The sequence below is a fragment of the Eublepharis macularius genome, chromosome 8, assembly GCF_028583425.1.
Source record: "Eublepharis macularius isolate TG4126 chromosome 8, MPM_Emac_v1.0, whole genome shotgun sequence".
Lineage (NCBI taxonomy): Eukaryota > Metazoa > Chordata > Lepidosauria > Squamata > Eublepharidae > Eublepharis > Eublepharis macularius.
Window position 1 is genome coordinate 121439788 of NC_072797.1, and position 144179 is coordinate 121583966.

The 144179-nt window shown below is 43.0% G+C and overlaps 1 protein-coding gene across 1 annotated transcript; it reads right to left on the minus strand.

Annotated features, from left to right (window-relative positions):
• Positions 1 to 2605: 2605 nt before the first annotated feature.
• Positions 2606 to 72241, minus strand: LOC129335169 (atrial natriuretic peptide receptor 2-like). The gene is made up of 23 exons (XM_054987612.1): positions 71501 to 72241; positions 55135 to 55231; positions 49802 to 49939; positions 45595 to 45722; positions 45284 to 45388; positions 43727 to 43829; positions 41867 to 42012; positions 41260 to 41332; positions 37665 to 37737; positions 36642 to 36728; positions 35435 to 35578; positions 33387 to 33508; positions 31413 to 31554; positions 29804 to 29852; positions 27406 to 27507; positions 22252 to 22371; positions 18742 to 18835; positions 16387 to 16474; positions 12755 to 12894; positions 12037 to 12189; positions 9467 to 9565; positions 5237 to 5328; positions 2606 to 2740 (listed from the first exon to the last, which is right to left on the minus strand). Exons 1-23 carry the CDS (start codon positions 72239 to 72241, stop codon positions 2606 to 2608), a joined length of 3171 nt encoding a protein of 1056 aa, XP_054843587.1.
• Positions 72242 to 144179: the final 71938 nt, after the last annotated feature.

Sequence of the window (144179 nt, forward strand, 5' to 3'; positions counted from 1 at the left end):
GTGCCTACTATTTATTTATTTCATTTATTAAAATATTTTACCCCAACTTTCTTATGGTTCATAGTGGCTTACAATAGTAGGTTTAAATCAATTACAGTTAAAATCAAAATAACATCCACCAAATCCCCACCAAAAGATGCCCGTCGTTCAAACCTCTTCAAAAGATCTAGCAAACAGACAGGCCTTGCAGCACTTCCTGAAGATTACTAGGAAATTTCCGCGTCATTTAACATGTCATGTTTAACGGCATATGCTTTGTTTCAGATCTGTATCAGGTTTCTGTTTGTTTACAAATTTCTGCAATCCAAACCCAATTGTGTTGTTTATTGGACATCATGTCCCATGACTTAACACTGTGTAATCCGCCTTGAGTCTGTGAGAAAGATGAACTATAAATAATGTAAAATAAAATGCAGTGAATATCTGATTCCATTTTAAAAACCTATGGGGGATCAGGCTAGTAAATAGCCGCTTTCTTGGTCACAAGTAAGAATGGTCGTCGGGCAATCTGGCAGGGAAGTTGTGCACTGCATGGGGGACTTTTTATGTTCTTTTTATGGCTGGCAACGTGCCACAAATGAAGCTAAATTTAGTGAAGCTAAATTGTAGCTTAGGGGCTGAGTTACGATTTGAATCTTGCTTCTGCCGTGAACTCAGTGATGATCTTGAACAAATCACTCTGCCTCAGCCCCTCCCTCCCTAGTGTGCAAGGGGGGAATAACGAGACTTCCCTATAGGATGAGGTTTGTGAGGAGTTTTGTACATTCAGCAATACTAAATATTTTTATTTTAAATGGAGTGAAAGAGAGGCAGATGGTTCTCTTTCTGCCCTCCACTAAAGAATGCCACTTATTTATCGACTTTATTTATACCCCATCTTTCTTGAAACAGGGTCCCAAAACCGCTTATCTCACTCTCCATTTTATCCTCTTAACTCATAAGAAGAAATTCTCAGCAAGAAACATTCTCAACTCAGAAAAGAAATGACCTCTTAATGTATTAAGAATGTACATTTTTCGACAGCTGAGTGTCAACTATTCCACACACTGCCCCCTCCCCCAAGTCCATATGCTTTCTATCAGCTTTAAATTATTCTCAAAGCATATTTGCAAGATAACTAGGAACGAAAAAGAAGGAAATAGTAAAGGGCGCTATGGATACCTATTTTAAAAGTGTGCCAAAATACAAAAATATATTTTATGACGATGACAGCTACTACTTAATAATATAAATTATCACAGCAGCAAAAAAAGGAAACAAGTCACCATTTGCTGTTTTTGAACCCCACTATTTCAGTAGAAGTGACTTAAGCACATCTTAACTCACTGATTGAAATTGAGTGCCTAACAATGTGACCAATAGTGATTCTCAAAATAATTGCCAGTATTATACTAAGAGAAACTACAAAGGCTGTAAAGGCTAGGGAACCAAATAAATCAGTCAACTAATCTGTTTGTCCAACAGTTATACCTATGTAATTATTAATATAACAACTTTCAATATAATCAATGTACTCTTTAAATACATATATTTAAAGGACTTTATTGAAAAGCTGCCAGTATCAGGATCTTACTCTGTCTTTGCCAGGAATGACGGTTACATGCAAACATCAAACATATATAGGCTTTCAAAGCGCGGGCAATTACTAAACTCCCCCCCCCCCCCAGTCCACTAAGTGGGAAAATAGCAGTGATGATGTAGGAGCCTTCCAAGGCCCAGGGGCCATTTCATTGAAAAAGAGCTGGAGGAACTCATTAGCATAACTCATTAGCATATGCCATGCCCTTGCCATCACCAGAAGTGTATCATTCATATAACTGATTTGCATATGCCACACCCCCTGACATCACCTATTCTGGCTGTTTTGGACCCAATCCTGGCCCTTCAGGGCCGAAATTGGGCCCAAAATGGCAAAAAGGGGCTAAAAATGGCTGAAAAGGGGCCCAAAATGGTCAGGATTGGGCCGCTGCTGATTGGGAGAGTGATATACCACCCGTCAGAGGCCCGATCCAGGCCATTTTGGCCCCAATCCATGCTGAAACGGGCCCAAAATGGCTGAGGGTCATGTGGGCGGGGCCACCTGACATGTGACCTCTACGGGGAACTAGCGGAATTGCGTTCCTGTGCGTTCCCCCTCAAAATGAGCCTTGCCAAGGCCATTCAGGCTCCTCTTCCCAGTGGAGGAGAGAGGGCACAGAGAACACACAGATAACAGTGCGGATGAACACCTCCCTTCAGTTAGCTTCACATTGTGGGTTTGCAAGACAAAGTATCATCTGCAGCTCAAGTACAGAATTACCTCAGCAGTTAACCATAACACACAATCATGGAAGCAGGGTGTGACTGGGTATGCCAGGTGACGGCAAGCAACTGACAATATGATTTTAGGTGGTTCATTTGGGGGGTTTTGTAAGCAGGAGAAAATTGGGTTAAAAATATTTAAATTAAAAAAACTGGACCTGTATCTATTTTCTCACATTGTCCCTAAGGAGAGGCACAGCAGTGGTGGCTCAACAGAGAGCTCAGATTTGCCTCTTGGATCTACAAAAACCAAAGCCACTGGGCAAACCCATCAAGCACCCAGCTACTTTTCAGCAGGTTCGTTTTATACAACACCGGGGATCAGCCGGAAAGCATTTTGGTTAGGAGACTGAGCAGCGGTGGAAGGACTTAAGGCTTTCCTTTGAATGGCACTAGCCTTCTTCCCTTCCAGCCAATACGTGATCATGTCGCCTTTTCCCTAGAAAGAGAAACAGAACGCATCAATAGTTAACCGCCGTGCTTCCCTCTTGAGAACATTCTCCCTGGATATCAGCTCCACAAAGCGACTGCCAGTCGAGTGTCACTATTTTAACGTCACTGTAATTAGGGCTGCAAGTTTGGCTTGGCAGGTTAATCAACCAAAATGCCAGTTTTAACCAGAGAAACTGCAAGTGAAGCACGAAAGGATATCTCAAGGATACTTTATTTATACCCTGCCTTTCTCCCCAGTGGGAACCTAGATGTGTCTTACATCATTCTTCTCTCGTCCATTTTATCCTTACAACCCTGACAGATAGTTTCAGGTCAGTAGCTGTGCCGCTCTGCAGTCGAAGAGCAAGATCCAGGTCCAATAGCAGCCACCTCCACCTCCCCCCCGCTCAGTCCTGCTCACCTGGTTAGCAGTGGGGGGGAGGCAGGGTGGGGATGTTGCTAGCGCTCTCCGTTTTTACCTGCACCCCCCTCCCAGCCTGAAAGTACTTTGAAGAAAAAGACTTTTTGCAGGAGAAACTGAAGCAGGACTAATGCAATCAAGCCCCATCCGCTTGGAAGACAAAGACTCTTCTTCCTGTATGGTCTGGCACATAGTATGAATTCACTGACTATTAATGTAAACTGGGCATTTAATAACAACAACATTCGATTGATATACCACCCTTCAGGACAACTTAATACCCACTCAGAGCAGTTTATAAAGTATGCCATTATTATCCCCACAACAAAATACCCTGTGAGCTGTGACTAGCCCAGGGTCACCCAGCTGGCTTCAAGTGGAGGAGTGGGGCATCAAACCCGGCTCTCCAGATGAGAGTCCCGGGCTGCACTCTTAACCGCTACACCAAACTGGCTCTCCCAGTGCTCTGTGCCAGCTTGGGACCCCTGATTCAAATCTTCCCACTGTTCTCAAAATTACTGCCACAGGAATGACTGAGTGTAATCCCTTCAGTGAACCGCTGGCATTTTGAAAGGACTTGTTTCCTCAACCAGACATTTTGCTAAAAGATTTTCTGTGTGATTTTCTAGTGTGTGTTGGATCAGAATTACTTGTGCATTTATGATTGGTTGTGCAGGCACACCTGATAATTCTTTGATAAGCTCAGGGCTCATTTTGAGAGGGAACGCGCAGGAACGCAGTTCCGGTAGTTCTCCAAAGAGGTCACATGTCAGGTGGCCCCGCCCACTTGATTTTTGGCCATTTGGGGCCTGTTTTGGCCTGGACTGGGCCCAAAATGGCCAGGATCAGGCCTCTGACAGGTGGTGGATAACTCTCCCGCTCAGCAGCGGCCCAATTCTGACCATTTTGGGACCCTTTTCAGCCATTTTCAGCCCCTTTTTGCCATTTTGGGCCCAATTTTGGCCCTGAATGGCCAGGATTGGGTCCAAAACAGCCAGGATAGGTGATGTCAAGTGGTGTGGCATATGCAAAGCAGCTATGCCAATGACATACTTCCGGTGATGGCAAGGGGTGTGGTGTATGCTGTTGAGTTATGCTAATAAGTTATGCTAATGAGTTCCTGCAGCTCTTTTTCTACGAAATGACCCCTGGATAAGCTAATAAGTTTAACAGTAAGTTTGGTAGTTTTAGTGGTACAAATGGTTCTAGAACGATTTCTATGATGACCTAATCTCCTTTGTGGAGGAATCCTCTGCTCTTACTCCTTTCTGTTGCTCTCTCTTTCTGCTGCTTCTAACAAGAGTGAAGGCCACCTCCCCTCACCCCAGTAAGCACCCCCTCCCTCTGATTATTTCCCTGCAAAACAGATTGTCCCAAATTGTATCTAGAAGTTAGCCATTTTCAGGGCTTTTTTCTAGGAAAAGAGGTGGTGGAACTCAGTGGTAGAACTCAGGACTGCACAATGACCATTTTTAAGAGGTGCCGAAACTCCATTCCACCGAGTTCCCACTGAAAAAAAGCCCTGACCCTTTTGGGCTAACTATGACTCTCAAGGCCAAGTTACAAGTGACAAATGGCACTTGAATGGCAAGTGTATTTCTCCCTGTTCACTTGCCTTCCACTCGTGCTCCACTTGATCCCCTTGCCGTTCAAGTGTCATTTGTCACTTGTAGCTTGGCCCTCAGAGACCATGAAACTAAGAGAACCTGATTAGCCTGAATGCAGGAGCCTGAAAGCAACCCTGGGAGGACTTGTGTTTTCTGATCATCTCCATGACAGTCTGGAGATCAGCGGGCGGGGCCACCAGCCATGTGACCATTTTCACGTAGGGAAATTTAAACTTTAAAAAACTCCCCCCTTGTTCCAGCTGACCCAAAGTAACGTCATTGTGCGGTCCTGAGTTCCACCACCTCTTTTCCCAGAAAAAAAGCCCTGAATACTCCTTAAGGAAGAATCCCAAACCACGTGTTATTTATGTCTCAGATAAATGCCCGTGTTTGAACGGTTAAAACGGAAGCCTCCCAGAGGATTGCCATTTGTTTTCCCCCTTCAGGAAAGCCTGAACACAAATGCTCCATTTACCTTGACTTGCAAATTCCCTCGGCACATCAATATGTACTCTCCAATCTGTTCCAGCAGCTGGTATGTATTTGAACTGCACTGTATTTTGAGAGCTGAAGGGAAAGAGAGAACGAGAGAGATGCTATACTGCCAATCTCAAAAGTCTGTATCCATTTTACAAAGTCACTAACTAATTAGTAAAGATGCATCTGACGAAGAGAGCTGTGGCTCTCGAAAGCTTATGCTACAATAAAGTTGGTTCGTCTTAAAGGTGCTACTGGACTCTTTACTATTTTGCTATTACAGACTCACACAGCTAACTCCTCTGGATCTATAACTATAGTAACCACTTATCTCGCAATGTTACAGTACAGGATATCCCATACTTGTTGTTTGTTTACTGCTACTGACCCACCCGTTGGCATTCTCACAGAGGAACCTTGAGATTTCTCCAGTCTTTCTTTGAGACTTCTCAGGACACACACACACATATCTGTCAACAAAGGTTTCAGACCATATCCCAGCTCTTCATAGCTGGTGACAAATTAACCCTTCCATCTACTAGCATTGACTCCTGAATACAGTTCCACTTAAAGTTGCCAACTTTTGTACCTGCCCTCCTCCTCTCTCTTTAGCAACAGCTTAACCTGCAGAAAATGATGGAGAAAGGATCACACACGTCATTTCTGGCTTTCAGCGGCCACCCAAGCACAAGAGGAGGGAAAGTAAGAAAGGTGCAACTCTAGTTTCAGCGGTCGCAATCCACCAAGAAATTCTCCTGTATATTCCATTGGCATTAATGGGAGCTGTGGTGCTTCTAATGGAACTTAAGCGCAGGAGATTGAAGCCAATAATATCTGGGCACTCTCCTGAAGTCCTTTCTGCTCCTTTAGGGACAGAGATTGGTTTGCGTATGGTAACAATTGCCAGTTGCTGGCCACAAGCCATTCTTGCCTCTACCCCTGAGATACTTGTGACATAAAAGATTTTGCTTCTCCCTGGCAGGAGTCCCTCTGAGCAGGAAATTAGAGGAGACTTCTGTTTTTGGCTTGGAGCAAGCCACAACAGGAGAGAAGAAGCACTTTGCTTTTGACATGCCAGAGCTGCTCCCTGATTGATTTCATTTCAAAAGCAGCAAAAGGAGTAAGAGACAGTTATGCAAGCAGCCCTATATCAAGCAGTGGAGGATGCCCTAAAGACCCCTGAATGATGGAAGAGTTTTCTGAGACTCTCATTTCCTTTTTTTTTTATAATTTTTTTTATTTTTAATTTCTAACATAGAAAACTACAAAAAACTACAAAAATATAAAGGAAAAAAGGGGACTGAGGAAAAGGGAAGAGCAACATATAAACAGAAAACACACACTACATCTACATGTCTTGTATTCCCTTCATACTGCAATTTTTCTTTAAAGTTAACTTTCTAATATGCTATCAGATTGGTAGATCTTATAAAATACAGACTACATTCAGGATCAGGTCTTCTCCCCCCCCCCCCCGCATCTCGGTCTCAGTTCTCTCTGCGCAGCTACAATAGCTGCGCTCGTTCCCTCCCCCCCCCACTCTCCCCTTCAGACTTTGGACTTTCTTCTTGCTGAAACTCCTGACGGTTAAACAAAAAGTCTCTCAGCTGTACTTCCGATGTTATCTTGTAGGTTTGATCCTTGTATCTGAACCAGATACCTTCCGGAAACAACCATTTGTATTTTACTTCACATTTCCTCAGGGAAGCCGCAAATCTTTTATATTTAAATCTTCTTTTACGAGCCAAAAAGGGAATGTCCTTCAATATCTTAACTTTATTGCCCAGATAGTCCAAGTCCACATTATACGAATTATATAAGATGGTGTCCCGAGTCTTCTTAGATGAAAAGTCAATAATAATCTCGCGAGGCAGCTGACGCTTCATTGCATATTTTGAAGATGTCCGACGGACTTCCAGAATATCGCTTTTTAACTCTTCTTTAGTTGCCTTTGCGAATGACGCCAAAAGTTCCAATACCAAATCTTTTAAATTTTCACTTTGCTCCTCTTTTACATTCTGAAGACGCAGTACCGTTTGGGCACGGTCCACTTGTAATCCTATTATTTGATTCTCCAAGAGCTTCACTTCTTTACTTGTTGCTTTCATGAGTACTATGTTTTCATGTGCAGACTGCTCTGCTCCAGACGCTGTTTCTTTAATGGTTTTCACTTCGCTTTCCACTGGATCAACCTTTTGTCCCATTTCATTTAACTTCGCTACAAAGGGCTGCATAGCTTCAAAGACCGCTCGTCTGACCATCTCTTCCAGGGTTTCCCCCTTCCCCTGTAACATTGCCTTCACCGATTTACTCATTGCTTTTTCGTCGCCATCTTGGGGGGGGGGGGCGCCAGCTAAGTTCCGAAACTCCGTGAAGGGGAAGAAATCCGCGCCTTCTTAGCTTCAACCAATCCTTCGCATACGCTTAGAAATCAGAAGGGATTTGCTTACTTACAAGTTTCCACCTTAAATCTGCTTATTGCCGTTCTCCATGGCCCGGCGGCATGCAATGTGCTGCGCAAGTCTGCCGGCCTCCGTTGGAGCAAACGGGCAATTTACCCCCTGCATTGCTTTCAGGGGGTTCTTCCCGCCACGCTCCAGACCCTGACCCCCTCACTGGGAGTCCTGGGGGTTAACCCTCGCAGGCCAACCGCCCGTTCAGGCTGCTCGGACGTTTCCTCCCGGACCTGCGGAGAGGAGCATCCGACATGGCCGGGAAACCGAAACCGAAACTGAGACTCTCATTTCCTGATGGGATAAGCGCCATTCAGCCAAGCGAAAACCAGTATATGTGAGGATAGAAGTTACACTTTAGAGACACAGGGGTGGAGCCAACGGCTCATTTTAGAGAGTACAAGTACTTTCCCTTCTGGAACATGACTTCTATGGCTTCCCCACTCCTGTGGCAGCCAGGGCCGGATCTAGGGTTGCCAGCGCCCAGGGTAACCCTAGTCCAACCCCTTGCACGCGCGCACTTCCGGCGCTGCGTGATGATGTCACTTCTGTGACATCATCACGCAGGGCGGAGCATGCCATCCACGCGGTGTGCTGGTGGAGGCAGCATGCAGGGTTGGGAAGCTGCCCGTGCCATTCACCTTTCTGCAGGACAGGGGGCTGGCATTCGCCTCCCTGCAGGACAGGGGGCTGGCAAGCCGGCTGCCCCCTGTCCTGCGGGGCAGGCAAAAGGCAGCACAGGGGGCTGGGAGGCTGCCCACACTGCTGCCCGCATGCTCCTGGCAGCAGGCAGCTGCTCCCGGCGCCCCCTCCCTGGCGGTGCCAGGGACAGACTACCCCCCTGCCCCCTCGATCCGGCCCTTGTGGCAGCTCAAAATGGTGACTGGGGGGGCGTGAAAGTTGCATTCCACATGACGAAGTGCTTGCACCCCCAGAAACATAGCAATGGATCCCTCCACTACATTATATGTAATATTAATAAAGAAATGGTAATTTGTGCACTTCCCTAAATTTGATCTAGAGTAAGACTTAGAAATGTTAGTTGCTGTTCATATTAAAACTGTTTTAAGCCCCTCCTCTTTCATTTAGGGTTTCATTGATCTGTGGACAGTCTTGGGGAATTTCCCAGTGGGCCAATGGCCTGCCCACTCCCCCCCCCCCCGCCACGTAGGCTGTTCCAGCCAAGGATAGAAAGGCCATGCATGACCTGGGGAAGTCAAGCTGCAGTTAAGAAGGGAACCTTGCCCCTGGACTAGCTGAGAGGTGCAATGCTAATGCCCCCCCCCAAAAAAACAGCAAATAATCTGTGGATTCTTACTCAACCCTCCTGGTGTTCCTTCCATCAGAAAAAAATGCTGGGCTGTAATCACATAAGGTTGCTGGAGATTTCTCAGAATTACAACTGCTCTCCAGATGACAGAAATGTTCACCTAGACAAAAAGGCTACTTCATAGGATGGACTCTATGGAATCACATCCCACTGAGATCTCTCCCCTCCCCAAACTCCACCCTCTCTAGATTCTACCCCACCCCACCCCCAAATCTCCAGGAATTTCCCAACCCAGAGTTGGCAATCCTACACATCATTCCCAGCCTCCAGGAAGCCTAGCTGGGAGCAATCTTCTTCCCCCTATAGCCTGAAGAAGACAGGATTTGAAAATATTTCTGTAACATTTCTGAGATGTGATCTTTTCTTTAACTGAATAAGAATTGGCTTGACATTTTAGTGAATATCTAAAATGTGGTGATCTATTGAGCACTGCTGTGGCTGTTACCTTCACTGGTAGACTCCATTCTAGACGCGGTGTTGACAGTGTCCCCAAATAAGCAATACCGTGGCATTTTTGTTCCCACCACACCAGCTACAACTGGCCCTGGGGAAGACAAGCAATTCAAAACTTCTTTGAATCAAAAACGATCACTGTTCAGAGCCAAATTGGCTGTATAAGCAGTATCATTAAAGTAAAGAATCAAAGACTATTTAATATTAATAATAACATTTGATTTATATATCGCCCTTCAGGACAACAGCCACTCAGAGCAGTTTACAAAGTGTGTTATTATTATCCTTGCGACAATCACCCTGTGAGGTGGGTAGGGCTGAGAGAGCTCTGAGAGAGCTGTGACTGACCCAAGGTCACCCAGTTGACTTCAAGTGGAGGAGTGGGGAATCAAACCTGGCTCTCCAGATTCAAGTCCTGCCGCTCTTAACCACTACACCAAACTGGCTCTTGCAGTTCATCACGATGTTGGACAAAAATGACAGCCGTAGCATGTAGGATACTACCTTGTGATGGTTCACTACATTAAGAAAAAATAGTATTTGCAAACAAAGGGGGAAGAAATAATGAAAAGAGCAAGAGAAAGAATGAGGCCAGAGGGTGGGAACATTCTGGATATGAGGGGTATTGTGTAGTGGAGAGGAAGACCCTCTTCCTTTAAGAGGAATAATTTTCTAGAGCCTCCTATGTGGAGGCGTCACCTCAACATTGACAAACAGTAGTATGTTTCTGTGGCTGACATCTTTTTCCCCCCCAAGGGAGTAAGGTAGGTCACTGGAAATACAGTCATTGCACAAGGAGTTATTTCTATACTTTAAACTCGCCCTGGGCCCATTTACTGGGACACTGCTGTTAGCACAGGCATCTGCTTTTATTGTCCTGTTTGATCCATACAGCCCATTAACATCCTTCTGTCCTCTACGTCCCCAAGCATACACCAATAGCTTGGTCAATAGCCTGGCTGATGGAGAGGTTGATGGGGCTGTCATCGCAACCAACAGCTCTAGTTTCCGAGAGGCACGATTTTGCTACTTTCTTTTCCCAAACCCCACTAACTTAAGGTTCAAAAGCTGTTAAAGCTTGCACGTGCCCCACTGGCAGAAGGAAGAGTTGTACTTTGCAAGTGAATTTTTAAAAGATGTCATTCTGTTTTTGAGATGAGTAACATTATTGTAGCATGTTAATTTCTGCAGTCAAATACAGCTGGTTTCTAAAATGGTTATATGAGTCTCTTTAAAAAAAAAAAATTGTGGAAAAAGTGACATTGACCACAGAGTGTAATGAAAGCTGTGAAGCCTCAAATGAACAATCATTCCACCATCCCACAGAGCCTCTGAGTCTCTCTACATGAGACGCCTCGGTGTGTGTTCATCAAGTGTAGGGAGACGCAATGTTAGCCAGGCAGGGTAATTTTAAAAGACAGAGCTGGCGGAGATCGCTCCTCAGAGAGTTTGTCAATTTCATCTTCAGCTCCTCAAAGTCTCTGTCAATTTCACCTCTTCCATCTAAAACGGTGTGGGGTCGCAAGCAGAGGGCAGCGAGGAATGGAAGTGGGCTGGAGCTGCCTTCCAGAGTAGGGCTTGGACCTGGAGAGATTATAACAGGCTGAAGTTTCCCTTCTGGCCTTTCACAGCCCCTTCACTCAAAGCCAGTGTATAGCAAAGTCTTTGTCCTGCTGCCTGCTCTGTCTTTTTAAACTACCCTTCCTGGTGAACATTGCATCTCCCAACACGTGTTCTTCATGGGTCAAGTATCTCATGTAGAGAGGCTCTCAGTAGCTCTTCACTGTGAATTATTAGAGCTGCCAAAGAATAACTTTGCAGCCAAAACTGTGGTGGTAGAAGCAGGGAGGGTAGGTCTGTAACTGGTGCCTTTCACTCCATCATGAGAGGTGTTTCAATCAGAATGTTTTTGTCAGCAATAGGAGTGTTTAAGCAGAGTACCCAATACACACAAAACACTTATGGGTGAGTGGGAGATTCCCATTTCAGTCACTGCAAGAGTGCATGCAATCGCAGCATCAGAATGCGAGGCGGAATTACCAAAAGAAAAACAGGAAGTTCTTAAGTTCCACTTCCTGTCTGCCCTCACCGCTGGTAATCAGGGTGATGTCTTCACACATCCTATGAGTTCAGGTGTCTATTCCACTCTGATTCCTCATGAGCTAACCTCAAATGGTACATAATCTAGGCAAGTGCCTAGTCTGAGATTCCTGATTACCCTTCCACTTCTAAGGAGTCAACATTTCATTACAAGCTATGGCCAGCAACCAGGGCTTTTTTTTAGCTGGAACACGACGGAACGGAGTTCCAGAACCTCTTGAAAATGTTCACGTGGCTGGTGGCCCCGCCCCCTGATCTCCAGACAGAGGGGAGTTTAGATTGACCTCTGTGCCGGGCAATCTAACCCCCCCCCCCCCCGTCTGGAGATCAGGGGGTGGGGCCACCAGCCATGTGACCATTTTCTCCGAGGGCAACCCACTGAGTTCCGCCACCTCTTTCCCCAGAAAAAAAGCCCTGCTAGCAACCATCATGGAACCTCAATGATTCAGCTGACCGTCCTACCTGAGTGGATTCCTGCTCGGATCTTTAGCTGGGTATCGGGCTTATGTGGAATTCTAAACGTCTTGCACACTGAGACAAGGTCGAGAGCCATACTTGCAATTTCACTTGCATGACGAATTCCATTCTCCTTAGGTATTCCCGACACAACCATATCTAAAAAATTAAGAGGATAAATCAGCCTTTATTATTGCATCTCACACTCATACACAAGCTTTAGAAAGATAACCAGAAAGCCAACTGCAATTATTAACTTGTAGGGAGTTGCAGCGGAGGAGCTATCTGTGGAGTGGCGTGTTTTAATGTTAAAATACAGCTATGTGGAGAGTCAGCCCTGGAAGGGGTGGGAAAGGCAGGCCTGTGTGACTTTAGAGGAGCTAACAGGAGCTTGATCCCCTCCATCAGCAGAAATTTCCACAGGATCCAGCCCATTATCTGAGTAAGATTTACAAGAGGCTTGTAAGAGAGGCCACTTATCAAACCCCATTATTCGATGTATGCTAAGCTGAATCGTGGCTTACCTTACACCACCTAGTGAGTTTGTGATTGGTAAGAACTGAAGGAGAATTTCCTAGCTCATACACGTAATAGCCTACCCTAGAAAAGTCACTGGACAAAGGTTATGTAGCCAGCAATGTCCCCACCCCCACCCCCACCCTGCCCTGCTTCTATGGTATTTTACTGTCTTCGTTCCTTGAGAACAAAGTCCTTAAGCACTCACAAGCATCTCCTATCGTTTCCACCTTGTAGACGTCGTAGTTGTCTATGATTTCATCAAAGGCAGTGTAGAGTTTGTTTAGGAAGTCAACCACTTGGTAAGGTGTACTAGTGCTAGAAAGCTGGGTGAAGCCCACAATGTCACTGGCGAGAAAGAAAATACTTAACAACCACAACTGAGTTTATATACCGCTCTTCTAGACAGATTAGAGATGGACTCACATTCTAGTTGTATCTGAAGACGTGGGCTGTGACGCATGAAAGTTCATAGTCTACCACAATTTTTGTTAGCCTTCTAGGTGCTGCTGGACTCTTGTTCTTTTCTACTGCTACAGCTAAACACGGCTACCCATCTTGATCTAAAGTCAGTGTTGTTATTATCCCCACAATATAGCTGGGGTGAAATGGTTAAAGAATTATTTATTTACACTTCAGAAACTATATGTTGAGCAATCCCGCCCCTGCCAATAAAATTGAACAATTTCCTATATTGATTATTTTACTCTTTTGAACCATCGAAATGGCAAATAACTTTATAGGGACACATAGCACTCAATGTGGCTTCAGCTAGAATATTAATGCCAGGGTATATGCATGGCTGAGAATGTGCCATAGAAGCTGAAATTTGTTTTGCAGAATAAGATACAATACATGACATTGAACCCTGGGATATTAGCTTTAATTTAAAATAGTCCACAGTTGCACAGAGAAGGGAACCAAATCAGCAGTTGATGCTTGTAAAATGCAGCTGTGAACTTTAATCAGCTAAATTGGTAGATTAATTATTTTGCAATGATCTTCAGAGTTACTCCAGTCTAAACCTGTTGACAGCAGTAGGTTTAGACTGGAGTAACTCAGCATAGGACTGCACTGTTAGCCCACAAAAGCCTTACCTGATTAATTGGCAAGAACCAATTTTAACTGACGGGACTGAAATGAACAGTACCGTGTTTTGCTTTTTAAAAGGCTATTTTGGTTCCAGTATGTCCCGGCAACAGAAAATGAAATTGTGTTTTCCTTCCTAATGATAAGTTTTTATTAAATTGTAAGTTCTCTTGCTCTCCCTTCAATGTCTATCTAGGCTTTGCCCCTCACTACCAGATTTTGCCCTGGCTCCAGGATATGCCCTGTGGTGAGCAGGCCAGACTTCTGTAACTGCAAGGACTCCAATGGGCCTACAAAGCAATCCCACTAAGAGTCTCTCTAAACGAGACGAATTTCACAAGGATGCTCAAGTGAAGAGAGGCGCCATGTAAACCGGGCTTTGTCAATTTCTCCTCTCTACAGAGCTTGCAAATATCCCTGCTCAGGGGGTTTGTTGATTTCTGCTTGGGCTCCCCAAAGGCTCTGTCAGTTTCACCAACCCTTCTGGGAGCAGAAGTGGAAATAAACAGACCCCCTAAGGAGTGATATTCACAGGCTCTGTAGAGAGGGGAAATTAATAAGCCTCCCGATCTGTCTTTTAGAACTCCTCTTCCCAGTTTACATTGTGCCTCTCTTCGTTTGAGCAGCCTCAGAGCTTTGTAGGCCCATTGGAGTCCTCTGGGAGCCAAAGTAGAAATAAACAAACCCCCAAGGAGTGATATTCGCAGGCTCTGTAGAGAGGGAACTTGACAACACCTTCCAATCTGTCTTTTAGAACTTATCTTCTAAACATTGCACCTCTCTTCACTTGAGTGTCCTCGTGAAATTCATCTTGTTTAGAGAGGCTCCAAGAAGGATTTTCCCATCCATTTCAATGGCAGACCTTAAGTGAAGTGAGGGGGAAATGACCTACAGACTCTCAGAGCGGGACCACAAGTGACGCCTGACACAGGTTGGACACTAGTCAGCTTCCCTCAAGTTTTGATGGGAAATGTAGGCATCCTGGTCTTGCAGCTTGACTCTGACTGCTGTCCAATGGACTTTTCAACTGTCACTTGTCCAATATTCCGCCAAGCTGCCTACATTTCCCGCCAAAACTTGAGGGAAGCTGACAAGTGTCCATCCTGTGTCAGGCGTCACTTGTGGTCCCGCTCTCAGTTGGAGAATCTGCCCAGAGATCTTGATGAGTTTTTTCTCTTTTTTATTTCTTTGATACACATTTGTTGACAGGAGAAAAAAGAGCTGGATGGTGCCAAGAAGAGCACCGAATCAATTAAACTTCATTTACAAGGGGAGTCCACAACCTCTTATCTATATTTGTTGGGCATATAAATCTCTCAGTGCTGTCCGTCTTGTCCTCATAACCATCTGTAGGCAAGCAGATGTAAGCATAAATCAGTAGACATTAATCTGCAGAATTTTAATGAGCTTGCACGGTAGATGTGGAAACGTGCATTTCAGACCAATTTTAAATGACGGTCCCTCTCAAACAGAAAAAGGATCAATTTTTTAAATGTAAAGCTGTTAACAGACAATTATTTCTGTAGACTAATGAGAGCAATTCCCCCCTTATTGCGCATGTGCTGTTAACTTCCATTCAGTATTAGTAGCTTTATAAATATACAGAGGCAGGGAGGAAAAAAGAAAACACTTTAGTCCAATTTTTTCAGTTTCTAATTGCAGCAGGTCAAGGGAATGGTGAATTGGACTAGATCACATTGGATCTACTCAATTTGGCTCCTAAGGGAACGTGTATAATCCCCCTCCCCAGTACTCAGAGGGTAAATGTGGATGTGGACATGTTCTTTTGTGTAGTGAATAGATAAACAACAAACATTTTTTCATAAGTGTATCTGATATGAGCACAGAAAAAAATTCTCATCACGGGCATCTGTGAGAGTAACTCCAAAAAGTACTCCTGTGTATTGCACTCCTATTTCATGTCAGACTTCTAGAGGCTGATTTCAGCTTTTCCAGGAGAAACAGAGGCTGTTTTCACATGTCTTTAAAATAGTGCGATACTCATGAAGGCTGCTGACTTCCTTGAGTGATTTTTGACACCATCCATTTACAAAATGGAGGCAGGCAATGATGATGTCACTTTCATGGCATTTTGGAAACAGATGGCGCCAAAAATCATGCGAGGAAGCTGGCAGCCTTCTGTGAATAGCACGCTATTTTAAAGACGTGTGAAAACGGCCAGGGTGATACCGTGTGTCTGCAAAATCATATTTGGAAGGCCACAAAAAGGAATGTATATACCATGGGCCAGGGGGTCCTAATGTGGCATCTGGGGGTATCAGGGCACCCGCTAACACTTTTCCTGACACCTGCCAAGTGGATGGAACCAGGTGGGGCTCTTGCCAAGCAGGGCTTCTGATTGGCCACTGGAGATATGATTAGCTGTGCAGATTAAAATGTTGTTTCAGCAGCCGCTGCACCCACAGTGTTAGTTTTATTCTCCCTTTTACTCCTCTTTCCTAGTGTATATTTCTAAATTACCCTTCTTCTTCCCCTGCATTTGGGCTTCTTGTGTGTGTGTCTGTTTGTGGCTCCACCTCCTGTGACGGCCATTTTGTGGCTGGCTCTGCCTCCTGCAGCAGCCATTTTGTGGCTGCACCCACCACCCTGTGTCAGAATTCCAAAGGTGCCCACAGGCTGAAAAAGATTGCTCTTGCAGCTCTACAGAACCATGTCCACACCTCTGAAAAAACTCTTCATCTGTTCACAGCCTAAGCAGCTTGTATTGCTGGTTTATTCCCTCCCACTTACCTAAAAAAGATGGTCGCATTGAGATAACTCTGAGCTTGCGATGGCTTCCCTTGCCTTAAATCATCTGCTACCTGTTTTGGCAACATGCCTATTATGTATAATAAACAAAGTTGTCATCACCATCACTATCACCATCACCATCACCATCACCATCACCATCACCATCACCATCACCACAAAATGCCCACTAGAACCCAAGTTTCATACATTAAGTGCTTTTGCAACACATGAAGCTGTTCTTACTGAGTTAGAACATTGCTGCCTTTTCCTGACTCAGACCATTGGTCTATCAAAGTCCCAGTTACCAACACTGATTGTCCAGAGTCTTGGGCAATGGTCTTTCATATCACCTGCTCCATCATCTGTTTAGCTGGAGAGGTCAAAGACTGAACATGTTCAATTTTTGTTCCACTGGGCCTTCGGCGGAAAAGGCCTCAGTGTTCATTTGCAAGAGGGTTTTCCACCAGATGTTCCACTGGGCCTTCAGCTGAGTGCCAGCAGGTGTCCTCCTTCTTCCATCTAAGACCACAACTTCTTCTGGTGCTGCCCTCGGCCGTCTGCTATGCCCATATACGGACTCCCAATATTTGTCTAAATAGCCTGCTCCTGGACTATTTTAATGATTTTTTAAAAATGATTGTTGATTTTATGTTTTTGTGATTTTAATGTATTTTTTAATGTTGTTAGCCGCCCTGAGCCCATTTGTGGGGAGGGCAGGGTATAAATTGAATAAAATAAATACTAATAAATAACATGGGACTTTCTGCATGCCAAGCAGATGTTCTACCAGTGAGCCACAGCCCCCCATCCCAATGAAATAAATATGTGTGGCCAAAACCTACAATTAATTACAACAAGTTTTTTTAAAAATACTTCATTGATAACAATGAAGTATTATTAATGTGGAGTCTCCCATGTAATACAAATACCAGCTCAGGCTCCCGGCTGACTCATGTGCTGCTTTCACACACAATGGGTAACGCACTTTCAGTGCACTTTCAATACATTTATAGGCCTTTTTGGCACAGGGGATTTTTGCTGGTTTTGGCTCCATACCTTTCTTCCAAATTCCCAACAATTAGCTCCCCCTTCAGATTTCAATGTAGTGTTTTAAGGATTCTCTTCTGATTTTTCAGCCTGCACTTTTTCTGCGTGGGGAGAAAATTCAGAAGAGAATCTTTGAAATACCATATTGAAATCTGGAGGGGAGTTAATCATATGGAATTCAGAAAAAAAACCAAAGAAGTATGGGGCTAAAAGCAGCAAAAATCCCACATGCAGAAAAGGCCTCAGAGCCAAGCTACAAGTGACGCCTGACACAGGTTGGACACTTGTCAGCTTCCCTCAAGTTTTGATGGGAAATGTAGGCATCCTAGTCTTGCAGCTGTAATGGAGAGCCAAGCTGTAAAACCAGGACGCCTACATTTCCCATCAAAACATGAGGTAAGCTGACAAGTGTCCAACCTGTGTCGGGCATCACTTCTAGCTTGGCTCTCAGTGTTCATTTGCAAGAGGGTTTTCCTGTTTCACACAAGTGCATCGAAAGTACATTGTCCAATGTATGTGGAAGCCTCATTAGTTCTACCCTGGGCCTTTTTCACATTGCTTACCAGCCATGGAACATCGCGCCAAGCTCCCGGAATGGCAGCGTCTTCCTGGTGCGATTTTGTGCAAGAACGGGAGTTCTCGTGTGAAATTGTGCCAGGAAGACGTTGTCATTCCAGGAGCTCGGCGCGATGTTCCGTAGCTGGTAAGCAGTGTGAAAACAGTCCAGAATACAGACATGTCAAAGTGAGTGAATACCAGCTTCACATATTCATATCTGTTTATATAATATCTTACAATATTTCTTTCTAAAATATCTTATAATCTCTCATATTTTCCCTCCAGCCTTTACCATCATGATCTATTGCTCATGTTTCTACCATGTATAGAAGAGGCAGCATGCTTTGAGTTTACATTTGCACTATTTGCAGCTAGCCTTTTTAGTAGAGCAAGTAGCCAACATGGAAACTTGACAAAAACTCTGAACGGTTTGCAAGGCACTCTCTTAAATGTCCATAGGTATTTATTTATTTAAAATATATGCTGCATTTCTTTCCACCCCCCTTTTTTTTCTAAACAAAATTTCATTTCTGACTATTAGACATTCAATAATGATTCTTTCACGCATCCTGCCACAATAGAAACCATGGGGGATAGTAACTTCAAAGGACAACAGAATGGATACAGAAACACTCATCATGACAAAGCTGGAGACCCACTAATGCATACTAAAATCTCCTTTAAGCCAGATCTCATATCAGTAGCCTCCCAATATACTACCCAACATTCCCACTGATATCGGTCACTTACTGTATAACAAGCGATCCGTCTTCTGCTTTTCATGCACTAAGTCCTGTGTCCTTTCCGATACTAATACTTCCAGATGTTTGCTGTATTTCTCCATCTACGCAGTCAAACAAATATATCTTTGAGGACCCCACTGAGGCTGGTCTGGGAGAGATAATCAGGTACGAAGCCTCCGCCTCAACATTGCTGACAGAATTCTGAAGAAAAGCTTGTACAAAACTTTTGCACTGCTATGATTTTAGCAGCACAACAGAAGTACGTCTAGTCGTTATGAAACCAAACCACTTTCAATATGTTTGAAAGCATTCGCTTAACAATAACGGATGAACCGTTACACTCCCAAGTTTCATGGTACAGCGGGGAATTGACTCCAGATCTCTCAGATCCTAATCGGATACTCTTAACACACCACACTGGATCTCAACACAGCACACTAAAGCACAAAATTATAAAGTAGGTTTGGGCCATGCTTTCTCCAAGAAATTGCTTAAATATCTCATCCGTGTCTCCTACTGCAAGCAGAAACCAATCAATGATTCCATAAGGAATCAGCCCAGTTACTAGGATTTTTGCAAAAGTAAGCAAGCCACCTACAACTCACAACTAATTTCCTCGAAGAAACAGAAAGACAAGGAACTGTCTAGCCTTGTGCATGCTGCAGGCCAAAGGAACAACAACTCCAATCATGCTCTCAACTAGAGATGGGCACAAAACGAACCACGGAACAAAATTCTGGACAGAACGGCTGGTTCATAGTCAAAGAAACACACGTTCCATGGGGCTGTGTTTTTACAAAACAAATGACTTTTCCCTACCGTTCCATTGCCAGTTTGGGAAGCAAGACATTTTGGTGACATTCAATCCATTGCCCAGGCAATGGTGGCAGTCTTTTGGTTGCCCCCAATCTGAGGCCTCCACGCTTGATTGGCAGCTGTCCCTGCCAACTAGAGAGCTCCCATTCTGGCCCATCCAGCCAGGAAAAGGGCCATCCCCTCAAAGTAGCTGCCAGCAGACAGTCCAGTATTTACTACTGTGAAGAGAAAATTTCAGGAAGGGGGGACCCATGGATCATGCCTTTCCTGCGGTTCAATCTCTCTGAAACTTGGGGGATCTTTAGAGGACAGTGAGGACTAGCTCCCCTGCAAATTTGGTGGGTATTGGACATTGGAAAGGTCAGTTTATAGCCCCTCAAAGTAGCTGCCAGCCGACACTCCAGTTTTTACTACTGTGAAGAGAAAATGACAGGAAGGGGGGGACCCATGGATCATGCCTTTCCCAGGGTTCAATCTCTCTGAAACTTGGGGGGGGGGGGTCTTTAGAGGACAGTGAGGACTAGCTCCCCTGCAAATTTGGTGGATTTTGCTTGCAAAATGCCACCCCTATCCAAATTAAAAGCAAAAGAGTTTGAGTATAAGCTGGATCCAAGGGCAGAAAGAGGGGAGAGGGAAGCAGAAGCCGCTCAAAATTGATGCTCTGCAATGGTGACTCGCTGATTATGACTATGGATACTCGCAACTGTGACTACACCAGTTACTCAACACGTGTACGGACTGGGGCTACAGGACACATGTTCATCAGGAGTAAAATGGACACAGGCGGGAAGGAACAGACATGATTCTAGACACTTGCATGGCCTTTTGTAATTCATCTTGTTTAGTTTAGCTGTGACCATGAAGGGGCCCATTCTGGGCTCCCTCAAACCACTAACTGTTCATGAACTGGCTCAAGTTCGGAAAAGTTCGTGGTTCATGTTCCGTGAAACTGAACAAACCACGAACCACACGGTTCGTTTTCCCCCCCAGTTTGTACCCATTTCTACTCTCAGCCTTTCACAGCACACTGTCAGTCCGGCAGAGAAATCTGTTCTTTCACAAGGACTATCCTTCTGCCCCACTAAGTCTATGCAGATGATACAGTTCTGTGGTGGCTTGGGTCTTTTCTGCATGGGGCTTTTTTGTCGGTTCTGGACCCATACGGCATTGATTTATCTCCAGAGTTCTGCATGCATGGTCAAACCCTTGTAACTGATGTGGGGGGGGGGGAATGCTACAATATGGCTACCAAAAAAACCCCCGCAGAGAGCCTTGAATCCCTAATATTTTAATGTTTCCCTCCAAAACACCTTAGCCAACCAACACACAGAACTGTCGTCACTGTTTATTCTTTGTTGTGTATGTAAGCTAACCTTGGCAGTAAGAAGTAAATTGTCGTCTGACCAACACAAGGTATGTAGAATGGCATTTTGTACAGGAGTCTCTGTATTTTGTGTACTTTTTTAGTCCATTTTTTTGCCTTTTAAATATTTTTTAAAAAACAACAAAGTTGCAGTGTTGGTGCTTTTAAAAAACAACCCTGTAAGTTTCCTCAGCCAATCAACTGACATGTCCTCTTTCCCCGGACAGCCTGCAGCACAAAAAAATAGACACCACTTCTGTTCGACTTGCAGAATTATAGAGACCCAAAGCAGATCCAATCCTTGTGGATCGAATACCCATAAAAACCCATGAGGAAAACGCCTTGGAAGTCTTTTTTCACTGTCTGTTTCTGAAGGAATACTTTCATCGATACTCAGAAAAGAACTTGGATAGACAGGCAGCATCTTCACAACACAACGATTCACAATCCATTGCTGACCAACTGCCATCTCTGCAGTCCTCCACATTGACCACAAATTACCACCCACCCAACACTATATGACGAAAGAGTACACCTGGATCCCAATGGGTGCAATGCCACGTTAGATCTCTGCACAGAACGCTTTCTCTCACAATACAACCTCACCCATGCTGAAAGAATGACCATAAACAGCCTCAGAAACATTCCAGACATAATGATTAAAGAAGCTGACAAAGGAAGAGCAGTTGTCTTCGTGGACAAATCTAATTACGTCCAGGAGCATAATACCATATTATAATGGCATATATAGAAGCTCTCCAGGGTCTTAAGCTCTATCTGAGATCTTTTCAATTAGAGATGCCGGGGACTGAGCGTGGCACCTTCTACATACAAAGCAGATGCCCTAACCATGCGTATCTGTGGAATCCAAGCTTGTCTATAGATACCCTGATTTTGCTGTTTTGATGGCCTTAAGGCCAGCCATTTTACTATTACCATGAAAGCATGTCCTATATCCAGTTTCTTCACAGTCCTTGTCAGGGCTTTTTTTCAGGGGGAACGTGGGGGAATGGAGTTCCGGAACCTCTTGAAAATGGTCACATGGGTGGTGGCCTCACCCCCTGATCTCCAGACAGAGGGGAATTGAGATTGCCCTCTGCGCCACTCAGCAGCGTGGAGGGCAATCTAAACTCCCCTCTGTCTGGAGATTAGGGGGTGGGGCCACCAGCCATGTGACCATTTTCTCTGAGGGTAACCCACTGAGTTCCACCACCTCTTTTCCCAGAAAAAAGCCCTGGTCCTTGTCTTCATATTCCAACAGAATGTTTTTCACATGTTTCAGGCCTACCCCAAAGCCATCCTGTGGACTTCGTAGATGTTTCATTGCATGATTCTTACCAACGTCATCATCATGTCCACTGGGCTCACTTTGTTCGGATTCATCTTATACAACAACTTCTTAACTTGCTCAAAAGTCAGCCTTTGTGCTGGGTTGCTTTTTTTACACCTCTTGATCAGCTGAAAGAAGAAAAACAACAGAACACGGCAAGTCTTCCAAGGATGTGCCTTGGCCTGGTTTAAATCGTTTCTCATGGAAGGGACTTGAAGGGTTGCAGTCGGAGATCAGCTATCTCCAGAATGGGAACTATCTTGCGGGGTTCCACAGGGTACAATCTTATCTTCCATGTTATTCAACCTCTATGTAAAGTCTTTAGGAGAACTCATTCACAGCTATGTAGTTGGACGTCACCAATATGCAGATGACCCCCAACTCTATATTTCACTATCCAAGTCCCCAGAGGATGCAGTAGAAATCTTGGGTCACTGTCTGACAGCTGTGGTCAAATGGCTAAAAATGAACAAATTGAATTTAAACCTGGATAAGACAGAAATGATGCTTGTTGGGAAGGAAGAGATCTTGAAGGATGTTGTACTTCTCACTTTCAATGGAGTTCATCTTACTCTTGCAGACTTGGTTAAGAGCCTAGGGGTTATACTGGATCCAGTGCTACTACTAGAAAAACAAGTTAAGGCAGCCACAAGAAATGCTTTCTACAACCTCACTCTAGCCTGGAAGATGGCTTCTTGCCTCGACATGGCCGACTTGGCCCTCTGGATCCATGCTATGGTAACATCAGGCCTTGACTACTGTAATGCACTATATATAGGTCTCCCATCTAAGTTAACTAGGAGACTCCAGTTGGTGCAAAACACTGTGGCTCGAATGTTATCAGGAGTGAGCATGAGTATGAACATCACTCCCATCCTGCAGTCACTCCAGTGGCTACCTATCAGTTACCGTGCTCAGTTCAAGGTATTGGTTGTCACATACAAAGCTCTTCACAGCCTCAGTCTGGCATACCTACAGAACTGTCTCCCCTTTTGGAACTTTCACCCTGCCGCCCTCGCTGCTTAAAACTTTGAATTAACAGAGCCTTGGCAAGGCAAAAACTCCAGAAAGGGAGACAGTTTGGCATAAAAGAATTGGCAGAGGGCTGTGAGAGAATCCATCCCCTCTGGAGTGATCTCTGCCAGCTCTGTCTTTTAAAACTACACTATCTGGCTAATATTGCATCTCCTGACTAGAGATGGGCACGAACCGAAATACGAACCCAAATTAAGCACAAACCAGGCCGGTTCATGAACCATGAACCACGGTTCGTCAGATCCCATTTCTGATGAGACGCCACGAACTTTTAGGCTAGTTCGTTTGGTTCATTTTTTGGTTTGTCACTGCAGACAGCCTGGTGCCAATCAATCAGTTTCCTAGGCAACAGGGGACGGACTTCCTGCAGACCTTCTGCTGATCCGGAAGTGAACTTCTGCTGGTCTGGAAGTGACCTTCTGCTGACCCAGAAGTGAATTGACCTGGATGTGATGTTTTCATGAACCAAATGAACCGGTTCACGGACCAGGGGCAGGTTCGTGAAAGTTCGTGGTTCGTGAAATTTGACGAACCACAAACTGCATGGTTCGGATTTTTTCTCAGTTTGTGCCCATCTCTGCTCCTGACACGTGAAGAACATGTGTCAGAAGTCTTGTGTAGAGAGACGCGGTCCTCAGACTTATAATTCTTATTTCAGATTAAAAATAAATCATGGTTTAGTTTAGTTTAAACCAGTAATTTACAGTTTCATTGACATAAGGCATTTTTTAGGCTGATAGAGAAATGCCACATAAAACACGTACTGTTTCATTCATTTTGCTTCCCAAAAGGCATTATCTTAATTTGGGGAAAAGAAGGTTTAAACACTTTCAGGTGGTTAGTAAGTTACACTGAACTTTCAAGGCAGTAATATCTAGAGTAATCTAATGCCTGGGTCACATGTGGAATAGAAATAAAGGGTTATGACGGACTTTACCACTTCTTACTGAAGCTGGTGAATCTCAATGTTCCATCAAATTAAAAAATTCCATACCAATAGTTAAATGGCAAACTTAGAAATAATTAGAAAATTAGAGAGGAAAGGTTCTACCTCTTCTCTTTGCTTGCTATATTGGTTTTCTGTTTGCAGGAGTTTTAACACAGGGAAGTTTTCCAAAATGAGATCTTCCTTCTGCAGGGTGAAATGGAACTGTCCATTCGACCAGGTCAGGTATCTACCACCTCATTCCCTTGCAGAAGCCAGGATGAGGGAGAGGCTGGGTTGGTCTGCTCTATGTCTGTTCTTTGCCAGGCTGCCAAACTAGTAAGGATTAGCCCTGAATTATTTGGGGCAAACAATTACAGAATCCCTCCCAAACATATATTTTGACTCCTGACAGTTACTTTTCAAGTGCAAAAACTGAAGAGTCACTGCTATTAAATATTATCATGGAGCTGACTGTTTATAACTACAGGAAGTCATAAACCTTCAGCGACTGCATATTAAAAACATCATTTACCGAGGTCTCATTTGTGTGAGACAAGCTGAAATTTCAGTTTGTCAGAATAGTATGATTTTTAAGGTTATTAAAGCTATACACTATTTTGTGCTGCCCTCGATATGAATTGTTCCCTGCCAACTCACAGAAGAACCACAATCAACAGTGTTGCCAAGTGTCGTTCTGGCTTTTGCTCTTGTTCCTTTGAGGAGAGCTTGTTTTACAGAAAATAGCAAACGATAATACCCATCTCTGTGGTAAAATGACTTTTCAGTCCACAGGCAGTCTTGATAAGTCTCTTCATTCTCTTAGATAAATTCCTAATTCATGCTCTGCTTATGCTCTGAAGTGTGGGATCACTGCAATAAAATCCGCACAACCAGAATCAAAACAGAGGATATGCAGATTATCTGTCCTAGGATAGGAAAGGGTCCACCAGAATCGCCTGGAAAATTGCTAACTTTACAGTAAAAAAAAAGATGAGTGGTCTGGTGAAAAGATAAAGACCTTTTACACACAGGCTATTTGCCCCCCTATATCGTGTCAGATGTTTTTCTGATATATGCACAGCATTCAATACCTTCAGTGGCAATCTCAACACTATGGTTTGCCCAGGTTTAATGGACGGTGATTTCTCACAACTTTTTCCTTAGTGTGAGAACGTGCCAGGTCCGATTCCCATGCAGATGTTTACATCTGTCTTCCCTCCACCCGCCCTAGACCTTCTCCCTGCAAGATGATTCTTCTCTTCCCCTCCTTTCTTCCTCCCCCACCCCCGGCTCCTTGGCAGAGCTCAGTCCGTCCATGGGTGCACTGCAGTACTCTCATTTTGTTTTGGGCATCCTGCGGAGTTTCTCCAATCAGCGCCTACATTCTATCTATACACAAGGGTTGCCAAACTCCAAGGGGCCCCTGGAGATCTCCCAGAATTACAACTCCAAAGGACAGAGACCTCCAAACTACAGAGATCAGTCCCTCTAGGGGAAATGGCTTCTTTGGAAAGTGGACTCTATAGCATTATACTTTACCAAGGTCCCTCATTTCCCCATACCCTGCCCTCTCCAGCCCACCCACCTACAAATAGTCAGGAATAACCCAACCTGCCATTGGCCACTCCAACTATACACATATGATCAGAAACCCAAGTCATCTCTGCTACACCGTGTAATTATAGATCATTCTACTTTAGCAATTAGGATCACCCAGAGCGAAAAATGCAAAATAGATTATCAAGGCTCAGCCCCTGTGCTGTGAGGAGATCCCACAAGACTTCACAATGGATTCTAGCTTTAATGGACAGGAAGATACTGCTTTAATCTCACAGAACAAGATGGTTTTAGCCAGAACGTGTACCTAGTACAGTTGTGGGAGGAGAGAGAGGAGGAGAGATGCACAGGCAGGAAGTTGGCAATTGGTTGCTTTAGTGGTTTAACAATTGTGCAAAACTAATGATGTGCAATTAGGTAAGCATTTTCAGAGGCTCTTATTTCCAATCAGAACTCTTCTTTCAATGGTGATGGGTGGGGGGGGGGGGGAGAGACACCAAATGGACAAATAATATCAGAGAGGTGCATAAGGCATCAAACAAAAATGGGCCAAATAAATGAGCCCATAGAATCCATAGCCTTCCAATTTTTCAGTCTAAGGCTGAGGTACACAATGGTATGTGGAAAAGAGCAACAGTCCAGTAACACCTATAAGACTAACAAAATTTGTGATCGAGCATGAGTTTTCATGAGTCACAGCTCACTTCTTGAGAACTGTCCAAAGTGAGCTGTGACTCACAAAAGCTCATACTCTACCACAAATTTTGTTAATGGTGTTACTGGACTCTTGCTCTTTTCCACTGCTACAGACATGGCTACCCATCTTTATCTATCACAATGGTTATTGTAGTCAAACATATATATCTAGCCAACTTGGTTTTGTGATATTATTTTTCCTCTTCCAGTAAATTCCCACCAGGTTCCATGATTCTAGATTAAAAGAGGACCGTATACCCCCCCCCAACCCCCATCCATATAATTTATTTATTTAAAAGTTTAAACCTTGACTCTCACCCTTAAGGTTTTAAGGGGCAACTATTGGGAATCCGCACTATATTGCCAGGAATTAGAAATCTGCAGAGCAGAGGAAGCATTAAAAAAAAGGTCACGTTAAAGACTTAAAAGACTTAACCAATTATACTCTGACCTCTACTGGTTGAACTGCAGAGAACCAATCTGAACTTTGAGTTCTTTGCGAGGGGGAGGACAGGAGGAGGACCATTTTCCTGACTCAGGACTAGAAACTTGGGACCTTAGTGTGCCTGGAACTTCCCTTGTAGGTAGAACGAGCACTCAATAGATACATGGTTGGTCTGCAAATCAACACACTGCTGGTTTGAATCCCACTACTGCCCTGAGCTCAGTCGGTGGCCTTGGGTAAACCACTCCTCTTAGACCCAGCTCCCCAGCTATATTGTGGGACACTAATCTGTCTAGAAGAGTCGTTGTTGTTACAGTCTGAACATATACTTTACCTGCTGTTTACTCCAAACAAATCAGTTGTTACCACAGGGGCAGACCAAATGGTATTTATTTTTCTGTTCACCTTGTAAATCTAACCTGTATGTGCCTAAACATTTTATTTCAGGAAAATTATTCACTCATTAAAAAGGGGGTGAAAAATGATCAACACTGGAATTACCTCAACGTATTCCATAGGGCATGGACAGGCATTCTGAGATCTTTCCGATATTAATTCTGCCAAAGGGAGACACCGGGGATATTCTTCTGAATGTGTATCATCCTTTTGGAACACACAGTTTTTTAAAGAGTTTAGACACATGGAATAATACATAAGAACAGATGTCTCTTTTAAATATATCACTTTTCAAATCAGACCCCTCATGGCTGGGAAGAATACATTTAATAATTCACCCTTTCTCTCATCAACAGCTTTGTTTGAAATTTACGGTAGGGGCACATTCCAGTTTTTCATTGGAAACAACAAGGAAGCCTAAATCAGAACTAGGGACCTTAGACTTCACCACTATGTTGCCTTACATATTATCTGTTGCTTTAAATATGTACTCCTATGTACTACCTGTGCTTCATGTTGTCTAATGTCCATCCTAGAATTGATCATGTTCTGTTTCAGCATTTCTTCAACGCTGGCTGAATCCACACTTACCGGCATAGTGCTAAACAGTTGGAAAGATAGTGTCTTCCTGGTGCGTTTTATGACATCATCGCGCCATGAGAGCAGCATCGTGGCCACGATGACATCATAAAATGCGCCAGGAAGACGCTATCATCCTGACTGTTTAGCACTATGCTGGTAAGTGTCGATTCAGCCTCTGTATTGGATCTTTGCTAATGCAATGTCGTTGTAAACTTGTATTTATTTACCCTATGGAATTGTTTGTGGAAATATCCTTGGTGCTGTATGGAAATGTCCTTGATACTGATTGTACTAATCTCATACTGTGTAATCCATGATTAATCATGTAATACATGAGAGCGGGACCACAAGTGACGCCTGACACAGGTTGGACACTTGCCAGCTTCCCTCAAGTTTTGATGGGAAATGTAGGCAGCTTGGCGGAATGTTGGACAAGTGACAGTTGAAAAGTCCATTGGACAGCAGTCGGAGAGCCAAGCTGCAAGACCAGGACGCCTACATTTCCCATCAAAACTTGAGGGAAGCTGACTAGTGTCCAACCTGTGTCAGGCGTCACTTGTGGTCCCGCTCTCATGTAAAAATCTTCTGTAGTCAGACTTTGCCTTCACACAGGCCCAAAATACAAGTCCAAAGCATGACCAGCAATGCCATTTTAAAGGAGAATTTAGCCATTTAAAAAAAGTCCTGATTGGGCCCGTAGCACAGTGGCACCATGAGATCTTGTGTCCCCCTCATCTTTCAAGTGCCAAAACAATCGTGGGGGGACTGTTTCAGCACATGAAAAGGCATGAGGGCAGGGGACAAGATTGTCAGACGAAGCAATGTCTGGTGTACAAAGGGAAAGAGAAGAAGACCCTAAGGGGGTAGTAAGGGAGTCAGTTAGGAACATGAGGTCAGTGCCTCTCTTTCTATTGAGTGTCATTTCTTTGTTTTGTCTCCGGATTGTTACTCTCAGGGCATCTTCTTAGAACTCTCTCTTTATGTCAGCTAGATCAGGGCTGCTTCCACACACGTTGGATAATCCACTTTCAATACTCTTTAGTGAACATTTGAAACTGATTTTCCATGTGTGGAACAAAAAATCCACTTCTAAAGGATTGCGAAAGTGCATTAAAAGTGCATTATTCAATGTGTGTGGAAATGGCCACTATCTCTACCTCTCCTCTTCACTATCAGGTATGTTAATTTCTAAATAAACTTTCTTTACTCTTTAATCAGTTTGTGTGACTATTGTTGTGTAGATACTCTGCCAACAAAGACTGCATGGGTCTGATCAGGTTATGCGAAGCACTGTTCTATGGTGTTATGGGAAAACCTGTTCTGGTATGGCCAGGAGTCAACGAAACCATCTAACCAGACTCGACTGGAAGATGCACTATGCTTCTGGAAGGTCAGCTACAATGTTTGTAGTGTAGCTGCTAGCACTGGGGCATTTTCAGAACAGGCAAGAATCTGCCTGTATCTGTCTTTATAGACCTGATGAAACTTATCCTTAAGCAGGCTCTTACTGGTTTCATCCATGCCCCCAACACTTCAAAGGGCACAACTATCTTCATAATTCCACTGAAGATAAATTCATATTATTGGCCCAGATTCAGCCTGGAAGGCTTAGGGCCTTCAGTTATAAACCCTTGTTATTTGAACACTGCTTATATTGTGGTATAAATCACATCTCTACTCAGACCACGTTTTTCTCCAGCATGCAGAAGAAACTCTTCAAACCCTTCCACCACCAAGTGGTACCATCTCTTCATAATTAAAAAAGCCCACCTACACAGCACAGTAAACCACGACAGGCTAAGGAGAAAGCAGCCTCCAGGATCTCAATGATTGTGTGAAACAGCCTAGTGACCTAACAGAAGGTGTCCTTCAACAGGAGAAAGATCAAAATAAATTGAGGGTCAATCCCCGTAACTCTTACCACTGTAGGGTCAGTTCTTGTTGCAATTTCTAATAAAATGATGGCGTAGCTACAAAAAGTGGAGACAAGTCATTGTTGAAGAAATAATACATTGCAAATATATCTATGAAAGAAAAAGATAGCAAATTTGCTTGCATTGGGATTAGCCTAGTTGTGGATTTGACAAGTGAAGATCAGTGATTTATCACAGTGAATTATGACTTTGTCTATTTCAGTTATTCTGGTATCCAACTGAATAGATCCATCCCTATGTTACATCTCTCATAACTGTATCAACCTTTTGGTAAATGACCCATTCATTATTAAGCACACTGCTTAATAATGTGGCTAACATATGTTATATCCTACCTTTTCTAAACCTTCAAAAATGGGCCAGTGTGTTGCTTCTTATTTATTTATTTATAAATGTTTATATTGCCTCTCTGGAAACCTTCTCAAGATAGCTCACAAGGTTAAAAATAATATAATAAAAGTATTAAAACAATGTAAGAATTATCAATAATAAAAACAAGTTATAAAAAACAAGCCAGGGGCATTAAAACAGCATAAAACAACTTTCAGCTACCAAAAAGGATATAAAAATAGTCCTCGGGATAAAAGCAGGCCATACAAACAGCTTAAAAGATGAATCCCCCCAGTTAAAAGCTCTGGTTAAAATAAATGTTTTGGCTTGTCCCCTCAAGGACAGTAAGGTAGGTGCCAGCTGAGCTTCAAGGAGGAGGGCCTTTCATAGGTGAGGTGCCACTACTGAAAAGCTCTCTCTCTCTCTCTCTCTCTCTCCCAGTTTGCCATCCCACACAACTGAGGGGAGGGGGGCACAGAGGGCAGGAATTGAGAAGAGAGTTCTTCAGCTAACTATTCTGCTCATGAGAACAAATTAGCTTTTGGCAAGAAGAATCCAACATCACAGGGCTTGACCTATCAATACTACCCATTTTCACACAGTCAAATACTTTCTGACAAATACTTTAAAAAGGTTCCTATTTATTTAAAATTTATTTACAAAAAGTATATATACCAGTGACCAGGGCTCATTTTGAGGGGGAACACGCAGGAACCCAGTTCTGGCAGTTCCCCAAAGAGGTCACATGACAGATGGCCCCGCCCACCTGACACCCATTTTGGGCCCATTTCAGCCTGGATTGGGGCTGAAACGGCCCGGATCAGGCCTCTGATGGGTGGTGGATCATGCTCCTGCTCAGCAGTGGCCCAATCCTGACCATTTGGGGCCCCCTTTCGGTCAGGCCCTTTTTGCCATTTGGGGCCCAATTTCAGCCCGGAATGGCCAGGATTGTGTCCAAAACAGCCAGGATAGGTGATGTCAGGGGGTGTGGCCTATGCAAATCAGTTATGCTAATGACACACTTCCGGTGATGGCAAGGGGCATGGCATATGCTAATGAGTTATGCTAATGAGTTCCTCCAGCTCTTTTTCTACGAAATGACCCCTGCCAGTGACACAGACCACTGAATAGAGGTTCTAATTTGTCATGTACTTATACTTGCTAAATTTGCCTGCTACGATCTATGATTTGTCATTCCTAGATGGTGTCATAAAGTAACTGCTGAAATTGCAAAGATCAGCTTTCAGGAGATAGTGGTTACATCACCTGTAGACATCAGCAACTGGAGTTGGCTCAAAATTTGGCACCAAGTGAGCCTCTGGAGCTAGATAGATCTGTGCAAAGTGCTGGTGAGGAGAACTGAAATCCGCCAATGAATCCCGTTTTTGGTATGACCGTAAACCATAATCTGCCATGAAGAGGAGGAAATGAACCAAATAATCAGATATTATCTCTGCATTATTTTGAAGGCAGTGCCAACAGAGATGTAAAGTGGCACATTCTCAATACATTTTTGATACTGACACTTAATTTTTGATCATCTATTTCTTATTTTAATTATTTTAATTGCATATTGTCTTTATTATCAGTGTAACCCACCTTGAGTATGAAGACAAGCTAAAATGCTCTAAATAAATGATAGTGCTGAAATGAATTTGACCTCAACATTTGTTAATCAAAATGCAACCGACTAGCTCTCAGCCTCAATCTCCCCCCACCTGGAACATGGCCAATACACGAAGAATACTGAGGGTAAAGTTGACAAGAATAACAACTGGAAATGGCTAATGCAAGGGATATTTAAAAATGAGACAGAAGGGCTTATATTAGCTGCACAGGAACAGGCATTAAGAATAAATTTCATGAAAGTGAAAACTGAAAGGACCATAAATGACAGCAAGTGTAAATTATGTAATGAAGTGGACGAAACAATTGACCATTTCACCCACGGGTGCAATAAGATCATACAAGCTGACTATTAAAATCACTGTAATAAAGTAGCTGCAATGCTGCATTGGAATTTATGCAAAAAAGTATAAGCTGCCATGCATGAAATATTGGTGGGAACAGAAGCCTGATAAAGTTGTTGAAAATGAGAAAGTTAAGATGTTGTGGAACTTCAAAATCCAAACAGATAAGAAGTTAGAACATAGTACTCTGGATATTACTGTGGTTGAAAGTATGATGGTCAAACTAATTGATGTGGCAATCGCAGGTGACAACCAAGGCCGTTTCCACACGATTTACCTTGTTCTGGAAAACAGCGAAATCTCGCAAGAAGACGCTGTTATCTCGTCTTCGCATGTGATAACAGCGTCTTCTCATGCGATTTTGCGCAATAGCAGCGTCTTCTCATGCGATTTCATGAGAGATTTCGCTGTTTTCCGAAACAAGATAAGCTGTGTGGAAACGGCCCAAATTGAGGAAATATAACAAAATATCAAGATCTAAGGTTTGATGTTCAGCGTCTCTGGAATGGATTAACTAAAGGACTAACTAAACATCTAGGCTATATTGGCATAGACAGGATAACAACTGGACAGCTGCAAACAGCCGCACTGCTTGGAACATGCCATATACCAAGGCAACACCTCACCAACTCCTAGATTCTTGGATAAAATCTGAGTTGGGAAGGGGCCAAAAACTCCTGCCCATACAATTGGTGGACTGTGATAACATTGTCATAACTACTACTATAACAACAAAATGGCTGCCATAGGAGGTGGAGTCACACACACAGAGGAAAATCAAGTGCAAGAGAAAAGAGAGGTAATTAAGGTAATTAAAAATAAGAGGTAATTAAAAATACATTGGGGAAGAGGAGTGAAAGAAAACAAACACTATGGTAGCATCTGACACAGAAACAATGTTATTTTAATCTGCATGACCAATCATTAGCACATCTAAAGCGCTGCTACAAAAGAGCCCCACCAGGCAACAGCCACCCTCTAAAAGAAAGGTGTTGGCAGGTGCCATGGTGCCCATAGGCTTCACAAAGGAGACCCCTGGCCAAGCCTACTTCACCTGGTAGTTGTGAGGAAACAGGACAGGACAGGGAAATCTGTATACCACCCTGAGCTGTTTGTAGTAAGAGTAGAATAAAAAGTATGAATAGATAAGCCAGTGATGAGTACAACATCCATATCATAATCTGCATGGTGGGCCATGGGGAGGAGAACAGGAATATAAAACAACATTCCTTCTTATTTTCCCAGCTGCATTGTCTTCTTTGCTCCTTACCTGAAATCTTACAAACCCAGCGGTCATCAATGACACAGTTACTGGACTTCAACCGCCCGTGAAAAATCCTGTGCTGGTGAAGATAGGCCATTCCCTGGGCAACATCAGTAGCAAAAGAAAACCTGTGGGGAAATGGTGTTGAGGTTAACTCCCTACTGAACTTTAAAACTTTAAACATTTGACAAAACAAAAACAATAATGGCTTCTGCGATGTTTGACTGTTGCTCAACATTGAGCCATAAGGGTGTGATAGTTAGAATGCTGAGCTAGGACCGAGGAGATCCAGGTTCAAATCCCACTCAAACCTGAAGCTCATTGGGTGATTTCGGGCCAGTCACACCTTCCCCACCTAGATATAATCAACAAGATATGAGAAAGAAACAAGGTTCAGCAATAGCCACAACTCTGTAATGACTCGTTGGGGTCTTAGGTTACCACCAATGCAACGTTATGCACACTTACTTCTAAGTAAGCCTGCATAGGATTGCAACAGTAATTTTAAAACAAGTCGCACGGAATTCCTGCCCATATCCTTTCCATTTGAGAATCTGAATATATCAATATTGTTCACAAAATCTGCATCACAACACAGTACTCTTATCTACTTTATGACATTTCACTGTAATTAAAATCCCATATTAATTTGAAAATGCCATCTGGTGAAATGGCATATACAACTTTCCATCTGAAAGTCAACGAGGTTTTTCTACAAAGAAAAACTAATGGTGTTTTGTCCTTCATTTTCCCTTTACTGCTTTGGACCTTACGAGAATTTTGTAAGCTATAACCTGCCCCAGACTCACCCATTTGCTTGTTATTAATAGCAATGAATTGGATTTTATTTTTCAAAACTTACCAGCTGATATAATATCACCATAAAATCAACAGCTTCTCTTTCTATCATACAATATAAACACTTGATTTTGATCTGATTGTTAAAGAGAATAACAGCCCTTGGAGGTGTAGCATAAACTATTACAATGAGAAATTTTCCTGAAATCCTACAATACAATAAGAAATCTTTGGGAGGTTCTGCAGCTTCCTGCTGATTATCAGTTGCAGATTGAACAAGCTTACAGGATTCCTTGGGCACCAGGCACCAGCTTGAATAATTGTCCAGTTGCTACGAGTGAGGGTAAGAGATCACCTTTTAAATTTGACAAAAGAGAAAAAGGACAGATAAGAGCATTTTTACTTTAGATCAATTGATAGGTAATGATGATGAGTTCTTGCCATTTTTCCAACTGAGGTCTAAATATGATTTGTCAACTTCTGCTGAATAGCAATATGTACAATTGCAGCATGTGTTGGTGTCCAAATATGATCCAGCAGCTTTGAGTGCTTCAGAATCTCCCCCACTTCTGGAGATTCTTATTCAATCAATACAGAAAGTGAAACCTACAATATTTGTATATAAGTATTTGGGGTTAGTTAATAAATATGGTACACAGACCCTTATAGATGAATGGAATAACAATCTGGAGTGGCCAGTTTTGCTAAAGCAATGGGATATGGCTTTCAACCATATACCCGTTGCTACTATATGCAACTTATTCCGCAAAAAATTATGGTTATTGGACACCACAGTGTCTTTTTACTAAAGGTTTAAGCATAGTGTCTAACTGTTGGTGGACCAGCATACCTGTGGGACCGCCTCTCCCATTACGTCCCTTGTGCTCTACAGACAAGAAAAATGCACCAGGTAGCAATGTTGTACCATGTATTTCTTTAGCTAAACTTTATAACAAAAAAGAAGCGTGAAATAGACGGCAGTATTTTAGATAGCAAGTAAACCTCCGCTGCAACATAGGTTGAGTTTCTGTACATGGCCTTCTGTACTGTGGAAGGAACCATAGGGTGAAAGGCAGCCTGTACAAACTCACACCTTTATCGATGGTTGTTGTGGATTTTCCGAGCTGCTGGTGAAACGTCAGGAACTACAATGCCAAGACCACGGCTATAGAGCCCGGAAAATCCACAACAACCATCATTCTCCACAGCCGTGAAAGCCTTCGACAATATATCCCACCTTTATCATCTTTTCTCACCTAAAGCCCCAATTTAAAGGGATGTCTTCATTGAAAAGTACATCACTCAAACTTCCTTTGGGGCAGTATTCAGTTATTATGGCAATATTAGGTACCTCGATACAGCCTCCAATGAATTTACATAGGTTGGGGTGGTCTAGTTCTCTGTAAGAAAAAAAAACACAGGAATTATAGCCTGGTACCTGTTCTAAGAGCTTATCTAGAGATACAGATTGCGCAACCATATGGCAACACAATATTGTATTCTGAATATTAGGAACTTACAGCAACAGAAGTTGCTATAAGGGTAGAAAACTGGATTAACTCCCAGAGGAGTTAGCTGTGTTAGTCTGTAGTCGCAAAATAATAAGAGTCCAGTAGCACCTTTAAGACTAACCAGCTTTATTGTAGCATAAGCTTTCAAGAACCACAGTTCTCTGACCCCCCCACAATAAATCGGCAACCACTGAACATTCTGTTCATAAAGTGGCTCCTTTTTTGCAAAATCCACAAAGATGCTGTAAGTGGATGAAAATATATTGGCCATTTCCACACACGTTGAATAATGCACTTTCAATGGCCTTTCACAATCCTTTTGAAGTGGATTTTTTGTTCCACACATGGAAAATCAGTTTCAAATGTTCACTAAAGAGTATTGTAAGTGGATTATCCAATGTGTGTGGAAGCAGCCATTGTATGCCATCATTAGCAGCAGTCCTAATAGTCCAGCCCCTGATTTCATCAGAGCTCAGAATACAAGCAGGGTTGGTATCTGAGGGAAGTCTAGGAGTGGAACCACAAGTGACAAAAGGCACAGGTTGGACACTTGTCAGCTTCCCTCAAGTTTTGATGGGAAATGTAGGCAGCTTGGCGGAATGTTGGACAAGTGACAGTTGAAAAGTCCATTGGACAGCAGTCGGAGAGCCAAGCTGCAAGACTAGGATGCCTACATTTCCCATCAAAACTTGAGGGAAGCTGACAAGTGTCCAATCTGTGCCTTTCGTCACTTGTAGTTCCGCTCTCAGAAAGGTTGCTCTAATGTTTCAGAAGCAAAGAGACTGATGCTGGATTTGAATACATCAAAGCTATGATCACTTAATAAATTAAGTATGGTCCCGTTTACTTCTTGAAGTAAGAGGAGAGAAAATGCAAACAGCACACATGCCGATCTCACTTGTACTGGGGGGGATATCCAGAGAGGCATTCCAGATCCATTTTAATAACTTACCTTACTTGCTTGACTTCTTTGCGTATGGTCTTGGTGAGAGTAAATGCCTTATTCATTATTTTCTTGATTGCAACCATTCTACCATCACTGGAGGGAGGCAAAAATGCAGTCCAAAAACTTGAGTCAGTGGTATGAAAGAGAAAACTTGCATCATTCTTTAAGAACTGGAGCATGAACACAAATCCTTCCTGCAGTAATACATAGTCTGGTCCCCTGGGAGAGCAATGAGAAGGAACTACATAATATATCCTGTCCACAAGTGACGAATGACACTTGAACAGCAAGTGTATTTCTCCCTGTTCACTTGCCCTCCACTCAATCCACTTGCTGTTCAAGTGTCATTTGTCACTTGTAGCTTGGCCCTCAGCCCATCTATCTTATGAACCTTTGGGTACTTTTTGAATTATGAGAAAAGGTAGTGGGTGCTACCACCAAACGGCTGACATGGAAGGTGGGACGGGACCAGTCATGGCAGGCAGTTACAAAATGTTGGGAGGTTCCAAGCAAAGCATCCTCCTATGATAGAGGCATCTGCTTCCAAATGGGCATACCCTGCAGGAGATGCCTCCTGGGGTCTTCTAAAGTACCTCCTGGGGTCTTCTGTAGCAGTAAAGGATAGTCAGCACAGGTTCTTTGCTTTTGAAAATAAATAAACGAGTGCCAGGAAACACAATGCTGGGTGCCACGTTTGGGATCACTGATCTCATGTGTCTAACAAAGCAAGCTATTGCCTATCAAAGGTCATTAATGTCAGGAAGAAGAAAGATATATGGGAATGGATGGCAAGGCTAGACTGGGAGATATATGATGACTGTAATAAATAACTAGAGAATGCAGACAGCTTTTTGTTGAGTGTTGTGTGCATTCAACCAACTGGCACATTGTCAGTATCATCCTGTCAACCGGGGAGGAAAATCTTACTACATCTGTACCTCCCACAAAGACAACCAAATTATCTCCATGTAAAGTCTTACTCTGGAATAGCTTTATTGTCATCCCACTAAATGGTAATGAAAATTTTACCATACACCGGGGAGAGACGGTAACTCAAAGGCTGAGCACATTTCTTGCATGCCAATGGTCTTGAGTTCAATCCCTGGAATTTTCATTTAAAGGTTCTTATATGGTAAAGATCTTTCTGTGCCTACCGTGCCAGTCAGAGTAGACAATACTGAACTAAATGGATCTGAGGTGGACTTAGTTGCAGGACAGTTTTATGTATTTGTATATCTTCATGTGTAAATTATGGTAAAATATGTATTTGAAATAAATATTGAACTTGTCACTGTCCCAGCCCAAGTTGCCAATTTGTCCTTCTTTCTGGTGAAAACTGATATTGTGTGTGTGTGTGTGTGCATATGCTTGTATATGTATTTATTATTTATTTAGTTTACAAAATGTATATCCCACCTTTCTGTACTCAAAAGGGCCACTAAGGCAGCTAACTAATTAAAACACACACAATAAAATACACCTTTAAAAAACCATTAAAACCAACCAAAATATCACTAAAACAATTAAAACCAGAACTAAAAGACAAACAATTAAAACAACAATTAAAAAATGGGGCAGGAAGGAGGAATTGCTGAGAGAACATCCTGGCTGCAACAATTCGTACTAACTGAAGTTTCCTAACACTTCTCAACGGCAGCCCCACAGTGAGTGTGTTACAATAATCCAATGTAGATGTAACCAAGGTGTGTACCACAGTGGCCAGGTCTTCTCTGTCCAAGAGAGGCTGCAGCAGCCTAAACAGTCAAAGCTGTAAGGGCACTCCTAGCTGCAGCTGCTGCCTGCTTATCTTGCAGTAGCCCAGAATCAAAAAACACCCCTAGACCACAGATCTGTTCCTCCAAGAGGAATGTCATGCCATCTGGCACCTCAAGTCCTGGGTCAGACCTTCCGCTCACCAGTACTACTTCCGTCTGGTTGGGATTAAAGTCAGCTTATTAGCCCGCATCCACCCCCTGGGCACTGGTTCAGAGTATGTGTGTGAGCGAGCCAGGGAGTTGGCATGCATGTATTAATAGCAGAGGGCCAGAAAAAAAAATAAACAGTGAAAACAGTTCCTGCTTTGATGATATGGAACTGATCTGCCTTCTGTATGGCGCTGTGTATGCAACACGGTATTTTGTGCCAGGAGAACTGCAGTAGAACAGAGTGAAATGATTGCAAACTGCACCTACTATATCCCAGTTTGGGTGAAATAGCTCATCTTGGATACAGTGGCTGCTGCTGCTGCAGTTGCTGTACAGGTGCTCACTGCTGTGATACAGCTGGCGTTGGAGATGCTGGGGACATGTGGCACACTCAAGGCACTCCCCGTTGCAGTCCTTGTCCGGGGCTCCAAATCTTTTTTTTTTTTTTAAAGAATAGAATGAAAATTAAGATGGTCATTTCCTGTAGAGGAACATCTGGCAAGGGTACTGACAAATTATTACAATCCAGAATCAAGAGTCTTAACTTTGTCTGGTATATTACTACTTGACATGCATTGATCTACAGAGGGATGACTCACCACAGAGCTCACCATAGAGCTGCATTTATACATATCATATACATATACATATACATATACATATACATATACATATACATATACATATACATATACATATACATATACATATACATATACATATACATATACATATACATATACATATACATATACATATACACAGGGCTTTTTTTCTGGAAAAAGAGGTGGTGGAACTCAGTGGGTTGCCCTCGGAAAAAATGGTCACATGGCTGGTGGCCCCGCCCCCTGGTCTCCAGAGCGGAGTTGAGATTGCCCTCCACACTGCTCCAGTGACACAGAGGGAAATCTAAACTCCCCTCTGTCTGGAGATCAGGGGCAGGGCCACCAGCCATGTGACCATTTTCAAGAGGTGCTGGAACTCCGTTCCACCGTGTTCCAGCTGAAAAAAAGCCCTGCATATACACTTGCATATACACTTGCATATACACTTACACTTACACATACACATACACACTTATACATATGCATATACACTTGCATATACACTTACACATATACATATACATATACAGATACAGATACAGATACAGATACAGATACAGATACAGATACAGATACAGATACAGATACATACACACACATGGCATTAATAAAATAGATATAAATGACCTAAAATATATAAATGACAGAAATGAAAATTCTGTAGCTATACATATATAGTTACAGAACTTTCCTGTAATTTTTGAAGAGTTTGCCACTTTTCAAAATTCGCTTATTCTGAATTATTTGAATGCTTTCGATACAGCATATCAGTGTTAATTTTACTGTATCTAGGTTCTTTCCCACTTATACAAGGCATACTCTCATATCAAGATACATCTTTAAAATAACGGCATCTCATCTATGAACATTCATAGGATTTGGGAGGCATTTTAGAAATCTTCTCTGCCTAATTTCTATTTTATTCCTGTTCCTATTGTGCAGGTCAGCTCCTAGTTCTTTCTTTCCTGTCATAGTTGCAGATATCTGTTTCTCTTCCCATATATTTTAATTAATAAAGCAATTTTCTCTTTTGGTTGCTTCTCCTCTGAATGCTTAATTTACACCTCTCCATTTGGGATGTTTTCTTTTACAAGATCCAGACGGACTAATATTTTGTTGGATCTTGTTAGCTTTCAGAAGAACTCATTCATAAATTGGTCGTCTTTTGTGAGAGCCAGTAATGTATCATATCTTAAAAAAAAAACCAAACCCTAAACAATAATAAAAATAAATGAAATCAACTCCAGAACTACAAATGGTGGTAGTATATCATTTTAACCCAATAAACTCTTCCTTGACTTAACTTGTACTGAAAATGATGTATTATGTTTAAAGCTAATGTATTTTCTGCACCATATTAGAAAGGCTAAAAGTAGATCTAGAGGACTTGTCCAGGTGACAGCTTCATCCATAGCTGGCTTACTGGTATAGGCTGAAATTTCACCCATGCTACGGCACGGAATCCCATAATGATTAACAGTGGAATCCTAAATAGAGTTACATTCTTTTACGTCCATTGAAATCAAGGGGCTTAGAAGGGTGTAACTTTGGTGATGATTGCAGTCAAACAATGCATAGGTCTTAGCCCAGGAAAAAGATCCATGCATGGTATATTTAATTTCATAACCTATCAGTTGTCCCATTGAGGTCAGCAATGATAGGTTCTAATGGGCTAGATTTAAAGATACTCTTCTACCAGCATAATGGTACTTTAGCAAATGGAAATAGAATGGCTCTTCGTTAAGGAAAGACAATTTTTGCCAATTTCCCCTTCCAACTGCAGGCCCTCAAGCAACCTCTGACATGCCCCCAGAGCACAATTCTGGGACGGTCAGTAGGGACAGCTACCTAAAACGGCAGGAAAGGGGAGATGGAAAGGTCCTATTCTGCAAACTTTGTTCCATTATAATACCTTGGACTCAACTCTGCGCATAAAGATGGACATAGATGGAAACAGATGTAGCGCCCTTGTCAGCACGCTTTTTAAAAAGAAAAAAGCCCAATATCAAGTTGAGTTGGTTTCTTATTCCTGGTCCATAGTCTTTTATCTGCCAATTCTTGATCTAGTGATAAAGGGGCAATGCATTTACAGACCTTGTTTGATGCAGTTGAAATCTATAATCCAGCTTTCATCCCAAAACATTTTTTGCTTCTGATACTGGAACCACTAAAGAAAACAGAAACACACCCAAAGAATAAATCCATTTATTAATACTAGTGGTCAGGGCTTTTTTTCTGGGGAAAGAGGTGGTGGAACTCAGTGGGTTCAAGATCGGAGAAAATGGTCACATGTCCAGTGGCCCCGCCCCCTGATCTCCAGACAGAGGGGGGTTTAGATTGCCCTCCATGCTATGGCGTGGAGGGCAATCTAAACTCCCCTCTGCCTGAAGATCAGGGGGCGGGGCCACAAGCCATGTGACCATTTTCAAGACGTTCTGGAACTCCGTTCCACTGCGTTCCAGCTTAAAAAAAGCCCTGCTAGTGGTATATGGAAGAGGATGGTTGGCACCTTGGTAAATGCACGTTTTTTAAAAATCTAAATTATATGTCTACAAACCCTTTCTCGAACATTCAAGAATATCCACGGGCCCAGCAAAGAACTATAATTTCTATTTATATAATGTTGTGTTATAAAGTCAAGGTTAAATAGGAAACAGAGGAGGAAGGGGAAGGAAGGGCAGAGATTCTACTTGACACTTACCATAATGGTCAGAATGAAACCAGTACAGACCACACATATTGGCAAGGCAATCGCTATCCTGGCATGAGTTGTCAAAGGACATTCACCACAATCCGCTGGACATGTGGAACAGCCCTCATCCTCTTCACAAACATCATCCCCACAGACTAAACACAAAGGGAAAGGACAATCAAAATTTGTAACCGAAGAGACAGCTACCTAAAACGATGCCTGATGTGGTGGAACCTGCTACCACAGTGAGGATGTGGAGGAGCTATAGCTGAGGGAGAAAGGAGCCAGGGCGGGAAGGATGATGGGATGGAAAGCACAACTGGAGCAGGAATGTGGTGAAATGGAGATGGACCCCAAGGGAGGGGAGGAGGAAGTGGCCAGTGGGAGGGAGGGAAAGTAGAGCTGGAGCAAGAGAGAGAGGAGAAGCCGGAGACAGAAAAGCTATCCCTCCCGCCCCAAGTCCTTGTGTTTCCCACTCTTTAGTGAAAAAGACAAGGGGGGGCTTGACCCAAAAACCTGAATTAAAAACCTAGAAGGTTAAATGAGTCCAAATTGAAGAGCTCAGTATTAAAATTACTGAAGTACTGAACAAGATGGGTAGCCCATGTTAGTTTGTCTGTAGCAGTAGAAAAGGGCAAGAGTCCAGTAGTACCTATAAGACTACTCTAAACACAAAAGAAGGGAGGTCTCCAATATCATAAACACAACCGGAGCGGAACTCCATAAACACTACCAGGTATTATCCAAAGTTAATTATATTAATTTACAAATGCCAGTGCTGTGAATAATTGTGAATAATTTTTCAAATATTTGTAAATTCCGTAAGTCCTTATTCCATATTAATAAGATAAGTCCGTAAATAGATGCAATTATGATCCTTATTTCTTCCAAACGGATGTCAATGCTGATGTCTTCGTGGAACAAGGCCACTTCCAATTCTGAAACGTGGCAGCCACAGGGCTCCCGGCAGTTGGCAACGAGCCCACCGGCTTGTAAACCTGCTCATTTCGAAGTCTCTTCGTCCCGGCCAATAGTTTCTATAAATATAATTGTTCATTCATCAAACCATTCTTATCTAGTAATTAATAAAGCATATTACATAGCATTGACATCCGCCTGGAAGAAATAAGAATCATAATTGCATCTATTTACAGACTTACCTTATTAATATGGAATAAGGACTTAAGGAATTTACAAATATTTGAAAAATTATTCACAATTGAGCACTGGCATTTGTAAATTAATATAATTAACTTTGGATAACACCTGGTAGTGTTTATGGTCTTCTTGCAGAGTTCCGCTCCGGTTGTGTTTATGTACCTTTGTTACGACTAACAAAATTTGTGGTAGGGTATGAGCTTTCATGAGTCACAGCTCCCTTCTTCAGATACCAAGTACTGAAGTAATTTTAATAGCGGGCCCTTCCATTTGGACTCATTTAACCTTCTAGGTTCTTAATCTCACTCTTTTAGTGCCATTTTAAGGAAAGCTCCACACACTTTTAAGCCTATTGAAATCAACAGGCTTAGGATGGCGCTGTAAAAGTGACACCAAACTCCTGCACATACCTGAACTGTAGTACCTCAGCTACTGTTGCCCCTCAGACAAAGGCCATCGCTATATTATCCGGAGAAATTATTCATCCGTTTCATACCACAACATTCAAGCAAGGCCTAAAACCACTGGTTCTTCTGACTTTAGAGTTCAACCATGTAACAAAATGAATCTTTTCCACAGCTGTCACCTCTCACACATGCAGGGACACACTGGATTTCAAGAAAACTAAGAATGTTCTGGTATTCCTAGCAATACGACAGCACATGTTCTGTGGGAAGCCATCCACGTTAAGTGAGTTTTGTATCATCATACCCACTGCAGGGAGCACTGTTGTTTGGGCTTCCAGAGCGGCTTGCATTCTCCCAACCCTGATGTGTGCGATGAGAGAGGTCACACCCACGTGAACCAGAACCACCTATGAGGGAGGCAAAAAAGAACCATATGAGAACTGCACAGCTGGATCAGATCAAAGCCCCGTTAAGCACAACGGCAGAGTTCAGGGAAATATTTTTGCCTTTCTCAAAGTATTAATTAGGACTCAAAATATTAAAATTGGGGTAACAGTCAGTAGAAAGCCACCAAGGCAACATCAATCTTCAGAATTAACTTTCACACAAAACATAAATATAAATAGAGTTGCCAACCTCCAGGTGGTAGCTGGAGATCCCCAAGAGTTACAACTGATCTCTAGGCAACAAAGAGCAGTTCCCTCGAAGAAAATGGCTGCCTTGTAAGGTGGACTCTATGGCATAATACTCAGCTGAGGTCCCTCCTTCCTAAAATCCCACCCTCTCAAGGCTCCACTCACCAAATCTCCAGGAATTTCCCAACCTGGAGCTGGTAACCCTAAATATAAAAAGTTAGAATGTCAAATAAACATATAGGCTATCATTGTTGGCAGAATGCCTATGCAGCAGTCAGGAGGACACTGAACTGATTAAGAGTAACAAAAGTTTTATTAATAGAACTATCAAAATGGATAGGAAAGAGAAAAATAAACCTAGGTGCTCCCCCCACAGTCCTGTCTAGCTAGAGCTTGCTACCCCCTGTAAAACCTTTTTCTCTTCTTTGCACTCATGACATTACTATACTCCAACAATCATGGGTCCCCAAGAAAGCCCCTTGGATTAAAGCCTCTAGATAGCCCAGGTATGCCCGATCTCATTAGATCTCAGAAGCTAAGCAGGATCGGCCTTGTTTAGTAATTGCATGGGAGACCTCCAACAAAGACCAGAGTTGCAGAGGCAAGCAATAGCAAACCACCTCTGTTGGTCTCTTGCCATGAAAACCCTGCCAGGGGTTGCGGTAAGTCAGCTATCACTTGAGGGCACTTTTGACCACCTCTGGTTGAGGGACTGAACTGAAAAGGGAGTCAAAATGAGAGCCCATGTACCACTGTGGGCCTCCCTCAGAGCCTTATGGAAGACATATGCTTAACAACTATAACGGACAGTTCTCCCTAGCCAAAGATCATATATTCTTCCTTCTTATACTCCCTGTCCAGCCCTGTCACTTGACTACTTTCCAAATGTTTTCACACATTGCTCTGTATATCATCAGAACATATGGTTGGGGATATACAAGAGAAGGCTGTTGTACATCAGTTGACCATCTAGGTAACTGGCACGAGGCTTCTTTAGGTCAACTTGTCACATTGCTGCAAAACACAGGCTGCATGCAAATGTTATAATAATCTCTGGTTTATAATCCATAGTTTGGTCAAACCTCGGTTAGTTGCTGCATCCAAATACCAACAGTCCAGCAAACGTTTGTTATCACATGTATGGTTTTACCAATCAATGGCTTTTTGAGGTATTCTTTCTAAATGCACACTGAGGCTGTAAGTTGGCAAAAATGAACTTTCTATACCTTGGCAGTCCAATTTCTCTGTGACATTTTGCCTGCAGTAGATATCGTGTGAGTAAATATTTGTCCATCATCTGGAATCCACGGACCACAAATTCCACCTTTGGCCTTTGACAAAGAGATTAAAATGAAACATTGCAGCTTTGGTCTCTATTAAAGTCTCTTTTACATGGTTTACATTCCCTCCTATACCTCATGATGCCAGCTACTATTTTCCTCCCAGCTATGGCAGTTTTTACACTTGAGGTTAGCTTATGATTTCTCCTAGGTCCTAATACCTATTGGTTCTCACCAGTTTCCACCATTATACTAACCATGAAAGCCAACGGACAGGAATGTATGTTTGCATGATGGACACAGCAGTTCTCCCCATTCGCATCTTTCCAGTTGGGAGGGCATTTCTGTTCCTCACAGAACTTCTTAGCAGCACTTGCATTACTTAAAGAGAATGAGTTCGGAGATGAAAAATTACTTTGAAATGAATATGCATTCCTAAATTAATTTTTAAAGGATCTTACATAACCTCCCCCCCAATTGATTGTAAAACCCTCATTAAATCCATTTCCATCACTCTAAAGACCTGGCATGATCCCCGTCTGTTTAATTTGTTTAGGAGGCTATCTTAGAGTAAGGGGATGCTTGGCCATAGAGTTCGGGTTACCAATCTCAAGGCAGGATCTGGAGTTCTTTTGGAATTACGAATGATTTTCAGATGACAGAAATCAGTTCCTCTGGAGGAAATGGCAGCCTTGGAGGGCAAACTCTGTGGCATCACCAGGGCCGGCGCCACCATTGAGGTGGTGAGGCAGGTGCCGAGGCACTGAAGGGGACACTGGAGGGGGTGCCAGGGGCGGAGGCGCATGCCACGGAGCTGGCATGCCTGGCCCGCAGCTGCTGCAGCCGGCCAGCCCCACACCGCCGCCGCCGCCGCCACCACCACCACCGCCACCAATACACGACCCTGGCCAGGCACAGCAGCCGTGGGCCAGGCACAGCAGGCGTCCGGGGAGGCATGCGGAACCTCCCCAGCCACCCACCGTGCCCAACTGGGAGTGCAGGCAGCCTCCTTGTGCCATCCCAGCCACCTGCCGGCCAATGGGGCCGGCTTGCTGCATGATGATGTCATCACGCAGTGATGTCATCATGCAGTCTAGGGGGAGGCGCACGTGCACTATGTGTGCGTGCATGTAGGGGCAGCTGCGGGCGCCAGAAACCCTGGCGCTGCCCCTGGGCATCACATCCCTGCAGAGCCTCCTCCGAAAACGCTACCCTCCACACCACAAATCTCTAGAAATTCCCCAAGCCAGTTTTGGCAACCCTACATAGAGTTGCAGTGGTTGAACTGCTGGAACCGGACTTGAGCAGGGGCCAAAGATCCCCTTTTGCTTACTACAAGCTCCCCTTCCCACCCACCCCACATCAACCTCCCCCCACGTGCTAGTACAGCTTCCTGCTTTCTGTGTTCACAACCACCCACACTGCCAATGCCCTCTTTCTTCAATTGGACTCCGATAGTGTGTATGTCTGGAAGTGCCACCATCACGGCTGCTAGGAGCATCGACATTGTACACCTCCCACATGCTCTTCCACAGCAGTGCTAGGCTGTCTGTGCGACTGGGAGAACAGAGTGCTTGCAGGCACTGGGTCACCAGCAGTGGGCCCCACCAGAAGCCCTGGGCCCTGCACCTTTCCCCACTTCAGGGTTTGCTGACACTTGGGAGACCCTGGATCCAATTCTCACTCTGTCACAATGCTCACTGGCAATATATAGCAAATCACTCTCAGCTCAGCCTATCTGACAAGACTGTTGTGAAGACAAATACTGTGATGGGTGGAGGGTGCACCTAGAGTTACCAGGCTGAGTCTGGCAACCAGCAGGAGGACGTGGTGGGGAGGGGGCATGTGTGTGCCAATGGTGACATTGGTGATGTCACTCACAACATCACTTCTGGTTACAACTTGGAAGTGAAAAAGGGTAGCTCTATGGATTGCTGGAAATTCTACCATAGAGTTCATACAGTCCCTAGAGCTACCCTTTGTCGGTGACATTGCTGTTCATTTTATTTTATTTTTCTCCCTCCGCTGCTCTGAGTGCCATACCATGTTTTCTGCCCCAGGCTCCTTGGAAGAAGAGCAGGGTAGACATGGTTAGATAGATAGATTCCAGCAGCTGCTCCAGTTTCAGCTTAGCCATCTGCCATCCTTTCTACAGTATCAAGCGGGAGATGGCAACACATGCCACAGATTCGCAAGGCTCTTTTTGCAATGAAGCCAATGTTTGTGCCAGTTCATGGTTGCTTTAAAAAGAGATTTTCCAAAATCACAGGAAAGGCCATCAGCAAGAACAAGGAATTACATATATTAGCAGGCATACAGTGCAATCCTAATCAGAATTACATCCTTGGACTTAAAGGGTTTACTCTGCTTCAAGTGGCACTGATAGACTCAGAATCACAGAGTCACAGAATCACAGAGTCACAGAATCACAGCGTTGGAAGGGGCCATATAGACCTTCTAGTCCAACCCCCTGCCCAATGCAGGATGAACCTAAATACTTCACATATTTATTAAAACTCCAAAAACTTAATACTCCAAATATTTCACTTTGAAATAGTTAAACTTAGAGATGGGCATGAACCAGGAAAAAATGAACTGTGCGGTTCATGGTTTATTGCATTTCACGAACTACGAACTTTCATGAACCTGCCCCGGTTCGCAAACCGTTTTGTTTGGTTCATGAAAACATCACATCCGGGTCAGCAAATTGTCACTTACAGATCAGCAGAAGGTCACTTTCGGGCCAGCAGAAGGTCACTTCTGGGTCAGCAGAAGGTCTGCAGACAGTCATCCCCTGTTGCCTAGGAAACTGATTGATCGGGACCAGGCTGACTGCAGTGATGAACCAAAAAATGAACAAAATGAACCAGCCTAAAGTTCGTGGCAGTTCGTCAGAAATGGGCTCTGACGAACTGCCGGTTTGCGAACCATGAACCAGCCTGGTTCGTGAATAACTTTGGTTCATATTTCGGTTTGTGCCCATCTTTAGTTAAACTGTATCTACATCCAATAAAATCAATGTCAACATCTGTATAAATAAGAATGGCAGTCAAGAATTGTATCTCCAAAAAGTAACCTCAATAGTCAGCCTCCAAACAGAACTTCTGCTCAGCTGCCAGAAAAAAAAAAGATTTGGTAAACCAAAGAAGATTCTCCTTGTTGATAGCAACTTAGTGAGTTTTGCACAACTGAAGGCAGGTATTTTTTTCAGAGCACAAATTATGCCAGGAACATGAACAATGTAAAGGGTTGCCGGTCCAGGTTGGGAAATTCCTAGAGATTTTGGGGGTGGAGCCTGAAGAAGGTGGAGTTTGGGGAGGGGATGGGCTTCAATGGGGTATAATTCCATAGAATTCACCCTTCAAAGCAGCCATTTTCTCCAGGGGAACTGATCTCTGTTGCCTGGAGAGCAGTTGTAATTCTGGGAGATCTCCACCTATCACCTGGACGCTGAATACCCTAACAATGTACAAAAGTTCATGTTCAGGCTCCCAATCATCCATGCCTTTGTGTGAATATACACAAACAATTTTTATGTACATCTGCAACGAAGTAATATTCTTGCCAAATCTGATTAGCTGGGTATTGGCATCACTGTTACTAAGAGGAAGAAGGGCTAGTTTTCAATGCACAATGATACCATAGCTAAAGAAGTCTCACAATGGAGCTCTTCAGCCTGAACGTGTGTTAGAGGAAGCACTTATGGTTGCTAACCTCAAGGTGGGCCTGGAGTTCTCCTAGAATTAAAACTGATCTCTGGACAACAGAGGTCATTTCTCCAAAGAAAATGGCAGCTTCAATGAGTGGTCTTTATGGCATCATATTATTGATTTGCTCCCACCCCAAACCCGCTCTTCCCAAGATCATACCCCACCCCTAGAATTTCCCAACCTGGAGTTGGCAACCCAAGTACTACCTTTTCTCTTTAGTGCTCACTGTCCAAAAAAAGGAGGGTGAGTGGACACCAGAAGATCTGTGAAAGGAAAGGAGCTGGTTTTCCAACTTCAATAAATAATTATGGACAGCCTATTTTCATTATTTAAGTAGAAAATATCTTCTATCACGTTAGTGTTGCCAGGCCCTATCTGGCAACCAGTGGGAGACTGGGGGGGGGGACATGGAGGGGGGCTGTCAATGATGGTATGACATCACTTCTGGGAAAATTCTAGAAGAGATATCAAGTCTTTTTAAAAATTGTCAGAAACTCTATGGCAAAAACATAGAGTTTTCAGTGATTCCCAGAGAGGCTTAATGTCAGGGCCAGGTTTTCCCTGGAAGTGACTTCATGCCATAGGACTGACTGCCATGTTTTATTTTATTTTTCTCCCACTGCCACTCTGAGCCAGGGAAGCAAGAGCTGCAGGCTGGCAACTCTACATCACCCTCATGCTTTTTGGACTAGGAGTATCAAAACTTTATCCACCTGAGCACACATACTTTCACAAAAATCATCATATGCAAGGGTGTACCGGTGGGAAAGGATTCCATTTTCCACAGCATAGTGGTAAAAGTAATCCGCCACAAAGACTGCATAGATGACATCGAAGGACTCCCCACTGATGATCTTTTCAGGCGGCCTCAGTACCCAAGTCATCTCTAGACCTGGAAAGGAAACAGAGATTTGGGGGCAACAGATCAAAGCTACATCCACATTACAGAGACTGCTGCCCAAAGATGAATTGCATGCAACTGACCATGTGGGTTCTGGCCTACAAATGGCTTTTTTGGCATAATACATTTGTTAGTTTTTAAGATGCAACAAGATTGTGTGTTGCAGTTTCCCTCAAAGGACTCCTTCGGGCTGAGGATGAGGAAGTCAAAGAACCTGCTTAGTTAGCCCATAAAAAACATGGACTTCTTCTGCTTCTGGTTTCCTACATTTTCAATAGCTGCTAAAAATGATTAAGAAAGGTTTTAGGGATGCCAGTATGAACTGCTGACGGAAGGGCAATACTTGATCGGGGCTTTAATAACAGCTTATTGATCTCAGTTGCTTTTGCATATTAAAGCTTTTGATTCTTATGGAGCCTGTGAACAATTATCCAATGCTGCTATTAGCACTGCATTGTTAATATTGCTCTGGATATGAGCTCCAACAATACATTAATGGCTTACTACAGAAAAATCAAGTAATTAAAGATGATTGTGTATATTCTGCATTTAAAAAAATTCTACACGAAGGTAACCAACGTTGCTTGCAAGAAATGATGAATGCTCATAACTGGCAGGAAAAAAAATAAGCACCTCCTAAAATATGGACTGTGGTTAAGCGATGAGTTGTAGTGAAGTAAAAGCTACTCAGCTCAGAGCCTTTCTACACAAGACGCCTTGACGCGTGTTCGTCAAGTGTAGGAGATGCAATGTTAGCCGGGAAGCGTAGTTTAAAAAGACAGAGCTGCCGAATGCTCCTCAGAGGTTTTGTTCATTTCATCTTCGCCTCCATGAAGGCTCTGCCAATTTCACCTCTCCAGTCTAAAACTGTGTGAGATCACAACCAGAGGACAGAAAGAAATGGAAATGGGCTGGAGCTGCCTTCCAGATCCAAGCTTGGCCTTGGAGAGGTTCTAATGGGCTGAAGTTTCCCTTCTGTCATTTCATAGCCTCTTCACACAGCTCCAGTGTTTAGCAAAGCCTTTGCTGTGCAGTTGGCTCTGTCTTTTTAAACTACCCTTCCTGGCTAACATTGCATCTCGACACGAGTTCTTCATGTGTCAGATGTCTCATGTAGAGAGACTCTCAGACATGGCCAGCAGCACGAATGTTGATGGTGGTACAGGAGGCGGCAACAGGTAAACCAACAGCTACTGCTGATACCACTGGTCAAATTTGAATGACAGACCCCCCCCTCCCCCACAAAGCACTGGCAATGTAATACTTAGATGGCTTGTTGAACACTATAAGAATTTTACCCTGTTTCACTGTCCATTGAGGCATACAAGGTAAGCGATGGCTTATTCACCCATGGAAGGCACTGGCTGACACTGTATTTATCAAGTGATAAATATGTGAGCCTACTATGGAGCAGATGTAGAGGGATGTTAGACACCCCGGCTGGAGTATTGGCACTGACAGGTCTGCATATCTCAACCCATTTTGCAAGCCATTATTAAATGCTTATGTGATCTGGCCCATATGCAATTTATTGGGAGCTTTGAACCCCATTTATTTTTCCGCTGATTAAAAACAATTCTTTCTAACTAAACAGGAACACTTGTGGTTTTGCATTAGTTATAATTTTACCCAAATCCTGGTCCTATTTAAAACTATGCTTTCAAAAACATTAAATGGAACTGCAGAAAGATGAAAGCAACGTGCCTTTTACATACTGTTCACAATCAGCGATTTGCTTTTGAAGGCATCATCTGCTCAAGAGTTGATGGTTTGCTTTTTTTTTGTTTGTTAAATCATTGCAATCGCTGAATGGTTGGAAAGATCAAAGCATGAACACAAGTACAGAAGCTCTCTGGATTAGTTTAAGTGCCTACTGAATGCAGTCTGGTTTGGAATTTGTAAAACCGGAATATAACAGGGTAACATGTAATATCCATGGCCAAAATTGTCTGGGGTACTTACACAGATCATAGCCATTATAATGACAAAAGGGTCACCTTACAAAGCTAAAATCCAGTGCCTGCTTGTCTGAGACCAGAGAGGAGGTTATATACAAGGTCTCCATTAAAAAAGTGAAAGAGTCCCTTAAATAAGTTTTAAGAAGCAAAGCGGCTAGCTCTGTACACATTCCAATGAATGCACACATACCCTGCATGTATGTGCATAATTGGTTTGTAAGAACGAGTCAATGCACATTCACTTTGAAAATAAAACTAGAACCTGTATCTGGATAAATTGTGCATTCAGCTGTATGTATGTTATGTATAGTCAAGTCACTTCTAAGGTACGGTGACCCTATGAATGAATAACCTCCAAAACGTCCTATTATTGACATGCAGCTTCATTCAGGTCTTGCAAACTGAAGGCTGTGGCTTCCTTTATTGAGTCAATCCATCTCATGTTGGGTGTTCTTCTTTTCTTAGTGCTGCCAACTTTTCCTAGCATTCAGTTGTGCTTGTGTTGAATATACAGTAAGAATTATTCAGTGTGCTCCAAAATCAAGAATCTAGAGGAGTTAGCCGTGTTAGTCTGTAGTTGTAAAATAGTAAAGAGTCAGTAGCACCTGTAAGACTAGCCAACTTTATTGTAGTATAAGCTTTCGAGAACCACAGCTCTCTTCATCAGATGCATGGATTGTACCCTACATGGTTGGCTACTACAAAATCAAGTTACATTATGACCCATTAGCCTGCTGTCTATTGCAGGGAAACTTTATGAAGGACACTTAGCGAATAAGCTTAGTGCTTGGGTGTCAGAGCGGCAATTTTTGGGACCAGAACAAGTTGGATTCTGTCATGGGAAATCTACTGTAGATCACTGTGTAGTGCTAAGCCATCTTGTGAATAAATACAAGAAAGTGAGGGGCTCCAAATTGTTCGTGGCTTTTCTAGATCTCAAGGAAGCTTTTGATTCTGTTTCAAGAGACTTACTTTGGGATAGATAAGAGATTGTTATTTTTTATTAAAAAGTTACATCAAAACACTACTTGTCAGGTTACATGCTCTCGTGAAGGAGATCTAACCCCCCAAATTCCAATAAATATTGGGATGAAACAAGGCCGTATTTTAGCCCCATTATTATTCAATCTCTTTATAAATGATTTGGCTCCCTTTTTGGAGGCTATAGATGGCCATGCCCCCAGACTTGGGGCAATCCATGTTCCATTGCTTCTATATGCAGACGATGCAGCTTTACTTCCTCGCAAATCAGTTTGAAAAGACTGTTATCACGCTTTCATGATTACTGCGAAATAAACAAACTGAACCTGAATTTTGAGAAATCGAAAATCATGGTTTTCACAAAAACATGGAAACCTTTAAAATGGAATATAAGAGGTAACAGGATTGAGCAGGTCAAAAGTTTTTGTTACTTAGGAATCCATTTCAATTATAGAGCTAGCTGGGTTCTGCATAGAAGAGAATTGATAAAATCTGGGAACTGCAATGTACTTGCACTCACTCACTTCTTTTTTACCAAGGGCAATCAATTTGTGCCCGCCGCTATTAGAATATTCAACCACAAAATTAGTGCAGGACTGTTTTATGGTGTACCTATATGGATTATGGCTTTTAACAAGGAAGTGGAAAGAGTACAATCCATCTTCCTATGGAAAATATTGGGCCTTCCCATGTGTGTGTCTTATGCAGCCATCTGTCTTGAAACCAATCAAAGACTCGAGACTAAAGCATGAATTAATACTATCAAATGTTGGTTACATCTACGTTTTAAGAATAATGAGGATAGCACATGCTGATGGAGTCTCAGTCATCTATGTGGCTTAACCACATAGAAGAAAAAATTAACTCAATAGGGATTAATATTGAAAATTTACTTTCCCTTACAGAAAAATCAGCTTATGTACTGATCAGACAAAGTCTCCTTGACATCGAGATTCAGAATCTCAGGAGTCTTGTAAAAGGCAGATGTTCACCTCTGGGTTTGGGGGTTTTACCCCATGGGTATAGGACAGAATCCCTTACCTGTTTAATGGCCCCACAATATCACAGAGTGTATTTGTTAGTTCGGTTTAATGTGCTACCTTCTGCGATACTTTATGGGAGATTTCATAAAATGCCATACGCTAACAGGTTATGCACTTGGGCTCAGTGAGACATAGAAACCCTGGGACATGTTTTTTCGTATTATACTTATTACCATGATATATGCCCCATTGATCTGTTGCTGAGAGACCAAATTGGGAAATCTGCTAAATGTAAAATTATCTTCCTATTGGCTACTCGGAACCAAAAGGTGATCGAACCTGTAGCTAAATTTTTGTATCTTGCGTCTATGAGGTGAGTTGTGTGTTTGTAGACTGAGTTTTGACTGCGTGGAGTGTTTTTGTTATTAATATGGATGTAATGCCAATAAAGGTTGCTGCTGCTGCTGCTAGTTACATTACAGTGAACACACACATGATCTGGCACTAGTGCCTTAATAATAATAGTATACTTTGTAAACCACTATGAGTGGGTGTTAAGTTGTGCTGAAGGGAGATATATAAATTGAATGTTGTTGTTGTTAGTAGTAGTAGTAATAAAGTAAACATAAATTGGCTTTTTTTTACAAACAGATGTACGCACATACATGCAGGATGTACATGCATTCACTATAACATATATACACGGCTGATACCAATACCTAAGCCTAAAATGTTTGCAGGTGCTTGTAAACACCAAAGTGCATGCATCAGGAAGCCACAGGCCAATCTAGCTATTTAAGGAAGGAATATCTATCATTCTTGTTGAATGAAGGATATGCTAGAGTGAGACAGGCATGCATGCAACAAATATGACTGCCGTATAAAATGTGGAGTTACTCTGGAGCGGATCAGGGGTTGCATTCATTTTACCTATGAAAGCTGGGAGATGCATGAGAATGCACAGTTCTTATTCGTTTTTACGACACTAAGGATAAATTCCTGGTAAACTGTGTCTGGTTCCTGCAAACCTTTTTAAAATTTTGTTTAGTCACCCTGTCAGTGGACTACATTCCTGGGAAGCTTTTGCAATAAAGTTCTTGCCTGCATGCTGATAATTTTCCTGGATTTGTTTACAAACAGATGTTAATGTTGCTAACTTGGGAATTTGAATCAGATATGAGATGGGAAACACATTGGGAATCCTTTTGACTCCTTATCTTTCTTTCCAGTTTATAGTTCCAGCACAAAGGAAAGATGCGCTCACCTCCACAGTCCACCATGTTAAATTCATCTGGTTTTTCCAGGGGCCAACAGTCATAATCGGTGTTGTCCAAATCATGCCACCCATCAGCTAAAACAGCCTGCCACAAAAGAACATACAGACGCTCTTGCATACCTGAACATGCTTCGCTAAAGTCTTGCATCTACTTTTTAAAAAATGACAAGATAGATGTTCATGCTTATCATTCTGGAACACCGATCACATTCCAGAACACCCTATAGGCACAGAAAAATAATTAAAGTTGGGTTGGGAGAGTTTTCACGTGCTTCTGATTTAGCACATCTGATCTTCACAAGCCCCATGCTTTTCGAGCACAGTCCATGTGAAACCCCTGTCAGTTGGCATCATAGATGCAAAGAGAGAAATTAGGGGGTCGATAGAGATGGTACACTTTGGAACACATTTGCTATCCCGGGCAAGCAGTATCTCAGGTGTTTGCCTCAAGCCTGACTATCACTGGCCTGGATCCTGCAGGCAATGTCAGACAGAAAGCAAACCCATTGTCTTTTTTTGCAGACCACGGGCTGAGAGTAAGGCAAGTCCCCGCAGTTACAGCAGCATTTCAAGGTTCATCTTGAACCTTGCTGGAGCCAGAACAGGTCCCGGAGGCAACAAGGGGCAAAAGTTCTGCCTCTTGCCTCCTTCAGCACCACTGCCAGAGGGAAGCCCCCAGGGACTCTGAGGATTAATAATGAAGACAACTCTTGACTCGGACCACCACTACCAAACCAATCTGTCTCTCCTTCTTACTACTGAACTGTTTGTTATTTAACTGCCTACTCAGTAAAATGGCTAGAGGTTTCAGTCGTATCATTTTCCTCTTCATTAAACAAATGTTTTAAGCATCTCTGTAATATTTGATGGATGCGTGGTCTGTTAGGAATTGTAGAACAGTCTACAACCCGTACTGCTTATGAGAGGTAAAGGCAACAGAAAAAAGGCCAAAACAGAAGTGGGTGTAAGAATGACATTTTTCAGTTTAATGTGGTGGGCATATACCAAGATTCTGAAATGCCTCCAAAAATAAGAAAAGAGGAAAGCATAACAGATGTTTATATTCTATCATCTTCAGAAACAGGTGCATTATAAAATTGGAACACCCTCTACCATATAATATGCATTGTGTGTGTGTGAGAGAGAGAATATTTATATATAAGAAAATGTGTGTGTGTGAGAGAGAATATTTATATATAATAAAATGGATCATTTTGGAACCATCAACATGGATCAAAATGGGGGGGGGGAGGTCCCCATATTGTATTTGCAATTGTTTTACTGACTTTAAAGTTGCTCCTGTCAATGCTGGTGGAGACAGCAACACAGACTAGCAAGAATACACTATTTTTATTGGTTCATTAACAATTTAACAAGAATTTTATTATCTGTTAATTTCATTACAAAAGATATTGTTACATTCATATTTAATCGTGTTGTTAAACAGCACTGTTTTATGATATATTTTTTTTACTCCTACTTCCACCATATAATGCTTTGGGCAAAAAACTAGTCACCAAAATCGAGTATTCCCGCTGCCCCCCTCCGCCCCCCAAATCCTCACTCAGATCTTTATAACTTAAAAATGCTTGACCATGGTTGGATAATGTCCTTCATTTTCATGATTATTATTTCTCCTTTAACATTCAACATACTTTACAATGCTTACACATTTTGTCACTGTGACATGATTCAAATTTCGGATGCATATCATTTTATCCTACTCCACAGTCACTATTTTTTTATAAAATAGCTCGCTGCCAGAACTATTCTAAATAAGCACGGGTTGTTGTTATAGAGGAGTGCCATGAAATGAAGAATGAAGATTACTTACCAGTAAACTGAGGAAGGTTTGGAGCTCTGGACCAAGTGTTGTGACAGCTCTCATTGTCCTGTAACAAACAGGCAAGCATCTGTTGCTGAAGGAGCTGAATTTCCTCCCCAAGGTGGCCTCTCTGTCTTTCCAGCTACTGTTCTTCCTCCCCTCAATACCTTTTCTAATGTAGAATGAGAACTTCAAGTTGAGTGAGGAGGACTTGTCTCTTGCTCTCCCTCTGTGACCAATGACCGAACAGCCTCCCGCTTTCATTGCTTGAATTAGGCTGTGTGAAGAACACACACAGTTCCTATTGCTCTTCATTCCTATGTCTACCTTTTGAATTTGTTTAAAATTCTCAGTGCCCTTGTTGAGAAATCCAGGCTGTACAGGAAGACTGATGAAGCAAATGAATTTTGTGAAGGTGTATAAAGATCAAAGGTATGGGTTTTTTTCCGCATGCAAAACATGTATAGACGATCAGTTTCAGGTTCCAAAAACGGTATTAATAGCAGCAAAAAGAATGATACCTGTTTAAACTCAGGGGATTAATTTAGGGCCTGGCTAAACGCACAACAGCACAAACGTGCACAGCATTGGTTTTTAGGAAGATCATCCTCTGAACACATTTAACTGTATGGGACTTAAGATCAAACGTTGACAATGAGACAACAAAACAGCTCTGTTACGTAACCATAAAATCCCCTTCCTCTTCCATATATGGGTTTTCTCCCAGTACTATTCCTATACCTTTAATGGCTATAGTTGCTTCCAGGTACCCACATTCTGGAACAAGGGTATGAAGTATCCCCTGGGACAAGCACTGAGCCTTCCGCATTCAATTATCTACTATGCTGCGCAAAAGCAGAAGAGAACATAATTGGCTTCTCAACAGGGCTTTTTTTCTGGGAAAAGAGGTGGTAGAACTCTCAAGAGTTTCTGGGAAAAGTGGTGGTGGAATTCTCAAGAGGGCAATGAGGGGAACTGAGGGGTGGAGCCACAAGATGTGAATATTTTCGAGAGGTGCCGTAACTCAGTTCCACCAAGTTCCCGCTGAAAAAAAGCCCTGCTTCTCATCATCATTTCTCAAAATGGCCTAGTTGATACCCATCATGTCTGAATAATCAGAATTTGGAATGAATAAAAATGCTGTTTTTACATGCAGGTAACCTCCGTTCCCAAACACTCCTGGGATTGCCAACCACAGGCCTAGCAACCCTACTAATCTGAAGATTGGAACAACATGACCTCAGATAGCTTCCATAAATAGCTGGCATCCCATCTATAGGACACGTATGCTCTGGTGTATGAGGCCATTGAGTGACAAGAGCTATAGAGGGACATCATCAAAAGACAGGCTGGCAAGACTGGCTGCTTTCCCATGATATAATCATGATGTATATCAGGACCACATTTTTGTCTTCCTTTCCATATAAAAGCAACTGTAAGCAACGTTTTCCCACTCTTGATTGAAATTTGGCAAGGCCAGATGATGTTGCTTTATGGGCAGTATCCAAGCCAGGAGTCGCTAGCGGCCCTCCCTCTATTATCCATCCATCCATTGCTTCCCACTAGAACTGTTTTAGGAAACAACTGTGCAAACATAACAACCCTATGAAGTAGGTAAGGCTGAGAGGTTAAGTTCAAACTCACCCAGGGAGCTTCTTCACTAGCCTTTTTTACTCAAATGGGAGGGCTGTATTGTAGGGATGGGGTCTCAGATGCTTCACTAACGTGTTGGGGATCGTAGACTTGATCACTATTTTTGCCTTATATATTGGCTGCTTCCACACACGTTGGATAATCCACTTTCAATACTCTTTAGTGAACATTTGGAACTGCTTTTCCATGGCTGCTTCCACACACGTTGGATAATCCACTTTCAATACTCTTTAGTGAACATTTGAAACTGATTTCCCATGTGTGGAACAAAAAATCCACTTCAAAAGGATTGTGAAAGTGCATTGAAAGTGCATTATTCAACGTGTGTGGAAATGGCCCATGTGTGGAACAAAAAATCCACTTCCAAAGGATTGCTAAAGTGCATTGAAAGTGCATTATTCAACGTGTGTGGAAATGGCCATTATCTGCTGCTTTAAATATGTACTCCTATGTACAACCAGCGCTCCATGTTGTCTAATGTTAGTCCTAGAATTGATTATGTTTTGCGCCAGTATTTTTTCTACTCTGTCTTGGATCCTTGCTAATGCTATGTCTTTTAAACTTGTATCTGTTTACCTTATGATATTGTATTGAAATGTACTTGATACTGATTGTATTAACCTCATACTGTGTAATCCGCCTTGAGTCTCAGTGGGAAAGGTGGACTATACATAAATAAATAAATAAATAAATAAATAAATAAATAAATAAATAAATAAATAAATAAATAAATAAATAAATAAATAAATAAATGGGGTTTAGAAGATGGATCTTCCCAGTTCTAGCGGTTGCATCTCTGTCTCCCTCCCTCTGTTCCTCCCCATCCCCTTCTACATCTCCTGCAGGTTCTCAAAAACTAGATCCAGTTGTAATTTTTCAGCATGTGTAACTATTTCAAAAGTTACAGGCTAAAGCACAGTTACATTTATGGATACCTGGCCAATTTGAAGTGAAGTAGACCCAGGGGTCATTTCATAGAAAAAGAGCTGGAGGAACTCATTAGCATAACTCATTAGTATATGTCACACCCCTTGATGTCACCAGAAGTGTGTCATTAGCATAACCGATTTGCATATGCCACACCCCTTGACGTCACCTATCCTGGCTATCCTGGCCATTCAGGGCCGAAATTGAACCCAAAATGGCAAAAAGGGGCTGAAAATGCCCAAAAAGTGGATCAAAATGGTCAGGATTGGGCCACTGCTGAGCAGAAGAGTGATCCACTACCCATCAGAGGCCTGATCCGGGCTGTTTCGGGCCCAATCCAGGCTGAAACAGGCCCAAAATGGTTGAGTCAAGTGGGCGGGGCCACCTGACATGTGACCTCTTTGGGGAACTACTGGAACTGCATTCCTGTGAGTTCCCCCTCAAAATGAGCCTTGAGTAGACCTAAGACAGCCAATCTAGAAACTTAAAAGGTAGAAGGTACATTTTCTCAGGTTACTGTATTTGCATTTATCGCTCTTTTTCTCAGAGTGACCCTTAAGCAATCTCTTAAACCCCATTTCAAACCTGCAACTGCTTAACTTGCTATGACTGCAGGTTCACGCCTCTGCAAAGAACGCTTACTAAAATGAAGTTGTCAATCACTATCAGAAGTGACAGCACACATTGTGCTTCTATAAAATACATCTCTTGATAATTGCATTTTAGACATAACATGCCACATTTTGACAAAAGATATAAACTATGGTATATGTGTGATGGAATAATTTCAGGCACTGCTCGGGAAACAGAGAAATTAATTGTTCTTTTACTCCCCTCTAGTGTTTGGAGCCCAAAATAGCATGAGACAAGTCGATTTTCAGTATAAAGTACCTTGCTTGCATCAGAAACTAGAGTTTATGTGTCAGCAGTCAGGAAGATGAAATGGGAATTGAACATACACTCACTATTGCAGTTAAGGGAATCCTGTCTGTTTGTTAGTTACTACTGTTCTGATTGAAATAATGTATTCTTTTTTCTAGGTTTGTCACAGTACATAGGCCTAAATTAAATATCTAGAGGGAAATTCTGAAAGACAAAAAAACTAGGGGACACAGATATGCTCTTACAGCTCTCTAAAAGTTCCATCCCGCTACAGCTACAGGATATCTGAACTAGGCAGCATTCATCCGATGCCAATCAAAGGGAGCAAAATATGTTCGCTGAGGATCCATATGCGCTTTGCAGGATATGACATCTTGGTTTAATTGATGAATGTTTGATGACAGTTTGAGTCAATTGTAGCAGAAGGAAGTGAGTATTTAATCAAGCATGCAAATAGTACATGGTTCCTACAAAGGATTGGAGCTGAAAGGCATTTGGCCAGCACAAAAGCAATCCAACCCAAATGGGGTGTGTGTGTGGGGGGGAAGTCTTGCAAAATTGTGCATTTTTTTTAGAAGGGAATTTCTTTTTTTACATGAGGACTTCAGAGAGTCCTGCTGAATGGTGAGGTACAGACTGCAGATATTTCCACAACTGGGTTTACCTCAGTGCTTTTCACAGCAGGCTTCTCCTCCTCCTGTTAGATTTGGCAGAATTCTGAGGAAAAAATTATTTGTTGAATAAATTATTCATTAACTAAATCATCATCTGCAATTTTTATGCCTTTTCTATGCAGGACATCCATACATTTTTAAAATAGTCTTGGTTTGGGGGCTCATTTCATGAAATGGATTGTTGTTCAGGTTTTAACCGTTTCCGTTATGAATAAAAATTTGCGAAAAGCTGACAACTGAATTCTGCTAATATCATATAGATAAGGCAGAAGTTTCTTCCCTTTGTCATGTTTTCCTCAGATATGTTTAGGTCCCAGTAGTGTTTACTTTTTCTGTCTCATGAATTGGGTTCAACATAACAACTAGCTGAATAGTCGGCCTTCCTTAACAAAAATCTAAAAGGACACACCTGCGTAGATCTAAACAGTACACTTTATACAATACACACGTTTTGTCTGAGATGCCTTCCAACAAAGACTTTTTTTCCTGAAAATATTTCACCATGGCGACAGTTTAAAGTACCCTTCTCTGTCTTTCAAACTATTTGAGAGTATTCCTGGGGAGAAAACCCTCATGTCTCAGATTTTTTTTTAAAAGCAATCACAGGAAATGCTTTTAAAATGCATCCTTTTTTGCAATTTAAATTTGCAAAACAAGATCTTAAACTGTGACTCACCCATCCCATGCACTGCCCCATTTCAGTCTTGTGTTTATCCATTATTGACCAGCAGATGGCAGAAGAACTCAATATTGTGACCTAAATAGCACTTTGAAAAGTGCTTCAAGATTTCTGTGTGCGTGCGTGCGTGCGTGTGTGTGACCAAAGTGCCATAAAAGTCAGTAATTCTCACTGGCACCTGAATGCAGCATAAAGACAATTTTACTGGAATCCTAACACAGGCAGAAATTGCCCTTAAACATGTGGATTTATGGTTTATAACATTTTATCACTCATCGACTTACAGTGCAATCCAAAATAGAGTTACTCCAGTCTAAGCCCATTGGCTCAGACTTAAGGTCAAACTACAAGTGACGAATGACACAGGTTGGACACTTGTCAGCTTCCCTCAAGTTTTGATGGGAAATGTAGGCAGTTTGGTGGAATGTTGGACAAGCGACAGTTGAAAAGTCCATTGGACAGCAGTCGGAGAGCCAAGCTGCAAGACCAGGATGCCTACATTTCCCATTAAAACTTGAGGGAAGCTGACAAGTGTCCTACCTGTGTCAGGCGTCACTTGTAGCTTCTTCCTTAGTCTGGAGTAACTCTTCTTAGGATTGCACTAGGCTTGCCAGCTCCAGGTTGGGTAATTCCTGGAGATTTGGGGGATGGCACCTGGAGAGGGCAGGATTTGGGGAGGAGAGGGACCTCAACAGGGTATAATCCCATAGAGGCCATCCTCCAAAGCAGCCATTTTCTCCAAGGAACTGGTTTCTATGTTCTGGTGATCAATCGTAATTCTGGGAGATCTCCAGCCACCACCTGGAGGCTGGCAACCCTAGATTGCACTGTTAGGTTTGTTGTTTTCAAATAAAAATAAGAAACTGTGCCTACTCTCTAAAAGAAATGGAGTGAGAAACCCAGAAATAAGAAAAACTTGGGGCAGACGGGGAGAAATGTCTAACATACCATGCCTATGTTTTTAAGAAAAACACAGAGATAACTATTACGAAGATTTGTCCTTGAAAAAATGAAGTCCAGTGATTTACATGACAATCCCAGGAGATTTTTCAAATACTGCTATTTCAAAGAATAAAGCAAGTAAAATCAAGCTGAAAACAGTGCAAAATAAGAGATGAAGTTATGGAATCATCACAAATATTTTTTGAGTGCAAAATGCAAGATAAGCAATCCCAGATGTACCTATGAGAAATGTAACACAATCAAAAGTCTGGAGGGTCTCTCAAATGATCCGAATATATTTCAGTTACTCCCTCTTCTGCCCACACCATTAATTAGCTCTCTTGCTGTATTTTTTCTGGGTCTCATAAAAATTTGGGTTATTATTGCATCTAAAAAGTTGTAAACCTTTCTCTCAACATTAGCCCAAAGGCTTTTATCTCATAAACTGCAGAATAGCAAGATGGCTATTTTGTAAAGCAGAATCTATAAGATTTTGCTGTCATACTTTTCCAGGGGACGGGCTGAGGCTCTGTGGAAGAGCCTCTGCTTTGTATGTAGACGGTTCCAGGTTCAGTCTCCAGCATCTCCAGGTAAAAGGACCAAGCTGCAGGTGATGTGAAAGACCGCTCCCCTAGACCCTAGAAAGCAGCTGCCAGTCTGAGTAGAAAATACTGACCTTGATGGACTCATGGTCTGATTCAGGGTTTTTTTCCTGGGAAAAGAGGTGGTGGAACTCAGTGGGTTGCCCTCGGAGAAAATGGTCACATGGCTGGTGGCCCCGCCCCCAGTGGCGCGGAGGGCAATCTAAACTCCTGTCTGTCTGGAGATCAGGGGGAGGGGCCACCAGCCATGTGACCATTTTCAAGAGGTTCCAGAACTCCGTTCCACCGCGTTCCAGCTGAAAAAAAGCCCTGGTCTGATTCAATATAAGGCAGTTTCATGTGTGCTCAAATGTCTCACTTCTGAAGCAGCCAGTGAGGTACTAAGAAATTAAAAAATACCTCCCAAGTTGTCTTTGCTGATTTGGAAAACGAAGACAATAAACCCTCATATTTCCCTGCTGCAAAGAGGTAGGACCAGGGGAACGAATTCAAGCATTTATGTTTATGAGACGTCCATGCTAGTTCAATATAAAGTTTGCTGCAGTATAAGCATTCCGAAAGAAAGGGTTTCAGACATATAATATGAAATCCAGTCAAGCAGGCAGAAAGAAGATGGCTCTAATCCAAAATAACGTGTGCAGAGTAGCCGGAACGATGTCTGTGAAATCCTTAAAAAAAACCCGAAGCCTCAGCAACTTACTGTTGGATAGAAAAGGGCATACAGGGCTGACTGATGGGAGCTCAGCTTGTTGAGTAAGGGTAGTATGTCATGTTGCATTACAAAGGGAAGCTTGTTTATGCACCTGTTTGCTATCTCCATCCAGGTTGGCATTAAGGTTGCCAAAAATGTCTTGGGAGATTTTTGGAGATTTGGAGGCAATGCCTGGAGATGGGGGAATTTAGCAAAGGGAGGGAGCTAGGTGGGAATGTGATATCACTCTAGGACTTCTTTTTCTCTTAAACTCCCTGGTATACCATAGAGACCACCTGCTGAAGCTGCCATTTCCTTCAGGGGAACTGATCTTTGTAGTCTGAAGATCAGTTGTAAATCTGGAAGATTTTCTGGCCCTGCTTTGAGGTTGATAATGATACTAGGCATACACACACAAATGCCCGATTCCATATGTATATGGTCACCAGCTGCATCAGGGTAAATGGGTTTCAGCAGAAAAAATTAAGCGCTCCCAAACAATATGACTTACAAGATACTACAAGACACATTTACTTGGAAGCGAGGCCTGAGCTACAGATGATGGTAAAAGATAAGTGTGGTTAAACATATAAAAAAGGGACAGTGTGATTTAAAAGACAATATGGAGGGACTCATATGAGAGCCATTGCGGAACAGTGGTTAGAGACTTGCAGAGCAATCCCATGCAGAGTTATTCCCATCTAAACCCATTGAAGTCAATGAGTTTAGATTAGGGTAACTCTGCATAGGATTGCGCAGTTGGATTAGGATTTGGGAGAACCTGGTTCAAAATCCACATGCAACCATGCTGCTCATTGGGTGACCTTGGATCAGACATTCTCTCTCAGCCTAGCCTACCTTACATGATTGGAGGAGGGGCGTACCATGTTTATAATCCTGAACTCTCCAGAGGAAGATTGGGATTATAATATGACAGCTAGCTAGAGTCTTCCCCCAATGCTCTTTTTGCAAACAAAGCAAAGCCCCGAAAGAAAGGGGAGATTGCAGAATGTAACCTGGATAGCCCAGGCAAATCTGATCTCATAAGATCACAGAAGCTTAAGCAGGGTCAAGTTGGTTAGTAGTTGGATGGGAGACCTCCAATGAAGACCAGGGTTGCAGAGACAGGGAATGGCAAGCCACCTCCGTTAGTCTTTTGCCTTGATATCCCTGCTAGGGGTCGCCATAAGTCATCTATGACTTGACTTGAAGGCATTCTCCATCTCTTTCTCTCAAGAAGGTATCGCTGAGGAGGGTTCAGCATTCTCTTCTCACCTTTTTTCTACCTCACTTCCACCTTCTGTATAACACGTGATTGGAATAAATAGACATAGGTCCAGGGCTTTTTTTCAGCGGGAATGTGGTGGAATGGAGTTCCAGCACCTCTTAAAAATGGTCACATGGCTGGTGGCCCCGCCCCCTGATCCCCCTGTCAAGCGGTGTGGGAGGGCAATCTAAACTCCTCTCTGTCTGGAGATCAGGGGGTGGGGCCACTGGCCATGTGACCATTTTCACCAAGGGCAATTTAAACTTTTAAAAACTCCCCCCTTGTTCCAGCTGACCCAAAGTGACGTCTTTGTGCACTCTTGAGTTCCATCACTGAGTTCCACCACCTCTTTTCCCAGAAAAAAAGCCCTGCATAGGTCTATTGTTGTTGTATGCAGTTCTGCCGTAAGAGTGGGATTTCCTATAACATGCTTCATGTTGAGTCCTCACTACTACGAGTGGATATGATTCAGCCCCCACAAGGCAGCGGGTGAGGGAAGGACTTCCAGGGACCAGGTTGGAGTCAGCAGCTGACATGATCTTTCTCTCAAGAGGATAAATACAACACACAAAAGACTGCAACACTTTCCTGTCAACAATAGATGCCGCAGAATAAAATGGGACTTACTCCTGAGTAGATTTGCATAGGCTTTCTCTCAATGTGTGGCAGTGGACAGTGCCCTCATGTCATACCTCACTTATCATGACCCCTAGCGGGGTTTTCATGGCAAAAGACTCAGGGCCAAGCTACAAGTGACAAATGACACTAGTTGGACACTTGTCAGCTTCCGTCAAGTTTTGATGGGCAATGTAGGCAGCTTGGCTCTCCGACTGCTGTCCAATGGACTTTTCAACAGCCACGTCCAACATTTCGCCAAGCTGCCTACATTTCCCATCAAAACTTGAGGGAAGCTGACAAGTGTCCAACCTGTTTCATTCGTCACTTGTAGTTTGGCTCTTACAGAGGCGGTTTGCCATTGCCTGCCTCTGCATGCCTGGTCTTCGTTGGAGGTCTCCCATCCAATCACTAACCAAGGCCAACCCTGCTTAGCTTCTTGGATCTGACAAGATCAGGCTCACCTGGGCTGTCCACGTCAGGGCAGCTCTCAATGTGTACTTGCTTGAAATTAATGGGGCTTATTTATGAATAACTGGGAGCACAAAAGAAACAATTCCAAAATTCAAATGCGTGCACGCATTTATTTGCTTAGCTTCTTGTACCGCTTGTACAGCATGGCTCTTTGAGACAGACAAAATTTCCTGCCTATGTGTCTTTAGTAATGTTAGACGTTTATTGCTGTATGAGAGCATTGCTAATACTTTTTTTTTAAAAAAAAGCTAGCTTTGTAGACTGCTGAAGCAATATACCTTTGGAAACCATACAAGATGCATTTCAAAGAAAAATCCAGTCCCTCAATTGTCTATAAATAATATGCTAACTCATACTGATGCAGACAAAAGGTTTCCAAATCCTTAATCTAAGAAAATCAGTCTAACGTCTCTTGAATCACCAATCCCTTAAAGCCAAATAAACCCACTGGAAAGTCTTTGAAGACCTAATATATAGGGATACATCACAGGGGTCAATTTTAATATGGGTTTGTTTTTATTTGATTTTGGTTTCAGAATAAGCGTCTTGACAGCATACAATGAAGCTGTGCTTGACAATAATGAGACACAGAGCTACGAAGAGGGAATAGAAGAAAACAGCTTTGTTCTTATCAAGCGTATTCTGTTCATAAAGGTTTGGTGGTTCTACACAACACTATTACAGCTGGGAATTCTGCTGTAGGAAAAGAATAGGACCAAGTCTCTGCTGTTCCTAGGATTTAATAGATCAGCAGTGCCATCAAACACACACACATTTCTTAGGGAGTAAGCATTGTGTATTACCACTTTTTCAGCAGTTCCTTTATGGCACCTTTGTAGCAGTTTACAACACTGTAGCCCTAGCAACCAGCTGAAACTGAAAAAAGGCTCTCTTCGGTGACTAACAAACTATACATACATTTTCCAACATTTCTGATCACAAGGATGGAGCCTATACGGATATTTATTTATTTATTTATTTATTTATTTATTTATTTATTTATTTATTTATTTATTCAATTTCGATTCCGCCCTCCCCGAACTGGCAGGCTCAGGGTGGATTACATTCTGTAAAACAGCACACTAAAAAACGTACATTTTACAGTTTTCAAACAAAAATATAAAATGGTGCAATATAAATATTTTAAAAGGTACAAGAAAGCAGCGCAGGAGCAATCAGTGAATCGATCAGTCCGCCACCTAATCCGCCATATTAAAATTACTTGCGCAGTTGGTTAAAAGGTTTGATGGTGGATGCCTCTGGCAGGGACGGCGTTCCCCTTTATTTGGCTGGTAGGGCCCCAGCACAGCCTCAACCGTACGCCTGGCGGAACAGCTCTGTCTTACGGGCCCGGTGGAGGGATAACAGGTACCAACCTTCAGACTACAGAGATCAGTTTCACTGAAGGGGCAGAGTCTATGATATTATATCCCCTATGAACTCCCTCTCCTCCTCAAACTCCTCCCACCCCAGGTTTCAACTCCAAATTTTCATAAACTAATCATGAGAGGGGATGGCGTATGCACCGTCTTTCCCGGCCATATTGATCTGAATTGGGCTGTAAATATTTGGGAATTAGTTCCAGTAGGGAACTCACATGCTGACATCTGACTAGACGAGCAGGTCAGACCTGCTATAAACCTCCTAAGATTTACCACTCCCCCCCCCCCATTTTTTTGAAATCACTTAACAGGCTGGCAGGGAGGAAATGAAGGGGGTTAGCAGAATCTCACTGATGTGTGACATCACTTCTGGTGCAAAACTGGAAATGATGTTATGGTTTTGGGGAGACACTAGGATTCACCCCAAACTGAAATGTAACCATAGAGTTTTAAGCAAATCTCAGAGTGTTGCTCCAACACAATGATGTCATTTCCAATTTGGGGCAAGAAGTGGCTTTGTACTTTGACCCACCAGAAACTTGTCTCGACCCCCAAATTTTTCCAGGTGGCTACAGCTAGCTATGCTACATCTGACTAAACCTGACCCAAATACTATCATGTAGTTAGGTCCACTAATGTTGCTTTAGGTACATTGCCTAAGTTTTTGCATGGATAAAATAGATAGAATTTTGGGGGTCAATAATAGTTTATACATTTAAGCAGAAAAGTGCTGTGCCCTTCTCACAATGCAATATACTGCAACTGTTCATATTTACCTAGGACAGTCCTGATTTTCTGGAACTTGGCCCTGGTAAATCAGTGTCCCAGTTTTGTCCTCCTTTTTGTTTGCTGAGAATACCTTATTAAAATTCTGTTAGGGATAAAGGTCTCATTCTTCAAGGTGCAGTTCTTGTTCCCCCAGGTCCCTAGGTGTTAAATATCCTGAGTGTAAAGATGTGTATGTGTGTCTGGGGGTGGTGGTGGTAATTTTCTGATGCATGTGGCCTTAAAGGCACCATGCACGCCCCTGTACTGTCAGCAATTTTACCCACTGCAACTGCTGGAATATATCGTGAACCCTTGGTAACATCTTCTAGGACAATTGTGTCTCTCTCGTACCAAATGAATCACATGAATGGTTTCATTCTGTGGTCTGATTATCTGTCAAATTCCCTCTGCTGACCTATCACCCAATTTTCACATACAATTAATAACTGGATGATACCCCAGTAATTCGGCGATTGCTCTGTAGATGGCACTGCTGTCCTCAGCTTAAGTCACTCATGGACTCCTGGCGATGAGGATTTACCTGAAGTTCCATTAACAGGTGGCTTGCTGTTAAGTATGATGGATTACAAAGCATCTGGGAGATACTGTTCTCTGGCCTAAGGGTTATTTCTCATTATCTAAAAGAAGACAGAGACATACTCAACCTCCCTTTTGAACCATAGAGAAAGAAGAAGCCTAACTTTTTTTCCAGTAAAAAAAAAAAGAATTTAAAATGGTGGGCATCTAACACAGGCTCCAAAACACCTCAAATACTAAAAACAGCCCAGTATGGGTCAGGTATTGTGAAATATACAATACTGTAAGAATCTGAGTTCATCTCTGTTGCACTGTACACTTCAAATTCTACCATCTTGCCTTGGAAGTTTCAAAGAAGCGGGCCCCATTTAACTGATGGAAGTAGCCAGGGCTTTTTTTTCAGCTGGAACATGGTGGAATGGAGTTCCGGAACCTCTTGAAAATGGTCACATGGCTGGTGGCCCTGCCCCCTGATCTCCAGACAGAGGGGAGTTTAGATTGCCCTCTGTGCCACTGGAAACTCCCCTCTGTCTGGAGATCAGGGGGCAGGGCCATCAGCCATGTGACCATTTTTGTTGAGGGCGATTTAAACTTTTAACCCCCCCCCCCTTGTTCTAGCTGACCCAAAGTAACATCATTGGCCATGGGAGCATGCACGCACTTTGCGTGCACACATGTGGTACCAAGGGCACCACGTCCCACCAAGAGTTGCCCCCTGTGCTGGCAACCCACTGAGTTCCACCACCTCTTTTCCCAGAAAAAAAGCCCTGGAAGTAGCTATGTTGCTACTGTTAACACGGCTATATCCCCTTCTCTTGATTTTTATAATTATTTTAGATTTGGCATGCTAATTCCACTGGTAACAGCATTACTTCTCTGCTTGAAATTGTGAGAAACTAGAAGGAGCTTCGAACTGATGACTTACTGAATGTATGCCTTTGGGAAATTATCCATGCTTATGCTTTTTTGTAACCAATATGCAATGTTAGTATTTTGCAGCTCATCTTTGCTTTATGGAATCCTCGGCTGGGGGCATAATGATGGGGCTGGGGGTGATTCTGTCCACTTTGAAGACCATGCAAAGACAAGCTGCAACAAACAGATGAATCTGCTCCATTGTTTGCAGAGAACACAAGCTACCGAGCAGAAAATACTTTTCTGTGTTTGCGGGGAACATGAACTGACCTGACTCTCCTACACCTCTGTTCTGCTACACTGGTATCTTGGCTATAGTGCTGGGAAACTCTGGCCAAGATGCCGAAGATGCCCCTGGATCAGGCCCCACCAAGTTTTGAGAATCAGCCAACCGCAACCTGTTGAAGAAAAAGAAGTTGTCGCCAAACCATCCCAATGTACAACAAAATAGAGCAACACGGTAATGTAATTGTCACAACAGAGAATCTCCCGTGTGGTATTATGTCTTCACAATTGTTTTAATAAAGGATATATTAATTGAGTACTGTTTCACAAATTTGTTTATACAGAGTAAGGGATGTAATAAACAATTTGTATATTCTTTTGTTTCTCTTGACACAACCATATACTACACCATATATTGCAACCTCCCTAGACCTCAATTATACAGGCATCTTATGCGTTCTAAAAACAATTCAATAAAGTGTCCCGTGCTCAAAGTGCTATCATGGATGTTATTAAAGTGCAATTGCTTTTGGCATCCTATGACACTATTTCTCATATAGAACTCGATTTGCCTTGCATACAGGTACAATACAGGTACAGTATAAGGGTAATTCCAGACACTGTGAATGTCACAGATCAAAAAGACCTATAATCATAGGTACACGTAGTTGGTTCTGTGACTGCATTCTCTAACGGACGGTCCAGATCCTTGTAAGGTCCGTTTCCAAGCTTCTTTCTCAAAGAGCACAGATGCTGGAAAATACACATAACAATATAATACATTCCCAAATTTTAAAACATACAATAGTATATTCATATTACAATATACTCACTCAAAGATTCATCATAGTTAACCTTCCATATCCCTCTTTGATTTGTCAATTACTTCCATTTGTGTCCCATTGACTAACAGCTGTATTATCTACAGAAAGCCATCCACACCCTAATCACACAATCTCCGTCCTTAAAGTAACATTGTTATTATCCCGGAAAGCAGGTGTAATCGTTGGCTATATTTAAGCCATTTGGCATAAGAGTGTTGAGTTTATATATCCAGAATGTCTCCTTTTGATGCAACTCCCTATTTGCTGCTATGTGTTCTTTCTTCCGAGTTTTAAATAAAACGGTGAACAACATTTCCCTTTCACTATGCTTTTTTTCTAGATAATGCTGGACCAAAGGAGCCTCTGCTACATTATTCTTAATCCTAGACTGATGTTCACTGAGTCTCGTTCTAATGGAACGTGCAGTACTTCCCACATACAATAATCAACATGGGCATCTCAGGGCATATACCACTCCTTCCGTGCCACAGTTAACAAATTCTTGTGTGGTTTCAATTCCTAGTTGATTCAAGTCTTCTGTGGTCATTATTAGGGAGCACTGTTTACATCTACCACATCTGTACAGACCTCTTGGTAGTCCTGTACCCCTTGGGTCATTGTCATAGTTCAAGTCTGAATGTATGATCTGATCTTTAATATTCCGTGTCCGTCTAAAGGCTACTAAAGGAGGGGTCCCACAGCCCGGGATGTCGTTGACAAGTGGCCAATGTTTCAAAATTGCCCTTCTAATAGCATTGGCTTTATTGCTATAATCAAAGACCCCCACAATTCGTTCCCCTGTTGTTCGTTCCTTTGGTGTAATTAAATCTTCCCTGGCTGTTCCATCAGCACGTAGTCTGGCTTTAATTAAAACCCTATCAGGGTATCCCCGTTGTTTAAGATGTTCCTGCAAGATGTTACTTTGGGCAATATAATCAGACTCCCTGGTGGAATTTCTTTTTAGTCGTAAAAACTGACCCAACGGTAGATTAGCCCTTAGATGTCCTGGATGAAATGATCTATAATGAAGTAGTGAATTCTTGTCTGTTCTCTTCTTAAACGGTTTTACTGCCAAGGTTCCATCCTCCTTCTTGTATACTGTCACGTCCAGATAGTCCACGGACTCCCTACTAGTATTCCAAGTGAACTTGATGTTGGGGTGTATACCATTCATCCAGTCCCCCAAATTCTGAATATCAACATTCTCATTCATCACTAGGAAAAGGTCGTCTATAAAACGGACAAATATGATAATGTCTTTCCAAAATGGATTAATTGCAGGATTGCAAAAAAAATCCTTTTCCAACCATCCCATAAAGAGATTTGCTATACAAGGTGCTGCGGAGCATCCCATCGCAACTCCTCGGAGCTGAACATAAAAGTTGTCCTCCACTCTGAAATAATTATTTTCTAATATTATCTCTAACAGTGATATCAGAAAAAAGGTGGGTGGATGTAGAGACTCCCTCTGATCTAAGGAACACATAGCAGCAAATAGGGAGTTGCATCAAAAGGAGACATTCTGGATATATAAACTCAACACTCTTATGCCAAATGGCTTAAATATAGCCAACGATTACACCTGCTTTCTGGGATAATAACAATGTTACTTTAAGGACGGAGATTGTGTGATTAGGGCGTGGATGGCTTTCTGTAGATAATACAGCTGTTAGTCAATGGGACACAAATGGAAGTAATTGACAAATCAAAGAGGGATATGGAAGGTTAACTATGATGAATCTTTGAGTGAGTATATTGTAATATGAATATACTATTGTATGTTTTAAAATTTGGGAATGTATTATATTGTTATGTGTATTTTCCAGCATCTGTGCTCTTTGAGAAAGAAGCTTGGAAACGGACCTTACAAGGATCTGGACCGTCCGTTAGAGAATGCAGTCACAGAACCAACTACGTGTACCTATGATTATAGGTCTTTTTGATCTGTGACATTCACAGTGTCTGGAATTACCCTTATACTGTACCTGTATTGTACCTGTATGCAAGGCAAATCGAGTTCTATATGAGAAATAGTGTCATAGGATGCCAAAAGCAATTGCACTTTAATAACATCCATGATAGCACTTTGAGCACGGGACACTTTAATGAATTGTTTTTAGAACGCATAAGATGCCTGTATAATTGAGGTCTAGGGAGGTTGCAATATATGGTGTAGTATATGGTTGTGTCAAGAGAAACAAAAGAATATACAAATTGTTTATTACATCCCTTACTCTGTATAAACAAATTTGTGAAACAGTACTCAATTAATATATCCTTTATTAAAACAATTGTGAAGACATAATACCAGACAGGAGATTCTCTGTTGTGCCAAACCATCCCAAACAGAAGGCCACTCCCATGAATCTGGCTGATTTCCACCATCAACCATTCCTAGAAAGGAGAAGGGCATAAATCACACAGGCCAGAGGCACAAAAAGGTATAAAAGGGTATGGGAGGAGCAAAATCTCCTTTACCAACTGCTGAGATTCTCCAATTTGAATTATATCAGCTGCATCTAAAGCTGGCCTAGGAATGTATTAGGTATTAAAAGTTTAATTGTATATGGCCAAAGGCCATATTATCTGATCCTTGAAAGTTAGTTTGGCATGTAAATAGTCTCAGACATCTAAACTGAATAAAGACAGTGCCAATATTGTGTAAACCAAACAAACAAATTTGCAATGAAAACAGGTAGAAGGAAAGCAACGGCAACATCAGTCAGTCAGGGTTTAATTGTATATGGCCATAGGCCGTCACAATACAGAGTTAAGAACAATAAAAGTAGGAATTTATCATACAAACATAAAATACAGTTATTAAAATAACAAAATAAAATACAATTAAAATAGAACCTTAATAAATCCAATTATTCAGACCAGTATTAAAATACAGTACGATTATAAGCATCTGAAATGAGACCAAATAGTTACAAAGAAAATTAGTTTTCTGAAACAATAATCTTGGCCCTAATACTTTTTGCAGCTAAGGCAAACAAGGATACTCTGCTAGTGACAAATGAATCAGTATCAGATAACAAAAAAAACCAATTTGTCAATATCAAAGGTAAAGTTGCGCCCCACTAACAAATTAGCAAGAAATTTAGCTCTAGCCTCTGCATACATGGGACAAAATAAGGTGTAATGTAGGAGATCCTCAGGAACTGAAGCACCACATATACAGAGACAAAGAGCCATTGGGGTTTGAAGGTATCTTCCTGTAAGTAAAGCTGTCAGCATTTTTTGAAAGCACAGAGAGGTAAATGATTTTCCGAGATTTTGGAATGTGATGTTCACTAAATAAGGAGATCTAACGTGATCTCTTTTGAACAGTTTAAACCAGGGGGAGGAGCTGGATTGAGAAATTGTAAGACTGTCCAATAGAGCATCACATCTGTAGAACCAATTTCGTAAGTTGGAGCCATTGTTTGAACCCCCCCCAGCAAATCATCTGGGATGGAAGAGTGAACAAGAATGCTGTTGCAGCAGGCTGCCCAGGGTGAGTCACTGTGTGTCATCAGCTGAAAGCATCGCTTGCTGAAAGTGTTGGTAATAACAGTATTACCCTTGCTCCAGAATTTAATTATGGCCTAGGAATGTACGGAGCTGCTCCTGCGTTTGAGTGGAATACAATGAGGTCCTTTTGAATTTCCTTGGTGTAAGCTTAATAAACATTACTTTTGTATCCAAGAACTTACTGCCAGGCCTTTTCTCCTTCTCCATCTATAGGGAAAGGTCCCACTGGGTCAGAGTTGATTTGGGCAGATGTCTGATCACCCTCGCTGCTCGTTTGCACTGGGCCTAGGCGCATTTGGCCCTGACAATATCATTAGGGCTTTTTTCCTCCCAGTATTTTATTAACAAGTTGTGTTATTCAACGTAAAATATGTTTCCATAATCTCTTATTTTTAGCAACTCAGTTGCTCATCTACATCTGCTATGGATTACATTGTTTCCCAGTGGAGACAAAAGATATATCTAGATGTCCAGACAGAAAATATTCAGTGGATCTTATTTTTCATACATGGGCAGAATCCCAAGACACCAAAGCACGGCAGACAGCTGTGACTTCCCATGTAGCTGACCTTCTGCACATAGGAGACAGTTGTAAACAAGCCTGTCTTTTCTCTTGTCCTGGAGTTTCTCTCAGAGAATGAAATCCTCATGCTAATCTTGTGTCTCTGTCATTCGCTGAAGGGAACCAAATGGCATGTTTTAGCACCGCCAGCACTACCACTTGCTTAAACAAGGTTGCTTCCATGTGGCACGTAGCAAGTATTCTCCACTTTATATTTCCACAGGTATCTGGCTCTGTGGAGAGCCAGCTTGGTGTAGTGGTTAAACTTAAGAGTGCGGGACTCTAATCTGGAGAGCCGGGTTTGATTCCCCACTCCTCCACTTGAAGCCAGCTGGGTGACCTTGGGCTAGTCACAGTTCTCTGGAGCTTGGGCTAGTCACAGGGTGTTTTGTTGTGGGGATAATAATGGCATACTTTGTAAACTACTCTGAGTGGGCATTAAGTTGTCCTGAAGGGCGGTATATACATTGGCCGTTTCCACATGGCTTACCTTCTTCCAGAAAACAGCATCTTCATGCGTGAAATCACGCGAGAAGACGCTGTTATCATGCAAAATCGTGCGAGAAGACACTGTCTTCCATGATAACAGCATCTTCTCATGCGATAACAGCATCTTCTTGTGTGATTTCGTCCGTGAAGATGCTGTTTTCTGGAAGAAGATAAGCCATGTGGAAACAGCCATTGAATGTTGTCGTTGTTGTTATCATCTGATCCTATAGGACACTCGGCTTTCTAGCTCCTGTTCCTCCAATCCCCATATGGCGGAACAGAATATTGAGGTATCCCTTCTCCTGACAGGGGCTAGCTTCATTCCTGTTTCGTTAATCCTTTTTCAAAGAAATTGCACATGTTCCAAAGTTCATTTCAAATCTATAGTCCTTCAGTATCCAGCAAAGTATTCCCTGTGGTGTTCTAAAGACTGGACATTCTATAATTTATATGCATTGATATCAGCACTAGGCTTTTATAGTTCGTAGTCAGCTTCAGGATTTCTGTGAAAATATTGACATAGGATTTATGACATATGCGTGGAGTGGATTGCACCTTTCGGGTTATGAGTTTGATTGTATGTAACTCCATCAGCACATAACACTTTATTAAGTATAAAAAAGAATATATGACTGCCAAAGTGGAGTGAGAGTGGTTGGAGCTCGGGGTAGACTTAGATCCTTTTGTTTTTGTGCTCATACCCACAAGACCCTCTGTTGGGTTTTTTGAAACCTCTAGATGAGGGCTGGCAATCTCCCAGAATTACAACTGATCTCCAAACAGAGATCACTTTCCAGGAGAAAATGGCTGCTTTGGACGGTGAACTCTATGATATTATACCCTGCTGAGCCCCCTTCCTTCCTCTAACCCTGCCTTCCCTAGGATCCACCCCTAATATTCAAGAAGTTCCCAACCTAGAGTTGTCAATAGGGGTGTGCATAATGGAAAAAAAACTGAGCTGAAATTACACACAGAACTTGGGGGGTACATATAGTTAAAGCAGCTTCTAGAACTGAGAACCAAATCTGGGAAATGAGGCTATAACAACTCCCCCCGCCCTGCCAAAAATTGTGTGTGTTTCATTTTGGTACTTACCACACAGAGGCTGCACAGGCAGGCCAGGCAGTCAGGGGCCATCTGGCAGTATCTTGTTTTCCTTAACAGCAGGTCTGTCTGCGCATGCAACCACTTGGCTCCAAAGGAAAGAGAGCCCTTAGCAATAACTCCATTGGCAGGAAGGAGATGTGTGTGGTGCGCATGAGTGCATCTTTTTTCAGAGTTTCCTGGGCAATGGCATTGAGTGGTTCCTAGGAATTAAAGGTTTGCTTTACACAGGGGAGGGAAACAGCAGACAGACAGCATGGTGCCATTCCTTTCCTTGTCTTTTTACGCACAACGCAAAGGAAGGCCGGCCCATCAACATCCATGAGGGCATGCTCACACAACTGCGGTTGAGAAGAGAGGGGTCTCCTTCTTCCTCTCAGTCCCTGGCTGCTGCACAAGCTCATGTGATATAGATTTGGGTGAAAATGGGAAAGAAAAAGCGATTATTAAAGGAGAGCCAGGAGATACCAGGTTGGTTCATGACCATTCAGTGGACTTTGTAGATGCACAGCCCTAGTTGGCCACCTTACTCAGGAGGAGTCTAGGCCATGGTGACTCACTGTCTCCTTTTGTTTGTTTGCTTCTTCATGCATGCGTGCTATAGTGGAAGAGCATCACTTTTTTTTTTAAAAAAAAGCCCTATGGTGCCAAAGCAGAAAAAAACTTAGGAAAACAACACTTGCAAGGGGCTGACAATGGAAAAAAGACCAAGCTGTAGAAAAACTTCCATGTGGAAACAGCCACTATGCAAACTTGCTGCAGGGTTGCTTCTATTAACAACAACAGTATGCTTATATACTGCCCTTTTGGACAGATTAGTGGCACACTCAGAGAGGTGAACAAAGTCAGTATTATTATTATCCCTGCACTACAGCTTGAGAAGTGGGGCTGAGAGATGTGGCTTGCCCAAGGCCACCTGCAGAGCACATGGCAGTAGTGGGAGTAGAACCAGCAGAGTGCTGACCTGGAGCCCAGCCACTTAACCACTAAGCTATAGCAGCAGCATTTATTTATTTATTGGTTAAAGGGGAATCGAAGCAAGAAGTGAGAGTTAAGTGAGTTATTTATTTATTTATATCCTTTCCCCCTAGTGGAGTCCCAAGGTGGTTTACATAATTCTCCTCTCCATTTTATCCTCACAACAACCCTGTGAGGTAAATCACTGGCCAGGTAAAAGGAAGCAGGGGCAGAGGCTGGGAGCGGGGATCCCTCGCCCCCACTGGGAACCCTAATTTGCACACTGCTAATGACTGTGGAAGAAGCTGAAAGAAGTTTCGACAGGCTTGCACTCAACAGAAAATGCAGGTGTTCTACAATGGGACAAGAAGGGTTAAGTTACCTTGCCGTCTAATCCATTGAGTGTGACCTTGCAAAAGAAATGGACTTTGGAGGCTAATTCATGATCTTGTGGTGAAAAAGGATAGAAGAATAAAGCTTTAAGTTAATTGGCCTAATATTTGCATCTACACAGGGCTTTTTTTCTGGGAAAAGAGCTGGTGGGTCTCAGTGGGTTGCTCTCGGAGAAAATGGTCACATGGCTGGTGGCCCCGCCCCCTGATCTCCAGACAGAGGGGAGTTTAGATTGCCCTCCGTGCTGCTCCAGTGGCGTGGAGGACAATCTAAACTCCCCTCTGCCTGGAGATCAGGGGGCGGGGCCACCAGCCATGTGACCATTTTCAAGAGGTTCCAGAACTCCGTTCCACCGCGTTCCAGCTGAAAAAAAGCCCTGCATCTACATCAGTCCATTAAATATTTTTAAAAGGACATTGACAGGATAATCCCTTTGTAGTGACCAAAAAGTTACAACATAGTAACCATGTAGGACTCTCAGGCTGGGTGTTATTATTAAACAAAAGTTGCTAAAGCATGCATTTTTAAAAAATATCTGACGAAGAGAGCTGTAGTTCTCGAAAGCTTATGCTACAATAAAGTTAGTTAGTCTTAAAGGTGCTACTGGACTCTTTACTATTCAGAAATGTAGAATATTTAACAGTAATTTCATAACTAAAACAAACTTTTCTCATGGTTCATGAGATTGTATGAATGGGTTGAGGATTTGTGGTGTTGAATGGGGGGGGGGCATTTTACAAGTTTGTACTGGGCCCGAAAAAATAATGCTTGGGCTGTGATTGGCAGTCTGTATGCACCTAGTCATTTTTTAGTATGTTTATGAGAAGAGATGGCATTGGAGTATAACACAACGGGACCATTGTCACCTTGAATTCTGAGGAGACTCTTTAAGGCTAAAAAGCTTCATAAAGAAGTTATTACTGAACATTCTTTGAAAGTGCAATAAACATAATTCAACATGCCCAAATACACCAGGGGGCACTGTTCAGTCATGGAATATTTTGAACCACATCTTTCTTTACATCTCTCTCTCTTCACCAGCTTTCAAACTTTATCCTGCTCATACATTCTTATCAGAGTTTTAGCATAGGGAGTAACTGGTTATAAGAATAACAAGGATTTCGAAATACATGTTGCAGGAAAGCTATGCACAACTGAAATTTGAAATTTTCCTTTTACTGCACAGACTTGAGTTGAACGCTAGCAGGTAAGTGATCCAGCTGAGGAAGATAGGAAATGTATGACTTTTCTTGACAAATGCCCGTCTTGTTGTGTGTCAATGAGAGGAAATTTTTTTTAAACAAAGGCTGGTATTCTATTTAGAGCCACTTTGTGTGTTAAGTATTACTACTCATCTTAACGCCCTAAAGTAGAAGTTCAGAGATTATCAACCATCAGAGGGCCTCAGAGAGTAATTCTGCTTTCTGTCAGCTGCCTCCAATTGAATGTCTTGGAATGACGCAACTGTTCCACAGCTGCTGTCTCCAGCTTGCGTGTGCGTTGCACCCCATACAGGGTTGTTTTCCTGTCTTTTCTTTCTCTCTCAACCATATATGTTTTTAAAAATGTGTCCAAAGAATGATATGATGCAGATGTCACAGACATAAACAAATGAAACAGAATGTGCTGCCTCAAGATGGAGGCAGGTAAAGCTGTTGACACAGAGCACAACGGCATTATGTGGGTCAAAGTTCCTGAATTCTCAGTCTGTTATTGACTCATAACTGAATATGTTTCCATATGAACCTGCCCAAATGGTAAGATCTTTATCACAAGTCCTGTTCTATGTATTCCTGTCTTCTAAAGAGATGTAGGCTGGTGACCAGGGGCAGGGCCTTTTCTGTGATGGCATATCCATATCCATTTGCCTGCGGCTTCCTCTGCTGAACTTCAGTTGAAAATTATTAATGTATTACTTCATCAATGTTCCTGTAAGATTTCCCCCCTGCTTTTCTTGGCTAGCAACTCTGTTCACTTTTAGCGGGTTATTTTAAATTATATTGCATTAAATATGTTGCAGCAGCTTTGAGAACTGGGGCGGGGGAGAGGAACTGCCACTAATAAAAGTTCTCAGCCCTTTTTAGGTAATGTGAGATGACTCAAAAGTTCTGTTGTGTTTGATTTGTGGTGACAATACCACAAATCAAACCTGAATTTTCCCTTATGATAAGTAAATTATTAAATAATTAATTAAATAAATATCAGAGACTGTGGGCTGGATCCTACCACCCTTTCTGCTTGATCTGACCCAAATCTCTTTCTCAATGTACCATCTGTCTTGCATGGAGAGCCAGTTGGTGTAATGGTTAAGAGCAGTGGGACTCTAATCTGGAGAACCGGGTTTGATTCCCCAGTCCTCCACTTGAAGCCAGCTGGGTGACCTTGGGCCAGTCACAGCTCTCTCAGAGCTCTCTCAGCCCCACCCACCTCACAGGGTAATTGTTGTTGTGGAGATAATAACTTAGTTTGTAAACTGCTCTGAGTGGGCGTTAAGTTTTCCTGAAGGGCTCCAAATGATAAATTTCCCCCATGGCTCCAAATGATAAATGTATCATCGTATACAGTATACCGTATACCCTGCAGCTGTGGACAAGTTTACATTGGGACCACAAAGCATAGCATCCAGACAAGAATAAAAGAACATGAAAGACACTGCAGACTTGGACAACCTGAAAAATCAGATGCCAGCCAGCCACAGCTGCTGGCGAAACGTCAGGAACTACAATGCCAAGACCACGGCAATACAGCCCGGAAAACCCACAACAACCATCGTTCTCCGGCCGTGAAAGCCTTCGACAATAGATCTAAAATTATTTGGAGCTTTGGAGTAAGCCAGAGTTCAGTTGACAATTCTTTTTCAGTTGAAGGTAGCTTGGCAGAGACAGAATTGTTCTCACGTCTCCATGCTCTGCCAAGTGTCACATCTCTTGTCAAGCAGGTTTTTCAGGGTTTTTTTTTTTAATGGTCTATATAAACTGCAAACAAGAAGTGACAGAGGAATGAAATTCTACATCACAGGCAACTATGGCCGTGTTCGACAAACATCTGCTTTGGAAGCAGTGCCGTGTGTACCTTGCCAAATTTCTTTGCTATTGTTCTGAGATGGTTATGTTCTGAGCTGTTGAAGAAATGAAACATAACTCTGCATGCAATAGTACGTGTCCAACATTCTCTCCCTAATATTTGCTTAATCATTTGCAATTTTTCTGATGCTTACACAAATAAGTAATATTTTCTATTGCTATGCTAAGAACTGCTCTTCTGCATGAACTGCTCTTCTTGCACTACCTTAAACTTACACTCAGGCCTTTCCACACAGCTTTCCTGACCTAGATAGAATACTGTCATTCTCAGAGGTGTACACAGACTGATCCAGGGATACACACAATCTGCCTGACTTGGCCAGAATGAGACCCCTTTCAGGTTTCCACACAGTTTGCCTGATTTAGTCAGAATAACCTGTTTCTGACATATACAAAGGCTGATTGAAAACCTTTCCCTCAACACGGACTAAAAACTGCAGTTCACTCCAGCCCAAGAGTACAGCTACTGGCCAATCAGAGCAGACTCCATTCACCCATCCAGCCCTCTTCCATCTTTCCTCAGAGCCCTGCATTTAAACCCACAGCAACAAATAGTTTTTAAAAACCCACATCAATGCAGAAATAAAACTCAAAAACTTATTTACAAGCAAAACATTACACCTTGATTTAATTTTTTTTAAAAAATCCATTTTATTTCATTTATACCCCACCTTTCTCCTCAGTAGAAACCCAAAGTGGCTTACATCAGCCGCATCCACACTTCCTTTTTGTTTCCGCTCCTTTTTCACAACCGCACCGCTGTTCAAGCAGATACTCACACACTTTCCCATTCCGTGTGTTCCCCGCCATCACTGCGCCACAATTGCGCCTCCTTTCCATACCACATGATAATGGTGGAAATCTGTTTTTGCCCGGCCCTTTTTTTTTAAAAGGGCTTTCATAATGCATTTGCACAATAAAGAAAGATCGGTATACCGGAAAACCTACTTTGTGAGCAACAGGGTTTCCGGAGAATGTTTTAATGTGACAAATTATTTTCAAATTTGCCTGCCATAACAACCAGCCAATTGTTAGAAGGTGGTCTGTGACGAGCAAAAAATGGGCCAATCAAAGTTGAGGGGGAGGGGACCTTGCCATTTCTTAAAAGTCGGAATATCGGTATAGCACAAAATTAACTTTTTTTAAAAAAGGGAAGTGACGTGCACCATCAACGCTGACGATGGAGGAGGGAACCACCCACTATAACGCTTTACTCAGTGGCATGTGGAGAACTGATTGTGCTATGAAGAGGCACTGGGAGGGTGAATGTGATGATGCACAGCATGGTAGCGGAATGAACCCAACTGCCATGACTGCGCAAGATAAGCAGATGATGAATGCATGTGGATTTGGCCATCATTTTCCTCTCCTCCATTTTTTCCTCACAACAAACCCTGTGAGGTAGGGTAGGCTGAGTGTGTGTGTCTGGCCCAACATCACCCAGTAAGCTTCCATGACAGAGTAGGAAATCAAACCTGGGTCACCCAGATCATAGTCCACCACTCCATCCACTACACCATATTAGGTCTCATTTTTATGTTGCTGTTTTGTGGCTATTATCATCATTATAGTTTTATTGATCGCTTACTTCAGTTAATTTTATTATTCCTTGTTTTTAAGTCTTGGATTCTAAGGAATGCAAAGTTTGCAGCCTTCTGTGCCTTTCCAAATTGTGCTCTGAGGGTCAGTGAACCCAAAGAAACATTGTAAGAGAGCAAACTGTGAGTCTGTCACAGGAGCAAGGAATTGGCAAAAATTTCTCTCCCCTCCTCTGTAACTGGAAAGCTGTGCCATTGGCTCAACAGAATGGCATCTTAAGAAACAAGCCTGTAAATTTTATGAAATTATTATTATATGAGCTGTCTTGTTGTGAACAATCTGAAGAATATATTTGGAAGGAGAATGTATAGTCTGGAAATAGCATTTACTTTGCACAAGTCATTGAGAAAATGATGAGCATATGTGGCGTTTTCTGATTCCACTGAAATCGGAAAGAACAATTTCCAACTGTTGTTAAAGAATGAAAATTTTCACAAGCGTAATTTGACAATAAGTTCTTAACAAACTGATATCTTGGGATTCTCAAACACCCTTTGGATCAGTTCATGTTCTGCTTACCGGTTAGAAGGATGGAACCAATTTTCTGATGGGATGTTTGGCTCTCCACAAGCAGCTCAACTCTTTATCAGATTACTTTTCACGTATTCAAACACCACAGTGTAATTGGCAGTATTTCATGTATGCACGTTATTACAAAGTCCAATGATAATCCTAGTTTCATCTCTGCTTATAGCTTAGCAGTCAGTTGTTAGTAAATGAATTGGTGAGTTAGAGATTACAAGTTACATATGTCTGCATGTGCCATCAAGTTGCAACTTTATGGCAACTAGGATTGCCAGGGACCCCATGAGCCAAAGCAGCAGTGCGGGGGGGGGGGGCAGAATGGTACTTACCTCCTGCTTATGCAAGCAGCATGTGCATGCTCCGGCACTCCCCAGTCCTGCTGAATTGGCTTCCGTGTGCCCTGTTTTTCCTCCCTTGTGCTGGAAAATGATGTTGTTTTCCAGCAAGAAGGAAGAGCCACAGGTGATTTTTGGTTTCAGTGCACCTGTGGCTCTTCCTTGGTTCTGCAAAACATTTTCCAGCACAAGGGAGGAAGTGCCAGGCACACTGAAGCCAGTTCAGAGGGACAGGGGGGCATGTGCATACACTTCTCCTCATATGCCTTTCTCCCTCGCCCGCCAGGTGAGCAGGGCAGAGGTGGCCGTGGGGTGATGATGGTTTCTCCAGCCCCAGCAGGGGAATGGCAAGCTTAACGGCAACCCAAGCAGGGGGCTTTCAAGGCAACTGAAGCTGGGGTGGTTTGCCACTGGCTTCCACTGCAGATTCTTCCTTGATGGAACCCCACCCAAGTATCTGCTCTGAGCTTGATTTTCAGGGAGAGCAGAATGCAAGTGTAGTAAAATAAATAAATACTGACCCAGCTCTGCATCCAAGATCTGATGAGACTGAGCTATACTATACCATTCCACATCCCAGATTATAAAACAAAACTCTCTCGCTATATATATATATATATTTAAAGCCAGGGCTCATTTTGAGGGGGAACACATCGGAATGCAGTTCTGGCAGTTCCCCAAAGAGGTCACATGTCAGGTGACCCCACCCACCTGACTCTCGGCCATTTTGGGCCTGTTTCAGCCTGGATTGGGGCTCTGACGGGTGGTGGATCACTCTCCCACTCAGTAGAGGTCCAATCCTGACCATTTTGGGTCCCTCTTTGGCCATTTTCAGCCCCCTTTTGCCATTTTGGGTCCAATTTCAGCCCTGAATGGCTAGGATTGGGTTCAAAACAGCCAGGATAGATGATGTCAGGCGGTGTGGCATATGCAAATCAGTCATGCCAATGACACACTTCTGGTGATGGCAAAGGGTGTGGCATATGCTAATGAGTTATGCTAATGAGTTCCACCAGCTCTTTTTCTACGAAATGACCCCTGTTTAAAGCTCTTACCGTTTGGTGTTTAAGTCCATGCTAGAGAGGTTATTTCGGAAATGCACATGTGATTCATAGTAATTACCTAATTCAATTATGCATGACCCTGGAGAACTGATTTCACCTATTACTCACATAGCTAAGCAGAGCACAGAGGGAGATTCCCTCACACACATTCTGTCACATAAGTCTTTCAAAGGCAATTCAGTTTATCACTCAGAACACTTTTCTGACATTATAGGCATAAATACAAGCACATCAGCATGTGTAAAAGAACCCTCAGCTTACTACAAGTTGCATCAATTCAGCAAAAATAAAATCATAGTGATATACAGAGACACAATTTTTCCACCAGTTCATCTCACATCTTGCAAACTGGTATTGATCATAGGAACTGAACATCCAACAGACTGTTTGCATCCAAACACCTAGAACATGTCCAACTGAGACTGGGGTGGGGGAAACAACTGTGCATGCACAATAATATGCTGCTTTCTTCCAGCTGTCATACCCACCGCCAAGTCTGGTGCTGCATCGCCTCAACTTAAAAGGCATGTTGTTAAAATGCAAAAAAGTTTCATATTTTGTGTTGAGACTTTTTTTTGTAATCTGTGTTTTATGACAACGCAAATCACTATATTAATGGTTTCCAGATCCAGAACAGCTTGTGCATATGTGCTGTCACATGTCTTATGGAAGCTGTGGCGTATTTCCCTCTTCATTTCTCTTCCCTGCAAACATACAGAAGTGTTAGTTTTTTGGGAGGGTTTACTTTAAAAACTACTAAAATGAATGTGTTTTAGGGCTTGTTGTCATGCAGTTTTCTTGTCATCTGCATCGACAACCTAAAGGAAAGGAAACTAAACTGTCCCAAGCAGGTACGGCTGCATTGCTAAGATAAGAAAGATTTCATCTTTGTGCTCAGCTTTATGCTTGCTTTTCAAATGTTCTGCTACCATACCCTATTGTATCTCTTTCACTGAATATCCTAATTGTATTGTCACTTGTACTGTGTAATCTGCCTTGGATCTCAGTGAGAAAGGTGGGCAATCAATCACTCGATCAATCGATCAATCGATCAATCAATCAAATTGTTCATATCCACTTCGTATCTTCCTATCATTATGCTTACAAAATATTGCCAGGTAAGAAATATGCTATAATTTTTCCATATGAGCATGCAAAAAACTTCATAGTAACATTGTGAGAAGCCATAGATTAGTATATTACCGGGACAAATTCAATCAGGTTTTTTTTCAGTATGATTGTTGGGTTACATGGCTATTTGTTCCTGCGTGAAGGAAACACCCCAGTTTCATTCATAATGAATGAACAGAAAAGGAGCAACATGGATGGCCATATGCTGGGGACACAAGGAAAAGAAAACCCGCCCCAATCTCATAATTGGTAGAACTCAATGTCTAGATTTCTTTAGCAAGAGGAAAGCAGCGTGCTTATAGATTTGTCACAAACTCTTTTTCAGTGCTTCTTTCTCTGAAAGTGGTGGGGGAGGACCTGGTAATTTTTTTTAAAAGTTATAGATTTTTTATTTAGAAATATGGATGCTGTGCTTTAAATAGCGGACTAAGAAGTAGAAGAAGTGTACAAGAAGTAGAAATTAAGATAAGCCTTTCAGGGCATGGAAACATAGTACTGGTGAAAAGTTTTATTTTTTTATTTGAAGTTGTTTTATGACTGAATTGTATGCCTTATGATTTTAATGTAAATTTTAATACTGATGTTATCCGTTCTGAGCCTGTTCACGGGGAAAGCGGACTACAAGTCAAACCGATCGATCGATAGAAAAAAATTATGCCACCTCTCCAGATAACCTGTTCAAAGTGGCTTGCAAAGTAAAACACAATAAAATTATAAACATTATTAAAAATTAACATATTTTTAAAAGAATCCATGAATTCTTGGAGGAAATGAACCAATTATGAGGGAAATTTGTCCATCATGAATTTTATTTACTACAGAGAACAGCCCAGGGTGAATTGCCCAGCCTCCATGTTCATATAGTAAAGTTCAGCACTGTCAGATTGTGAGTTTCCGTGTCTTCCATAAACTTGTACTGTGGATCCATCTTTGCCAATCTGCCTGACTACTTATCAGTACAAGTTATTTCCATGTTGCCTTGCATGTTTTTTTTATTTTCCCTCAGAGAAGATAAAACTGGCTCCAGATTAAAGTACCAGTGTTCAGTGTAACTATCAATACACATAAGTAAGTAAATGATGGTTTCTCTCTGACCTTAATTTGCGCAAAATTCAAATGATACCAAACAAGGAGGTGTTTTCCGTTGTTTTTAAAGACTTCAGGGAGAGCAGTCTCCCCTCACCCCACCCCAGACAATTTCTAGGCCTGTTTCCCCCTTTGTCATCGCCAGACAAAATACAACAACAAGAGCTGTTTGCATGGCGGCACCTGGTTTCCATTTGAAAATGACATGAGAAGTTCCGATTCTGTGTTCAGCATTTAATGAAAGCCATGTGGCTGTAAATCGGAGCAGTGCTGAGCTGGGGCCTAAGATCTCTGAATATCCCTAATTAAATTGAGGAAACTACTCTACTCACCTCCTCCCCCAACGGTTCAAAGTATTAATGCCAATAATAAAAAAGTTGGCATGAAATGAGGACAAACTCCACTTCAGAAAAAAATTTGCCTTGATAAAGTGACAGAATCCCCTGGCTACTGACACATCAAGCATGCCTTCTAATCTTAACTGGAGAGAGCATTACTGTTGTTTTAAACCAAAAGAGGGCATTTGCCAGTGTATTGGTGAGAGGGGACACCATAAGCAAGCTCTTTCCAGAGGTTCTGGTGATGTTTGCCACGAAAATTACTTAAAAATGAAATTTGTGACAGAGAGATTCAAGGAAAGCCAAAAAGAATTTTCATAACAGCAACATTCCTCAGGGATATTCCTCACATCCTCAGCCTCACTGGATTTCAAACACAGTGAAATTCAAAGTGATTTGGGCGGCAAAATTCCATCTGAGGGATTTTGAATGAAAGGTTCTTGGATAAGTCTCCAGGAATTTCTCAGAGTGGGCTGTGTGCACGTCTCTAGTGATCCAATTTCTCTTCCTACAGAGCTTTTGAAGTGTGAAACTTCAGGGTAAAATTGCCAGTGAATTTCACCTGGAGGGAAAACATCAAAGCAAATTTGAAGAGTCTTTGCTTCAGGGAAACACTGAGGGAATTTAGAAGAGAGAAAAAACAGATTAAGAAAATTCTCACAAGGAGGAGCCACTCCCCTCCCAAATTGCTGCCCAGATGGAAAGTGATGTAGGTGAAATCTGAATCAGGGACTCTGACTCACACTTCTAGTCATTAGTTTGTACCAGTTCTGAAGGAGATGCCATAATCACACATGAGAACGTAAGAAGGTCCCTCCTGGATCAGATTGGTCCATCTAATCCAGCATCCTGTTTCACACAGTTGCCAAAACAGTTGCCCCGGAGAGCCAATAAACAGGACACAGAGGGCCAAGCTACAAGTGACGAATGACACCTGAACGGCAAGTGAACAGACTGAGGGCCAAGCTACAAGTGACAAATGACACTTGAACAGCAAGTGTATTTCTCCCTGTTCACTTGCCCTCCACTCAATCCACTTGCTGTTCAAGTGTCATTTGTCACTTGTAGCTTGGCCCTCACATGTATTCATCCCTGTTCACTTGTTCTCCACTTGCCCTCCACTTGATCACGACTTCATGAGTGGAGCGCAAGTGGAGGGCAAGTGAACAGGGAGGAATACACGTGAGTCTGTTCACTTGCCGTTCAAGTATCATTCGTCACTTGTAGCTTGGCCCAGAGGCCAAGGCCTTCTCCTAATGCTGACTTCTAGCACAGGTTTTCAGAGGTTTACTGCTTCTGTACATGGAGGTTCCCTGAACTCACCATGGCTAGTAGCCTTTGATGGACTTTTCCTCCATGAGTCTAATTCCCTCCTAATCTAATCTATGCCATGGCACTCACTATCTTCCACCATTTAATTATTTGTTGAGTAAAGAAGTACTTCCTTTTGTCTGCCCTGAACCCAACAATAACAACAACAACATTTGATTTCCAAACCACCCTTCAGGACACCATAACACCCATTCAGAGCAGTTTACAAAGTGTGTTGTCATCAGGGCCGGATCTAGGGTTGCCGGTGCCTAGGGCAACCCAAGTCCAGCCCCCTGCGCGCATGCGCAGCGTGCTCATGCTCCTGGCGCTGTGTGATGATGTCACTTTCGTGACATCATTACACAGGGTGGAGCATGCCGCCAGTGGAGCAGCAGTATCCACTTTTCATTGCTGCCGCACACCAAGTTGACATTTTCATTAAGCTATCCACTACAACCCTAAGATCTCTTTCAGTCTTGGTCTCAGCCAGTTCAGATCACATCAAAGTTATTTTTTGTTCTAGTGTGCATCACCTTACACTTACCTACTTAACTTCCATGAGTCACAGCTCACTTCTGTAAGTCACTTCTTCAGATATCTGAAGAAGTGAGCTGTGGCCCGTGGCTCACAAAGGCTCATACCTTACCACAGATTTTGTTAGTCTTATAAGAACTACTGGACTCTTGCTCTTTTCTACTGCTACAGACAAACATGGCTATCCATCTTGATCTACTTAACTTCATTCGCTGTATTGTTGCCCGCTCAACCAAGTTTAGGGTTGCCAGCTCCCAGCAGGGAAATTCCTGGAGATTTGTGGGGAGGTGGAGCCAGGGAGGGTGAAGATTGTGGATGGGAGAACATCAGTGGGGTATAACTGCCATAAAGCAGCCATTTACTCCAGGGGGACTCACCTCTGTAGCCTGGAGATCAGCTGAAATGCCAGATCTCCAGCCTTCCTTTGGCTTCCCTACCCAATTTAGAGTGAACTTGTAGTTTGTGGACTAGCCCTAACATCACCTCATGACCTCAGTTCTAGAACAGAGTTTAGAAATTGCTGTTTTGCTATTCATTTTAAAATTGTTTTAAGTCACTCCTCATTCTATTAGTCTCTCCATGGACACAGAAATATCACCCCCCTCAGGGCTCTGCCTCATTTTTTAAAGGTGTGAACTAACCAGGCCTTACTCTACTGCAGCCAAACCTAGAGTTTCTGGCCCCTTAAAAGACGAATGAATTGATTCCACCAGAAGCTTTTATACAGCCCACTTGGACAGATGCATGAAGTATTTACATTAAGTTGGCAGAAATATGAACAAAGAAACAAAGAAAGGAAAGGGCAGGAGAATAATTGCAAGGCCCAAAGGTCCAAGATGGAGGAGCTTTAACTCTACATTGCAGAGCTGCCAGATGAAAACACAGCACCAGATCTGCAGCTGCATATGAAAGCACCAAAGATCTCTCTGACACGGGTCATAATGGAAGGATGAACAGGATAAGAACCGTGAAGCACCTGGCATTTAAAAAAGCATTAAATAAACAAAGATCACACTTATCTCTCACCAAAGGCGTAGGATACCTAATTAGACTGCATTTCATTAATCAGCCATCGGGCTTCTCTCCAGCTGGCCTCCTCCAATTACTATTTGTTTGTGGAAGGATTACAGAGTCTTGAGTTATTTCTCTTGGTATTCTGGAGTGATGCAAAGGAGAGGTAGGATTCCCATAGCCTGAGTCACTTTGAAATAGACAAAATAAACCTCCCTTGAAGAAGCATTCTGCTGGGGAACAATTAAGAGCTGAGCAAGGTTAGCAGGTGATCTAACTGGCCCTTAGCTTCCAAGGATTCATTTAGAGCCCTGACACTTTACATAACACAATAACTATCGAGCAGTGCAATTAAAAGTTGAATTTTTTTCTACAAGTGATAAATTTGCTTTATCTGCCCATAACTGCCTTTCCTGCGTTATTTGTCCCCTTTGACTAGACTTTAGACAGCCAGTGTGCTATAGCGGTCAATAGTAAAGAGTCCAGTAGCACCTTTAAGACTAACCAACTTTATTGGAGCATCAGCTTTCGAGAACCACAGCTCTCTTCGTCAGATGCATCTGATGAAGAGAGCTGTGGTTCTCAAAAGCTTATGCTGCAGTAAAGTTGGTTAGTCTTAAAGGTGCTACTAGACTATTTGGCAACTACAGACTAACATGGCTAACTCCTCTGGATCTATGATAGTGGTTAATGTGGCTGACAAGGATTTGCAAGATGCACATTCTAAATTCTCACATCAAAGCTTTCTTGATGACCCTAAGCTAGGGTCGCCAGGTCCCCTCACCCTCCAGGCGGGAGGTGTGAAACCTGGCACTCACCTTTGTTGATATCTCCCAGGCTGCATGATGATGTCATTTCCGGGAAGTGATGTCATCTCTCAAGGCATTGTGCTGCTCCTGAGAGTGCTCCTGTGCTCTGCAGTGGGCCGAAGCAGGCCCTTATTGCAATAAGGCTGGGCTGAGCCAAGTTTGGGTAGGGTTCCCAGATCCTCTGGGGCCCAAACCAGGGGACGGGGGATGGGAGGTCATGTGGGTGGCACATGTGCCATTCCTGATGCAACAATGAAGGATCCGGAGCATGCAGGACACAATCCAGAGCTCCTGGCTCCGTTTCCCGTATCGCCGCCCTCATGCCAGCCGGGTAAGAAGCAGTGGGGGCAGGAGCTGGAAGCAGGGGACTGGGTGGTCTGAGAACCTGATTGTGGGTCCCTCTCCCAGGAACAGCCAGTCACATTTTCCTCAGTGCAGCCTCATGGTTGCATGGTTACCGTGCAGGCAGCGTGCTCACTTCACAGCAGGCCAATTTTGGCATCAAACAGGCCCCAAATCAGCACAGGAGTGCTCCTGGAGTGGCGTAATGAAGTTGTGCGGCCCCGGGAGTGCCTCTGAGAGGCCCATTCTTGTGCCTTCTTCCCCCGCTGGCCAGGCAAGTGGATGTGGGGGGCAGAGGGTGAAAGTGGGGGATCCCCCACCCCCACCAGGGGAATGGGAACCCTAGACCCAGGAGTCGTAGGTCGGGGATGACCAGATCCTCTGGGCCCCTGATTCCCCCCCCCCCAGGCTAATCCCCTGGCTTCTTTCTCTGATGAAGTGTCTGTTTCAGGTCTGAGTCGAGTCCCCCAGGTGTGTGTGGGCGTTCCTGATGAATAGCAGTTGTGTGTTTTTCACAAAAGGAAAAAGTTATCCCCCACACACATACATACACCAGGGACATGGGTGGTCCCCGTCAGCTCCGCCATGGCTGATTCCTGCCAGTTTATTTTTTTTTAAAACTTCAGCGGTCTCAGTTATGAATATCCCAGCTCCTGTTCCATTTGGCCCTGATTCTACCCTCTTGGAAGTATGAGAGTATTCCTGTCCTAGGAACCTTCACAAATATTAATCTAGACTTTCCTGCCTGTTTATACTACAGGACTCATTCTGCCAATCTTTAAGGTGAATCAATCACAGTTATTCAAATGCTCAAAGGCCAAAGGAAAATAATTCCTCATTGTGGGCTTCAACATGCATGAAAGCCAGGGCAGCTTTTATTTGGGTCTTTCTTGGCTGCCCTCCCAATTGGCTCCCGAGAAAGGATTTCCAAGATTTAACCTGTGCTGTAATGATGTGCTCAATTACTGTTTGTACCCTAGGTTGCTTTTTGTTTTTTTAAAGCTTCCCCTTTGATCTGCAAGACTGCACATCATTGAAAGCTAACCTATTTCACAAACTGGAAATTTTTGGAACCTGAAGCCTAGGCTGAGTTTGCCAAGCGTAGCATGCCTTGCACTGGGACAACAAGAAAACAAAAAGTCTTTCCCTTGCTGGCATTACCCTCCCTTTCTTCAGTACTTAACCTCCCCCCGCAACCTCCCAATTACTAGAGGTTAAAAACCAGAAGGCAAGAAAGTAACTTTAGATTGAAATGCAGCTTCTTGGAAAGCCAAAGGCACTCAGTAAATCTGGCTATGATCCAGCAGGGTGCTCACAAAGCAGCCAGTGTTTTCTCTTTTCCAGGACAGCTCGAACGGGGTTCTGAATGCACTGCTGTTCCCTCCGTCTCTGTCGGTGTCATCAAGCTGACATTTATAGTGCCCGGCTGCCATAGACATGGTGGGCAGTTGTGTGTTTTCCACAACATTTTGAGAACAGGGGGAAACAGGCAGCAACTGGCCAGTACGGTCTTTTTGTCTTGAAAAGCGAATCTTCTTCTTGGTTCACTAAAGTCTGGAGTTTCAACCTTAACATTTTAACTATTGAGACAAATCAAGATGGGCAGCTGTGTTAGTCTGTCTGTAGCAGTAGAAAAGAACAAGAGTCCAGTAGCTCCTATAAGACTAACAAAATTAGTGGGAGGGTATGAGCTTTTGTGAGTCACTCACACAGCTCACTTCTTCAGATACAGATATCTGTATGGCTGACGAATGCTCATACCCTCCCACAAATTTTGTTAGTCTTATAGGTGCTACTGAACTCTTGCTCTTTTCTATTTTAACTATTGCTATTATTAAGTTTGTATCCTACCATTCCTTTAAGGGGCTCAGGGCCACATACATGGTTCTCCCCTCCAAATTTTATCATCGCGCCAACCCTGTGAGATAGTCTGTTCTGAGAGTGAGAGTGACAGACTGAAAGTTAGTCCACAAATTTTGTGGCTAGTAGGAATTTGAACTCAGGTTTTGCCAATCCAGCATTTTAATTACTATGGTACCCTGGTTCATGTAATTATTCCTTCCTGTAAAGCTACGCTAAGCATTTTGGACAACAATAAAGACTTTATCTATTCCACTTTTTAAATTGTATCATTCCAAGGTGCAGGGGTCATTTTGTAGAAAAAGAGCTGGAGGAACTTATTAGCGCAACTCATTAGCATAACTCATTAGCATATGCCATGCCCCTAGATAGCACCAGAAGTGTATCATTAGCATAACTGATTTGCATATGCCACACCCCCTGACATCACGTATCCTGGCTGTTTTGGACCCAATCCTGGCCATTCAGGGCCGAAATTGGGCCCAAAACGGCAAAAAGGGGCTGAAAATGGCCGAAAAGGGGCCCAAAATGGTCAGGATTGGGCTGCTGTTGAGCGGGAGAGTGATCCACTACCCATCAGAGGCCCGATCCAGGCAGTTTCAGCCCCAATCCAGGCTGAAACAGGCCCCAAATGGCTGAGAGTCCAGTGGGCGGGGCCACCTGTCATGTGACCTCTTTGGGGAACTAGTACATGTGTTGCACCTAAGGGGCAAGATTAGCACTGTTTGTCTGGATGTTCCCTTACTCTCTCATGTTCATAGGGTACAGAAAAATTATTATTCGTTTACATCACATAGAGAAGCTCACCATGAGAAGTTTCTGTAGTTTGACCATCAAATAGGATAAAGGGGAGAGACATAAATGCTGAAGCTACACAAGGCAGTAACGCCCACTATGCATCTGTGTTTTGGAATGTTTCCTCACCTGTCCCTTAATGGTTTTCTGTCACTTTGATGTCTTAAGTATGGCCTTGCTACACTGGCTACCAGGGGAGGATTGGGAAGGAGGAAATGGACTCAGCCCACTCTGGCCAGCACCAGCCCATCTCCCCTCACCCCAAAGGAGGGAGGGGGAGCATGCCCAGCCAGCCCTGAGCATCCTGTGCCAGGCCAAGCTGTGGGCCAGGTGAGCTGAGGCCGGACCTGGTCCCTTCCTTGCCACCTTGCCAGGCATGGTGGAGGTGTCTCTTGTTGCTGCATAGGCAGATGGGTGTCTTACTCACTGCCACAATGTCAGGAGGTATATTGAAGGACAAGTCATGTGGGTCCTTTGCTGTGTAGGTAGGGCAAATCCCGGCTGGGAGCATAAGTCTGTGCACCTTCAGCTCACAGTATTGGGGACTCATCATGACTGTCCCTCTCTTTGGGCCTGGATGGTCCTAATATAGGGGGAGACCCCTATGCTGAAGTGGCCCCAGTGGTCGTGGTGGGATCCCCAGCCCATCAGCCCAGAAGAATTTTCCCCTGTGGCCTTCACGGCCAGTCCGCCCCTGCTGGTTACTGAACTCCCTGAAATGTATTGGCCTTGCGCATCAAATCACCACCCAAGCAAAACATGAAATAATCACCACCCAGAAATGCAGCATTGATTGGGCCTTCCATGCTAGAATAAACTTCAAAAGAAATCTCCACATGGCAATCAGAACGTTCAAGCGCTGAGATCCTCTTCTTCCTAACCAGGGTTGGCCTCACAGTCTTGAAGCTGAGCTTTTCATCTCTAGCTAATTAGGCTCTCTCTTGACCTTCCCGCTTGTAATTTGCTGGACTGGCCAAATCAGATTAAACCAGGGATCCATCTCACAGAACATTCCGTCCCTCATGTGGTCTGTTTCCAGATGCTTCAACAGGCTTCATCACATTAAAGAACATTGCCTTGACTTGTTGCTGCCAATTCTGTATTGTTCATAGTAGCGCTACACCAAAATGCAAATATTTTCACTCTCCGTGAAACTCATTTGGGTGATTTTTCACATTCCTTTGTTCAAAAGGGGTGGGTGTCAGGGGACGGGGGGAAATGTATCCTCATTGCCAAGGTAACCAAGCTTACCACAATCTAAAGTTGGGTAGAATGCAAACAAATGTACATTTGGAAGGACATCTGAAAGGACATCATCCATATGCCACTCTAACTAGCATTTCTTGTGCATACTAACATATTAATGCAGATGGACAACTCATTTGGAAAAGAAGATCATTACAGAAGAGTCAGTGCTTAATTCTGAAAACAAGAGACCAGGACTCAAGAGACTTGAAGCTAATCCTTCTTTTCTTTTATTGTTAGATACAAATACTGCAAACATGTTCAAAAGCACCGGGAAATCCAATTCTTTCTGAGCCTCATGGATGCAAAACGCCATCATGTAACATGTTTCATTGTCCCCCCCCCCGCCTCCACCCCACCAGCTCCTTAGTGAGCCAAAGATACAGTCAGGCTGTAACACACAGGAGAGGCGATTTAGGAGTGGTCATGCCAAGTTCTCCACAGCAGACACAGGTGTATTGGTTGAAGTAACTTTTATTAGAGATCCATCAAGTTCAAGGTGCTCAGACAACTGAATTGGCAGAAGTGACGTAGATGGGGTCAGTAGTGTTAGTTATAGGGAAGGTTCCCGCCATTAGGATAGGGACCGTTAAAGTTTTGGGTGCAAAGGAGCCAGAAGGGGTGTGTGTGAAAGGGAGAAGCTAGGTTTAGGCTAGACAGAACAAAGAATGAAATCATCTCAGTTCCCAAGAAAGATACATTTCAAGCTGGCCGCAGCCAGCCTTCAAGGACATTTGCTAGAGGCAGTGGGGAAAGAGAAAGTAAATACTTCTGAGATAACCTACTGCCTTAACATCAATAAGAAACTTCTCATGCCCTCAGAGGACCAGTACATAACACAGAATACATTCATGGCAGATATGCAGGCAGGCATATATGACAGTAAGGGATTTCAAGGCAAGCAGAGGTGGTTTGCCTGTGCCTTCCTCTGCAGAGCCTTCCATGTTGGTCCCCCATTCAAGTACTGACCCTGCTTAGCTTCTGAGTTCTGATGAGATCACGCTACACGGCCGCCTTCCCTTCCATGGCTATCCTAGAAGCCAAGAGTTTCTGGTGACACCTGCCTTAAGAGCCTTGTAATGGAGGCTGAAATTCCACAGGAACAAAAAGCATAGGAGGCTCCAACAGACAGGTATGTATTTCCCATTGAAATCAATGAAGACAACTATCAGTCTGGTTTCCTAATATGACTAATTTCAATTATAATTAGACATGGGCACGAACAGAAAAAAAAAACACCTGAACATGGTGTTCGTTGTTCATTGGCATCCATGAACAACGAACAACGAACATTGATGAACATGACCTGCTCACGAACATGTCCGTTGTTCATTGTCCAGCCATCCAGCCATCAAGATCCCTACTGCACCACTCCCAGAAACTCTACCTGAGCAGGCACCAGGAAAGATACCAATAATAAATAATAGCTTAGCCCCAGAGCCTGGCAGCAGCCCTGGAACCTGAAGGGGTCGATCCCTATCCCACCACACACAAAGAAAATTCAAGCTCCAATGCACTTTCCCTGTCTCTCTCTCAAAATGCCAGTAGCAACTGTCTCTCCCTCACTGTCTGCAAAACCAGAGCTGGGAGCCCCCCTCCCCCCTGCTCTTTGCTTCCTTGTAACTAATTTGGAGCTCCACACTTGAAAGGAAGACCTGCCTATCAAGCTAAATTGGGCTTAGATTGGGGTTTCCAGGGAAACAGCAGGAGTTCAGACAGAGTTCAGGCAGTCCCTGCCTCCAGTTGCCAAGGGAATTGATTGCAGGTGCCAGATTGCCTGGCTTGACGAACAGCAACGAACTAGGCTTGCAACGACCACCTGTTTGTTTAGAATGGGGCCTCACCAACAGCTTGTTCGTGAGCAGCTGAATGGGCTGTTCGTGGCTTTTTTAAAGTTCGTGTTGCTGTTCATGCCGATCTCTAATTATAATCTGAAAGAATGTTTATATTTTTAGAAAGACCAGTGACCTGAATCCAGCTCTTTCCTTTTTTTCACACCCTGGTCCGTACTAGTTTATACTAAATGACGATGAGTCTGCAGCTGCTGTGAAGTAAAATTATAACAGCAATTCAAGTACAGGTATTATTTCACTAAATCAAGAGGAAAATAAGAGTGTTTTTAAAAATCGGGGAAGCCCATAAAACTCTGTGTTGTTACTAGCCAAAAGGTTTATTATTGTATAGGTCCAGAGTTCCTAGCATGTCCCAAACGAAAGTCTCTGCCATCCATCAGGTTTATGTCTCCCCGAGTAAAAATATAGGTGGGCAGTTGTGTGTTCTGCTTGACCCTCAAATACCCTTCCTGTATGGCAGTGGAGCAGTGGGATTTGAGACAAGGGAACTATTGTCCTCCCTCACTGGATGAACCTTACCCAGTAGAACATGGAGCCATGCTTCACTGAGTGCCAGACTTTTTTAAAAAAAATCAGTTTTAAAATAAAAGTGCTTTTTTCAGTATTTTCATAACTTGCAAGGCTTCGTTTACATTTTTTAAAAAGTGTTTTAGACTCGTTTAGAAAAGCTAGTACATCAGCTACGTCCCTGGTTGGTCTCTCTTGATTCTCTAACCTATGGCTAAAATATCACTGAAATGCGTGATCCATAATCAAACCAAGTGGCCAAGAAAAAATATCCTGCTCCTTCAATAGCAGAAGTCTAATAAGCGGAAATGAGCAATTGAAGTTTTTCAGGGCACACAGCTAAATAACATCACCTACTAGTTGCTGCAGATTCAAACTGATGTTAGATGGACAGTTTAAAAGGACTTATTGAAAAGTTGGCAGCCTTATTCACAATGCATGGTGAAGTGATTGATTATATTTTCATTTCACCCTTCCTCCAAAGGGCTGAGTGTAGCATGTGTATATGTTATGTGCCATCAAGTCGCCTCCGACCTATAGCAACTTTATGAATGAAAGATCTCTAAAACGTCCCATCATTAACAGACTTGCTCAGATCCTGCAAACTGGAGGACGTGGCTTCTTTAATTGAGTAAAGCCATCTCATTTTAGGTCTTCCTCTTTTCCTACTGCCTTCCACTTTTCCTAGCATTATTGACTTTTCCAGAGAATCTTGTCTTCTCATGATGTGACCAAAGTACAATAGCCTCAGTTTTGTCATTTTAGCTTCTAGGGAGAATTCAGGCTTGATTTGTTCTAGTACCCACTTATTTGTCTTTTTGGCTGTCCATGGTCTCTGCAAAACTCTCCTCCAGCACCACATTTCAAATGAATCAATTTTCTTCCGATCAGCTTTCTTCACTGTCCAAGTTTCACATTCATACATAGTAATGGAGAACACCATAGTTTGGATTATCTTGATCTTGGTTCTGAGAGAGATATGTTTATCTTTAAAGACCTTTTCTAGCTCCTGCACAGTTGCTCTTCCAAGTCTCAGTTTTCTTCTGATTTCTTCACTGTGGTCTCCCTTTTGATTGAACCAAGGGACAGATAATCTTGAACAATTTCAAGTGTAGCATACATGATTTTTTTTATCCCTCTTCCATTTTATCCTTGACAATCCTGTAATGCGTGACATGTGAGTCTGACATAAGCAATAAAGGTTTAGGGAAAGCGACATGTATTTGGGTTATAGTTTTACCTTCTTGTGTCACAAAGCTGTTAAAAGCACAGGAACACTGCCAGAGGAAAACGTGGTAAATGTCTGGCCAGAGCCCCACATCTACAAGTGAGACAATTTGCACTGGTAAAAAAAGAGATTTTTCCTGTGTTGCATTTGGAAATCCCCTCTGTTTGATAGCATTCCCAAAACAAACTTGGGTCCCCTGGATTCCAGTTAAATTTTACACTGAACCTGATCTGGATTTTTTCCTCCAATCTTGTCTTAAAATAATGAATATGCACAAAATTATCCCAGGGGCTTCAGGAAACAGCTATTGTGGCATTTTTGTTTAACCAGACTTGGACCTTTATTACAGCTCTTTCTAGTTACTTAAGTTAAACTTTTACCTCAGGAGGGCCCTGTATATAATAATATAGCGCTACTAACTCAGGATATAATAAGCCAGTTTAAGCTGGTTTAGTTAAGCTAACTAAACTGGCCTGCATTACCACAAGGACTGTCAAGGTAAAGAAATCTTCCATCTTTAAAAATGGGGGCGTGGGTGAATTAAAAATGCTTATGTGTTAGGTCATCCTGAAGGGTGGTATATAAATTGAATGTTAAGTTATTATTATGTGGCAGAGAAGAAAGCACATACTTTTATTACAGTCTTTGAAGATTCAGGAAAAATACAAAAGGGTTTGTGTGTGCAATAATGTTCAATTTGTGACCCAAGTATGTCATTCAAACATAGAAATGCAAAATACTAAGAGTTATATTGAAAGCTCAAACTAGGTAACAGTTTGGGAGAAAAAAAATACAGAGTATATTATGTTTATAGATTTATTTTCCAGATGTCTGAACTAGAAGACAATGGTTCAAGTATAATTATTCCTGCTTACCTAGAAAACAGAGACTACGGGCCAAGCTACACATGACTAGGGATGTGCGTTTCGGCTTTCCGAATGCCGAAAGAAAGCCGAAACAAAAGTGTTTCGGCTTCTTTCGGATAAGCCAAAACGTTTCGGAGAAAGCCGAAACGTTTCGGCTTAGCCGAAAGAAAAAAAGCCGAAACGTTTCGGCTTCTTTCGGCTTTCTTTCGGCATTCGAGAATCGCCATTTTGTTTTTGCTAGCCGTTTGCCTTAGCAAGCGGCTAGCAAAATCCTGCTGGAAGCAAAGGCTTCCCGCAGGCTCTTAGAAGAGGGGAGGGGGGGAGAAGGAGTGAATCACTCACTCCTTCTGTCACCCCCCACCCCTCTTGCAAAGGAGGCTAGGGAATCCTGCTTTGCCTTGCAAATGCAAGGTGCAAGCATTGCATTGCACTTTGCATTTGCAAAGCAGCAGAGATTCCCGCCAAAACTAACAGGTAGGGGAGGGGGAGCAGGAGGAGGGTGACTCTTGGAGTGTGGGTGGGGAAAGGCAGGGGAGGGGGGACTTTAGGAGTCACCAATCCCTCTGCTGTATTTTCATGCCAGCCAATAGATTTAAATCTTTGGCTGAGGCTGCAGCAGGGGGTTTAAATTTGGAGCTAGACTGTCTGGAGCACCTCTGTTGCTGCTGCTGCTGACCGAGAGAGAAGAAGAAGAGAGACTGCACTGCACCTGGAGCCTGGAGGACATCTGCCTGGAGGATCAACTGTGCTGCTGGACATCCTGATAGGACACCTGGTAGGCCTTTTTAAAATTTTTGAAAATTTTTTTGATGCTGGGCAATGTGCTGCTGTGGCCTGCCTCTGCAAAAAGGTGTTGCAGTTTATTCTTGGCATGGCCTGGGGGACAGGTTGGGCAGACAATGTTTGATGGTGGGGGGGGGGGTTCAGCATTGGTTGTTGTGCTTGCCTTCTTTAAGCTTGATCTACTGTTTTAAGATTAAAACAAGAGTGTGCCAGCTTTGGGCCTACACAGGCCAGAAGCTCTGCTGGGTGTCTTTGGTGCCTTTCTTCTGGCTGGCTCTCACAGTTATGCTTCACAATCTGGAATGGTGTGGCTTGTTTTTCTGTGTCTGGTTGCCTGCTTCCAAGGCTTCCCAACAGGCTCCTGAGACTCTGAACAACTGTGCCAGCCTGTGGCCCACACACAGGCCTGCTGCTTTGGCTTTGGTAACCCTTTTTGGTTGCTGGCCTGGCACTCACAGTTTTGCTTCACAAACTGGAATGGTGTGGGCTTTTTTCCTGTGTCTGGTCCCCTGCTTCCAAGGATTCCCAAAAGGCTCCGTCCTGATCAACTGTGCCAGCCTGTGGCCCACACACAGGTCTGCTGCTCCGGCTTTGGTAACCCTTTTTGGTTGCTGGCCTGGCACTCACAGTTGTGCTTCACAAACTGGAATGGTGTGGGCTTTTTTCCTGTGTCTGGTCCCCTGCTTCCAAGGATTCCCAACAGGCTCCGTCCTGATCAACTGTGCCAGCCTGTGGCCCACGCACAGGTCTGCTGCTCCGGCTTTGGTAACCCTTTTTGGTTGCTGGCCTGGCACTCACAGTTGTGCTTCACAAACTGGAATGGTGTGGGCTTTTTTCCTGTGTCTGGCCCCCTGCTTGCAAGGATTCCCAAAAGGCTCCGTCCTGATCAACTGTGCCAGCCTGTGGCCCACACACAGGTCTGCTGCTCCGGCTTTGGTAACCCTTTTTGGTTGCTGGCCTGGCACTCACAGTTGTGCTTCACAAACTGGAATGGTGTGGGCTTTTTTCCTGTGTCTGGCCCCCTGCTTGCAAGGCTTCCCAACAGGCTCCGTCCTGATCAACTGTGCCAGCCTGTGGCCCACACACAGGTCTGCTGCTCCGGCTTTGGTAACCCTTTTTGGTTGCTGGCCTGGCACTCACAGTTGTGCTTCACAAACTGGAATGGTGTGGGCTTTTTTCCTGTGTCTGGTCCCCTGCTTCCAAGGATTCCCAACAGGCCATCCTGATCAACTGTGCCAGCCTGTGGCCCACACACAGGTCTGCTGCTCCGGCTTTGGTAACCCTTTTTGGTTGCTGGCCTGGCACTCACAGTTGTGCTTCACAAACTGGAATGGTGTGGGCTTTTTTCCTGTGTCTGGCCCCCTGCTTGCAAGGATTCCCAACAGGCTCCTGAACAACTGTGCCAGCCTGTGGCCCACACACAGGTCTGCTGCTCCGGCTTTGGTAACCCTTTTTGGTTGCTGGCCTGGCACTCACAGTTGTGCTTCACAAACTGGAATGGTGTGGGCTTTTTTCCTGTGTCTGGCCCCCTGCTTGCAAGGCTTCCCAACAGGCTCCGTCCTGATCAACTGTGCCAGCCTGTGGCCCACACACAGGTCTGCTGCTCCGGCTTTGGTAACCCTTCCCGTTTGCTGGCCTGGCACTCACTGTTTTGCTTCACAATCAGGTTGTTTATCGTTGGTGGACCTCTTCTGGACTGGACTGCACTTGATGGACATCGGCCTGCAGATCTCTGCATGGAGGATCAACATTGCTGGACATCTGTAGTGGTGGACTGGTAGGGTTGTTGTAAAATTTGTTTTTTGAGCTTATGTCTGCTGCTGTGCCTACCTGCGAGCATATGCTTTGGCTCGGTCTTTATGGCTTGGGCTAGGGGGGGCATTTTCTGGTTGGGCAAGAGGACATTGTTTGGGGGTTAGGGGGGGCCAGCATTGATTGCAGTGCCTGCTTTCTTTCATGTTTCATTTGTCTTTTTTTTTTTTTTGAAAAGTTTTTTATTGGGTTAGAACATTATTATTTTTGCATTACAATCAATTTTCCCCTAATTTTCCGTTTCTAACCCCCTCCCTTTCCCCCCCTTTTGTTGACTTCCAACAGCTTTCCCACCCTCTGTCCCTTTTCCCTTACTTCTACTAAATTCCTCTATCTAAAACAAATATACATTCTACATTATATTAAGCAGTACATCTTTAACTCCCTTACTTATTATACACCCAAACTATACGTCTTTAGATAAACAATTTATCCCATTTTCCAGTTTTGAATATTTCTATATAAACCTATATATCATAAACCATAAAAATTTCCCACATTTAAATCAAACAATTTGATTTGTTCTCTATATATTACTCATTTCATCTTTTTATGGTAATTCTATATAACTCCTCGGATACTCAATCAATTTAACTCTTCTATACATTCAGTTTGGTGCATATAAATCTTGTCAAAGAAAGAAAATATTGTTAGTTAGTCAATCCTCATGTTTAAACCTTATCATTAATTATTCTCTATCAGTTAACCTATACATATCTATATATATCTCAATCAATTAATCTAACTGCTTATAAATTCACATTTCTCTTCCTCCCCCGGTAAAGTCACCCCTCTCTTTTATACTTTTATTATACTTCAGTAGTTCTCAAACTGCCACAGTTTTCCTCCCACCTCCCATTTCTTCTCCAGATATTGTTTCAGCTTCTCCCAGTCTGTGTTAAACTGCCCTGAGTCCAGATCTCTCAGTTTTCTTGTCATCTTATCCATTTCAGCCATATACAGCAATTTGTAGATCCAATCTTCAATAGTTGGCACTTCTTGTACTTTCCATTTCTGCGCATACAAAAGTCTAGCTGCTGCAGTCATATAAAAAATCAACGTCCTATGATGGGCTGGAATTCCCTCCATTCCCAAGTTTAGCAGCAGGAGTTCTGGGTTCTTATTTATTTGAAACTGTAAAATTTCACTCATTTCTCTTATTATTTCCCCCCAGAACTGCCTAGCTACCTCACACGACCACCACATATGATAGAGGGAGCCCTCATGTCTCTTACATTTCCAGCATTTATTAGAAGTATTCAAGTTCCCTAGCGCAATCTTCTTTGGTGTCATGTACCAACGATAGATCATTTTGAAAATGTTCTCTTTAATATTGATACATGTCGTTGTCTTCATTGTAGTTTTCCACAAGTATTCCCATGCCTCCATTGTTATTTCTTTATTGAAATTTATAGCCCATTTCACCATCTGTGTTTTAACTATCTCATCCTCGGTATACCATTTCAACAGTACTTGGTATACCTTGGATATTCTTTTCTTGTCTTCTTTAAGAAGGGTCTGCTCTAGTTCCGAGTTCTCCGTTCGTATGCCCCCTTTTACAGAGTCCGAATTGTATAAATCTCTAATCTGTCTGTACTGGAACCAATCGTAGTTAGGTGATAGTTCCTCTTGCGTCTTTATTCTAAGTTTAGATACTTCAATTTTAGTTATTTCTTTGTATGTTAAACATTGTTGTTCATTATCAACAGCTCTCGGATCTATCACCTCGTATGGAACCACCCACAAGGGGGTTCCTTCTTGTAAGTAAATTCTGTACTTCTTCCAGATTGTATATAAACTTCTCCTTACAAAATGATGTAGGAACATCGAGTTGACCTTTACTTTGTCGTGCCATAGGTATGCGTGCCATCCAAAAATTTTTTTATATCCCTCTAGGGCTAATAGTTTCTTATTCTTTAACGTCATCCACTCTTTTAACCAAACTAGGCAGATTGCATCATGATAAAGTCTCAAGTTGGGCAGTTGCATTCCGCCTCTTTCCTTTGCATCTTGTAGAACTTTTACTTTCACTCGAGGCTTCTTGCCTGCCCAAACAAAATCTGATATTTTCCTCTGCCATTTTTCAAATTGTTTAGAGTCTCTGATAATTGGTATTGTCTGTAGCAAAAACATTACTCTTGGTAACACATTCATCTTAACTGCTGCAATCCTGCCCAACCATGACAGATTCAGTCTATTCCATTTGATCAAGTCTCTCTCTATCTGAGTCCATAATTTTTCATAATTATTCTTGAACAAGTCTATATTTTTTGCAGTCAGCTCAACTCCCAAATATTTCACCTTACTAGTTACTTCACAGTCCGTTGTTTCCATTAACAATTGTTGTTTCTGCTTAGTCATGTTTTTGCATAATATCTTTGACTTCTTTTTGTTAATGAAGAAACCTGCCAAGTCACCAAACACCTTGATCTTATCTATCACTTTTGGCATGTTCTCCAATGGATCTTCTACAATTAACATTATGTCATCAGCAAATGCTCTAACCTTGTATGAATAGTCCTTTATTTTCATTCCTCGTATTTCCTCATCTTGTCGTATTTGTATCATCAGAATCTCCAATACTAAAATGAACAACAATGGAGATAACGGGCAACCTTGTCTTGTTCCTTTACTAATCGTCAATTTCTTGGTCAATTCATCATTCACTACAATTGCTGCAGTCTGGTCTCTATAGATTTCTTTAATTGCTCTGATGAATCTTTCTCCCAATTGTAGCTTTTCCATAGTGGCAAACAAAAAGTCCCAGTTTAAATTGTCAAACGCTTTTTCAGCGTCTACAAAGAAGAAACCAACCTCTTTATCACAACGCTTATCATAGTATTCAATAGCATTGATCACTGTCCTTAAATTGTCTCTTATTTGTCTGTCTGGCAAAAAGCCTGCTTGTTCTTCCTCTATGACTTCCGAGAGCCACCCCTTCAGTCTCTCCGCCAATATCTTCGCAAAAATTTTATAATCATTGTTAAGTAGTGATATAGGTCTGTAATTTTTCACGTTAGTCAAATCTTGGCCCTCTTTAGGGATCAATGATATATTCGCTTCACTCCAAGTATCTGGAATTCTTTGATCTCTAAAAACTCCATTCATCACCTCTTTTAGGAATGGTGCCAGTTCATTGGCCATTGTCTTATAAAATTTAGCCGTAAGTCCATCTGGCCCTGGCGCCTTTCCTAGATTTGCAGATTGTATTGCCTTACTTATTTCCTCATCGGTTACTTCACTATTCAACTTATTTCTCCAAGCTTCCGAGATCTCTGGAAGTTTAGTTTTCTCCAAATATGATGCTATTGATTCTTTGGTTACTTCTTTTTTATTATACAGCTTAGCATAAAATTTATAAAAGGCTCTACTAATGGTAGTCTGTTCCAGATACGTTTTGTTTTCTTCACAGATTTTATTTATTATTTTCTTTTCCCTTTTCTTCTTCAATTGCCATGCCAAATATTTCCCAGGTTTATTAGCACCCTCAAAAGCTTTTTGATTCAGTCTTTTAAGGTTCCACTCCAATTCTTTATTACTCATTGCTGTTAACTGTTCTTGAAGAATTTTGATTTCCTGATATATTTTCTTTTTCCCTGGTCTCTTTTTTAACTGTGCTTCTTTGGCCTTTATTTTCTCCTCAATCTCTTGTCTTTTCTCCTCTTTCTTTTTCCTTGCTCTGCCATTTAAGTCCATTAGTATGCCCCTTACAACCGCCTTGTAAGCATCCCAAACTTTATTGGTTGGTACTTCTTTATTCACGTTGTATTGTATAAAAAACTTTGTTTCTCTTCTCAATATTTCCATATTCTCACTTTCCTGTAACAAGTCCTCATTTATTCTCCAGGCTTTCCTTTTCCTCCTTTTTCCAAATTTCCACATAATTGGATTGTGATCTGAGCCTACCATCGGCATTATTTCTACCTCCTTAGTCCATAACGCTAAGTCCTTTGAGGCCCAGATCATATCAATTCTTGATAATGTAAGATGCCTTGCAGAATAAAAAGTAAACTGTTTGGTTTTAGGATATTCTCTCCTCCATACGTCTTCGAGAGTCTCTTGTTGAATCAACTCAAAAAAAAGCTTTGGCAATAGTCCTCTTTTCTTTTGTGCTGTTGTAATCTTTTTGTCTAGTTCCAAATCTGTCACTCCATTGAAATCTCCAGCAAGAATTATCTGGTCATATACAAGACCGTCTAAATGCTTCCTTAAATCCTCAAAGAAGCTTTCCTTTGCACCGTTAGGTGCATAAAGTCCGACTACCAACACTCTCTTTAAATTCCAATTACATTCCACTGCTACAAATCTAGCTTCCACATCTCTCATAACAAATTTTGGCTGCAGCTCCTCTTTTATGTACAACACCACTCCTCTTTTTTTCTTGTTAGAGGCCGCTACAAATTCTTTGCCCAATTTTCCAGATTTTAAATATTTTACATCCTGTTTTCTAACATGGGTCTCCTGCAAACAAACAATATCACATTTTTGTTTTAGTAGCCAATGAAAAATATTTTTCCTCTTATTCGGTGAGTTTAGTCCATTTACATTCCAAGATAATACTTTACACTCCATATTCATGGTTTTGTTGGTAAGTCTTTTTCATTGTCCTTGATAAATCTCTCCATCTCCCGCTCAGATCTGATGCGTTTTTTTACCCCTCCAAACTCAAAGGACACTCCTTCCGGTAACTCCCATCTGTACCTGATATTCATGTCCTTCAAAATCTGAATTAGCACTCTATATTTTTTCCTGTCCAGTAACACTGATCTGGGCAGTTCCTTCATTATGATAATCGTCTTGCCATCAATCTCCAATGGATCTTGAAATTGTTTTGTCACAATCCTCTCTTTCATGTTTCTAGTTGTAAACTGCACAATCACATCCCTTGGTAGTTTCCTCTGGGTTGCAATTCTCGAGTTCACACGGTACGCCACATCTAGGATAGCCACAATTTCCTCCTCCTCCTTCCCCAGGTAGTCAGCCAGCACCTCAGTCATCTGTTCTTGCGCTGACTTCCCTTCCACTTCCGGCAGACCACGAAAACGAAGCTGCTTCTCCATGTGTTTAGTTTCTGCAACTGACATCCTCCCCTTCACCAGTCTCATCTCTGTTTGTTGCGTGTCTATTAAATTCTCCATCGCGTCTTCTACTGTTTTAACTCTCTGCTGCGTTCCTTGTAATTCACTACTAATCGTTTCCACGCCTTTTTTCACTTCTGACAGCTCCGACTTTACTGTCTGTGTAACTTCTTTGACCTCTTTAATAAGCTCCAGTTTCGTGTCCTTAAGTTCTTTCATCATGTCTATAAGTTTTTTGTCCAAATTTTCTATCGCCGATTGCCACTCTTTTTTCGACATCGTGGGGCTTGCTTTAGCTCGCTCCCACGAATCTGCTCTCTTCCTTAGCTCCGTGGCGTATATTTAAACGTTTTCCTTTTTTTCAAATGTCCCAATCTTTGCCAAAATTAATTTTTTTGTATCCAAAATGTCGGGCGTCTTTTCTCTATGGTTTCTCTATGTTATTGTAATCCAAGATGGCCTACTTCCTCTTCCGCTGAAGCCGCGACCCTTCCCCTTTCAAAAATGGCGATTCCCTGCTTCCTGTCCGTCGGCAAGGGCCGCTTCCCTCCAGCCACTCTATTGTTGTTACGCACTTCCTGTCTCCCGTCTTCCCACAGCAGGTCTCGCGATGGTGTCTTTTTCCCACAGCTCCGAAACCACAGGTATTCAAAACAATAGTCCAATTTTTGCAATAACTTCTTTAAATTTAGTCTCTTTTAAAATACAACTCCTGCCGAGTCTTCGCCTCCTTTTCACTAGTCTGTTGCAGTTTAAAAATCTACTTTCTTTCTTCTCTGTTTTTATCAATCTGTCCCGTTTCAAGAGATAGCGATCTTTACCTTCTCTTCAGCTTTCTCGGGTTGTAATCGCTGTTTCGATCTTAAATTCTCCTCTCGACTTCCCTCCCCGATCGAAGCTTGGGTATGTAGGTCTTATGCCAGCCGAATTGGCCCCAAAACTGCCGCAGAGATTATAGCCGACCCGTCGCAAGGTGGGACCTCAAGGATCAGGGGGGAGACTCCTTGTGTAGAGCCCCCCCTCGTCCGAGATCTAACTCACCCTAGGGTCTTGAGCGTTCTTTGCCTGCTCCCCGCCTGAGAGCAGTCGGCCGCGGGTTATTTTCACCCCTCCGGCCGGTTAAAACGGCAGTCCGGTCAGCTCCGCAAATGGAGCTGCGTTAGACCTCCATGAATCCCAAACCGGAAGTCCATGTTTCATTTGTCAAGTTTGAGTGTGGGGTGGGCTTGAACTAATGTTTCACAGGACTAAAAAATGAGTGTGCCAGCTTTTGGCCTGCACAGGCCAGAAGCTCTGCTGGGTGGATGTGTTTTGTTTTGCTGCTGGTTGGCCCTAGCCTTTCAGGGGGGGGGGCTGACTTGGCTTGTGCAACGGGGCCTTGAATTTTGGGGGTTGCGTGTGCGGCGTGTGGTATTGACTCTGTTAACATTTCCAATTTTCTTGACAGCATCGCGGAGGAGAGGAGGACCAGCTGCAAGACCGCCTGAACATCGCTGGACTGCAGGACTGGTGTTAGTGAGCGAGTCCGGGTTCATATTTGGGTGGGCTTGGGGGTGGGTTCTTGCTAGCTTGGGAGGGGGGAGGCTCATCTTCAGAACACCACATCCACACCCCACACCGACATACCACAGATACATTGTTCCCGCTAAATAGTGTCTCTTAGGTAGGTAGGCCAGTTGGTAGGTGATCAGTGGATAATAGCCCTCAACATAATTATTAGGGAAACCAAGCCTAGTTTTCTTTAAAAAACTAAATAGGGACTCAGCAGGGAAAGCATTAGTGAGTGAGTGTTAGGTTTGAATTCTATCTATCTATCTATCTATCTATCTATCTATCTATCTATCTATCTATCTATCTATCTATCTATCTATCTATCTATCTATCTATCTATCTATCTATCTATCTATCTATCTATCTATCTATCATCTATCTATCTATCTATCTATCATCTATCTATCTATCTATCTATATAAAAAAATTTGTAATAGCTGTCAATAGGCTTCCCATTAGTGCCCCCATAACTAGGGTTCCACTGCCCATCTCTGGCACCCGTGGTGGTGCCAGGCCGGCCCGGGCATACTAGTGTGTGAGTGTTTAAGGCTTTGTCACCTGTTATTGGGGTTTAGGGCCAGCTCAATTCCAGAGGAATTCGGCTGATTGGCAGGCTCAGGTTCCCTGACATAAATAGGGTTGCTTAAAAAGGCACTTGATTGTTCATCTCCAAGTCACAGAGCCACTAGAAGCACAGATTTAGAGCAGGTTAGTTAGGTCTTGAAAACAAAGTTGACCTTTGTTTTCCAAATCTTTTCTGATTAGTTAGGGTAGATTTCGGGAGGGGAAAGGATGTCAGAGAGGAAAGCAGAGAGGGGCCCCGGGGGAAAGGCTAGGGAGAAATCTAGAGGGGAGGAGGGGAGGGGGAGGGGGACTGCTGCGGCAGCCCCCCCATCTGAGCGGAGGAGGCCCCCCCTGCGCTGCTGCCGTTCACCAGCCTGGCTTCTGGTGACAGGAAGAGGGTTCTCAAGACTCTCTTTCCTGAGGCAGCTGCTGGAGGGCCACCCCCAACCCAGAGGCGTGAGGCAGGTGCTGGCACTGGGCGGGGGCCTGCTGCTGAGGCTCCTCCTCCTCCAGTGGTTGCGAGCCAGCTGCTGGAGGAGGGGCAGCATGTGGTGCCTCCTGGGATGGGCGCGGAGCACATGACTTTCCCTGCGCTCCCGCTCACCCCAGGAACCCAGAGGATGTTGAAGGAACTGCCCGTGAGACCCCCCCTGGGGCGGTCCACCCCAGTTTCCTCTGAGGCCAGCAGCAGGCCTCTCACGGCTGTGCAGGAGGAGAGGATGCGGGAGGAAGAGGCAGAGACTGTGGTGGAAGAGCCCACATCTCTGCCCCTTCAGCCTCGTCCATCCCCACCTGCCTGGCCGAGAGTGGGACACGGTGTGTCCGGCCAGAGCACCTCACAGGAGGTGCCTCAGGGTGATCCAGAAAGCGCTTCTCCTGGGAAGCGTGGGATGCCCTTTTCCTCTGATATCTGGAAGCACTTCCAGACAGCGGAGGATCCCCGAGCAGCCCTGTGCCTGCATTGTAGGCAGTGTGTCAGCCGTGGCAAAGATGTACGGCATCTTACCACGTCTGGGTTGAGGTACCATATGAAGAGGCACCCCAGGCGGTGCTTCTTCGGGAGGAGGGTTCGAGTGGCGCCGCATGGCCGCCAGCTAGCCAGAAGGAGGCAGGCTCCTTTGGTGCTCTCCCCCTAAGGGTACCTGCAGGAAAGGGACGCCAAGCCTCTCTCCCGGAGATGCTTGGTATGCAGGGTGCTAGTGTGCCCAGAGAGGGGATCCGGAGGGCGAGCAGGCGCATCACGCGCCACATCGTCAATATGATAGCAGTGGATGGACAACCATATTCCGTAGTTGAAGACTTCGGCTTCTCAGGGCTGCTCCGAGATTGCTTTCCCTGGTACGCCGTCCCTGCTCGCACGTCGTTGAGCAGATCGGTGGTGCCCTCGTTTTACAGGGCTGCCAGGGATCATGTGAAGGCACAGCTGTCCCGGGTTGCCGGGAGAACTGTGCACTTCACATCGGACATCTGGACCTGCCCAAGTGTGCAGCAAGTGTACCTCTCGCTTACTGCTCACTGGTGGGAACCCGAGTCGGTTCTGGGTGGGGGCCGGGGGGAGGTGCCTAGCACAGCTAGACAGGGAAGGATGGGAGACTGCCAGGCCGGCTACTGCAAGGCCTTGCTTCACGCCGAGGTGCTCGACGTGTCCCACACGGCAGAGAACATCGCTGCCACCTTGCGAAGACAGTTGGACGAGTGGATAGGCCAGGGACCCACCACCGTGGGATGCATGGTGACGGACGGTGGCAAGAACATGAGGGCAGCGGCGCATCTAGTGAGCCGAGAGAGCGTTTACTGTGCGGCTCACAAGCTTCACCTAGTGGTGAGAGATGCGCTGGGGTTGGGCACCTCGAAGGAACCCTTGGATACCCGGACCCGTGAACTCCAGTTACTTATCCAGAAATGTCAGAGGCTCACGGGTCACTTCTCGCACAGCGTGAAGGCCATGCACGAACTGCGCCAGACACAGGTCAGGACAGGTGTGCCAGAGCACGCGCTGATCACTGACGTTAGCACTCGCTGGAACTCCACCTGCGCCATGCTTGAGCGCTTGGTGGAGCAGCAGGCCGCACTCCACGCGTGGCTCTCCGAGAACCGCGGTGCGAGTCAGGTGGGTGAGTTCAGCCGGGAAGATTGGCTCACCGTCACCCAGACAGTGGAGGTCCTGAAGCCCTTCAAGGACTTCACTGTGGCGGTCTCGTCAGACACGGCGACCCTCGGTCTGGTCATTCCCCTGGTGCACACGCTCCAGAGGAATCTGGCCACCCTTGCAGACCGGGTCGCGCCCCGTGCTGACCTTGTTCCAGCGGTGCGCGCATTAGTGAGAAGGCTGCAGCAGGGCATAGCTGCCAGGCTAACTCCTCTCACTAAGGAAGAGTCATACATGTTGGCGACCGTGTGTGACCCGCGCATAAAGGGCACTTTCACCGAGCGGGACGGGAACCTCACCCAAGCCAGAGATGGGCTCTGCTCTTGGGTGAGGCGCAGGCAGGCCAAGAGGGGATGCCTATCGACAGGGGGGACGCAAGAGGGGCCCTGCTGTGCGGGTCCCTCTGACGCCCCCTCTGCGCAGTCCCCCCCCCCGCGGCCACCACCGGAGTGCCGATGGAGATGGAGATGCTCCGGTGGGCCCTCGTCCCCTCTGGGGTCGTGAGGACCGTGAGAGAGGATCCGGCGGAGGCGATGGTCAGGGACTACCTCGCGGAGCCCTGCGAGTCGCTCTCCACCGATCCGCTCAGCTACTGGGCCAAGAAGGAGTCGGTCTGGCCGGACCTCTCCCTCGAGGCGCAGCGGCTGCTCTCATGCCCTCCGACGAGCGTGGAGAGCGAGCGTGTCTTTTCACATGCGGGTGACATTGTCGGCCCACATCGCACTCGCCTTCTCCCATGGAGAGTCGAGCAGTTGACCTTCCTGAAGGTCAACTCTCACCTCTTCGATTTCTCAGGACTGGACTTCCAGAGTGACTGAGGTGAGCCAAACTTGTGGCCTGCATCCTCTGTGAGTCCAATCCTTTGGAATCGCGCTCTCCCCTGTATAAAACCCTGTATATACAGTTAAAACCGGCCAGTAGAGGGAGGGTGGTTAGGAACCAGTGGCAAAGGGAAAACACCCAGCAATTTGAAAGCCCCCCCCCCAGGGTATTCAAAACATCTCCCATCACTGAGACAGACCCTGTGGGACCAAATTTATTATGAAAAATAATGCCCCAGAAACATGGATTGCTACTGGAGGGAGAAACAGGTTAGATAGGGATTGCTTAGGTGGGGATTAGGGAATGGGAAAATATCAGATCCTGCAGTGAATGTTTAAAATGTTTTTATCAGCTGAAATCTTTGTAAAAAAAAAATTGAAGAAGAATTGTTGTACTGTTTTTTAAAAGTTGATGTACTGTTCATGTAAAAAAAAGAAAAAAACCCCCAAAAAAAGTGATTATGTTTTTTAAAAGTTGATGGAATGTTCATGTTTAAAAAAAAAACCAAAAAAAATGTTATTCTGTGTTTTCTGAGTTGATGGACTGTTCACGTTTAAAAAAAGAAAAAAACCATACAAAAATTGTTGATGTTAATGTTGGGTTTGCATGGTTGGGGGATGCGGGAAGAGTGGTGGATGGGCACCGGCCAATGATGATCTCTCGCAGATGTTCCCAGGTAAATTCTGAGGCTGGTGTTGCGGGTGGGGGGAGACCTCTGCAGAACTGCTCCAGAAATACCAGTGTCCAGTGCCTTGGAAGTGCCCAGTTCAGCTTTTTGTGTCTGAACTGAAAGCACAGCCACAGGAAATGACATAGGTTCTGCTGGACCCTGTTGCAGTGGTTCCCCCCCATTAAGTCGTTTTATGGAGGGAGAGTTGTATTAGGCTGGTAGTTATGATCATCTTGTCTAGTGTGGGCTTCTGTTTCCATGCCCTGTTGTGCCCGCTTACTATGTAACCTGTGGAAATGTTCAAAACTTTACAGTTTGTCCATTTCAAAAGAAAAATTGTTTTTAAGATTCTCTGATGTGTAGTTAATTGTGTTGTGTTGTGCTGTGAGGGACAATAAGTGTAATATGTTGTGATTTGTTGACCACTTGTAATTTGAAAATGATAAAATAAAGGTTTTTTTAAACTTAATGATTGTGTGTCTGTGTTCCCTTCTTTGATGGGAGGTTGGTTCCCAGCATAGGGAACAATGGGGCAGGCTGGCCAGCCTGTTCCTGGGGTACTGGGTGTGGGGCAGCTGAGGGTGGTTTTGGTTCTGAGAGGGGCTGAGTGGAGGATTTGGGTCTGTGTGTGGCAGCTGGGGTGGGGGAACTGGGTTTGTGTGGGGCTGTAAGGAGTGGACTATGGGGGATGAGAGCACTGGTCGTCCTTTGTGCCCAAGTAGGCCCCTGCTACTGTCCTGGTGTGGGCTTCCATGCCTCTATCAGTTGCTGGCCCTCCTTTGCCATCTTTTTCAGAAATTTTCCTAGGGCTGCCAAACTCCTGGTTGGGCTTGAGTTCAGGTTAGAGAGTGTAGTTCCCTACAGAGAAACTGGCTGCTTCCAAGGGCAATCTCTTTAGAAGGCAAATGTGGACCATGGATTCTGGGGGAGATCCCTACTCAGATTTCCCTTTCCACAAGTCCCACCCCCAAATTGCCAGTAACTTCCAAGGCCAGAGTTTGCCACCCCAGAGAGATCCCGTTCCCACCCTCTTAGCCTTGGCATGAAAGTTGTAGCCCCCATGGAACACTTCCAGGTTCCTGATTCCAAGCTCAATGACACCAATGTAAGACAATCCAGACCTCCATCAAAAATGGATTTTAAGTAGCAGTGGGATTGGGCTGCATTTCAGTCATTCACATATCTGGTTGTGTACCCAAACATTTAGCTTATGTTTTTTTAAATCAGCGTATGGCACTTAAAGACACTTTTAAATGGTTTTCAAAACATATTTTTATTATGAAGTATTTAATGTGGCATTGCTCAAGGGCAGGCCTTTTGGCCAAATGAGCAGTATCAGTACAGTAAAATTTAGACAAAGCTCATAGGAAGAAAACGCATTCATACTGTGAAGTAGGAAGAAAGTTTTAATTTACATGTACCATGGACTCCGAAAAAGACATGTAAGTGGCATCCAGACCAAATCAGGCCTGCTTTCTCCCTTGAAGATATCAATTGATGATAGTGCTTATGTCACATCATGAGAAGACAAGGTTCACTAGAAAAGACAATAATGCTAGGAAAAATTGAAGGCAGTAGGGAAAAGAAGAATACCCTAGATGTGGTAGATTGACTTCGGTTTGCAATACATGGACAAGGTTTTTGGGATATTTTGGAGCTCAATAATTCTAAAGTACACCATAAGTGATTTGAATGCATAAAACATACAGACACATACACATAAAATGTATATACCCCCTCCCCACCAAATTAAAGGTTTATCTTATGCCCCGGTTTTCTCCCCCATGGGAACCTATAGTGGTTTACACATTGCTGTTCTCCCTTGATTTGTTTTACCCTCATCACAACCAGGCTAACAATAGACATCTGCTCCATGCCCCACATTGGGAGTGACTACATCCACCGATGGCCTTCTTAGTTGTTGGAGGGGGTGGAGGGGGGGGGAGGAAGGAAACAACGCACTCCAGCCCACTCTATCTGGGGCCTAGGTGACCAAATTGCTTGGCCTTGGCAAGGAGCCAGTGGTGGGGCGGCACTGGTTCTGGGGCCCCGTCCAGAACATTTGTCCAGGGCCCCAAAATCACCTAGACTGCCTCTGGAAAACACAACACAATTGTTTACTTAGGCTGAGCCAAGAACATTCATCAAGCCTACAAGGCACAGAATCAGAGTCTGCCAGATTCTAGACCAACTCTCTAGCCATTGCACTACAGTGGATATCTAAAAATTGTTCATACCCCCACCAGCAACTTGAACATTTTTCTCCAAAAGGCACACAACTTGGCTGGGTCTCAAAAAGGACTATGATGCATGGGCCTGTCAATGCATACTGTTACTAAGGCTCTGGCCGGGGGGAGGGGGGCATTGTGCCAATGCCACCCTGGCTTTGGAAGGGGACGGTAAAATAGACGAAATAATCTAGGTTCAGTGCCTCCCCCCTTCTCTGTCTCTCTCTCTCTCTCTATAATGTGTGTGAAAACATTACTGACATACTATACCATCACTGAAGCCTAGAGGATACTTAGGGTCTGTTCACACACGCATGATCATTTCATGGCAATGCTCTGGCATGATGATGTCTGTTCTAGGAAGTGATGTGATCATCACACAAGGCTGGGGAGCACGCACAATTCACAGCAGGCAGATTTGGGCCACAAGTGATCCTGCTTTGGCCTGTAGGGCCCAAATCAGCCCACTGCAAAGCACTCAGGGCAGCCAGATGACATCAGTGACATCACGGCAGCAGCCCCAGGAGCGTACCTTGAAGGCTCATTCCCTGACTTTCCCCCTTCCAGCCAGGTAAGCAGTGACAGGGGGTGATAGGTGAGAGTGGGGGATCCCCCACCAAGGGGAAACGGATCCCTAATTGTGTCTGAGGTTGTGGAAATCAAATGGGTCATTACCTCCATATTGCTTCTGTCTTTGAGGGACTTACATGCACATTATATTTAACTCCAGATTTCTTGATTGTCAAGGAATGCATGTGGTGGGGGGTGGTAGGAAGGGTGGGAGAAGGGCCCCTGAGGGTAAGGGTGGCATTTGGCATGCAAAATGCCACCCCTGGCAAGACAAGCCTCCCCCAGCTGTCAGAGGTAGAGATGGGAGCACCTACTTGGGGAGGCCATGAAATGGCCCCCCCAAGTGGGAGCAGGCTGAGCCTTGGTGGGGGGTGGGAGGAAGGGTGGGAGAAGGGCCCCAGAGGGTTGGGGGGGGATTTTGTTGCAGTGGTTCCCCCCCATTAAGTCATGTTATGGAGGGAGAGTTGTATTAGGCTGGTAGTTATTATGATCATCTTGTCTAGTGTGGGCTTCTGTTTCCATGCCCTGTTGTGCCCGCTTACTATGTAACCTGTGGAAATGTTCAAAACTTTACAGTTTGTCCATTTCAAAAGAAAAATTGTTTTTAAGATTCTCTGATGTGTAGTTAATTGTGCTGTGTTGTGCTGTGAGGGACAATAAGTGTAATATGTTGTGATTTGTTGACCACTTGTAATTTGAAAATTATAAAATAAAGGTTTTTTAAACTTAATCATTGTGTGTGTGTTCCCTTCTTTGATGGGAGGTTGGTTCCCAGCATAGGGAACAATGGGGCAGGCTGGCCAGCCTTCTCTGCAGGTGGTGGGGGGGTCAGGGGGGTGGTTGTCTGTGTGCCAGGGCAGGTGCTCTTTCCCAGGGACGATTTGGCACTGCCACCATTGTGGCACCCCTTGTCTGTGCGGAATTGCCCTGGGAAAGAGAGTTTAGGGGTTCCCAAAAGGGGAGGGCAGGCCAGCCTGTTCCTGGGGTTATGGTGGGTGTGGGGCAGGTGGGGGTTGATTTGGGTCTGTGAGGGGCTACTGGGGGGATTTGGGTCTGTGTGTGGCAGCTGGGGGGGAATTGGGTTTGTGTGGGGCTGTGAGGGGTGGACTTTGGGGGCTGAGGGGACCTACTTGGGGAGGCCATGAAATGCCCCCCCCAAGTGGGAGCAGGCTGAGCCTCGGTGGGGTGTGGGAGGAAGGGTGGGAGAAGGGCCCCAGAGGGTTGGGGGGCATTTTGCATGCAAAATGCCACCCCTGGCAACACAAGCCTCCCCCAGCTGTCAGTGGTAGAGATTAGAGCACCTACTTGGGGAGGCCATGAAATGGCCCCCCCAAGTGGGAGCAGGCTGAGCCTTGGTGGGGGGTGGGAGGAGGGGTGGGAGAAGGGCCCCTGAGGGTGAGGGGGCATTTTGCATGCAAAATGCCACCCCTGGCAAAGGAAGCCTGCTTCTTCATTTTTTCCCCATAGGAAATAATGAAGAAGATGAGCAGCAGCATGCTAACAATATGCTGCTCCTTCGCTTTCTTATGGGAGGATGGGGGGACCTGCTTTGGGGGGCCATAACATGGCCCCCCAAAGTCCAATCTGTCTGAAACTTGGGTGGTTGTTAGAGAAGGGTTAGAGGAAGGTCCCCACCAATTTTGGGCTTATTCGGTGGGAAAATGCCTCCTCCAGGCGTCCTGGAAGACGGAGGCATTTTCCCATAGAAAAAGCCGAAAGAAAGCCGAAAGAAAGCCGAAAGCCGAAAGAGATTCTTGTTTCGGCTTTCGGCTTTAACGATAGAGATTCTTGTTTTGGCTAATGCCGAAACAAGAAAGCCGAAAGTTTTTTCCTTGCACACCCCTACACATGACGAATGACACTTGAACAGCAAGTGTATTTCTCCCTGTTCACTTGCCCTCCACTCAATCCACTTGCCGTTCAAGTGTCATTCATCATGTGTAGCTTGGCCCTACATTTAGGACCACAGACTACTGTTAAGATGGATGCCTAGGGACAGCTGGCAAGTCTAACCAGATATAAACCTCTTAGTAAATTCAAGGATTTTCGATAACTAGGGTCACATTTTCCCATGTTCTCCTAGCTTGGATGTATTTTCACTAACACCTTATAGCCAAGCCAGAAACCATTTAAACTACCATATTTTCATTAGGTAGAAGGGGAGAAAGGCTGCTTCTTCCCTCTTCTCTCCTGTTTAACCTACTTTGCCAATTGCTCCTTTTGAAGTTTCCTATTCTTTGTGATCCTGTTCTGATCTACTTAAAGGGTCCCCAACCTTTTTGAGGCTGTGGGCACTTTTGGAATTCTGACACAAGTTAGTGGAAGCAACCACAAAATGGCTGCTGCAGGAGGTGGAGCCAACCAAACAGAGGAAGCCCCAGTGAATGGGAGAAGAGGGATAATTTAAAAAATACACTGGGAAAGAGAAGCGAGAGAGAATAAAACCAACATTGTGGTGGCAGGTGTTGTTGAAGCAATGTTATTTTAATCTGCATAGCTGACCAGGAGCCCTACTCCCTTTCTAAAAACACTTGGTGGGTGCCAGGAAAAGTATCCGTGCCATGGAATCCACAGGCACCACACTGCCCCCCGCCCCTGAAGTGACCTTCTGCTACCCTGGAAGTGACATTTTCATGAACCAAACGAACCGGTTCGTGAACTGGGCACATTCGTAAAAGTTCGTGTTTCATGAAACACGACGAACCACGAACCACACAGTTCGTTTTTTCCCCAGCTTGTACCCATATCTAGTCATATGTAATATCATGATTGGATATACATGAAAATTAAAAAAGGGGTGGTGGTGATGTGATGGTACCGGTGATGCCAATCGTAACACCAGCAATGATGTCCACACCTCACCACATAACCTTTTTTTTTCAAGATGGTGCGGACAAAAGAGATGGCACCCATACTAGGATTAAAAGCGGTGTGCAGAAAGATAGGTGGCCAAAATGAATCTGATCCTTGAGGAGTGAACACGTAAAAATTGAAGAGCAAATCACCCATGCAGAAAAGACCACTGTCTGTTTTTAGAAAAAGGGAAAATATAGCATACATACCCCGTGTCCAGGCATGATGAGTTACCTTAGAAAAGTGTAATTGTGCTTAGAATAGCACTGGAAAACTACTCTTTTTCTTCAGGGCTCCTTTTGATTCCCCCCCCCTTCAAGTAGTGATAATTGTTTTGTTTTGCTTTATTGTGGTTTAGATGCATTTGATTGCTATGTTTTTTTAACTATGGGCCCTTTGATAGGGTTTTCACATGAAGAGCTCTGAAATAAGTAACACATTGTGATACCACAAGAAAATGATGTATTATGTGTTAGAATATACCATCATTGTAAGGAATAGAAAGATGTTATGAAATGAAAGCCATTCTTTGCCATTACGTTGCAAAGAAACTCTATATTTTAATGCTAAGTAAGCAAAAGGTCCTTGGAATAAGGGACAGGTGGGCAATAAATAAATAAATAAATAAACGCACGGCAGCTTGGCTCCAGAAACATCCAGTCATTTGGAGCAATCCACAGAGAAACTTGGAAGGGCAGAATTTTCTAAGCATACAATCTATACTTTGGTACACAATACACAAATTCCTCATTAATAGTGCAATCCTAAACAGTGTTATACCTTCTGCGTCCACCAGCCTAGAAGGGTACAACTCTATTTAGGATTGCACTGTTAGTGTGGGAGAAGCTCTTGTGTAAAATTCAGCCCATTTCTCCTTTAACTATCTTTTCCCACTACCAAGGATTTGAAAAGTAAATGAGGCAAACAACTGATCCTTCACCCCATGCTTCCTTTACACTTGAGCAAGGAGATTGTGTAGTGTTCCTGGACGTATGCATACCAGAGTATGAAATGAATGTAAAACCATTCGAACTCTGATAGCTCTGAAGAGTGTGTTTGCCAACACTGTTGCGATCAATGCCTTTCCAGGCTTCCTTGCCTCGTTCTGTTTTTCCTTGCACTGACTCACATCTGTCCGCCCTCTGGCTCACCTCGCCCATTAGCTTCCCTTCTTTTGGATGAAGCAATTCATGATCTCATTTTTGGAATGCATCATCTTGCTGCCTGAGTTCTGTTCCAATGGTGAGGAGACTGAAGAAACTCATATTTCTCCCACTGCCCCCAAGACGTACTCTTTTATCATTGACCCTACAAGGCAAAGATCAAGATGGCGTGGCAGTGGTGTAGGAGTTAGAACACTGAACTAGGATCTGACAAACCATTGGTCAACCAAAGTCAGTATTGTGTCCAGGGTTTTTTTTCAGCGGGAACACGGTGGAGTTCTGGCACCTCTTGAAAATGGTCACATGGCTGGTGTCCCCACCCCCTAATCTCCAGACAGAGGGGAGTTTAGATTGCCCTCCATGCAGCAGCGCAGAGGGCAATCTTAACTCCTCTCTGTCTGGAGATCAGGGGGCGGGGCCACCAGCCATGTGACCATTTTCACCGAGGGCAATTTAAACTTTGAAAAACTCCCCCCTTGTTCCAGCTGACCCAAAGTGACATCATTGTGTGGTCCTGAGTTACACCACTGAGTTCCACCACCTCTTTTCCCAGAAAAAAGCCCTGATTGTGTCTAATTTGATTGACAGCCGGGGATTGAACTCTGCCATGGAAGCTCACTGAGTAACCTTGGGCCACTCACTCTTTCTTAGCCTAGCCCACCTCAAAGAGTTGTTGTAAGGATAAAATGGAGAAGAGGATGTTGTAATTCACTTTGGATTCCCTTTGGGGGGAAAAGTGGAATTAAGTTAATAAATAAATCCAGCCCTAAAGTGTGATCTGCAGTTGTTCACCCATAACTGTAGAGATATTACAAGAAGTCTCTTTCTTTCTTTCTTTCTTTCTTTCTTTCTTTCTTTCTTTCTTTCTTTCTTTCTTTCTTAAATAGATATTTTTTGTTTTTAGACAATAGAGGGATACAGAAGAAAAAAGGGAAAAGGTAAAAAACTGTTTAGGTTTACAAGAACATTAAACATACACATTACGAGGATTATTAAAATACTACAACCATGTTACATTTTTCTGGTATACAACACAAACAAATTCAGAAATATTTCCTCTCTCCATCCTAATTATCTCATTCTTAAATCTGCCAATATTATTGAGCTATATAATCATGTTAAATTAAAATGAAAAAAAATATTTATCATCAACTACTACAAATTATAAGATATTTAACATTATATATTAAAATGTTACTGCAACAGTGCCATTACTATACTTTATGATTACTGGTTCAAAAAAAATCCCAAATGATACTTTTTAGATATTTTCAGATTGTATGATAGTGTTATTTTACATCAATAACTAATTAAATATAAATTATATCATATTTAATTTATTAATTACACTAAATGGACCAATTAAATAGCATAGAGATCTATTTAATTAATTCTATATTATGAAGTTAACTTTCATCTATCCTATATGCAGGGCTTTTTTTCTGGGAAAAGAGGTGGTGGAACTCAGTGGGTTGCCCTCAGAGAAAATGGTCACATGGCTGGTGGCCCTGCCCCTGATTTCCAGACAGAGGGGAGTTTAGATTGCCCTCTGCGCCACTTGGTGGCACAGAGGGCAATCTCAGCTCCCCTCTGTCTGGAGATCAGGGGGCGGGGCCACCAGCCATGTGACCATTTTCAAGAGGTTCTGGAACTTCATTTCACCGCATTCCAGCTGAAAAAAACCCTGCCTATATATAGTAAGAAGTGAACTTTCTTCTGTCTTCTGAGACCTCTCAGGTATGAGACTAGAAGGCCCTAAACAGAAAACTAAAGTGGTACAAAGGCTCATGAAACGAATAAGACTTGAGGAAAGAAAACAGTTGAAAGTACCTTAAATAGGCTTCCATGTCTTGTGGGAAAGGAGTGTGGCATGTGTTATAACAATTAGACATAATAAACATGGCATATATTAATAGGAGTGTAGCCTATTGAGAAACATTTTCCAAAATGTCATTCGAAATTTGAAAGCATTACAGTGAACCTCCCAACGTCATGATCTTCCCTGGAAACTTGTTTTTGTCTCCTTGAAGTCAATGAGGCATCAGCTTTGGTCCTCAAGACGTTGGACATGATCCAAAGGGTTGCAGACATAGGGGTTCCTTGTTCTCTTCTGTGAAGGGAAGTGCACAGTGCCAGCACTGGGATTCTATTGGATGCATTTCTCAGTTGAAAAAGACTGCTGGATTACGGCCACAAAGCAAATGAAATTTTCCAAATATATATTGAGGATGGCCAGGAATTCAGGGGGATTTTTAAAAAATGTACATAGGATATATATGAATTCAATATATAAAAATATTTTATAATGGGATATTTTTTAAAATGGCTAGGTTTGAAGCAGAGATTTTCCTAGCTCACCATGCTAACCTCTATTCCACAGTAGCTCTGCGCAGCCTTGGGTTGCCAGCTCCAGGTTGGTTAATTCCTGGAGATATGGGGGTGGAGCCTGGAGAGAGTGGAGTTTGGCAAGGGGAGGGACTTCAGCAAGGTGTAATGCCATCGTGTCCACCTTCCAAAGTGGGCATTTTCTCCAGGGGAATTGAATTCTGTGACCTGAAGATCCGTTGTAATTCCAGGAGATCTTCAGCCACCACCTGGAGGCTGGCAACCCTAGCGCAGCCTATCAAAAGCTAGGATGTTCTATGCAAGCTGAAGCTGCCTTATACGGTCTCAAGCAGATGGATTTCATATCACCTATAACAAGATTCTTTTCACTGAAGACGTTTGGGATTGAAATTGAGCCTTTCTGCATGCCAAGCAGATGCTGTACCAGTGAGCCATGCCTCCCCGCCATGGTTGTTTTGCACTCATAGCCGACTGCCTGTGAACAAAAATATATCGTATATACATTATAAATGTGCTCATGTGTAGTAGGAGGCAAGTAATTGCTTACAACGAAATAAAGACCTATTTCTACAGCCTCTGGGAACTCACGACCAGCTGCTCTTTGACAGTAGGGGTTCAGAACCTCACGAGAAGGTCATGGAATGCTAATGTGGCATTTAGCTACAAGTGCTACTCACTGACATTTTGTTGAAAGAGGGTTTCAGGAAGAGGGCAACTTAATGATCTGTGGAAATGAGCGCTATTAATTGCGATTCCAAAAATGCATAGCTTAAAAAAAAATTCATTCACAAAAATAATTGCCTTGGTTGGGTTTTGGTGAAGAGGAGGGGACTTCCATCCAAAACACTGAACTACTTTCACATTATTTTGCAGGAGAGTTGCAATTTATCTGAGAGTCTTTGCATAGGAAGTATAACAGGCTAAGGAGAGCAGACTGAGCAGATCAGACTATAGAAGAAGTATTACCACCACTGAAAGTTTAGAATAATGAGCTCAGAATAAGCATTTCCATTTCAGACACTCAAATGAGTTTTAAGAAACATTACCTTGCTCTGAAGTTCTTTTCAGAATTTTAAGCGGCACTTGTGTGCCAATTTTGACCTGCAATATGCTGTTGGCATTTATCAGATGAACAGGACAATCCTAAACAGAGTTCTCCCTGTTGAAATCAATGTTATTATAACTTTGCTTGGCATTGCATTATAGCAAATTAAAGGTAATTTAGCTGTGATTTTAATAGTAATTTATTTGCTTGCTAAAATTGACTTAAACAAATATGTCATTTACAAAACAATTCCTTGGCTCTTGAATCCAGTAATTGAATTATCATGGAACTTCCTAATAGCGCAACCCTAAGCAGAGTTAGTTAAACCCTTCTAAGTCCATTGAAGTCAGTTAGCTTAGAAGGGTGTGATTGTGTTTAGGATTGCACTGTAAGTTAGTAATGCATATATGCCTCTTGAATTGAGGCCGGCAATATGTAGATGTGATCTTTAAAAAAAGCAAATGCATGAAGGAGTGAAAATATTGGCAACCAATCATTCAAAAAGAAAATCCCCATTGGTTCACAAATAATTCCCAAATAGCAACATCAGGAAACATGCTTTCACTAACAACCAAGCCCATTGTGAAAACAACAGGCTCTAGAAAACAGCCTCTGGAGGGCCTCGACGCTGCACCAGGCCTTCCCACCACTGCACCGGGCCTTCCCGGGCCACCAGAGGCCCCGAGGAGGCTGCCAAGGTGGTGGGAAGGCAAGTCTGTGTTGCCGAAGACTCAGTTCTTATCCCTGTGGAGTATACCTGCACGGGGATAAAAAGTGACTCATCGGCAATACGCTTTGCCTTTCATATCTTAGGATATAGAACTCTTACTGAAAATCCATTGTTAGTCAAGCATTTGCCATTGATGCTCTCAACTTACAAGCCAATCACAGTTTGAAATGAGAGTAGCTTGTTCATCATTGATTAGTACATACAAAATATCCATACTGTTTTTCACTGGACACTCTCAAACAGAAAGTATTTAATATAAACAATTAAAAACCAATATTCAGATAATAGATCCAGAGGAGTTAGCCGTGTTAGTCTGTAGTAGCAAAATAGAAAAGAGTCCAGTAGCACCTTTAAGACTAACCAACTTTACTGCAGCATAAGCTTTCGAGAATCACAGTTCTCTTCGTCAGATGCATGGAGGGTAAGAAGAAACTGGTCAGATATATAGGTGGAGAGGGGAGAGGGGGAGTAGATGCAATCAGTAGCTTATGATAATGGGATCAGTTTGCTTCTGATAATGAAATCAGTTCAGATAATGGATGTCAATGTAAAGCTGTGATAATACAAGGCTGAGAGAACATGACTGGCCCAAGATCATCTAGTGTGCTTCCATACCAGAGTAGGGATTCAAACTGGGGTTTCACGGGGCACAATCTTATCCCCCATGTTATTCAACCACTATGTAAAACCTTTAGAAAAACTCATTCATAGCTGCCATCAATATGTAGATAACACCCAGCTCTATATCTCACTATTCAAATCACTGTGGGAGGCCGTAGAGATCTTGGGTTGCTGCCTATCAGCTGTGGTCAAATGGCTGAAAGCAAACAAATTGAAAATGAACCCAGACAAGATGCTGGTTGAGAAGGCAGAGATCATGAAGGACATTGCACTCTCCATTTTGATAATAATAACATACTTTGTAAACCACTCTGAGCGGGCATTAAGTTGTCCTGAAGGGTGGTATATAAATCGAATGTTGTTGTTGTTAAGACTTGACTGCTGTAATGCATTGTGCATAGGTCTCCCTCTAAGTTAAGACAGAGATTCCAGTTCGTGCAGAATGCTGCATCTCGGCTATTAGCAGGAGCTACGAGGACCGTGAATATTACTCCACTCAGGTTCATATTTCAATGTTATATATGCTATCAAGTGTCGGCAATGCCCTTCTGCTCTCTACATTGGATAAACGGTTCAGTCCCTATGCAAAAGAATAAATGGACATAAATCTGACATTAGAAACCACAACACTCGAAACCCAGTGGGAGAACATTTTAATCTTCCTGGAAATTCCATTGCTGACCTAAAAGTGGCTGACCTCAAACAGAGAAACTTCAGGGGGAGATTACAATATGAGACTGCCGAAATGGAGTTTATTCACAAATTCAGAACAATGGACTCCCCTGGGCTGAACAGAGACTTAGGATTCTTATCTCATTACAGATACTAATTTCGGCTGTAATCAATCTGCATTGTACCTTTACATCCTGATGCCCTGCCTTGTAATACTTCATTCACCTTTGGTTGGGATATAAAGGCTCAGGGATATCCATTCCTACTTGTGTCTGAAGAAGAGAGCTCTGACTCTCAAAAGCTTACACTTTTGTTGGTCTCTAAGAAGCCACTGGGATCAAATCCAGCTGTTCTACTGCAGACCAACATGGCTACCTACCTAACTATGCCATTCTGCAGTCACTCCATTGGCTACCTATCAGTTTTCAAGCTAAATTTAAAGTATTGGACATCACATACAAACTCTTCACAGCCTTGGTCCTTCATATCTCTGAGATCTCCATTCTTGCTATGTTCTATCACGACAGCCTCGATCATCTAAACAGGGCCTCCTGCAGGTGTCACCTTGCACATGGGAAAAATCAACAGCTGACCATATGTTAAGAGATTTTTCTGACCTTTTATCTATACGAGCTCTTATTGAACCTGCCCTCTTACACAGGAGGTAATTTCTACCTCAATGAGTAAATTCCTTCTCTCAGATACAGCTGTGGGTCGTGACGAACCTACAGTAAGGAGAAAATGTCAACATTTCTTTTGTTTTCATTTTCTTTTCTTTGCCTTGAAGAAGTAGTCTGTTAGGTTTTATACCCATAGCAAAAGTATGGCTCCAGATATTTAAATATGTTTATACTACAAGATCTAATTTGTCTCACTTAGGCCTGTTGGTGCCATATTTCCTGGAGAAATGTACTTCTGAAGAATTATTTGTATTGCCCATTGATTTTATATTCTGTAAACAAATAGCAATTCTGTAAACAATTAGAGCTAAAGGGTATAAAAAGCCCTCCCCCAATGGAACTGATCTTTATACATTTCTACCAATTTGTCATGGGTAGAGATGGGCACAAACCGGAATAAAAAATGAACCATGCAGTTCATGGTTCATCACATTTCACGAACCATGAACTTTCACAAACTTGCCCTGGTTTGCAAACTGGTTTGTTTGGTTCGTGAAAATGTCACTTCTGGGCCAGCAAATTGCCACTTCCAGGTCAGCAGAAGGTCTGCAGAAAGCCCATCCGCAATGCCTAGGAAACTGATTGATTGGTGCCAAGCTATCTGCAGTGACGAACCAAAAAACAAATCAAACAAAACAACCTAAAGTTTGTGGCGGTTCGTCAGAAATGGGCTCTGACAAACCGCCGGTTCACAAACCAACAACTGGCCTGGTTCGTGCCGAACTTTGGTTCGTATTTTGGTTCATGCCCATTTCTAGTCATGAGCTTATCAATATAAAACCAATAAACCCATATTCCTTTGAAGATCACTGCCTTTGGTGTCTTGATTTGTGTAAAGTCATTGGCTGTAAGGGGAATATGAGTAAAATGCAGAGTACTAAAAATAAAATTCCCTAACACCATACACCTGCATTTTATTTGGTAGCTGCTACTTTATGGAATACCGTACCTGAAGAGGTTAAAAAAGCTTCCACCCTCCTGGCTTCCCACAAAGCATGTAAAACTGAATTATTCAAGCGGGGATTTTAGTCATATAGGAGGGCTGTATGGTACTCCATCAAAGAGTGCCTAAGGAATAGGGAGAGACTATAGACCTTAATACAATTGTATGATCCTATGGGGTAGTTCCTATATGGTTTAATACGCCAGTCAGAGAATTGCTTCTGTTCTGTTTCAGCATTTCTTCAACTTTATATTGGATTCCTGCTGGTTTTAAATCTTAGTAATTTTCCATGTATATACCCTATTACATTGTTTATTGAAATATCTTTGAAATTAACTGCACTGACTTACACTTTGTAATCCGCCTTGGGTGTCTGTGAGAAAGGCGGACTATAAATAACATAAATAAAAGAAAAAAATAAAGACCCTATTTTGATATTCTAACCACGACAAGACACTTGCGCTAAGGATCCACTACCTCCTCCCAGCCACCCTAAATCCAATTTATTTTAAATTGCTTGAAGGATCTTATTTTCCCTCAGTCAAAATCTGGACTGTATGGGGAAGATTATTCATTGCTCCCAAGGGAGAAGAGTGAAAGGTGACGCTTGTTTTTTTTTTTCCTAATCGCACTCAGAATACAGATGAATGACACAGCAATATGGTGCTGCTCAGAAGCGCAAGTTGGATGCAAGCACCACACCAACTGGCTGGGCAGGAGTTTTTTTTTAAAGAATGCACGCATATAGAAAGAAGCAGGAAGTTATCAATCAAAAACACTGGATCTGATGTACTCTAACAGGAAAATCTTTGTAGAAAAGATTAGGGGAGAGAGAAAGAGAAAAGGGAGGAAATGAGAACCATGCTTGTCAGGCTCAGATGGAAAGCAGACAGGGCCAGCCCACTGCTATCTCTCATGGAGAAGACTGGCCATTCTTTTTTTAAAAAAAGAACATGTTATCACATTCTACTCACTAGAGATTCATGTTCCTGAAGCCTCGAAGGCAGGAGAAGAACCCCTGAGCCAGTTTCTAGCCCTCTTCCTTCATTAAATGCTAGCGTATTTATGAGGATGTCAAAGACACTCGTGACTATTGGATAATTTGAAATTCACAGCTGGGCAACTGTTGGCATCTTTCAGCAGGCTACAGGAAATGAAGCCTGCCTGTGAGAGAAAAACGCAGTATTTCTTTAAGCTTGTGTGCAATCACCCCGAAGGGTCATGTTTAAACACAAGCAACCTAGTCCTGAAATGATGTGTGATGGAAATTGCTCCGTCCCTTGTTTCCTCTCGCACCAGCGTTACAACGCACCACGGCATCCTGTAGACACCCAAATGGCTCTAGCTTCACTTCCAACTCCTTATGAATGTTTGATCAGGTGCAAGAAGCACACCTTAAAGGAAACTGAAATGTGTACGACTTCAGGAAAAGCAAAGTGGTGCATAAAAAATGAAAACACCAATCATTTTCAATCCTTGTGTTTTGCAGCAGGCTGAATCTCAAGGAAGACTCAAATAATACATCCAGTTGGTAGTTGGTGTGCCAGATTCATCCTCCAAAATCACTTTTATGTGTTCACACATGCACCACCAGCTTTTGGTCAAAATGTAATGAATTTTTAGTGATAATTTAATTGAGAGACAACAGAAAAACATGTTCGGGTGGAAAGAAATATAGATATGGAATATTTCCGTGTTGAGTCTTCCTTTCTGAATTTTGCAAATACAGCTGCAATCCTAAGCACACTTACTTGCGAGCAGATCCTAATGAACCAATGGGATTTACTCTTGAGCAGACCTGTTTAGGGTTGCACCCTATATTATCAAGGTAAAAACGTGTGTATCGTACTGTGGCTGTGCAGCCTTCGCTGCTAGATAGGTTTAGCTTTATGGAAATTCACTATTTTAAGAGGATCAGGCCATATAGCAGTTTTTTATTAGTCATCCATCCATCTATCCATTCATCAACCCATCCTGACCTGGATGGCCCAGGCTAACCTGACATCATGAAAGCTTGAAAGCTAAGCAGGGTTAGCCCTGGTTTGTACTTGGAGGAGAGACCACGAAGGAGATCCAGGGTTGCCATGCAGAACTAGACAATGGCAAACCATCACTGTTCAGTTCTTGCCTTGAAAACTCTATGGGGTCGCCATAAGTCAACTGCAACTTGACAGCACTTTATATACACACCCATCCTGCTCTTCTTCTTTCTGGGGATTGAAAATTGTGGATCCTTAAGTCCAGAGACTGGGGCCCTATACAAGGATTGAAGAGTCTTCTGGAACCTAGAGGAATTCCAGTTTGTCAGCAGAGTGCCTTACACAGTGATAGCCACGTGTTACTGCTGAAGTGTAAAGAAAAATTTATTTAGGATATTACATGCTTAGTGAAGAGGAGAAATAGAGACAGTGTCTAGCTGATTAAGAGAGAGGGAGAGTACTGAGAAGAAGCAGAATATTGCCCTGAGAGTACCAATCCAGAGACAAGACAAGGGAGGGACACTAAAAGAAAGAGAGGTGGTGACCTCATACTTCTAACTGACTAATCCTTGCTGCCCCCTGGTGGGTCTTCTTCTCTTGATCTTTATACACTCAACGTTCTTCTTCCAACAGTTTTGCTAAAAGAAAACATTTTAAAAGAAAATGAGGGAGAGGGTTTTAAGAGCCCCTAAATCAAAGAAGTGATTTTTGTACTTGAGCAGGCATTGCAATTCAAACAGAGCAAATTTTATGTGCCATTTTGAGAGATGCCTCTGAACCTCTATAAACAACTATGTGAGACTCAGAGCCAAGCTACAAGTGACACCTTACACAGGTTGGACACTTGTCAGCTTCCCTCAAGTTTTGATGGGAAATGTAGGCATCCTGGTTTTACAGCTTGGCTCTCCATTACAGCTGCAAGACCAGGATGCCTACATTTCCCATCAAAACTTGAGGGAAGCTGACAAGTGTCCAACCTGTGTCAGGCGTCACTTGTAGCTTGGCTCTGACTGGTGGTGGAGAGGGGGGCAGAATATATGGAGATGATAGACTTACAGGTAGATGGGGAAGAGAGGAAAGCTAGCTGGAGTAGAGGCAGCAGGAGCAGAAAGGGTGGTCCAGTGAGGGAGCAAAGGGAGGATGAAAAAGGATGGTATTCTTCCCCAAATGCCTCATGATTCTCCTGCTTGTACAGTATAACTCCAGCTGCTGGTCTGGTCCTGGATCCATTAGTCTGGCTCACTCAGAGCCAAGCTACAAGAGACAAATTACACGAGGATGTGCACGTGAAAGGAGTCGCAATGTTAGCTGGGAAGCTGAGTTTTAAAAGAGATTGGAAGGCTTTGTCAATTTCTGCTCTCTACAGAGCCAGGGAGACCCCTGCTCAGAAGGTTTGTTTATTTCCTCTTCACCTTTTAGAAGGGGAGGTGAAACTGACAGAGCCTTTGGGAGGCAAAGAGGAAATAAATAAACCCTCTGAGCATTGATCTCCCTGGCTCTGTAGAGAGGGGAAATTGACAAAGCCTTCTGATCTCTTTTAAAACTCAGCTTCTCGGCTAACATTGCGACTCCCTTCATGTAATCTGTCTCTTGTAGCTTGGCTCTCATATGAACCTGTACTGTTTCTGTCATCATTGTCTGAAGCTCTGGTCTGTGTGCACCATCATCTGAAATAATGTGGGTGGCCAAGAGGGACAAGGACTTTTCTCTGATGGTGCTGTGATTTACAGAACACCCTCTTCACAGATATTCAACAGGCACCAAGTGAGCTAATTTTCCAGTATCAACCAAAGACATTCTTGTTTATCCAATGTTATTGTTTATGTAGTCTTTCAGTGTTTCAGGCGCTAGAGAAATCAGAACAGAGATTATTAAAACTAGTAATAAAATAAATCCGTTTTGTAACCTGAAGCATAAAGGCAAGACAGCAATGGTAACTAGAGTTTTGAGAATGTGTCATCCTTCTGAGGGAAGATAGGTACTATTATTTACTAGCAAGGAATTCATGAGCTTTAAATTCCTTTAGTGTAGTCTGCCAATAAATGGAACTACAAAGGCCTACACTCTTGCAGTAATATCCTGTTAGTAAGTGAAAAGTCAGAATACATAAAATATGTCACTTATTTAATCTGGTAGCTCTTTCTTCCAAATAGTAGTTAATCTCCATGTCATAGATCTTCCCTTTGGCCAGTTTATGAATTAAATTGCTAGAAAGAGATATATTGACTCTCATGCCCACACTGAGAAGATTGATAGGTGCGATTTCTGAATGACTTCATTTTTAGACAATGTCTTATGATGAAGTAGAAGTCTGACTCCTAAGTAGTACTGAGCCAAACTTGAGGGGTGTTTGTATTATTGCTACCTTTTTATCACCACAAAACAAGATATATGCCCTTTCAGCATTCTTTCCATATTGTTTTTGTGAAAGGGTGCAAAACTGCTAACAAAGGGGCAGGAGTTGGCAGGGGGGAGTGAGAGGAGGAATGGATTCCAGTTGCCAAGGCAACTTTCAAATGTTCATCGCATTGAAATTATGCTGTGCAAAACATCAATAACTTCATTCCAATTCACATTTGGATGCACATTTGAAATTCACATTTGAAAGTCTCCTCACCCAAATTTCTCCAGGATTTTGTTTGGCATTTGAAATTAACTGATCACATTAGCTAAATGGAATTGCTCCATTAAGAATTCTTTAATATTTTGGCTTTTATGTTGTGATAGGTTTGACTTAAAATGCTAGGATTGCCAGGTACTGCATTCATCAGGAGGCCGGTGGATGCTTGAAACAGCAACAGGGAGTGGAGGATGATTGACAGGTCTCTTCCCCCTTCTGTGGCTAGCCTGAAATGGCAGTTGGTTTTAGAATGATGAGCTGAGGGGATGACAGTTGGAGCAAACTGAAGAGCAGAAGGTTGCAGCCTGGCATCTGACCAGAGAGGGTCAGCCAGAGAGTCCTCTGTGTGAAGAAGGAGGGAAAAGTATACCCTTACAGCAAAAACATTACGTTTATGAAGCACTTTTAGTCCTTGGACTAAAGTGGGACAGACAGCACTAACTTTTGCTGAGATACAAAAAATCTGGGAACTTGTAGTAAGCCACGGAAGTGGGTATAAAGGAGTCTCCTCTTTGGCCAAAGGAACAGGGTTATAGCTTAACTATAACTTCTACCCAGTATCTGAAAAGGATTTTGACTCAGTGGAGTACCCTGAAGTCTGCAGAAAAAGGGAAGATATGCTGTGTGTGTGCAAAATTGGAGCACCTTTTGAAGGTGTGTCAAACAAAGATGAACTTACTTTAGACTTTAAGTCTGATAATACCAATCTCTCTCATCCAAGTCAGCAACTTAATAAACCATACCAAGTGTTTTGTGCCTCACACCAGTAATCTGTGCAAAAACCTCTTAGTTACTTCAGTTTTTAAGTACCTGCCTCCATTCCTACCTATCCAACCTACCTGTAAATAAACCTTCTGTTTCCTTTTAAAACTCCATAAGCCTTGTGTGCCAGTTTCCTTTTTAAGAGAAACACAACCCGCTGATCTTTCCTCTACTTAGACTTGGCTGGGTAACATCACATCTTATATGTTAAGGATGGGACAACAAAGAAACTTGAAGCTACACACACAACCACGCTACTTAAAAGTTCCCAGTCCAGTAAACAGCTTCATACGTTTTGGGAGGAAAATTTTACCTCAAAGTAGGGGAAGGCAAGCCCAAAGTTGTGGCAGCAAAGAGTCTGCAACGTATGTCTGAATTCTGCACAGAGAGGTGTATACGGTGTAATAATGATTTACCACAATATTATGTTTCTTCTATTTAATCATTTTTAAAACCAGGGCTCATTTTGAGGGGGAACGCACAGAAACACAGTTCCAGTAGTCCTCCAAAGAGGTCACATGTCAAGTGGCCCTGCCCACCTGATTTTCGGCCATTTTGGGCCCATTGCGGCCTGGATCGGGGCCGAAACAGCCAGGATTGGTTCCGAAATGGCCCAGATTGGGCCTCTGATGGGTGGTGGATCGCTCTCCTGCTCAGCAGTGGCCCAATCCTGACCATTTTGGGCCCCTTTTTGGCCATTTTCAGCCCCTTTTTGCCATTTTGGGCCCAATTTTGGCCCTGAATGGCCTGATTGGGCCAAAACAGCCAGGATAGGTCATGCCAGGGGGTGTGGCATATGCAAACTCTTATGCTAATGACACACTTCCAGTGATGTCAAGGGGTGTGGCATATGCTAAGGAGTTATGCTAATGAGTTCCTGCAGCTCTTTTCCTACGAAACTATATTAAAACTATATTATCCATAAAATACTGCAAACGGCAATCCTGATGGGATCCAACATGATGTTTGTGCTGTCTTATTAATGCACAAGAACGTGTGAACACATCAGTAAAACTCGGCACAAAGAATCTTGACCCATCATTGAATAGCTAAATGTGATATTTCTCCAAATAGACAAAATTGTACGTTGTCACATTGTTTTGTGAGAGAAAATATCCAAATACAACAGTACCTTTTTTTTTTTTAAGAAGGAAGCAAATTAGATTTAAAAACAGTGAAAGCAAGCTTTTGAATCTCCCAGAGCTCTTCATCAGCCTGGAGTTGGACGTTAAGAACAAAAAACAAAAAAGAAGGGGGGGGGCTATATGTTTACCGCACGATGGGAGAGTGTAAAGTCTGCCTGAAGTTTGTAACTTTCTTAACGGCTCACAGACCAACATGACTACCTATAATTCTGTCTTTCCAGTTTAAATTTGTTCATGAATAAATTGTCTGAGTACTTTGCCCTAAATCCAGTCGAGCAATGAATGCCTAATGAGCTCAGTGGCTGGTTTGCCACATATACATGCAGCCAAGTTTAATGACTTGAAATTCATACTTGAACTGACAAATGCCTCTGTCAGTTACTACTACAATTGTCTTAATAGAGTGACTCATGGAAATGTGCCTTTGAGTCATGAGTCTTGCACCGCTATACAAAATCCTCTCTTACTGTGCACATAATCCAGTTAAAGTTGATCCCCCTTCAAGACCGCTGATTGCAATTAGAGTGTTAAGCAAGGACTTGGTTTCTACTCATCAAATATACTTTTGAGACATTTTATGCTGAATATCTGACTCCCTTTCGCAGATTTGTTTCTGCAGCAGTTTAGCATTTGCTTGATACTCTTGCAAATGTCTTTTCTCATTTCTCTTGATTTTCTGAGGAACTGCAGGGTGGCTGTTACATGTTTCACTCACCTGATAGGTTCAACCATATGGAAATTGTATTCAAGTTTGCCATTTTGTGTGTAAATGTAATCAAGTTTATTGCATCGGAGGGTTTTTTTTTTTTGCATTTTGCATTTTGCAATTTGCTGTATTCTGTGATTGCTTCATATCTGGCTTTGGACCAAGAAAACAGTTGATCAGATATCTTGTTTTAAATGTCTAACAAAGAGCCGACTACTGACTTCTGAGTTTGCCCTTCTCCTCCAAACAAAACAAAGGTCCTAATAATTGTGGCCAATTGAGAAATGAGAAAGTTGAACAAAGAGCAGCCAGTCACATGACACCACAGGGGGAAATGAAAACAGAATGTTTCTTTCTTCAAAGACCAGTGCTGCAAAAGAGACACCCTGGATTCCAGATGTTCCAATCCCCCTCGACTCCCCCTTTCTAGGATATGAATAATATCATAAATGAAAGAGAGAAGGTACCACCAGACGTGTGGCTGGAAAAAAAAAATTTTTTTTCTGCAGAGGGAATGAGGATGGGAAAGGCAGAGGGAGGAGTGCACATCTTTGCCAACGTGTCCGATTATTTTTTTCACCCTCCCTGCCAATTTGCATTTCATAACATGATGAGTTACAGAAGGCCATAAAGCAGCCTAGAGTGATGTTATTTCATACCCTTGTGGGAAGGCTGAATGTGAAGCCCCCCACATTTGATTCGCCTGAGAGCAGAACAGGTCAGGACCTGTTATTGTTGTGTTGTAATTTTGGCCAGAAAAGCCATTTTCTTTGTCCCGATTCCAAATCTTCTTTATATATATATATATATATATATATATATATATATATATATATATATATATATATATATATATATATATATATATTACTGGACACTTCTGATGAATCTTAGCTTATGTTTTGCTTCAACCTTATCTGCTGTCTTGTGTCCTGAATTTAAAGAACAAACTACCCAGCTTGGTCATCCCCTTGTGACAACGTAGGGGACCAGAATTATGCGGCTGATAAATTACTGTGTGCACAGAACTGAAGGAAAGAATTACATCTTGTTTGTTTCAAGTGGTCTTTGGTAGAGGCAGGCATGAACCGAAATACGAACTGAAGTTCGTCATGAACCAGGTCGGTTTGTGGTTCACGGTTCACGAACTGGCAGTTCGGGGACCTCATTTCTCACGAATTGTGATGAATTTTAGCCCGGTTCATTTGGTTCATATTTCAGTTCGTCACTGCAGACAGCTTGGCGCTGATCAATCAGTTTCCTAGGCAATGGGGGGATGGGCACTCTAAAGACCTTCTAATGATCCAGAAATGATGTTTTCATGAACTGAATGAATCGGTCCGTGAACCGGGCCAAGTACATGAAAGTGTGTGGTTCATGGTTTGTGAAATACAACGAACCATGAACCACACAGTTCAGAATTTTCCCAGTTTGTGCCCATCTCTAGTCTTTAGCTTTGGGATTTTCCTCCAGAACTTGGGTGGGGATGAGAAGTGAGAGGGGAGGAGAAGAAAGGCTTCCAGCATTCTTTTGTCAGTGCAACACTCAGCTATATGCCTATCAAGTCCCAGGCAACATTTCATTTGTTGATGCCTTTAGTGTGGCTGTGCCTTATTGAAGATGGAACAATAAACAGTGTTTCTCATGCAGTTCAAACACTTTCTTTACAACCCCCCACAACAAACCAAAGTATATTTTGTATAGAACATATCTCTAAATTCAGACTGCATAACATTAAATGAACACTATGTTCTAGTAGTGATCCTTCATTTTTGCAAGAAATCAAACTGCTTATTACAGACTTCCTCCTTTATATAAAGTGGAATATAAGTGATTCATCTGTGAATTCCTAATCATGTTAATGTTAATGCTTAGTATTTTTAAAGAGGAATTGTACTCCCAAAGGGATATCCAGGCTTAACTGTTGGATGCCCAGTAGATGCAAATTAGATACATGATGTTCAGACAATGAACTCTGAATATCAGACTGGAAATCACTTAATGACTGAATGTTGAAAGTATGGCATTTTAATTAAACTGTCAATAGAATGAGTAGAACAGTGGCATATTATGCAACAATTTTTATGATTCTTGCAAAGCACCAGTCTATATGAAAAACTTCAGAACAAAGTTTCTCTTCCTCTCTGCACTGTGATATCTGATTCTCTATACCTTCATGCTTTTCCTACTGATGTTAATAGAAGTTGCTTCCATGAACAAACACAGAGAGCTATCCTAAGTAGGTCTACTTGGAATTAAGACAATTCAACGAGAGCTTACTCCCAGGAAAATGTCCTTACGATGGTTCTGACAATTTATTCCTCTTCCATGTTCTTACAATATGCAAGACCTACTCTACATATTCTACAATTATGGATATTTGAATGTTAAATATTTTTTTCATGAAAGGAACTTCAGAAATCTAAAGGAAGGAAGGGACATTCCTGTGACATTTGTTGCAACCAAATTCTGAAAGAAATATACCAGCTGTAGTGGGATTATTAATAGCACAATATTGGAACAACTTTTAAACTCCTTACCAAGAAAGCCAGAAAATATAGAACATTTTAATAATGGGCAGATTGTCTTAGCAAGATAAGATGTGAAACAGAAGAGGAAATAATAATGTTGTGGAGGAATGATGGCCATTCATTGCAGGAAAAGAGCCAGAAGGGAGTAATTATACCAGATAAATACCAATACAGATACGTGTATGTGTACACATTTGCATGCACGTGCATGCACACACACCTTCCATTAAAAAAACCAACCACAAGGTGCCTTGTACAGACATGATTTTACAAATACTAATAAAAATGTAAGCATCACCAGCTTAAAGTGTGCTGTGTGGAATGGGCATATATTACTTAATCGTATTTGTTTTAAACGCAATCACATTACAACACAATCAACCATTACTGCAGAACATTAGAGCAATAAAGTACTGGCTGGGCTGCGGGGCGGGGGAAGAACTGATATTTCTCGTTAACTAGAATTAACGTGAAACATTTCCCTTAACTACTTGACTGTTTTGGGCCCCCATTTGCCCTTTTTGTTTGCTGTTTAATAGTTAGTGTACTTCCCTTTTGGTTATTTTAATTGCATTCCTATGCAAAGTTACTCCAGTTTAAGCCCATTGAAATGGACATCGAGTATCTCTGCATAGAATTGCACTGCCAGGCTTCTATCTTATTGTTCTAGATGACTCTGGTCAGGCCTGATTCAGATATAGGTGTGCACTGAAGAAACCCGAAACGTCTAGTGACCTTTCCTGTATCAAATCATTAACTTTTGGCAAGAGGTACAGCATAAATAACGTTTTAGGTTTGTTGCTGGATAACGTACACAAGTAATACTATTACAGAATCTCTGCTTCCATTCTAAGCCTTTATTCTTAAAACACGATTATTTAGCATTCTTAGTATCAGCTCAATCAACTGAAAATCATACCATCCATTACAATTACATAGATCATTAAAGGAGAACAATTATATGAGTCCAAAGAAGTCATCTTACCCAATGATAAACGGGTCACAGGCAAGGAACCCCTTCTAATGTGGAACTCCCAGTCAATTCATCTTCTCATATTTACAGGGTTTTAGAACCATCTCTTAAAAATGATTAATTGTCCATCTTCAAAGGGCTCACATACTTGGTTAACTAATGATCTTATAACTTCAAACACTAGACAGTATTATCTATATTTAAAACATTTTCTGAAAGTATATAAAATGGTTAGTTCATTCGTTCTACATTTTATCTTAACGAAGCCTACAGAAAATTAGTGATTACAAGGTTATCATAAACATGAATATCTTTTGGCCCTCCACCAACATATCCATCCTTGATTCGTATCTTCAACTTCTCTAACGCTGGGCATTCTTGTCATTCTCAGACGCTCTCTGCACCTGGGCCTCAACACATTGTATCTACTGATAGGGGTTAGACCAGGGGTCTCCAACGTGGTGCCTGCCAAGTGTTTTTAGAAAGTAGGTGGGGCCAAGTGGGGCTTTTAAAAAGCATGGCTTCTGATTGGCCATTGGAGTACTGATTGACTGCAGATTTTCAAAAAAACTGCTTTGGCAGAAACTGCTTCCACAGCACAAGGATCTTCACTGTGTGACTGAAGCCCTTTTGTGGCTGGCTCCATCTCCTGCAGCAGACGTTTTGTGGCAGCCATATTGCTGCTGCACCCTCCCACACTGTGTCAGAATTCCAAATGTGCTCGAAAAGGTTGTGGAACTCTGAGTTAGGCGGCTCTTCTCATTTACACAAGGCCTCACAACTGTGATACTCCTCTGTTTTATGCCCTTCGACAAGGTTGGTCTGTTTTAGGCCTCTAGACTCCCTTTGTGGCGTGCCTAGCTATGGGGCCAGGCTAGCCCTGTTTCTGTGTGCAAAGACAACTTGTATGATTTTCTTGGTCATATCCAGCAACTGTTCTCCTATTAGGGTTGCCAGATGGCTTCCCCTCCCCCCAACCAGATTTTGGGGGGGGGTCCTTCACGCACATGCAAAGTATGAGCATGCTCCTGGCCCCAGCATGATGACATCACTTCTAGATGTCTAGAAGTGATGTCATTGCTGACATGCAGGAGGCTGGGCTGTCAGGTGAGTGGGCCAGCCAGCCACTTCCCCAGAGCCCAGGAGGTTGGGTGGGCAAGTGGGCCTGCTGCTTCCCCAGAGGCTGGGTGGGCAGGCCGCTTCCCTGCCATCTCCTGGGTGTCTGGTATTTCAAATCTGTTTCCCCTGGATAGTCCAACAAAAAAATGGGCTGTCCAGGGGAAAACCAAAAGCCTAGCAACCCTGTCTCCTATTGTTCACCAGTTTCTCCTTTGTATCTAGACCCTGTCAATAAACTTGGAATGGAAGGAAAGGTGGAAAGGGAATTTGCCACTTCAAAGAAAGAACTTGATCTGTGCTGCTGAAAAACCAGCACTGATGAAATTACCATTCTCTAGAAGTGCTCCTTGGAAAAGGAGGCCTTATGCTCTTTTTTGTCACATACGGTGACAAGTAATTTATGGTTTGGATCCTTCCTATAATTTCTGCAGACAAAAGGATTTCTGTCTACGGAAGCTGCCTGCCCCCCATCCTGCTGCAGATCGAAATGCTGCTACAAGGGGATGGAAACTTCCAGGAATAGCTTGCGGGGGGAGGCGGGGAGCATCAGAGCTCAGGATGGGAATAGCTTGAAGTGGGGGGAGCTCAGTATAGCTCACACAATCCATTCTATAAGGAATACAAATCCAAGGTTTGCATCACCGACATATACTCACACGTGGCATACTGTGAATCAGCTAAAAAGCTGTATGGTTGGAGTAACGTGAGGCTAACAGAAATAGTCTAAAAGTAAAATTCTGATGGTTTGCTTTAATTCATAGTAGCCAGCAATGTGATTCAGACTGTTGCTACTTTATGACACTGGGTTGGATCCAGCTAACATTTTCATTCAGTCTTCCCCAATTCTCTTTCTCATTACAGCCTTCATCCCATACAGCCTTTGTCAATGGAGTTACCTTGATCCCCGTCATAGCTGTTTCAGTCTGTCAAAGGGTTCCTCTCCTCCCTTTTTTATCTGATAAAAAGCTGCTTGCATCCAACCCATAGTTTTAAAATCAGGGCTCATTTTGAGGGGGAACACAGTTCCGGCAGTTCCCTAAAGAGGTCACATGTCAGGTGGCCCTGCCCACCTGACTCTCGGCCATTTTGTGCCCGTTTCAGCCTGGATTGGGGCTGAAACGGCCCAGATATGGCCTCTGAAAGGGTGTTGGATCACTCTCCCGCTCAGCAGCAGCCCAATCCTGACCATTTTGGGAACCTTTTCAGCCATTTTCATCCCCTTTTTTGCCATTGTGGGCCCAATTTTGGCCCTGAATGGCCAGGATTGGGTCCAAAACAGCCAGGATAGGTGATGTCCGGGGGTGTGGCATATGCAAATCAGTTATGATAATGACACACTTCTGGTGATGTCAAGGGCATGGCACATGCTAATGAGTTATGCTAATGAGTTCCTCCAGCTCTTTTTCTACGAAATGACCCCTGCTTAAAATATAAATATTTTTATTTCTTTTTCTAGTCCAATAAAATCTATATTATGGATGCCAATAAAATCTGTACTACGGGCAGCCAAAGAAATTCTTGCAAGACATAACATGCATTCCTCCGATGTCTGGAAACACCAAAAGCTTGAGAGAGCTGCTTACATGCAACCAATCTGATTTGGGTGGCTGGAGATTGAATCCAGGAGGATGGGTAGATAGAACAGAAAAGAAAGCAAACAATACTGAATGTTTAAAAAACTGTGATGAGTGGAACGTACTCAGCAACGGCTTCTTTCTTTCCCGACTCAGGAAAGAAAACAGCGCCGAAGCTCTCCGGTCACAGGCAGAGAAGAACATAATGGCATATGAGGGCAGAAGCCAGACTTGGGGCACTGAAATTGAAGCAACTGGAAAGGGGAAGGGATCCTTTAAAAAAAATGAAATGAACGAACACAGGAAAATCAGCCCCTGTAAGTCTGCTCTGAGGGCACGTCTGCACAGGAAGTTGGTGCTTTGCTGCTGTACTTCAAAACCAGAAGTCCCAAAAACAATACTGGAGGAAAGTGGATTCAGAGTATCGTAGAACTTTAATATGCCCATTGCGTAAGTTGTTGCGATCAGCCGTATCTGCCTGGGATGGAAAATCTAAATAAACTAGTTTTAAGGAGTGGTTTTTCAGTGAGGATTAAAATATTATAATGCCATTATGAACACTCTCTCACCTCTTGACATTTTGTTGAGATGTGTAAAAATGATGCTCTCCCCTCATGGGTCAAATGCTGTGCTGATGTTGCCCTCTATTTACCTTTCCAGCTTTCTCAAATGTTCCACCAGGTTTATGGTGGTTGAGACATGCAGATCACCCAACCGGCTTCCTGTCAGTGGAGGGGGATATATGCCCCTGACCCTGTATTAATTTGTTCTTGGCCATCCTGCCCCATGGACTCTGATGATGTCTGAGATGTGAGACGCAATGTGTGCTGCTCTACGATGTTTTATTACAGTATTTTATGATTGCTATTAGTGCTTTTATTGTATGTTTTTATTGTATGTATTTATTACGTTGTTTGTCTGCTTTGAGCCAATCAAATAAATAAATAAATAACCCTCTAGGCAGTATGTGTGTTCTTAGGGTGACTTCTTCCCCTGAGTGATATATAGTAGGAGTAGAACAAAATTAGAAGAGGAGATGGTAGAAAGCAACTCAGTGTGGAAACACACACACACACACACACACACAGAGTTCAGCTTGTTTCATAACTACACGGTTCGCCACCTACAACTTTCTGTGCCACTGGGATCCCTCCTCTCCTCTCTTTCCTAAAGTGTCTGTAGCACTAGAAAAGAGCAAGAGTCCAGTAGCACCTACAAGACTAACAAAATTTGGGGTAAAGTATGAGCTTTCATGAATCACAGCTCACTTTTTCAGATAACCAGCTGTGACTTACGAAAGCTCATACCCTACCACAAATTCTGTTAGTCTTACAATTGTTACTGGACTCTTGCTCTTTTCTAGTGCTACAACAACAACAACAACAACAACAACATTCGATTTCTATACCGCCCTTCAGGACAACTTAATGCCCACTCAGAGCAATTTACAAAGTATGTCATTATTATACCCACAACAAAACACCGTGTGAGCTGTGACTAGCCCAAGGTCACCCAGCTGGCTTCAAGTGGAGGAGTGGGGAATCAAACCCGGCTCTCCAGATTAGATTCCCCCCCGCCCGACCCACTCTTACCAACTACACCAAACTGGCTCAAACGGACAGACTAACGCGGCTGCCCATCTTGGTGCAGGACAGGCTGGAGATAACAGATGACCCGTCTTTTGTCTTTATTCCCAGTGACTCATTAGAAGATTTGGGTGAGAAAGTGGGGCCACTCCACTCCAGCTGTATATGGAATGACAGTGCAGATTTACTGGAAACACAATAAAGAAAATTAAAATGATAATAAAAGAGCCACAGCCAATGGGCACAAATCCGTGAGTGTGTTTAAAAGAGGGAAGCTGGCTAAAAAGAGGTAACTAACTAGCATCTTCTTTTGCAAAATCAAAGTATCTATATAACACTCTCCTGTTCAGAAGTAAGTTGTCTCTTTTAATTTTAAAGAGGCTTGGCTTTGTTATGCCTCCCTCCCTTTTTCTCCAAGAAATAAAGGGAAGCCTGTTCTGAGAGTTTCCAAACATGTGAACAACATCCAATCTTTGCACATGAAAAGTCGATGGAACAATGGATTTCTTAAATTACATGGATGTTGTATTCACATCTATATGCATTTCTAAAAACGTCTGCATCCTGATTTTCACTTTTATTTTGGTAATTAATAAAAGCAAAACTAAGAAAGGAAAAAATACACTGAGCAGGGTCACTTATTTGTGAGATTCCAAAAGCTGGCGTCTTCAGACTAATTTTTGTTTAATTAGTAATGTTACAGGGGCCAGTATCTTTCTTTTTGAACTCCCTGAGTAGCACAAGCAATTCAAACCTGAGTCGTCTCTACTGAATTGCTTTGGTAATCACTACCTGTGGGAAAGCTCAGGCTCATACAAAAGGAAGGAATTCTGAGCCCTTTGTTTTATAGAGATGCCCTCTCAGGACAATCTGGTCTTAAGTTCTATTTAAAATGGAAGCCAACCCATTTGGAAGATGCCAAGTTATCCCATGAAATAATCTAGCCTTATTGCCAAAGAACTTCCATAATAAAAAACAATAAATAAGGCCAGAGAATGAAAACCCAAATTAGCAGTGAGTTTGAGAACCGGTGTGATAATTGGGAAAGACTGAAGGCCAAAGTGCCTGGATTTAAAGTAATTTTAAGTTGATGCCCATTTAAAAATTAAGATAGAAAGCAGAACGTTCTGGAAAGCTGCTCCTTCACTCAGAAAATCCCTCGGCCTTGAATAATATTCAAATCGAAGACTGCCCGTTTTCTAGAAGCAAAGTAACTTTTTTTGTTTAATTTAAATAGGCACCTGTGAGAAATGTGGAGATATTTATTTATAAAATTTGTAACCCATATTTTGATTGGTAATGTGGGGGGGGGCATTAGTCAGCTCAGAAAATCATTATTAAAATATGAAGGGCATGCTCCATTCCAGCCTGAGGAAAGCTGTAGCAGCAAAGTGGGATCAACGTAGAAATAAATGAGACCAGGGCTTTTTTTCTGGGAAAAGAGGTGGTGGAACTCAGAGGGTTGCCCTCGGAGAAAATGGTCACATGGCTGGTGGCCCCACCCCCTGACCTCCAGACAGAGGGGAGTAACTCCCCTCTGTCTGGAGATCAGAGGGCGGGGCCACCAGCCATGTGACCATTTTCAAGAGGTTCCGGAACTCCATTCCACCGCGTTCCCGCTGGAAAAAAGCCCTGAATGAGACCATTTCCGTCTCTGTCCAGCTGGCCCTTGAGAGGCACACAAGGATTGCCAACTGCTATCTAGTTTACGGAGTACTTGGTGTTTGGGTGAATAAATCAAACTTTAGGGGGTGCTGATTTTGTTTCTGTTGATCACAAACCCAGATCAATTATATATCTTGGAATACCAAATTACACTACCCCTGAACTAGAGTTGGGCATTTAGGCAGTCAAAAAAGGTTCGATCACTTGGTCTGTTTGGTCCAAGGGACCCCTTCAAAACACTTTTGTTCTTGTAGTTAATACAAGTATCAAAACGGTTGGCAAAAAAAAAAAATTAAATATCTTTTTTCGAAGGTCTAATGTAGTGAATGCTTTAAATTATTTGACCATAACTTGGCAGTATTTGATTCCAGGTCAGTATTGTTTATTCTGACTGGCAGTGGTTCTCCAGGGTCTCAGACAGAGGTCTCTCACACCATCCACCTCTTGATCCTTTTAACTCAAGATGCCGGGGATTAAAGCTGAGATCTTCTGCTTGCAAAGCAAATGCTCTACCAGTGAGCCACACAACCCCCTCCCCCTTAGCACCCAGTAAATAGATAAAGGCTTCATCGAATATTCTTGCTGCGAGAACAGGTGTGGTTCCAGTAGACATAAGCCTCCCTCTGAAATGTGATATGTAACCAAGATGAGAGCTGGAAAGTAGATAG

Excerpts from the sequence above, each read along its gene's own strand:
- LOC129335169 (XM_054987612.1), bottom strand. The coding sequence starts at position 72,241 with ATGAATGAGAATGTTGATATTCAGAATTTGGGGGACTGGATGAATGGT. Across the intron at positions 41,333-41,866 it reads GTTTCATTCTGACCATTATG|TGGTTCCAGTATCAGAAGCA; the intron begins GTAAGTGTCAAG and ends TGTTTTCTTTAG. Across the intron at positions 29,853-31,412 it reads CCAGTTGCTGATGTCTACAG|CTACGCCATCATTTTATTAG; the intron begins GTGATGTAACCA and ends CACTTTTTGTAG.